The sequence below is a fragment of the Ornithorhynchus anatinus genome, chromosome 8, assembly GCF_004115215.2.
Source record: "Ornithorhynchus anatinus isolate Pmale09 chromosome 8, mOrnAna1.pri.v4, whole genome shotgun sequence".
Classification (NCBI taxonomy): Eukaryota; Metazoa; Chordata; class Mammalia; order Monotremata; family Ornithorhynchidae; genus Ornithorhynchus; species Ornithorhynchus anatinus.
Window position 1 is genome coordinate 42,164,768 of NC_041735.1, and position 136,549 is coordinate 42,301,316.

Consider the following 136,549-nt stretch of genomic DNA (forward strand, 5'->3'; position numbering starts at 1 on the left):
TTCTGAAAAAATAAAGTATTTCTTGGTTGTTTGCTAACAGCAGAATAGCAATCAGTCACCACAGGGTTACTACAATGGGCATCATTATATCTGGATCCTTATCAATTTCACTATATGGGTAAGTATTATTGCTGCATACCGGAACTCCTTTGGTGTTATTGCTTAATTTTAATTGTGATTGTAAAATGTGAACAATGTGGATCTTTAAACCACAATTAAACACCTGCTATACTTGTTGTCTGTTGGCATTTAAAGATATATTGAGTATTTAAAAACTGCTGATTCAGATATTACACTAAGCGCAAAAAACATTTACTTGAAAGGCAAATGTTTGGTTAAGGAAAATGCTGTGAGGAAGTTGAATTCTATCAGATAGGCAAAGCCAAATCTGAGGTTTTGAAGGGTAAATGTCACAATTTTGCCGAGTGCGCCTTTCCAGCTCTGTTCAGGTTCGCTGCCAATTTCCCTCAGCAACCAGTAATCTGACTCTTCTTTGTTTGTCCCATTGACAACTTGTTAATGGTGAGCCTCCCGTCAGGAAGCACCTGCCCTGCATTAATGAGACATTAATGGGGGAAACAATGGAGTGTCGAATTACTGCAAAGCAAGGAAATAGTTTGAGGAGGAAGAGGTACCCAGAGGTACCCACTGATCTTAGTCCCAGTGCGCAAACCAAATCTCATGTGAAAGATGTATGACTTGGCTCTTGCCCGGTGGGAGGTGAGATGTAAGTGGGTTTAAAATCACGCAGACATATAGTATTTAACACTTTCTGGAATCCCTCCTGCCCGTGTCAGCAATGTGCTGTGTTTCAACGGGGGCGATTTTGCTGGCCTTGCCAGAAATCTGCCACCAAATCAAAAAAAAAAAAAACAACTTAAAATTCCATATTGACACTTCCTTCTCCTCTGCTCCGTGCCTATGTGTAGGTGTTTGCAGCTGAGCTCTGAAAGACACCACCAAAGATCGTGGCCAGACAACTGTGCTCCAGGACCGGGCCGGGGTTCACTTGATCTGCGTCTCTTTCCATCTCCAAGGCCTTGCGGTTAGTAACTGCATTGATGCCGAACAGATGCTTCTATTTTTCAGAAAATAGGTGGGGTGTGTGGGGCAGTTGGGTAGAAGCCTTTAGCATGGTCTCATTTCTCCTACTCTGCTGCATGAGCTGTGTGTTCTGATCCCCAGAAGGGGGATCTTTAAGGTGGAGGAGAGCGACGAGAAGGGCAAGCAACAAGCAGGGAGTAGAAAGATAGGTATGGCTCGGACACCCGGTATTACGTGCTCGCAAGGGATTTCACCTACGCTCTTGAACTGGTAGCAGCTGGGTTTCGGGAAGTGGTGTTTCAAGAATGACAGTGACCCCAGCCCTGCTGCTGTGGGAAGCAGAGAAAATGGCAAGTGGCAAGTCAGAGGAGAGAGCAGGGTACAGGGCGCGGCCTGCCATTCGTGCTTTCGGTTGACCAGTCTCAGCTAGGAGCAATAATGACCATTGGTAGGGGGAGAGGCGTATGTCTGGGGAATCATCTCTCCCTCTGCCACTTTCATGTCTGCTTTATAGCGAAAAGGGAAAAGTGGAGGCAGAGAAGAAGCCACTGCCTGGTAAGAGGAGTTATACAGAGGGACAGTTTTGGTCAGGCAAAATTGTGCATAGGAGGCAATTGTTCAGGCCACCAAAGAGTAGGATTGTTATCAGGAGGATATAGACGGTTTACATGAATGGGAGAGATACCTTATCTATACCATCTGGTATATGAAAAGGAGAATAAGATTGAATAATAATGTCTGGCAAATTCAAGTTTTTAGTTTCAACTGTACCCTGTTGAGTGCCAATAAGAGATTCAGATTTTATGAGGATAATAATAACTGTGGTTTTTGTTAAGCACTTATTAAGCACTGTTCTAAATGCTGGGGTAGATACAAGGTAATCTGGTTGGACGCAGTCCCTGTCCCACATAGGGCTTAATCCTATTATACAGATGGGGGAACTGAGGCACAGAGAGGTGAAGTGATTTGCCTAAGGTCACAAGTCTTAATACTGTTTTACAGAGGAGGGAACCGAGGCACAGAGAAGTAATCATCCAGCAGACAGATGGCAAAGACAGGATTAGAACCCATGATCTTCTGACTCCCAGGCCCGTGCTTCGTCCACTACTCGATGCTCCTTCTCCTTCCATGCCTTTGCCCCACGATGCTCCCGAGGATCATTGCTTTCCCCCAAGAAGTCATCATTATAATGGTATTTATTGAGCACTTACTGTGTGCAGAGCACTGTACTGAGTGATTGAGAGAGTACAATACGACAAAGTTCCCTGCCTACAGCGAGGTCATTAAATAGAGATCAAGTTACTGACTATGAGGGCCATTGCTTTAGACTTATCCCGAGTTCCACTAGAAGTATTTGATTTGGTAAAATGTATCATTTGATTGATGTTACATTTCCACTTTTTGTCAAAATTGTAATTTTAATCAAATACAACAAACTTTTCTTTATTTTGCAACTAAATTTGTTGCACATCTTTGTATGTAGCATTATAATAGGCTTCCAGGCACTCGAGAATATTTGAAGATCGAAGACATTCCTAGCTCACTAAAGATCAGGGGAAAGATAAACACTTAAAGAGCTAACATATCAATCAATCAATCAGTCAATCAGTTGTATTTATTGAGGACTTACTGTGTGCAGAGCACTGTTCTTAGCACTTGGGTGAGTACACTATAATAATAATATAACAGACACCTTCCCTGCCCACAACGAGCTTACAGTTCAGGGACTAAAACAGTCCAGAGACAGTCTACAGTCTAAATTAATATCAAAGTGAGAGCATCAGGGAGTTATATATTGACACTTCAGTTCCTTTTCAATTTTCCCATTTCTCTTCTCCTAGTCTGGAAGGAGAAAACACCCTGTGTTCTAAATATTAATTAAGCCAAGTTGTATTCCCTGCTTTACCTACAGCCCCCTCCAGCGAGGCGACTGGACCTGTGTCTGCAAGAGGGTGTTCTTGGTCTTAGATCTTCAAATGGCTTAATGTTGATGGCAGAGGGCTGCATCTTAAAGTCATCAGGATTGTTTTCTGAATGTTTGCAGATAACTGAGAAGGGAGATTAGGACCTATCTGGGTCCTGTTTCCTGGCCATAATAAATGCTAACATTTACCAGATATATTCTTCTTTTTTTGTCCACATTTTCAACTATTCTTGTTGCAATGGAAAGCCTTGATTCATGCCCAGGAACAAAAAAATAAAGTAAAAATAAAAACTGGATGGCCTTAATTAAAATTTACCTTCAGAAAGAACCAATATGTCTCTTGAGTAAAATACCATCTGTGGAACTAATTCTGAGAATGGTGAAAGAGCAGAATAGGATCTACAAGGAATTTTATGAATATCCCAGGCGTTATCTTGACTCACGTATGCTTTTTTTAGAACTTTACGGGTTAGTCCTAATTTTCTGCCTTTCCTTGAGCAGAGATTGCAAGTTTATGAACGTCCCCAACTCCTTATCTCTGGTTGCAACACATAGAGACAGAAAACAATTGTCATAGAAAATGGAGAGACCTTCTTCCAGTTCCCAAACTTTTAAATTCTTCTCTTTCATATTAATCTTAGTGATTAGTTAAGAATGAAAAATGGCTAGACAAACTGAGGAAATACTCTTGGCAAACAATCTGAGTGACTGTGAGCTAAAATTTACTACGCTTTATTTCCTGACATCTGTGTCCGAGGCACATTATCACCAACTTTCCGCTTTGCAGTCTACACTTCTCCTGGAAGTAATGTCTCCCTACGAATAAATCATTTAAATATCTATGCCGTCCTTAAAGAACGTCTTGGCTACCAGAATATTTTCTTGTCAATCTTCAGTCAGTAATGGGTTCTGTCATCCCGGAACCTCCCGGGAAAGATACAGGTTTATCTTCAAACTTTTATGAGTTCATTTCCTATGTATTCAGTGGCAGATCATAGAAGGGGATTATTAATACAGAATAAATAATAGGCTAGTGAATCACAGACTCTAATTCCATGAAGGGCTTTACATTAAGAAAAAAGTAACTCTTATGGAACTACAAGATTGACAGCTTTGGAAAATGCAGTTTTTGTCTTTCTGTGGTGAGCTGGTACACATACAAGTGACTCAGCGTGGCTCAGAGAAGCAGCGTGGCTCAGTGGAAAGAGCCTGGGTTTGGGAGTCATAGCTCATGGATTCGAATCCCGGCTCCGCCACTTGTCAGCTGTGTGACTGTGGGCAAGTCACTTAACTTCTCTGTGCCTCAGTTATCTCATCTGTAAAATGGGGATGAAGACTGTGAGCCTCACGTGGGACAACCTGATTACTCTGTATCTCCCCCTGCGCTTAGAACAGTGCTCTGCACATAATAAGCGCTTAACAAATACCAACATTATTATTATTACAGTAATAGACGGAGTCTCAAGCACTCAGTGATATTTATTGAGTGCTTACTCTGTGCAGAACACCATACTAAGCGCTTAGGGAGGGTACAGTACCACAAAGTTGGTAGGCATATGCCCTACCCACAGTGAGTATACAGTCTAGAGGGGGAGACAGACACTAATATAAATAATTTACAGATATGTACATAAGTGCTGTGCAGCTGAAGTTGGCCTGAATACCACATACCCAAAGGATACAGATCCAAGTGCATAGGTGATGCAGAAAGGAGAGGTAGTAGGAAAAATAAGGCTTAACTGGGGAAGTCTCTTGAAGCTTAATAGGGTTTGGAACGTGGGGAGAGTGGTGGTCCGGTTTATGTGGAGGGAAAGGGAGTTCTAGGCCAGAGGGAGGAAGTGGGAAAGGTGTCAGCAGCAAGATAAATAATACCGGAGCTCAATGAGCAAACTGGCACTGGGGGAGTGAAGTATGTGGACTAAACTGCAGTAGGGGATAAATGAGGTAAGGTAGGAGGGGGCAAACTGATTTAATGCTTTAAAGCCAATAGTAAGGAGTTTCTATTTGATGGAGAGGTGGATGGGCAACCACTGGAGGTTCATGAGGAGTGGGGAGATGTGAACTGAACTTTTTATTTTGAAAAATGTTCCAAATGGCAGAATGAAGGATGGACTGGATTGGAGAGAAAGAAGAAGCAGGACGCTCAGTGAGGAGGTAGATGCAGCCCTCAAATTGGGATAAGATAAGTGCTTGGATCAGCATAGTCACAGTTTGGATGGAGCAGAAAGGATGGATTTTAGCAATGCTGTGAAGGTAGAACTGACAGGATTTGATGACATTGAATATGTGGATGGAATGAGAGACGTAAGTTGTGGACAATGTCAAGCTTACGGGCTTGTGAGATAGGGTAGATTGGGGTAGTGTCTGCAGTGATGGTAAAGACGGGGGGGGGGGGGGCAGGATTTGGGTGTGAAGATAAGGAGTTCTGTTTTGGACATGTTTAATGTGAGATGTTGGTGGATGTCCAAGTAAAGACGTACTGAAGGCAGAAGGAAATGTAAGACTGTAGAGAAAGAGAGGGGTTAGGGCTGGAGAGGTAAATTTGGGTGCAATATGGCCCAGTGGATAGAGCACAAGCTTGGGAGTCTGAAGGTCCTGGGTTCTAATCATTGCTCTGCCACTTGTCTGCTGTGTGACCTTGGGCAAGGCACTTAACTTCTCTGTGCTTCAGTTTCCTCATCTGTAAATTGGGGATTAGGACTGTGAGCCCTGTGTGGGACAAGGACTGTGTCCACCCCGATCATCTTGTATCTACCCCAGTATTTAGAATAGTGCGTAGCACCTAGTAAGCACTTAACAAATACCATAAATATTATCATTATAAAGATAGTTGTTGAAGCTACAGAAGTGAATGAGTTCTCCAAGGACATAAGTGTAGATGGAGATTAGACGGGGACCCAGAACTGAGTCTTGAGGGACCTCCTGCTGTCAGGGGATGGAAGGCATAGGGGGAATTGCAGAAGAGATTGAGATGGTGCAGTAAGAGGAGAAGGACCAGAGGAGGACAATGACATTTTAGCCAAGTTTGGATGTTAGTTCCAGGAGGAAGGGGTGGTCCATAATACCAAACACAGCTGAGAAGTCTGAGGATTAAGATGGAGTACAGAGGCTGCTGTATTTGGCAAGAAGAAGGTCATTGATGACTTTAGAGAAGACAGTTTCCGGGGAATAAAGGGGGTGAGTGGATCAAGGAGAGAATTGGAGGAGAGGAACTGAGACAACAGGTGTAGATCATTCTCTCAAGGAGTTTGGGGAGGAAAAATAGGAGAAGCATTGTTGCCTAGTGGAAAAAACACCTGCCTGGGAGCAAGAAGTCCTAGTTTCCAATCCCATCTCTTCCACTTACCTGCTGTATGACCTTGGGCTTCACTTTACTTCTCTGTGCCTCAGTTCCCTCATCTGCAAAATGGGAGTTCAATACCTAGTCTCTCTCCTACTTAGACTGTGAGCTTCATGTGGGATCTGATGATCCTGTATCTACCCCAGCACTTTGTACAGTGTTTAGCACATGGTAAACACTTAATAATACCATTGTTATTGTAATTATCATTATTACTATTGTTATTATTATTATTATGGAGCTAGGCCAACAACTAGAGGAAGCAGTGGGGTCAAGGGAGGTTTTTTTTAGAATAGGGGATAAGTAAGCCTGTTTGAAAGCAGTGGGAAAGGGCATTGGAAAGTGAACAGTTGAAGATGGCAGTCAAGGAGGGAAGAAAGGAGGAGGCAAGTGTTTTAATAAGGTATGAAGGGATAGGATCAAAGGTAAAGGTGGAGAGGGCAGATTTTGAGAAAAGGCAAGAGATCTCTTCTTGAGATACTGTTGGGAATTTTGGGAGAGTCGAAGAGGGCAGAGGAAAAGGGTGGCCTGGAGAGGAGAAGGGGAGATTTTCATGAGATCATACCTGATGATTTCATTTTTGTTAATAAGGTATGTGGCCAGGTCATTATGGGAAAGAGATGGCAGGAGCTGGGGGACAGGAGGCTCGAGGAGGGAATTAAACATCTGGAACAGCTGGTGTGGGGAATGGGAATGGGAGTCAGGAAGGCCAATTATTGTTGTAGGGTGGAGGAGAGGGCAGAATTAAAGCAGGTGAGAATGAAATTTAGGTGGACGAGGTTAGACAGATGTCTGGATTTCCTCCAACTGTGTTCTGCAGCTCGAGCACAGGAGCAGAGGAAGCAGACTATGGAGGTGATCCAGGATTATAGTTTAGTGGTATGAGATGGGCAGAGGGATAAAGAAGCAAGGGAGTTGAGTTCAGTGGAGCGGGTGATATTGGGGGCATCAGTTTGTGCAGCAAGAGAAAGTAGTTTTAGTATGGAGCCCAAATGGGTCATGATCGGTTTAGAATAGTGTTGGGGGGGGAGGGGGTGTCAAAAGATCAGAGATCCCTTTGGGAGAATAGGATAGATTTGTGGGGTTTGAGTGTATAAGAAAAAGAGCAGGTGATGAGGTTTTGATGTGGTGGGGGAATTTCAGAGTTGGTGAGGGTACAGATTGTGCAGTGACTAAAGATAATAGATCCAGTGTGTGCCCAAGTTGGTGTGTGAGGTGGGGTGGAGCAAGAGATCACTGAGAGATGAGAGGAAGGGAACGATAGAAAAGTTGTCACGAACCTCCATGTGGATATTGAAGTCCTCGAGGATTAATGTAGGAATGAAGAAAGAGAGAAGGAATGTGAGAAAGTGATAAATATGGTTCAGAAAACTGGAAGAGGGGTCTTGAGGGGGTGGGGGGCGGGGAGGCGTAAATTACCGTGACTAATAATTGGGGTAGGGGTTGAGGCAGATGATATGGGCTTTAAAGGGAGAGAAAAGAGGGAGGTTGGAATGTGAAAATCTCCCATCAAGAATGACAGACAAAATTCAGTCAATCTATCCATCAATGCTGTTTATCGCATGCTTGCTGTGTTCAGAGCACTGTACTAAGTGCTCGGGCGTGCGCAGTTCATCAGATTTAGCCAGTGAATGAGACTTCAAGACTGAACACCGACATACAGAATTTGATTACAGTGCTAGTGGTTTGTGCAGTGTCCGTTATCCCTTCCGGTCATAGGAGGGTAAAGGTGGAGCATAGTGGAAGGACTATGTGGTGATTTTTTACATGCCAGATCCATTTGTAGCTAAAGTGCTGTGTCACAGCACCATTATCCAGGAGGCAGTTGCCTTCTTCTTCTTCTACTACTACTACTATAAAAGTACTACACAAGTAGTAACAGTAGAAGCAGGGTGGCCTGATGGAAAGACCATGTGTATGAAAGTCAGAGGACCCGAGTTCTAATTATGGCTCGGACTCTTGCCTACTATATCACCTGGGGCAGGTCATTTAACTTCTCTGTACCTCCGTTTACAAATTAATAAAATGGGGATTAAATACCTATCCTAATACTTTAGAACAGTCCTTGACATGATATACTCATAACAAATATCATAACGATAATAATAACAATAATATTAATACTTAGACTGTGAACCCCATGAGGAACAAGGGACTGTGCCTGACCTATCTTGATCTGCTCCAGCATTTAGTACTGTACTTAGTAGAGTATAGAAAACACTTAACGAACACCACAATTGTCGTTAGTAATAGCAGACATTTGTGAAGTGATTTCTATTTATTGTAGATGGGTTCTGCTATTTGTGGTGTATTTTCCATTAAAAAAAATCCTAGTTCACTAACAAAGGTGTCCTAAATTGCCATCGATAAGTCCCTTCTGATCAGAAATCTACCTCGTCTTTTCTTTAACCTCTTTTCTGATTTCTTCTTATATAGTGGTTCTAAAATTCCTTGACTGGAAATATTCAAAATCTGCTATTTTTGCTTGGGTAGTCCCCCAGTTTATTATATAATTGGTTAATCTATTAAACCTAATGTTTTTTCAATGTGACAGATTTTGATTAAAATCATCTTTATTTCTACTAAACTTGGAAATTCAAATTGTTCATTTCTGAGTGTTAGGTATCTTCAAAGACAGATTTTAAAGAAATGAATTGTTCTAGAGAACAGTGATACTCAAAATTATTGATCAGCAAATCAATACATAGAAATCAATGAACCCTATCCTGATTCTTTTAGTTTGTTTTACTTAGTGAAACTCAGAGAATCAAAGAGATTTACAGATGTCTTTTAGCCAAAAATTACCCTGTTTCTCCTTCAACTCTCTCCCATTAAATGGTAAACTCCTTGAGGGCTGGGAATGAGGGCTTTACTTCTCTAGTATGCATTCCCACATGCTTAGTACAATCCTCTGAATTCAGTAGGTGCTCAGTAACTAGCACTGATTGAAAAGTGTCTTATCCCTATTTTTAATCTTTTGTATGGCAAATACCGTATTACTATATCAGTTTTAAAAGAACTAGGGTGAAAAACATTTCTCAGAGGATAGGAGATCTTATTAAGATTAATAGCTGCTGAAGGATTACCAAATATGCTAAAAGAAATTAGCTCTCAAAATTTGATGGGTTATTTTTAAGAGTTTATATGCGTTGTCAAGTCATATGAAAACTATCCCCCACTAATCTCTTTCAACTGCGCTCATTTTCTGAATTCCTCTTCTCTGTCTAAGAGCTATAGCACCTTAATGCAACGCTTTAGGGAAGCCATTGTTGGAGAGAAGCAATGCTGAAAGGAGAAAAAGAGCTTTATGCTTTAAAGTTTTGGGCTTCACCTAGGCCTCTTTTGAGACTCTCAAGTCTTTCCATTTTAGATTCCAAGTAGTGTTAGAAGATAAGGATGTTTGATTACTTTCAATTGAAGTTGGATTTGAGTTAAATCAATCAGTGATATTTATTGAGTGCTTACTGTGTTCAGAGCACTTAGGGGAGAGTATAATACAACAAAGTGGTTGACACATTCCCTTCCCACAAGAAGCTTTCAGTCTAGAGGGGGAGACAGACACTAAAAGAAATTTTGTATGTGTACATAAGTGCTGTGGAGTTAAGGCTGAAATGAATATCAGATGCTAGAGAAAAAATAATTTCTATTTGTAGTCTTTCCTACCTGTCTGTGAGCCTGCTATGGATATAACAGCCACCTCCACATGCCCTAATTCCTGAGAGTAGCAGGATGTGGGGCTGTGGGGTGAATATCAGATGCTAGAGGAAAAATCATTTCTTTCTGTAGTCTTTCCTACCTGTCGGTGAGCCTGCTACGATAAAACAGCCACCTCCATGTGCCCTAATTCCTGAGAGTAGCGGGATGTAGGGCTGACCGACCAGGGCAGGTAACATGTCTGTTTATTGTTGTATTGTACTCTCCCAAGGGCTTAGTACAGTGCTCTGCACACAGTAAGTGCTCTGTAAAAATATGAATGAATGAATAAATGAATGAACAAACCATGGCAGGCTTGCAGCCTGGTCCTAGAGGACAATGATAGAAAGCCCACTTTTAAATTAATCTGCTGGGCCCTGGGTCCGACCCCACAGGTCAGTGTACACCTGGATCTGATGTTTAAATTTCAGCTACTATTGACCTATACCAATAATGGGAAATCATTAAAGGCTTCTATTGTGAGATTGTGGAGAGTTAGTGAATGTTGTCAATAATCACAAAGAGATATTGATTCATAATATAATAATTATGGTATTTGTTAAGCGCTTACTATGTGTCAAGCACTGTTCTAAGCCCTGGATTAGGTACAAGATAATCAAGCTGTCTCACGTGGGGCTCACAGTCTTAATCCCCATTTTACAGGTGAAGTAACTGAGGCACAGAGAAGTTAAGTGGCTTGCCCAAGGTCACACAACAGATAAGTGGCAGAGCCGGGATTAGAAACCAAGTCCTCTGACTCTCAAGCCCATGCTCTTTCAACTAAGCCACACTCCCTGATTTTATCAATCAATCAATCAGTAGCATTTACTGAGCATTTACTGTGTGCAGAGCACTGTACGAAGTACTTGGGAGAGTACAGTGCAACAGAATTAGCAAATACACTGCCTGTCCTTGTCGAGTTATGCATATGCTGTACAATCCTGATCCGGTTCGGGTTTGCTCAAGAACTTCTTTGGCTCTGATCACCCTTTCTCAAAGATTTCCAGATTCCCTTGACACCTTTCCTTACCCTTCCCAAACAAGATGATTTTTATTCTGCCTTCCTCTTTCTCCCTCTCCTTGCCTTTCTCTATCTCTTTTTCTCTCACTCTATCCCCTTCCATTTCTATCTTTGTGTCTGTCTATGTCTCTCTCTCTCTCTCTGTGTCTCCCTCTCTCTTCCTGTTTCTTTCTTTTCTGATTGTTTCTGGAGCAGTGTGCCTTTCAAATTGATATTTGTTTTGGTGACTTGTGAGTGAGGCATGTATATGCACACACATTTCTAATGTCTATGTTGCATGCTAAGGGATGAAGTGCCTTCTGATCTCCCCATCATGGAATATTCTAAAAGTGTTAGAAAATGTTAAGCCCCTGAAACAACTGCTGTTCCCTTTGGCAGGCAAAAATATCGATCAGATGGAAGGAAAGAAAGACCTTAATATATATGAATAAAAATACAAAAACATAAACACCATGCTATCATTTGATGGATAGGTTTACTTCTATGCGCCAACATATGTACGGAAATATTTCCCTTTTAAACGCATCAGGTAAAATTTCCCTTGTGGGTGGCCCTATTCCTTTTGTGACATTGTAATTTCCTCATTGGTGGTACCTGAGAAACCTTTTTTTACCCTTAGAGTTTTTTGTTCGGATTCCATTCTCTTCAAAATATCATTACCATTGCAAACAAGGAAAATGTGTTTATCAGAAACTGCAAACTCCTTTAGGGCCTCATAGGATTAATCACGGTTATAAAGTTTTATTAAACACAATTTTTGTTTAATGACAAGCTCCACCAGTCCTTCCCATTCCAAACCAATCCTGTCCTAAGGGTGTATCTCGCACAGCAGATTGTTTTCAACAGACTCTCAAGACAATCCCTATTACTTTGTCATGCACAGAGATATTTTTCTTCCTGGATAATTTGAACTTCCTTAAAAATCACATCTGTTTCATACTTTATTTATTTGTAATTTAAATCCTTAAATTGAATCTTTCATTACTAACATCTGGGCTTGAAATGCAGCCCACTTGAAAAAATACAAATTTTATTTTATTTGTAGTTACCCCCCTTCACTCAGTAGCATTGGTACAAACATTCCCTGGCCAGAGGCAAAACAGCCGGGTATCTTAAAGCTGTGATGCCGTACCACGTGTAATGTGGCTCACTTGAATGTCCCTGAAGTGACTGGCAATTTGCCCAGAATTAGACTGAATGCAAGTAATAAGCTGTAGAAATTCCACAATATTGACAATTAGATATCTCTATACAGCAGCAGCTGTGTATTGTTCTCATGGTATATTCCCCTCAAAGCACCTCCTAAAAAGAAAAAAAAAAAAGAAACCTGGCAGAAGGTTGCAGGCAGCAGAAAGGTAATATACATTGTATGAAATATCTCAAATTCAGATTAATAGGGATGTTTCTATTAGCACAGTTTTCTGCAAAGGAAATAATGGCTGAAACAAAATGCCTTGGAATAAGAATGTCTGACACCACATCTGTACTGGATAATGGCTATATTGCTATATTTTTAGCACATTTCGGGGGGAAGATACCTACCCTCGTTTCCATTCATTGTGCAAGTGAGGAAGTTGGGGCCTTGTGCCCCTTCTCTCTGAAAGCGTCTGAAACCACCTCTCTCGCTTTCCCTTTTCCAGTTTCAAAACCATGAAATTCCCTTCTCTTCTCTATTTGAAATGGCCATTTAGAAAACCCTTTTTCTGACCTCCAGATGCAAACAGTCTTAGAGAAATAGGGATCCTGCCCAATAAGGGGTGGATTTTTATTTTTTTTTGATAAAGCAGGGTTCTGCTTCTTGTGTCATTCTGTGTAGCGAGCTCAGATAAACACAGTAATTTCTAGTTGTCCGGTGCTTGCCATGTTTCAAAGTTTTTCTTTCCCCACCCATTAGTTCAAAACAATAGAAAATAAAAGAAGAAATGAATGAACTGAGCAGATATATTCCTCTGTAGGAGCAGCTGCCCACAATCAAAGGAGTCAAGTATTATTTTCAGTCATATTTCTGTGAATGGCTAATCTTTTGATATTATGCCCACTGGATTTTACAGGTCTCTGTCTTTGGCTGGAGCCAGGCTCAGCAAATTTGAGTTTTGCTGTTTGTCTCAGTGAAGTAGACAGGAACGCTTGAAAAAAGTAGGCTGTTTATTTTCTAAAATACCATAAAACCTCAGCAACAATGGGATGTCAAGTTTTCTATTGCAGATCCTAATTTATCAAGCTAATTACCACCAAAATGTAACTAAATTGCTGATAATCTTGAGCCTGATTAATTCAGCAAGAAGACAGTGGTGGGTTCTGTAAAGGTTAGGAAGAGGCTTTGGGTAGTATGGAAGCGTGGAATTCTTCTTTCTCTTTCCTCACAATTTAGCCTTCTTTAGAGGCAGTCTCCAGCACTCGGAACACATTACATCTTGGTCCGATGCCTACGTTTGTTTCCCAGATAATGCAAATTAGAAGAGAAGGGAAGAAACAATTTTCTTAAAGAAGGGCCAATTCCTTTTGAATCTTGTGGCCACTGTTACGTAAACTGCTCTTAAACTATTTGTAAATGTTTTGGGTGGCGTTCGACTTTCCCCTTTTCAGTCATCCATCCCACGTTTCGAGTGACTTATCTCTTCCTTCCACGTCCGAGAAGCGGCAGGCAGAAAGTTGCTAGCGCTCCAGGTTCTGCTTTGTTCTCTTTTCGTTCGGCGTATTCTATCCAGCAGGTGTGACAGAGTCCTTTCCTTTGCCCTCTCCCTTAGTTCTACATCCTTCCCGGAGTGAGGCTGCTGCTGAATCGGTGCCTAATGAGGTCAGAACATGATGTGTACTCCGGCAAACTGGAGACAGGGCTGAGACGGCATGAAATTGCATCACTTGGGTCCTTCTATTGCCAACAGCATAACGTTAGGTCCCTCTGGTACCCAATGTACTCCAATAAAAGAGGTGAAAAAGCCAGTACATTAATTGACTCCAGTACTGAGTCCCTTTTATAACCTGTGTTATCAGCAGAAGTACAAGTGTGGTGTAGTAAGGAATATCATTATGAAACAGATTTCCTGAGAGAGGAATTAGCTGGCTCTGGTGGTGATCCCCGTTGTAATGAACACACTTCCATGTTTATGAATCCAGTTATAGATGTACTCTTACCCTCCAAAACACACGCACTACCGAGATCTTGTGCCTGGTGGAGGATTTTTCCGTTCGTTCTCAAAGGGTTAATCTGCAGTTTACTATTGAATAACATAAAATGAGCTGTAAATAATGTAATGATATGTATTGTTAAGCTACATGTACTATACCAGGTGCAAGCACACCCACTCCTCACTTAGATATAATCTGGGGCAGTCAACAAACACAGATGCATTTTCAGAGAGAGAAAGAGAAAGAAAGGGAGAGAGAGAGAAATAGAGACAGAGTCAGGGAGAAAGAAAGAAAAAGAAAAAAAAATTAAAGCATATGTAAGATCATTTCACCGAGATAAAGATCCAGGTAAAACTTGGCCTGTTTTTTGGAGAGTAGCATCACTGCACCGGGTGAAATGCAACAGCATTTTGACTTGTTTTTGGAACACACATGAGCCAAACACGTGGGAAACACCTTGACGGGCCTTTTGTGTAACTACAAGGAAACTGATAATCCTAAATAAATTACACGGGAAAAATATGAATCTTTGAATACTAGTAATTATAATGGTTATTTTTCACTTTTGTAGCACCTGCAAACGGTGTATATGTAACAAAGCTTCAAAAAGCTCTAATTAACTTTTTATTTTTTCCCCATTTACTGGCTTTAACCAGTTTGCATTAATCGACAATTTCTATATTTTTTTTTACCAAATATTTTCCATTACTTTTGAGTGACTGGAAATCACACATTATTGAATTTGTCTCCCGCAAGCTTTATTTTTAACACCTTGCCAGCCACACGCACTGAACTCCACTGAACGCTCGGAGGGAGAGCTGAGGAAAGTACGGAAATCGACTCTGATCCTTCCTCGCGGGGACGGGAGCCGTTCCGTCCCACGGCCCGGTGACATGGCTTCTGACTAATAGTTGCAGTCAGTATTCCCAACCGTTCCGACCGAATATTCTCGAGCTGGTTCTGGACGACCTCCAGCCCCGGCTTTGACAGATTATCGGGGCTATTCAAGGGGCGAGATTAGCCCAGCCACCTCGAAGGCAGTGCTTTGTTCTGTCTCAGGACCTAGGCTGAGTCAAGTGAATCTGAAGGGAAGCTCCATGGGTCGGTTTAACACACACAAAAGCCATCTCCCCGAGCAAGGTTAAATCTGACAGGATGCCACCATCGGCATCTCAGCGATGGTACCCGTGAAGGAGAGAGACTGTGACGATGTGGGGGGCCACGGCGACCACACTGGAAGCGACAGAGAGGCCTCGTTTCTCTCAGGATGTCTGGGGACAGGAGAGGGCAGCCTGCGCTTTCGGATGATCGCAATATAGAGGAAATATAATTGCCGCCGACACCAAAGTAAAGGGAAACTGTCGACAGGGAAGCTCGACAGAAAGAAGGGGTCCTTCTTCCAGGCCTCTCTCAGACCTAGGGGAGTCCCCGCAGCTCGCCATGCGGTTGGTCTGCGGCTGACCTCCCACAGAGTGACCCTCCCCACCCCCGAATCGAAGGAGCCCCCGACGCTACACGGCGCAAAAGCAAGATGGATGCTGTAGCCATCTGCAGGACATCAAAGACGGCTGCCTGATGGCAAGCGGGCTGCCAAAGCTTCTAAAAGGCTTGGTGCCTGAACGTAAATCGGATGCAAACTGTCCATCTGCCGCATGGCACTAGTGACAGCTGATTCTTTTGCAGTCCGTAAGATGAACTAGACCTAAGCCAATCCGCGACCGTTCCTAATCGCACAAGGTTTGTTCTACCAGTTTCATTAGCCAGACGCCCGAGATCCAGTATGTGGCTTTTTCATTTTGTTTCATACGTGACTCTATAAACACCAGTGCTAGGGAAGGACTGTGAAACCAAAGGGGACGCAGTGCTGCTACTGCAGAGAAAGCATATTGGCAATGTTCAAAGCATATTGGGGCATAACGGTAGCCTAAAAACCCCAATATGGATCCGGACAGCTGACCAGATGTCTTGACTGACATTTTTAAACATGATTCAAGGGTGTCCCTACAGTATATAAATGCAAAGTATACATCTGTGTACTTTTTTTTTTCCACTGGAAGTAGAAAATGTAGATGTAGATGCTTCGGATGTAGCTACCAATTCCAGGGAAAGCCGGGACGCGCTGAACCCATGACCTGCAAGGGAAATAGCCGAAGCCCCTCTTGAGTCAGTGAAAATTTGGTGTTCTCCTAAAGGCAGTCCCTTAAGGGAATGAAGAGTGGACACAGATCTTCTTTGATGAGATCCTATTCCTCCTTAGCGGTGAGCCTTCTGGGACTCTCCAAAGAGACAGGGTCTTATGGCAAATCCAGTTTGTTTGTTTGTTTATGGTAGTTTTTAAGCCCTTACTATGTGTCAAGTACTGTTCTAAGAGCTGGGGTCTTGCCTTATGCCGTCGAGTCATTTCCGACCCATAGCGACACCACGGACACCTCTGTCCCAGAGTGCCCCGCTATCCATCTGCAGTCGTTGTGGTAGTGTATCCGTAGAGATTTCTTGGTAAAAGTACAGAGTTTACCAAAAATACAATTGTTTACCTTTGCCTCTTTCCGCGTAGTAAAGTTTAATCTCCACCCTCGACTCTCTCCCGTGCCACTGCTGCCCAGCTCAGGTCAGTTTTGACTTGTCGCAGATCGCTTTCCACTTGCTAGCCACTGCCCAAGCTGGGAATGGTATGGGTATGCCTCTTCTTGACTCTCCCTCCCGTAACCACGACTGGTCGAGTACTGAAGACTCTTCAGGTCTGACCCTGAGATGGGGAGACAACTTAATTAGGTGTGACACAGACCCTGTCCCGCAAAGGGCTCACAGTCTAAGTAGGAGGGAGAACATTTATCCCCATTTTACAGTTGAGGAAATTGAGGCTCAGAGAAGTTAAGCAACGTGCCCAAGATCACACAGCAAGCAGTTGGAACAACGAGGATTAGAACCCAGGTCCGTCGGACTCCCAGGCCATGCTCTCTCCACTAGGCCAGACGGATTGGCGAAACTGAACCGGACTTCCTCAATTGGCGTGTCGGTAACTCTGAAGCCTTTCCATTATGCGATGTCTTTGGAACGTAGTCCTGGTTAAGAGGGGTGCAGAGGGAATTGAATCTGAAGAGAAGGGCAAATGAAAAAAATCCCATTTCAATCAAAGGCACGTCAGAGTTGGAGATGAAACCGAACGTTAAATTAAGACTTCAAAAGTGAAAGCAAGTGGGGAGTTTTGCGTCGTACGGAATGGTGAAAGCTGAATGGCCTCAATACTTTACACTTCCATTTTCAATTGGAAGTGATTCTTCCCGACAAGGTGATGTTTTCCTTCGTTTGGCATTAGCTCGTTTTAAAGCTGGTTAGACTTTAGCCGTAGTTTCAGTTTTCTCTAGCCCCGGAGCCCTGACTAGAACTCTGTGTACCGTCTCTCTTCCTGGAGAGCAAAGGAGGGGAAGTACCGTCCATGCTGGAACGAAAGCATTTAACCATAAGCTGGTTAGCTTTCAGCCAGTGTTTGTTTGGTCCTGGGGAAATGTAAATTTGTGTTTGTGAATGTACACAGGCTGTTGAACAGAATCTAATTGTTTCAGTCCTAAGCATCTCTCTTTTTATTATTAACCAGTATGAATCACATTTAGCAACAGATCTCCTTAAACAAGCAAAATTTGTGTTGTATCAGGTAAGAGAATCAGCGTGGCTCAGTGGAAGGAGCCCGGGCTTGGGAGTCAGAGGTCGTGGGTCTAATCCCGACTCCGCCCTTTGTCAGATGTGTGACTTGGGGCAAGTCACTTCATTTCATTCATTCATTCATTCATTCAATAATATTTATTGAGCACTTACTATGTGCAGAGCACTATACTAAGCGCTTGGAATGTACAGTTCGGCAACAGATAGAGACAGTCCCTGCCCAATGACGGGCTCACAGTCTAAATGGGGGATATAGACAGCAAAACAAAACAGAACAAAACAAAAACAAGACAACATCATCAAGATAAATAGAATCAAGGAGATGTATACCTCATTAACAAAATAAGTAGGGTTATAACCGCCTCAGTTCCCTCATCTGTAGGGATGAAAATTATGAGCCCCACGTGGGACAACCTGATTACCTTGGATCCCACCAGCGCTTAGAACAGTGCTTGACACATATAAGCACTTAACAGATACCATCGTTATTAAAAGTATTAAAGTCACTGATTTAAAGAATAAAACAGACTTCTCTTAGGATATTCTTTCAATATCTCTGTGTATCTGCATTCTTGTAGTGCTGCTGTTTGGTCTGCACAGACTTTATCTTCTTTAATCAATCAGTTATGTTTATTGAATGCTTACTGTGTGCAGAGCAGTGAACTAGGCACTTGGACAGGTAGAGTTGGTAGACACAGTCCGCGACCAGAAGGAGCTAATGCTAAAGAAGGTTAGACAGACACGGGAGTGAAAACAGCTAGAAGAAATGGCAGGGTATGGAGATATGTACATAAGTACTGTGGGGTGAATAAGAAGTGCTTAAAGGGTGCAGATCAAAGGGCACAGGCAACACAGAAAGGAGAGCGGATGGGGAAACGAGGGCTTATTTGGGGAAGGCCTCTTGGAGGAGATGTGATTTTAGTAGAATTTTGAAGGAGAGGGTGGCGGCCGAGTGCACGTTAGCTGAAAAGACCAATGTGGGACTCACCCTCCTGTCCACATTGGGCCCACAAAAAGTCTGTTCCTTGACACATCGTTGAGCTCTGAGTTTGCAGCCCCCAGTGCTGTTTTTCTCTGTTGCCTCCTCATCTCTCCTTCCATACTATCTGCTCCCTTCTTGCTGGCAATGGGTGCCTGCGAGATGGAAAATTAGTGGGTGAATAGCACCTTCACATAATCTTGAGGTTTTTTAGTGCTGGCGAGTAACATCTCACACAAAATTCCAAATTCCAAACATCTATTTAGATTAAAAGTAGGTTTCTTCACTACTATTTTAGAATGTCTTCCTGTACCTCAGAATCTTCAATTATGAAAATTATTAAGTTGCATTGTTAAAATAATCCTTTTACTTTGACTTCGTCCATCTACCAATGCAGGGCTCGTTCACGTGACACAGCACGGAGTGATCATGAAATGGACGGGGCTGGTGTTTAACTAGTGCTGATCTGAACTGGTCGGTCACAGTCGGCCCCAACCCAGAATTATCAGACATCTGCCTTATGTGTCCTGCATTTACAAAGGTGGTTTGAAGAAGGAATTCAGATTGACCTCCCCACCAGGGCCTCCCCCCTCCATAAAGTTTAGAACATGCTTGCACTGACACGTACTCCTGCAAAATGCATACGTGACAGAGGTTTATTTGCAAACAAACGAACACACTAATTCTCTATGGGTGTTGGCACAAGTAAATGTATGCAGGAGATCGGTAAAAATAATACCAGGTGCAGGAAAGGGAAAGTTGCTAACAGCATTCTCTGTACTATTTGCTAGCTGTGTTTTCTAATGATTCTTTACTCCCTCCTTTGCCCCCAACGACTTTGATGTGGGTGATTAAAGGAAAAACATGAATGCGCCTAGACCCTACCTGCCAATCGTGTTGTTTCATTTTATTATGGGATCTACATTTCCACAGAACCTTTTTAGATGCTTTCCAAATAGCTTATTATCGGCAGGAAACGTTTCTGCTAATTCTGTTGTATTGTAACAATAATAATAATAATCTTTAGGCACTTACTATGTGCCAGGTACTGTACTAAGCACTGGGGTAGATACAAACAAATCGGGTTGTACACTGTTCCTGTCCCATGTGGGGCTCACGGTGTCAAGCCCCATTTTACAGATCAGGTAACTGAGGCACGGAGAAGTGAAGTGACTTGCCCAAGGTCAAACAGCAGACATGTGGTGGAGCTGGCAGCGTGGCTCAGTGGAAAGAGCCTGGGCTTCGGAGTCAGAGGTCATGGGTTCGAATCCCGGCTCTGCCACTCGTCAGCTGTGTGACTGTGGGCAAGTCACTTCACTTCTCTGTGCCTCAATTACCTCATCTGTAAAATGGGGATTAACTGTGAGCCTCACATGGGCCAACCTGATTACCCTGTATCTACCCCAGCGCTTAGAACAGTGCTCTGCACATAGTAAGCGCTTAACAAATACCAACATTATTATTATTATTAACCCAGGACCTTCTGACTCCCTGTCCCATGCTCTCCCCACTACACCATGCTGCTTCTCGTTGTACTCTCCTAAGCACTTAGAACAGTGCTCTGCAAATAGTAAATGCTCAATAAATATGATTGCAGAAATTTCTGTCTACTGGCCTATATCAAGGGATGTTGAATTGTCTCTCTGTGTCCCATATTATGCACCAAACATATAATAATAGGTAACCACATCTCTAGACTTTAAGCTTGTTATGGGTGGGGAACATGTCCTCTAATTCTGTTGTATTTTACTCTCCCACGCACTTAGTACCATGTTCTGCACATTGTAAGTGCTCAATAATACCATTGAATGATATTATGTTTCTCCTACTAGCATGGTATGAATATGATTTTGCGTGCTTTCCCATTACCATTGAAAAACGTAAGTATAGCAGAATAAGTCATAGTAATTTAGCCCCAGGCTTATTACCGTGTTGAAAGTTACATGCAGACTAAGGTAGAACATGTTCTCAGTCAGGGTGAGGAATTGCAGATGTACTGTAGTTTCACTTCTCTTTAACCTTCCTAGACTTTGTTTGATTCTTTGGAATCCGTCTGTCAGACATGATGTCATTTTTCTTGAGGACTAGCTGGATTTATTTTACACCAGATTGTCTTGCAGGGAACACCATCTTTTCTAAAAACATCAGAGCATGGTTGTGTATTATATTTATTTTTATATGATCCAAGCGATAAGAATTTTAGTAACTTCCAAGTTCTTTGCCAAGCCATTTATGCATTTTCTAAAATTCTAAAGAATAAAGAATTGACCAAAGGCAAAAAACAATGTTCTAATAGAATGTCCCTTCAGAATAGACTCGTGTGTTCAAAGGAGGTAATCTAAGCTGCATTTAGGTTTATTTGATAAATGCAGATCGGGGAAGAAGTATGAGCACTGTATCACACTATAATTCAGTTGTCAAAAATAGTGCAATATGGAGATCACTTAGTCACGTAATAACTGAGATTAACTTGGTATTCTTTAGTAAGGTTGGAGCTGTTAATAATAGGAATTGTGACATTTCTTACATGCTTATTTTGTGCACAGCACTGTGCTAAATGATGGGGGCTCAGTTCAAACACAGTCCCTGTCCCTTAAGGGACTCACAGTCCAAGAGGAAGGGAGAACAGATATTTAATCCCCATTTTATAGATGAGGAAACTGAGGCGCAGAGAAGTTATGAGACTTTCCCGAGGTCACACAACAGCCAAGTTGGGTTTAGAATCCAAGTTTTCTGACTCTCAATCCTGTCCTCTTCCACTAGACCATGCTGCTTAATATATATATATATATCTTTTCTCTCTCTTATTCCAGGTAAAGATGCCCCTCCAATTCAGTAGGTCTTCATAATGTGAGGAAAACAAGCACTGGAGGTGGAATTTGTGATGTGGGACTTTAATTTGAGATTGGGAATGCTGGGCCCTGCTAACGTTTTGTGCTTTAATAAAAAGGCAATTAATTGTGCACCTTGATACTGGAAGGATCGCTGTCTGACCAATACTGTGTTACAGGATGACTTAAATGTACATAAATATCAGGAAATTAGAAGTAAACTTTAAATGGATTTAGGTTATATAAATGAGAGCCATCCGCACACAAATTACTAACCTATTCAAAGTAATTTATCAAACAGTTATATTTTGTTTTGCTGTGTTGAAAATCCTGAAAATTTAATAATAACATACTTTCAGGAAATTGCATTAGCAGAGACCATTAATAAGTGAGACCTACAGAGCAGCATGTGGGTGTAAAACATTGCCATTAGCAATGTACAGCTAAGTGGAAACCTTGGTTATCACTTTAGCTGAATTTAACAAATGAATCTGTGATAATACTGAAGGACAAAGTCTTCAAATGGACAGAGAACTGTTGAATAATGAGTTTCCAGTTCCAAGATTCCTGTTTCACAATTTGCATGGGAAGGAAATGGGGTCCACCCTCCAGTCACTCAACTTTTTGAGAAGAATTAAGCCACTACAGAAGGGTGTGGTTAGGGGCGGTTTGTTTTTTGTCTTTCTTTTCTTTATTTTTTCAGGTCACCCCAACAAGCGTTTCAATAAGTTGTAGTTTCAAACGAATATGTTTTGACACATTGGGAGGAAATTTTCTGCCAAAAAGTCAATAGCCTAAATGTAAATAATGTCTAAAGTGACAGCCTGAAAGCAACCAGTACTGGACAAGGACCACGACTTGGCTAGCCTTGAACTTTTAAGATACTGAAGAATAGGTTTTTAAGGCCAGGAATTAAAGATAAGATAGGTGTGGAGTAATTCCCCTCCTTATTTCTTACAGATTCTTCATCTTCAGTACCATTTCTTGGTATGTCAGTAAAATGTTAAGCAAGAAAATGCAGAAAAATTAGAAGAATTTGCCTTGAATGGCAAAGAAAAATCTGATTATACACTTTTAATACACTGATATAAATTCCCTGTACAAAAAACGTGGATTTTATTTCTCCTGCATTATCCAGTTCTACCCAACCAAATCTTGCCACCTTTTTTTGTATAAGAGTAGATAGACAGCCATAACTCTATTGAAGACATCTTTATAGTGTGCATATTTGCATACTCATCTACAAAACTGCCCTCTGGATTCAAAGTCGATGCTACTGATGGTGAGATTTTTATTGGTTACTGGGAATGTGGCTGGTAAAATCAGTATATAACTGAAAACAATCCCTCCCACATCGTAAACGGGTAAAGATTACCCTTTGTGGGCACAAATGCAACGATGTAATAGCACCCATTTTTGTTTCTCCCCCTTCGGATCACAGTATTTCCAAAGGGTCTCCCAATATAGCGCCCTCCCACCCCCACCCCATTTCCTAGTGCCATAGGCCCCACCCACTCTTTGCTGCTGATATGCAGTCGTCAATCATGCTCTGCCACATGGTTTGAAGGTTTTGCTTCATTAGCAAAATCTTTAAAGCATTCCTTCCACACATCTGTTTGTAGTTTTCCTCACAGGCTCCATCCAACCCAAGAAGCTATGATGGAAGAAGTATTACTGTGTTACTGGAGGACTGACTATGTTGCGGGTCCTCATTGTTTGTTATCTAGTTTTGCCACGTGATGGTAGAAAGGTGATAGCAGAACTGCCCTACAAGCCACATGTGGCATGTGGCTGGAAGCTGGGACACTTCAGTGCTCTCCGGAAGATCCGTTTGGTCTGAATCTGGTTGCCATATTGGTGCCACGCTTTCTTTTTCGGTCTCCTTGGCTGCCTTGGTTTTATATTTCTACCTCCTAATCCGTCCTTGCATCATCGGGCATTACACTACCCAGAGAGTAGAATTCAACTGTGCTGCCAATGGAGATCCTAAACTATAAATAGGGTAGTTAAAACCCCATTCAGCAAAACAGAGTTCAATGCAAATAGTTTGCACACCACCTAAATTTAAATAGATCTTCCAAATTGACATGTAATGAAATAATTACCTAAATGACTCTTCAAGGGCATGCAAGCAACTAATACTGTATGGTCTCAATCCTAAGATTTCTGTCCAAGCATTTCTACCTCATATGGGTTTTTTCTCATGACTTTGACCTACCATCTTTTGAAAACTATGATAACCTGCCGTTAAAGGTTTCATTTGATCCAACTCACTATTTCTCAAACAGGCAATAGATTTCCAGAAATGTAGAGGGAATTTTCAAGGGACACAAAGACCAGAGATGTAGGGTAGATCAAACTGCTTGTTAGTAAGGGATTGGCAAACTGTGGACTCCCTGACCAGTTTTGAGTGATCTCACGCCTGACCCGACTACTCCCTTCTGTAAGGTCTGTTTCTGCGATGCCAAGAGCGAGACAAACTGAAGACTCTTTTTCAGGGGTAGAGGAATGACGTAAAACACAGTAGTTTACGTAAATGCTCAGGGGGACAGTGGGCTGCATCAATAATCTAGATGCAGACCTAAAGCCACCTTTAGCATTGTGGTAGGAAAGCAAAGTAATTGAGATCTTTCATCCACTGTCACATTCAATTTGGGTTTATTACCCTGCACTGTTATTGGACTTCTTCCATTTACTTTGCTATTATTTGTTTTGCCCCAGCCCTTTTCTCCCATGGATTATATATTTATAACTATTTAGGGTTTGCAAGGAGACCAGGTCATAGATAGACACATATTTAGCTTCCAAGATACTTTATTCAGAAAACAAGCGTCAAGTGTCATCGCAAAGGTTAGCACCTAAAGACAGCAGCCAAGACCACAAAAAAACAATAAGAACTGAGGCGTGGAAAATTCTGACAATGGCAAGTGCCATAACAAAGTATCATTTCCATTCTCACAGCTATAGACTCTTTTTTGTACCATCTTTATTGTGATTTTCATACTTCAGCATTCCTATATCTGTAACATTTAGTGACATTGCAAAAACACGGTTGAAAAAGGCTGAACTTTTAAATGTGGTGAAAGAAATAAGTTAGCTTAATTATTCTGAGGAAGTAGAAAAGATGTGTTTTGTTCTTCTTCCTAAATCCTTCCTAATCGCAATTCAACACCCTTTTTCGACATTGCTATGTACGAACTTCATGCTATGAGACAAATAGATTCTTTGGGAAAATGCACATTTTTATTTGGAAATAATGCCATCTCTTTGTTCGATTTGCAGCAATCCTATTTTGCCTCCACTGTTTTTAAGTCGAAAATGAAAAATTATATAGAAGATGTTTGCGCATCATATTGTGCTGAATGGTATGTAGGTCAGCATGCTGCACCATAGCAGATAAGGCACAGTGAACAAGTGTTCTATGTACTTACAAGCAAATATCAGTCATAATAGAAGTAGACAGATCTACAAGAGCGTTTTGGCTTAGGAAATGTTTCTTGTCATTAGCATTTAAAAAAAGCTATGAGATTCAGGCCTATCAGCACCGATTCACAGCAAAGCCTGGCTTGCACAGGTTGTTATCTGTTCAGTACAGAGGTGCAGCTGGTTAGCAAATGGATTTTGCAGATTTTTTTTTTTTTGCAGGGATGAGTAAAAAGGCAAAGAATCAGGTACTTACAACCCATTCAGAATGTAACAATTTTGTTTGTGTTATAAACCAAACCTTCTGTTTTTGCAAACTGCATTATTTTTAGAAACAGAACCAAGGAAAAAAAAAAGGCTGATTTAAAAAAAAAATCTTTATTCATATTCCAGTATCCCTAAGGGCTCTAATATCCATGAAGTAATACCAGCAAAGGGAGCAATAAGAGAGGCAGACTTCCATGATTCAGTTTACAATACTGCTTTATTGTGTTAGCAGTCAAGTCAAAAGGCAATATCTAATATTTTTTTAATTTTTTGTTTCTTTTTCCTATGTGTGCTCAGAGGTGTGAAGGGAGAAAATATTGGGGCACAACAGGGGAAGAATTACAGATTCTTTAGTTGCGTGGCTAAGGGTTAGTACAGTTTTGATTTCATTTGTAAGTGAAAACTGTGTATTTAGTGGTAATTATCAAGAAGGGCATTGCAAAGAAAACAGTGCAGTAGCTCAGTCCGTAGCTGAACTGCAGAAGGGTTGCCAGGGATTGAGCCACGGAACCACCATGGGACTCTCCTGGGGAACAAGAGGTGATTGTCAAGGTGTCCCTGCATCTTGGAACTGAGATCCCGTTGCTAACTTTGCCATGTTGCAGGGTTAGAGATTTGAGGGTTCAGCTTTTATTAGCAGCATAGAATGAGGTCTTCCAAAGAGATCATTGGAACAGGGAGCAGATTTCATCACATGATTGCCTTGGCTCCTTTCAGATTTTGCCAGTGAAGGTCTTGAAGTTGTTATCGGTGTCCAATTTGGTATGTCGAATAGCATTTCACCAAATATCAAATTCAGGAGATGAATTATATGAATGATTAAGGATTCAGTCAAGCAATCACAAGGCTCCCGATATATTGCAAGTACTGTTCATAGAGAGAATATGTACAGTAGATACATTCTGCCTTCATTTAAGCATAAATAGGGAAACGGTACAAACCTATCCTGTGAAGAAGGGCTATTTGCATAGTTTGCCAAACGTCTCAGATGCAGATCAAAATTTTAAATTAAAGGAGGGGAGAGATAACAGAAGTAAAAATTGGAATGCGTATCCTCAAGATATTTGATAAATAAAGCAATTTGCAGGGGTATACCTAAGTATTTGTAGTTACAAGACTTTATCAGAATATACCAAATCAGTCACTTCTTTCAAATCAAGTTTGTTTGAGTTAGTTTTTCTCCTTTACCTGTCAAGACAAACACATTTGTTCCAAGTCTGTCAAGACTGCAGCAGTAATGACCACAATTATCCTGAGTAGATCAGATCTGTCTTGTTTTCTCATTTCTTGGTAATACCATCCCACCTTGTTTTCCATAGGCAACATTGATAAAGCCAATTTCATTATTAATGTTTAGAGGGAATTTGCAAGGGAAATTGTGAAAGTATAAGCACCTTCTCTGAGTTCAGTGAATTCTGGGATCAATTAGATACTTGTTTCATCTAGGTTTTGAACCAAGAGACTCAAAAGTAGGTGGTAAGGTTGAACTTAATGGTACCCTGGTGAGTCAAATAGTTTGAAAGGAGTAAATATTCCTAAAAGAGACACTGGGGAGAAGTGGGTTTGGAAATGATTTCATCCCTCCAGGTACATTAAGGAGTAGGAGTGTTTTCATCATCCCCCTTCTCTAATTGGGAAAATGAAAATTGAGGGTAGCTTCTTTTATCAAAGACAACATTTTGGCAAACCAGTAAGCCATTCATCATACCAAATTAGATTGTTCCAGAACAGTTGATCTGAGCCTTAGGTAAGGATGGGTCACATTTAAGATACAGAAGAAATATAAAGTAGTTATAGTTGTGCCATGTAATTAAATTCTAATCTCAGAAAAGATTATAGATGGAATGGGGTGGGGAGATGGGGGTCGTAGTGTTTTCCCCTTTTGTTCAGATTTTTTTTTTTTTTTTGCAGTGGCACGGAGGGAATAGGGGGTTGTCCTCTGCACTCAAAGAAGAGATGGTGAAGAATAGAACAGTGTTGAATAAGGTTCTCGTTGGTTTCTGCTTATGAAAGAGCCAGAGATAGGATAGGTTAAATTAAGTTAGAAGCAGTTGCAAGGTACCTAATTTTAAATCAGACATGTTCACAAGTAACAGTTTTACTTCACCTGGCTTAGTCAGTCCCTATAGTACATCTCGAGATTGCCATTTAAGAGGATATATGGAAGAATGGTAAAGCCAGATGGAAGTCAAGTATCCCTTTGCTTCTTTAGAGAAGTCTTCCCACTACTAGCCCCAGGAGAATAGGAATAACTCCCAGCTAGAGCAGTTAGAGAAGCAGTGTGGCCTAGGGAAAAGACCATGGGCCTGGAGTTCTGCCACGTGTTTGCTGTGTGACCGTGGGCAAGCACTTCTCTGTGACTTAGGGACCTCCTCTGTAAAATGAGGATTAAAATACCTTTTCTACCTACCCCTTACACTGTGAAACAGTGACTTTGTCCAAACTGATTATCTCATATCTACCCCAGTCCTTAGTATAAAGCTTGGTACACTGTAAGCACGTAACAAAAACCATAATTACTAGATCAAAGGTCAGATCGATTGATTGATGAGCACTTGGGAGAGTACAGTAGAGTTAAAAGACATGTTCAGTAAGTAGGCCAAAGTCAAGTGGCTGGACCAGGGTCATGGATGGAGAAGAAAGGACAGATTCTGGATTTGTTGTGGAGGAACAGCCTACAGAATCTGGCGACAAACTAATGTGGGAACTGAAAGAGAGGGAGGCATCAAGGATAATGTCAGGGATATGGGCTTAACCCTGGATGGAGATGATGGTGGTGTTTTCATCTGTGAGATGTCAACAGGTGGAGATGAGGATTTGGCAGGAAAGATGAGTTTCAGATTGAGTTTGAAGTGTCAGAGGAGAGACCAGGCCGTATGCCCAGGACCCCTCCTTTTGGGATTAAAGCAGTAGGGACTGCCAAAGATAGTGCCTTGACCCTACCATCACTGTCAGATTTCCTGATGTGGCTGCAATAGGTCTTAGCCAGAACCGATGTTCAGCCGGGACCACAGTCAATTCATCAAGGGTATCTGGGACTTTAAGTCTCAGAAATTCACAGGGCATAAAACTTGCCTCCCCTTACTTGAGATGGCAGGAGGCTTGGAAGGAAATGGGAGGAGTTCTTTGCTTGAAATGAGGGGACAGGTGGCAGAGACTAGGCTCTTCCCAGAAGACCCATCTTAGATCCTGCTCCATATTAAGAGCAGCCACATCTTTATCACGGTGAATAAGGGAAGCGTCTTTCACTCAGGTTTCCGGTTGAGGCCGCCATTCATTCAGTCTTTTCAGCCAAAGTATCGAATATTCACCCAGTTATAGGTCCCATTCACAGCCGTTGCAGTTTTGCTAGGCAACTGTTAACTTCAGTGAAGATGCGTTTCTTTGCGTGTAACTTAAGCATCATGGCACCACACACCTAAATGATGAATTCTCACCTCTTCAAAATTTTTTAAGTGAAATATCCCTATCTTTTAGCTGGTTAAAGTTATCATCTGTTCACATAGCAGCATTAACAGCTGAAAAGACATGGCAGGGAATTGAACAAATTGAACATTCATAGCAGACAGATTTTCTCCTTCTGTGTGTGTGTATTGGACATGACTGTGAACAGTTGGAGGTCAGACCATCACTAATATGTATAAAACTTTTGATGTTAATTTACCATTAAAAAATATATTAATTTTTGGCAGAGGTGTAAATATCCCCATCTTGCCTAAAGCTTCATTTCCTGTAATGCACCGAGATAAAAATCCATGTTGGGCCAATTTGACAAGCAAGTCAACTTGTTCTCTTTTCAAGCCTTGTTTCCTTACTCAGGAGGGGTTCACGTACAATCTAGATTTCAATGAATCTCAAATTCTTTGTTGGATGATTGGAATGACATGGCAGGGAAAGTAGTGACCTTATGCAAGGCACATACACGCTGACTGGTTTATTTATTGGACCAAACCTATTTTATAAAGATGTCATTTTTGTACAGGAATTTGGGAATAGGGTTAAAAAGAGGATTTTATTTTGCTACTGCAGGAAAATGCCCATCTATGTTTTTAACATGTTGAAAGTTCATATTACAAGAAATAATATTGATGCTGAAATCTGCTCTGCATAAGACTCTTTTTAGGGGGTTTGTGCAAAGTCCCTGTGACTCATCTTCCTCAGGAAGGGTGGACACTGATGTATGGAAGACGTTGTGATCTAGGCCCAAGTCTTCCGCATGAGGTGCAAGCCACCGGGGACACTTCCCTGGATGTGCGGTCGCTCATTTGAAAGGGTAGAATTATGATTCTCCATTCTGGCACCCGAAGTCTTTATCATTTCCAGAGAAGCAGTCCTCATTGATTTCAAGGGAAATCAGAGGGGAAAGGGGGATCAAAAGCAGCTTATAATTGCATTTTTAGTCCTTTCCTAATCATTAGGCAATCTATTGCTGTAGAACATAATAATAATAATAATAACGGTATTTGTTCAACACTTACTATGTGCCAAGCACTGTTTTAAAAACTGGGGAAGGTACAAGATAATCAGGTTGGACAAAGTCCTGGTCCCACGTGGGGCCATGAGCTGGGGTTAGAACACATGTCCTCTAACTCCCAAGCCCGTGCTCTTGCCACTAGGCCATGAAAGAAAACCTCACCTTCTCCTTTGAGAATTCATACTTGCATAATCTCCTCATGCCTGACTGTCAATTAATCAATCAGTGGTATTTATTCAATGATTATGCAACAGAACTGTACTAAACACTTGGGGGAATACAATACAACAAATGTGGTAAAAACATTCCCTGTCCTCCAGGGCCTTGCAGCCTAGAGGAGACAGACATTAAGATAAATTACAAGATATATATATGTGCTATGGGGCTATGGGTGAAGTGAATACCAGTGAATACCATGTGCTTAAAGGATATGGAGTAAAATGCCTTTCTAAAACAAAATTTTCTGAAAGTGGAATTCACAAAGTAGAAAACATGGAACTTGATAATCCTTGTCTTAATATTAGCACACATGTTTTTGCTTCCTGAAAATGCAGATGAATTTGCATGGGGAAACTGATGGGCTTGGAGATCACCCAGAAGTAACTTCATGAGAGTTCCTTAAATCCTTGTCTTGTCTGTGAAAGGGAATTGCTTTGTTGTTAAATTGTACAAAATTTTCCATGCGGGTTAAGGAATTATACACCAGAGTCTAAAATTCCTAGAACAAATTTTTTCTAACCGTTAGTATGATGATAATAATATGTTATGATTAGCATGTTTGTGCTCTGGAGTCCCACTTTAGGTATATGGGTCCAGATTGAGAGTTTCTTTAATTCCAGAGGAACTGGCTTTCCCAGATTGCCAGAGAAGAAATGATCCCAGGTAATGGAGAGTGTTTTAGGGCCTTCCCTACCCCCCACCCTTGACAAACAGAATGATCACAATAAAAGAAGCGTCCTGCAGATTAGAATCTGTTAGGATTTCTAAGCCCTCTTACCCTAGGGATCAAGAAGTGATATTTCTGAAAAAAGAAAATATTTTGTCTTGTGCCTGATTGAAGATAATCATCAAGAAATATAAATTCCCTGATCTCTCAGGTCGTAAGCCCTGAATGTCATGCAAATAGTAATGCCAATCTCACACCAGATCCTATATGAAATGGCTCAATCCCCTCCTTCCAAAATGACCCATGTCTCATTTTTTGACAGGAATGAACACATTATTCATCTGCCCAAAAGCTGAGAAAAGTGGCACAACAGATTCTGGCTAGCTTTCCTACTGTTTTACTTTGCTTCTCTTCCCCTTTGTCATCCACAGTGGAACATAAAAATACTATTTTGGGCCTTCTAAAGCACCTAGAGCTCGAATCATCTAGCTCAGCTCTCTTGGCTTTGTATTTCCTCTGACTACCTACCTCATATTTCCTATAGGAACGAAAATAATAAGTAACTCTTAGAGACAAAGTCATAGAGAGCTTTATAGTGCTACAACAAAAGGTTTGTCTTGGTTTGAGAAGTTCCACCAAACCAATGTGTATTTAAGTTTAGCACACCTACATTCTTGTCTTACTCCCCACACTCTACACATTGGATTTTATTTATTTATTTATTTTTTAGTAAAACTTGTTTTTATGCAGGTGAAGGCAAATGATCCCTTAGGCCAGATGATATAACTTTAGCAACTAGATTGAACAAAACCAATTGCTTGGATATGATGCAAAAAAGTGTCGGAGGGCTACGGAATGTACCGAAGATAGAAGAACGACAGTCTTGCCCGTATTTGTCTTGTGAAATCAGTAACTGTGGGGGAAAAAGCCCAGGATGTTGGGGCGGGAGGGGGAAAGAACCCAGAGAAATAGGAGAAATAGTTCTCGGTGTCGGAGCCAGCCTCGCTTTTTGCAGGAATTCTGTTGTCACTTTTCAAAATGTAGAAGCCGTTCCAAAGCACATTGGCACCTGCATGAAGCTGCAGTTCTCACTTGGCACTGCCTCTTCCTGTTGCTGGCAGTGTGGTGCGAGGACCTCTTTAGCCTCTTCCTCTGTTGTTTTCTGCATAACCGCCAACCATTGTGGCTACTCATGAGGCAAGGTTGGCAGCTGAAGAACCCAGATGCCAAGCTCTGGATTGGACTTCTGTTCAGTTTGTGGCTGGTCTCTTCTCTGGCATCTGCCCTGGCTTTGCAGCAGGCTGTGTGACCGTCTGCAGAGCTGGGTTCAGGATTAGTCTTCGGCTGGCTACCGAGCTCATTTGGTCACTGTTTCCCTTTTGAATTATCCTTGATTATGAGGAATATACTTCCCCAGCATAGTCCTTCTAAGGTGTATGTTTACACAGTATGTCTTTGCTTCTGAAAAGGAGATCTCTCTTTTAAATCACAGAGGATTTTGAAAACTAAAACCATGCATCATAGGAAAAAATACAATTTTCTCCCTTTGAATAGAGCTTCCCTTTCACAAAGCCCATAGCACTCTCCATTTTTTCTCAGGTTTAAATCTCATGTCTTGTGGTTCCCCTAAGTAACTTAAAGTCTAGCTATACCCTCCGTAAGACGTGTAGTTATCTACCTGCCCTGTCTTTCGTAAGGTCGATTTAGAGAACCAGGGCTTGATTTCCGCAGGGAAGGAAACAGCTACTCTCATTTTGCACACCAAGGATTTTTTTAATATTTTCAATAATTGTAAACCATTTTTTTTCACAACCTATATTTCAACTTTGCATGTCTTTGTTACTCTTACTTTCCTAACTGGCTGGAAAGTTGCTTGAGTAACTCCAGGGCACCTGTGTCTTCCCTTTAAATGCTACTGCATTCCCCTTATAGGAGGTTTCATTAATAAGGAGTTTGAGTGATTAATATTTATGTGTTGGAAATCCGGAATTGATCAGGTAAGAATCTTTCAGGAGATTCAGCAGTATCCTCAGTAGTGCACTTTCAGCCGTACCCCCTAAGCGAGTTACTAGTTGCCTGGCTCCTCTCTGGTTTTCCCTCCCAACCATTTACTCACATAGGAAATTATGATGAAGAAAAGAGTTTCGAGAAGAGTGGACACGGCTCTCCTGCTGGGACTTTTACCACAGGACTTTTCTATGTAGGATTCCAGTTTATACCATCTCAGTCTCACCCATTATGAGGCCTGGAACCAGTGTAAACAAAGAACGCACCCAGTGACCCATTAAGGCCATGCAGTGGCGGAGTAGAGAAAGATTTAGAAATAATGGAAGGAGCGATTCCCTGAATAGAACTCCGGCCCCTTCTTTTTCTGACCCAGTGTATTGTGTCAATGGGTTACAACTCTGACTTGGCTTCTAACCTTGGCCTTTCTCACTCCTGCATAAAGCAAGGGTGACAAAGTGAAGTCTGGTTAGAGCACAAAAGCCAACTAAGGGAATGGGAGACAGCCAGTGTAGGAAGAGAGAAACCTCATGGCCTGGTGGAAGGAGCACGGGCCTGGTAGTCAGAGGATCTAGGTTCTAGTCCCGGCTCTACCACTTGTCTGCTGTGTGACCTTGGGTAAGTCATTTCACTTCTCTGTGCCTTAGTTGCCTCATCTGTAAAATGGGGATTAAGATCGTGAGACCCATGTAGGACAGGGTCTACGTCTAACACGATTAGCTTGTATCTACCCCAGCACGTAGTACAATGTTTTTTTTAAAGAGAGTCATGGGGAGAGCAGAGATAGAAGCAGCCTCACCACCAGGCAGTGACAGCACCTCTAACGTTGGTTCTTTTTTAAAAAAATCATATTTATCAAACACTTACTGTATGTCAAGCACTGTTCTGAGTGTTAGGGTTGATGCAAGATAATCAGGTCGGACACAGTCCCTGTCACACATGGGGCTCACAGTCTAAAGCAAGAGGGAGAACAGGTATAGAATCCCTTTTTTATAGTTGAGGAAACTGAAGCACAGAAAAATTAAGTGATTTGCCCAAGGTAACAGCAGTCAAGTGGCAGAGCCGGAATTAGAACTCAGGTCTCCGACTCTCAGGCCCGTGCCCTTTCCACTCAGCCCCGTTGCTTCCCCATGCCAGCCCTGTACTCTGTAAGCTCCTTGTAGGCAGGGATTGTATCTACCGACTCTGTTGTATTTTTCCAAATTCAGTACAGGGCTCTGCACATGGTGAGTGCTTAGTCAATATCATTTATTGATTAATTGATTGAGTGTCCAAGAAGATCTGGGAGCTGGACTGGAAAGCAGCACCAGGGCTGCTAGCTGGGTTCAGTACCAGGCTGGGGGAGACAAATCACATCTACCACAGAAAATTGCATGACAGTTGGGGAAAAAATGGTAAAGATGTCATCCAAGCCTTCAAGCCTTCTGCCATTGTGGTTCCAGCTTTTGTTCTGAGTCCAGGAAAAGGGGAATCGGTCATTGCAATTTTTTTCCACAATTCAGCTTGTTTCACGGGAACAGCTGTGAGTTGGGTTTGTAAACATAAAGCCACAATTCTGTGGTAGGGCCAGCACACTAGGTTCTCCTAGTCGTCATGAGAGTCAGTACAGCCAATGACTGTATTAGGCACATGCACATGCTCTGCACTAGGCACGTGTATTTTTTAAATCATATTGCCAGACACTCTACTAAGTACTAGAGTAGATACAAGCTAATCAGTTTGGACACAGTTTATGTCCCACATGGGGCTCGCACTCTTAATCCCCATTTTACAGATGAGGGAACTGAGGCCCAGAGAAGTTAAGTCATTTGCCCAAGGACACACAACAGACAGATGTCAGAGCTGGGATTAGAACTCAGACCCTTTCGACTTCCAAGCCCATGCTCTATCTGCTAAGCCATGTCATGCAGATGGTAGCTTTAGACCTAAAATTTAAGATTTCCACCTTGAGGAATTGCTGCCTGAGGAGCCCCGCCCCCCCCACCCCTTCCCCTTCACCTTGGCCTACCCTAAGTACCCCGAGCACCATACTCCAGTTTTACTTCAGTGCTCTCAAATAAGGAAAGATCACAGTCCCGCTCTATTTCTCCTCTGCTCCGAGGGAGAGGCAAGTTCTGGGCTCTGGGATGGTAGGTGGCATACCTGGGGAGGAGCCCAAGATCTCAGAATCCCTGGGCAACCTCATTCCTTCAATTGCATTCTTCTTGCTAGCCAGCCTGCAGGGAGTGCCGTAGGTGCAGGTAGGGATGGATTGGCCGTCTTCATTGATTTCCCTTGAGCCAGTTACTTACCAAAGCTAAGTTTTTTCCAACGGGAAAGGGCTATCCTAAAGTAGTAGATAATCTTACTAGGATCATACTAGCCAGTTCAACCAGCTAATTATCTAATGGATGCAAATTGGGAAGGAGGAGTACGAAGGAAGTACTAGAACATAGAGCAGAAGTGAAACAGCAGCCACCTAATCCCTTTTTTTTTCTAGGACATTTTGAGAATTTTAATGCTGCAAGTGAACTGCGTCCTCTAAAATTGATTTCCATACCACCTAAAATGGAAAACCTGTTGAGGTTTTGCTTCTCACTAGTGTGAATGTTGGTTTAGCCTAATAGTCTAAAGCTGTGTCTGGGATATTTTCATAAATTATAGGTCTATACAAAATAGGGTGAAAAAGCATTAATCATCAGGTGAATTTGGGCACCGAAGACAACAAAATGAGATATTCTTGGTCCAACGAATTCCTTTTTAACACCTGAATTAACCAGATTGGCCCTAGATGTTAAATATACTGATTTCTGTACTCTCACCATTGTGAAATGTGCTTTTGCAGCCCAGACAAGGCCTAGTTCATCCCAGTTCATTTTATTAGAAAATATGCTTATTTAAATCTTAACCGAGGATGGGTGAATTTGTCAAACCATGTATTGATTATATTTGAACAACCAATCAATCAATACTATTTATTGGGCACTTACTGTAGCAGAGCACTGGGCTAAGTGCTTAGGAGAGTACAATACACTAGAGTTAAGCCCTCAAGCAGCTTACAGTCTAGAGGGGGAGACAGGCATGAAGATATATTACAGATAGGGGACATAACAGAGTTTAAAGGATATGTACAAAGGTTCTGTGGGGCCGGGGGTGGAGGGGATGGGGGGGAATATCAAGTACTTTCAGGGTACAGATCCAAGTGCATAGGTGATGCAGAAGGGAGATGGAGGAAGGGAAATGAGGGCTTTATCAAGGAAGGACTCTTCAGTGGAAAGAGCACCAGCCTGGGAGTCAGAGGTCCTGTATTCTAATCTCTGCTCTGCCGCTTGCCTCCTGTGTGACTTTGGGCAAGTCACTTAACTTCTCCAAACCTCAGTTCCCTCATCTGCAAAATGGGGATTCAAAATCTGTTCTCCCTCCTACTTAGACTGCGAGCCCCATGTGCAACCTGATTACACTGTATTCACTCCAGCATTTATTACAGTGCCTTGCACATCATAAGCGCTTAACAAGTATTATTATTATTATTATAAAGGCTTGAAAGTAGGGGTGTGGGGGTCTGTTAGATGTAAAGGAGGAGGAAATCTCAAGCCTGAGGAAGCAGCATGGCTCAGTGGAAAGAGCCCAGGCTTGGGAGCCAGAGGTCATGGGTTCTAATCCCACCTCTGCCACTTGTCAGCTGTGTGACTTTGGGCAAGTCACTTAACTTCTCTATGCCTCAATTACCTCATCTGTAAAATGGGGATTAAGACTGTGAGCCCCCAGTGGGACAACCTGATTACCTTGTAAGTGTCTCAGCGCTTAGAACAGTGTTTGACACATAGTAAGCACTTAACAAGTACTATCATTATTAGTATTATTATTGTTAGGTGGGCAGGGAGTCAGTGGTGAGAAAGATAAGAGCAAAGTACAGTGGCAATGGTGGGGTAAAGTGTGCAGATTAGGTTGCAATAGGAGACCAGTTAGGTAAGGTAGGAGTGAGCAAGTTGATTGAGTGCCTTAAAGCCAATGGTAAAGTGTTTCTGTTTGATGTGAAGGTGATTGGGCAAGCAGCCATTGAGAGGTTTTGAAGTGTGGGAAGATATGGACTGAACCAAATTTATTTGAGATCTCTGGGGGATGAAAAATTTCCAAAAAGTTCTCATAATTCTATATCAATTTTTGAATCTCTCTGTTTATTTCTGCAGAAATGAAATCCATTTGATATTCATTTATCCCCAACCCATGAAAAAAGATGCCCCATAAATGTCTTGGGGATTTTTAAAAAATTAGCCTTTCTTAGGAATTTTTACTTCAAGAATCACTCATTATCAAAGAGTCTTCTTTTCTTGATCAAAAAACCAGCAATCCGTATCTAAAAAGATTTTATTTTCATTAAAAACTTAGAATCCATAAGGTCCAAGAGATTCTAAAATTCACAAAGAAGGCAGTTTTTCTTTCTTTATGGAGTCTTTTCTGGTAATCACTTTGTTTTTTCTGAGTTTCCATTTTGGAATGTGAAAATAAAAAACTTAAATTAAGTGGCATCTGTTGATTAGTGAACTAATCTTACTCTCCTAGTCCTGTTTTATTTATTTATTTATTTATTTATTTTTAAAATATTTTTTACAGAGTTTAGGTGAAAGGTGTAATGTAATGAGTGATTTTGTGAAATCCTTGTGTTCCATAAGGTGTCTTGAAGTTTGATTGGATATTAACTAAATGAGGATTTTGTTTCCCTTTCATTGCAAGAGACTCAATGTGTTCATTTTACAACATCTATGCTGTTTGGAATAAATCACCAAGGGCAGATGCTCATCACATTTTGGTTCAATAAAATCCTTTCCAGAGCCCAAGCAGATACATGGCTAGTTGCAGCAGTAGGTCTCAGCCCATGTCATTATTTGTTGAAAATCAAACCCATATAAATAGATTTACGATAAAGCTGTAAAAATTAATTTTTTTTTTGTAGGGATGCATGCCTTTTAAAAGTTTAGAAATCTCTACCTTCTTAATCCATTTTCCAAAACAACGTTTGCTCTGGGTGAAGCTTCACTTTTTCTGATACAAGCTCTTTCATAGATCGACAGAAGAAAAATTTGCTGAAGCTCATAAGAAAGAGTTGCAGTTCAACCTGAAAGACTTCTGTGTGGCCATGAATACATTTTCACCAAAAATCCAACCAGAGTGCTAAAAATTGTATGTGTCTGTATGTGTCTGTCTATAGGTACATTTTTTGGGGGGTTGGGGGAGTAATAAATAACTAAACATGGTCCAATCACTTACCAATATCCATTTTTTAAAGGAGACGAGATGCTAGCTTGGAAAGTTGGAATTGGGCACACACTGTAAATATATTTCAAACAAGTTTCATGAGATTCTTAATTATGTATTCTAGACTGCACCGATAAACAGTTTAGGCTTGTGGTAAGGGTCTATAAGGTAAGGTGGGTTTTAAAAATATCCATAAAGACATGGTAAGGGTCTATAAGATAAGGTGGGTTTAAAAAATATTCATAAAGACATATCACCTTACCCCTAAAATTGGCAGAGCTGTTCCAGTTCACTAAGAAAATAATGTAAAGCGTAAAAGTATGTGTTTAGGGAAGAATAGCACAGGAGCTGAGAAAGGGGAGGGAAGAGGGAATGGGGATGTTTGTGAACTTGTGCATTTAAATAGGTGTAGCTACTTTCATGCTTGAAAAGAGAGAGAGAAAGAGAGAGATGCACTAGTAGTTGAAAAGGCCAAGGGGCAACTTTGGTCGCCAAGTGCAAGAGAATTGGTTCGCTCACCTTATGCCTGATTTTTTTTTCCTTTAAAATTAAGCCAAAAAATCTAGTATGTAGAACAAAATCTTATGTAATGCCGCTCTGATAATCTCACATAAATTTCCAAATTGAAAGTTAAGGGGGTGTTTTTATCAAAGGCCAAGAGAGTATTGGTTGGCTTTTTTTTTAATTAACCCCAGCAAACACTGGGATTACCTAGGCACTTTTTAATGTTTTCAGTTTCAAAACCAGTATTTGCAAAGAAGAATGGAATTTTAATTTTTTGATTGGTATTTTGTGGACAAAGAACTAAATGATGTGCAGGCATTTAAAGTTGCTTGTTGAATTGTAAAGAGAAGACTTTACCCAAGCATAAATTCTGAGATTTGTCATATGTAGGTAGGAGGAAATAACAATTTCACTCTTCTTGTCCTTAAAGATCCCCCTTCATGTTGAACTAGCTCTTTATTGCCATTAAATATTTGCTTTCCGTGGGCATTTGTATATATTTTCTTAGCTCTTAACTACCACATTTCTGCACAGTTTTGGATCTGCTAGCCCCAGCATTTACAACCTAGGAAAACCTCATAAATCTACTTCATTTTTCTAATAAGACATGAAAGTCCTTAATTGGCCTTAATGAAATGCACTTAAAGGGCAATAAACGTGTTTAAGCCCCTCTTTCAGGGTGAGCTACAGTACTCTCACTCTGCTCTGTTTTAGCCTTTGTGGTAATTAATCACTTATTCATATGTGGCACATCAGTAACAAGATCAAGCAACTACTGCACAATTGCATGATAATAAGCTGCTCATATATGTGTCAAGATTTAGCAATCCTTTTTAAAGCCTAATTTAAACTCATTTTACAACTAAGCAGGCTGCCTCTCTGAATCATTTTTTCCCCAGTATCTTTTTACATATTTTTATTTAAATGCCATCTTTTCATTTTTTGTTTATTGAGCCCAGTTTGCTTTAAATCCACTTATGGCACCAGAGTGAATTTCAGCAATGCAAACATTTACCATTGTTTTCCAGTCAGCTAGAAATGCTTTATTTTTGATTCAAGGCGAAAAAAAAAAATCAAGCCACACATCTAAACAGAGGACCGTAGAATCAGTGCCATTTGGAGTGTGTATTTAAATCAGCACTGATTTATCCTGGAGTGCTCAGCATTTACCTACAGCTCAGCACTGAGAAAATTCCTGCTGCTGGATTTATTCCTGTCCACAAATGGACAGAAGGAGGAGTTTCCTCAAGGCATAGTATTTCTCACTGTCAAATATCTTGAGCTCAAATGTCTTAACGTAATCTTGTATGTCAAATAAATATTTTATTCTCGCAACCGCTTGCACAACTTCTGATGCATTTAAACCAGGGAAGAACGGGAGAAGAATTTGACAAATTCTGAGTCATCCAAAGTAAAATAACTTCCAGTAGATTGGCAAAAAATCAGTTCAAGGCTGTGTGTGTTTGGCAGATATTCACAGACAGCTCTAAATGTCTTTAAATTGTTAGCTATCATAAGTGGTGGTAATGTTAATAACAAACCTATCAGAAAGAGGATCAGAAAATGTAGTTACCAATGTCAAATTGTCAACCTGCTTTACTAGGTTTATATACCTTAGCACTTATGCATGTTCTTGACTTAGATTGATTTCCATTCATTTATCTATTTATCCTTACATACTTCTGCTACCAAAATCAGCAGTCGTTTCATTCTCCTCCTTTATTTGTGAATGGCTTTTGACTCTCAGCCTTTCACCATTAGCTCCCTGAGGGCATGGATCTTGCCTGTTTGCCAGTTGTACACACCCAAGTGCTTAGTACAGAGTTCTCCACACAGTAGATACTCTAAAAATCAATCGATTGGTTGATTATTTGATATTAGATTGAGCCACATTCTTATCTTCATTGCAGCAAGCGGATGTTTTTTGTCAGGAATTAACTCATTTCTACGAATCTAGGAATTAGGTGTACTTCAATATATTCATCAACCTTTTTTTTAAGGTACTTGTTAAGAGCTTATTTATGTGCCAAGAGCTGGTATAGATAGATGATAATCAGATTGGGCACAGTTCCTGTGCCACACAGGGCTCACAGTTTAAGTAACTTTTGTCATTCAGGGACTTCTGCCATTTTGAAGTGTTTCTATATTAAAAGCTGACCGATTGGCTCTCATGGGAGCTCATTGTCCAGATTCCTCTCTTGTTTTAGCTCTAATATATTTTCTAAACAGTACAGTATTAGTGAGAAAACGTTTCCTGCCTAATAATGCCAGTAAAACAGTTCCTTGCCCATGAAAATGGAGCCGGGACTACAAGGAACAAGATATATTTTTTAAAGAACTTTGCTAGTGTGAAGTTACTTCTGGGACCAGAATCTGCCTGGGGCAAATCTCAGACTCTAAACCAATCAAACTTAACAGAGAGTGATCCCTTTTAATGGAGAATGACCCCTCGTAGAGCTGCACCAAGGCTGTTTAAAGAGATGGCAGTGGTATGAGCATCTGATGGCACGGATGGCATTTTCAGCTTTCCTAAACCTAGTCCTTCCCACCTTGGGGAGCCTCATGATAAGATTCCAGGTAGTCTGGCAGGCACTGAGTGGAACAGGAAGAGCCCATGGCATGCCCCAAAGTAGTTGCCAGTGGGGTGGATTCCTGGCCAGTCAGGAGGTGCTCGGGAGAATACAATCACCCAACTAAAATGCCATCATTTCAACCCAATCCCAAAATACTCTGGCAAATTTTTACCCTTCTCCAGATCCCTTTTTGTTTAAGTGGAAAAGGAATTTGGCATGTTTGTGCCATTAAGAAACACCTGGGTTCAGGATTCCTTTTGGGAAAGCAACAGGGCTTTGTCCAGTGGAATAAATGACCAGTGAGTATGCTCTTCCCATATGGTGAAATCATTTTATCCTAGTCAAACCATTCATTCCTTCAGGAGAATGTTTGGATGTCATTCTTTTCAGACCTAGCTGGAGATCTTTGTTTTTCAGGGTTTTGGGGGCTTTTGTTTGTTTGTTTTTTATGGTATTTGTTAAGCACTTACAATTTGCTAAGCACTGTTCGAAGAACTGAGGTAGATCAAGTTAATCAGGCCAGATTCAGTCCCTGTCCCTCATGGGGCTCTTGGTCACATAGGAGGGAGAAAGGTATTGAATCCCCTTTTGGCATTTGAGAAAACTGAGGCGCAGAGAAGTTAAATGATTTGCCCAAGGTAACACAGCAGGCAAATGGTGGAGCCAGGATTAGAACCTAGGTCCTCTGGCTCCCAGGCCCATGCTTTGTCCACTGGGCCACTCTGCTTTGCGAGAGAAAATTCAAAGAAAATGATCTGCTGCTGCAATAATGGAGCTGTAAACATTTACAGATCTAATCAGCTAACTTGAACAAAATGTCTGTCTCCCCGTGTAAACTGTAAGATCCTTGTGGGTAGGGATTTCGTCCACCAACTCTTTTATATTTGTACTTTCTCAAGTTATAACAATGCTCTGCACACAGTAAGAACTCAATAAATACCACCGATTGAGTGATTGACTGATTGATTATTGGACCAACCAGTGAACATACAGCTTTTGATGTAAATATGAAGGTCATTCTTTTCTTCACGTGAACAAAGTCTTTTATCATCAAGGTCCACCAAAAAAAATCAAAATAAGCACTTTTCCCCTAGAAGTGACTTCCAAAGTTTGATCACATGTTTATTTGCATCCTTCATTTTCTGCTACTGAGCTTTACAGGACACTTTGGTCAAATAGGAATCACTTTATTTTTATTTTATCTTCTACTATGTTATCTTACAAAGGGATTCTATTTCCCCAGGAACAGGGGCAGAGTTCCTAGAGAAAAAAGTGCAGCAGAGGATTTAACCCCTAATTTTAAAACAGTGCTATTTGGGACCCCAGGACCATGAGTAAATTTCATTTGAATAATTTAGAAAAAAAAATCACAACTTGAAAATTGGAGCACTGGTAATGCCTGTCAGGTCTGTACTTGCTTAAGAAAGAATGTCGTGGCCTTTGGTCCAGGTTCTCCACTCCCTATTTAAAAAATAGCATAAAAAGTTTCACAGTAAGGTGATATTCTCAACAGCAAAAGAAAATTATCTGACCTAGTTTAATCTGTCAAAGTGCTTCTCTGGTTCCTCTGATTTGTTGTTCATTTACTCCGGGCAGCTGGACAATCGGATTTTGCATGGGCCACAAACAATGAAATAAAACAGCAAGATGTACTGTATTTTACTGAAATATACTCTAAAGGGCAGCAGGGGACTAGTCAGAGCCTGATATTCTGAGACTGTAATTTTTTATCACTAGTTTATTTCCTAAACCAAAATGTTTTTGTGTATAAATATTGGATGAAAACAAAACTGCACCACATTTGCCATCATGAGGACAAGACCTAAACCTACTTTTTATTAGAATTAAATTAGTATGTTTAAGTAGTTGTATACTTTTACCATGTTATTATTATTTATATCCTAACTGCTCTTCATAAATAGAACTGTTCTTGCTTCTTTTTGTTTTTACTACTAATAAAAAGTAATAGGTATAATAATTCAGGGACTGTTTGCATTTCAAGGCACTTTTGTTCTGTCTTGTTTACTGACTGAAGGAGACATACCGAAAAGCAGAGCTCAAGGACCTTTCATACAAAATATGGAAACCACTTCTACTGGGAATTGTACACTGGGAGGGGAAAGACTTAAAACAACCACCTACAATTAAGAGTATTAACGAATAAGCTCTCCAAACCAAATAACAAACAGGTCGATGTGGCTAGAAATCTACAAGGCTTGGTTTTCAGTCCAGATCATGCGTGTGTAGCAATTACAGAGTATAAATGTATTAATATACATCTTCCCTTCATTGCCTACTGATTTCCCAGAGTGCTCAAAAATGAGGAGAAAATACTTTATTTGTGACGGACAGAAAGGCTATTTGAGCCACAACTACACCCTCACTTGCTTTGCAGATGTTCTAAATGTACGTCATGGAAAAATCTGGGAACCTAAATGTTTTGTAGTAAAATTAACAAAGCTCCATATTAAAGAAAGTAGTCGTATACATTTTGAAAAACAGAAAACTCTATTGTCTATACTAGTTGTAAGCTCTTGAGGGCAGGGTTCATGTCGTGTCTATTGTACTTTTCCAAGGGCTTGCAACGGTGCTCGCACACTATACTCAATAAGTACTATTGATTATTAACGATCCAGGGTCTAAGCACTATTACATGGGAAGAGCTAAGCGGGCTCTCCCTTTTTTAGAGATTCATCATAGCCTGAGCCCAGCAGGCAGATTTAGCATATGTCTATCTTATGCATCAGACACAATTTTAAGATATTACTTGGGTGTAAGAGGATGGCCAAAAAGACAAGATGGGGAGAAATTTTCCCAACTACATTAAAATGGTAAATAATCTATCTTGTTGGTAAAGTGAAAGAGCTGGTCTTTGCAATGTGTTTTGCTGTTTGACCGCTGCCTCAGGATGGGTGAAATATTTTGAATCAAGTGAGTCACTTTAGCAAGGTTTGCTGTTGTAGCTATTGACAGCTGTGTTGATTTCTAGTGATTTTTAGCAAACTCGGGAGATGAGGGGTGGGGAGAAGGGGGTGAGGAGGGGAATGCAGCATGGCTCAGTGGAAAGAGCCTGGGCTTCGGAGTCAGAGGTCATGGGTTCGACTCCTGGCTCTGCCACTTGTCAGCTGTGTAACTGTGGGCAAGTCACTTAACTTCTCTGTGCCTCAGTTACCTCATCTGTAAAATGGGGATTAACTGCGAGCCTCACGTGGGATGACCTGATTCCCCTGTATCTCCCCCAGTGCTTAGAACAGTGCTCTGCACATAGTAAGAGCTTAACAAATACCAATATTATTATTATATTATTATTTGGCCCCAGGTTATACAGCTATCTATTTTTAATTTAATAAATATTTCACTCAAAACTTCCTGAACCAAATCAGACTTTTAAATTCTTCTCTTTAATAACCCTGAAGAGTATCATCCATAACACCTTGCAAAAGCAGTTCTGTTTCTACTTTTGTCATCTATTTCTGACATTCTCTTATTAATTTTAATTTTCCTTTGAAGTACAGTGCTGGCCCAATAACTAGTAGGTAAGCATATGTCAAGTAAATTCTTCTGAGAATTCATTTTACTGCAGGGAAAGCAAGTTATTTGAGGTCAGTGGGTTAGTAGTTCTGCCTCAATCAGCTCTCAATATGCATCTTTCCTAATCTAATCGATCCTGTTAATACTGAATGGGAAGCAGTAGTGGCCTAGGGGAAGGAGCCTGGGCCTGGGAGTTAGAAGCTTGGAGTCAAATCCTGTCTCTGCTACTTGCCTTCTGCAGAGCCTTGGGCAAATCACTTCTTTGTGCCTCAGTTTCCTCCTCAGTAAAATGTGGATTCAGTACCTGGCTTTCTTCTCCCTTAAATCGTGAGTCCCATGTGGGACTGGGTCTGACTTGATTATCATCTTTCTACCTCAGTGTTTAATAACTGCTCAGCATGTAATAGGTGCTTAACCAATACCAGTATTATTCTCCTTGTTATTATTTTTATGTGGTGGCTTGATATTTATTATACCTCCCAACAAGGCAAGTTTGGGTTATAGATACGTTATATATCTATCCTCTCCAGTCCATCCTTCACTCTGCAGCCAGGATCATTTTTTTACAAAAATGTTCAGTCCTTGTTTTCCTACTCCTCAAGAACATCCAGTGGTTGCCCATCCACCTCCACATCAAACAGAAACTCCTCACCATCGTCGTTAAAGCACTCAATCACCTTGCCCTCTCCTTCCTCACCTCGCTGCTCTCCTATTACCACCCTGCCCAAACACTTTACTCCTCTAATAATAATGTTGGTATTTGTTAAGCGCTTACTATGTGCAGAGCACTGTTCTAAGTGCTAGGGTAGATACAGGATAATCAGGTTGTCCCACGTGAGGCTCACAGTTAATCCCCATTTTACAGATGAGGTCACTGATGCACAGAGAAGTTAAGTGACTTGCCCACAGTCATACAGCTGACAAGTGGCAGAGAGGGGATTCAAACCCATGACCTCTGACTCCCAAGTCCGGGCTCTTTCCACTGAGCCACGCTGCTTCCCCTGTCCTCTAATGCCAACCTATTTCCTGTACCTTGATGTCATCAGTCTCACCGCTGACCTCTCACCCTCGTCCTGCTTCTGGCTTGGAACGCTCAACTGTATATATCTTCATCACCCTATTTATTTTGTTTAATGAGATGTACAACACCCTGATTCTATTTATTTGCCATTGTTTTAATGAGATGTTCTTCCCCTTGACTCTATTTATTGCCATTGTTCTTGTCTGCCTGTGTCCCCCGATTAGACTGTAAGCCCGTCAAAGGGCAGGGACTGTCTCTATCTGTTGCCGATTTGTCCATTCCATGCTCTGCATGTAGTAAGCGCTCAATAAATACTATTGAATGAATGAATGAATGAACGTCCTCCCTCTTCATATCTGACAACTACTCTCCCCACCTTCAAAGCCTTATTAGAGTCCTTCTCTGATTAAACCCCTCATTTCCTCTTTTCCCACTGCCTTCTGAGTCACTCTGATATGTTCCCTCAGCCCTCAGCACTAATGTGTGTATCTGTAATTTATTGATTGATATTAATGTCTGTCTCCCCCTCTAGACTGTGAGCTCACTGTGGGCAGGGAATGTGTCTACCAACTCTATTGTTTTGAACTCTCCCATGTTCTTAGTACAGTGCTCTGCACAGTATAAATGCTCAATAAGTGTGATTGATTGATTGATTATCTAGACCAAGTGAAGTGGAGAACTGATATTTAGATAATCTGTCTGGAAAAAAATAAAAACAAAAAAAAACCTATTATTCAGGAAAGTGATCTGGCACTTAATGAACCAGGGAAAGAATGCATGCATGAATTGAATAAGCTGGATAATTGCTCAACTCTACACTTTGTTTTACTGGTACGAATTCAACAAGTAAACTCTTTTTATTTCAATTAATTATTGGTCCAATTAATATGACAAAAGAATGATGAAGAAGTGTCCTAGCACCTTTACTAATAATAATGATAATAATAATAATAGCATTTGTTAAAAGCTGACTGTTTTAAGCACTGTTCTAAGCGCTGGGAGGTAGATGCAAGGCAGTTATGTCAGACACAGTCCTTGTACTGCACAGGATTCACAGTCTCAGAGGGAGGGAGAACAGGTATTTCATTCTCAGTTTACAATTGAGGAAACTGAGGCACAGAGAAGTTGTCACTTGCCAAAGGTCACACATAGTCCAGTGCATAGAGTGCAAGCCTGAGAGTTGGAAGGACTTGGGTTCTAATCGAGGTTCTGCCTCTTGTCTGCTGTGTGAATGTGGAAAAGTAACTTTATTTCTCAGTGCCTCAGTTCCCTCATCTGTAAAACGGTGACTAAGATTGTGAGACCCATCTGGAACAGAGAGTGAGTCCAATCCGATTTGCTCATATTCATCCCACAGCTTAGTACAGAGCTTAGTATAGTGCCTGGCAGCTGGTAAGTGCCGAACAAATGCCACAATTATTATCATCATCATTATTAATAATAATAATACACGGCAGAGCCGGAATTAGACCCAGGTCCTATGAATCCCAGGCCCACACTCTTTCCCCTAGGCTGCACCGTGAAAGAAGGAAAAGAAGACGAATCTAGTTGGAAAACCTCAGAGTGAAGGTTTATTGTGGTTGAGATAATTAAATAGTACCCACCAATTTGCCCAGGATACCCCGAAGGAAACGATTCCCTCTGCGTAGCCCAAGGTTCACCCAAAGACACTGTTTCCACTTCCTAGCAAACACTCCTCCCCTTACCCTCTGAAAACGAGCATGATCCTTTGGGACCTGAGTGGCCAGAAACAATATTATAATTATAATCGTGGTCTCCGCTAAGCATGTATTTTTTGCCAAGCAGTCAACTAAGCAATGGGGTAGATACAAGACAATAGAAGCGCACTTCTGTCCCACGCAGAGCTCACAGGGTTTTGCCAGGCTACAGTGGAGGCTAATATGCTCCAAGAGGTGAGGAGGATGGGGCAAGGGGAGACGGTTGCTTAGTAGACTCTTGAAGAGGATTTTTCGGGTCCTCTTTTGACCCTTTATGAATTCCTAAAGAAGCCTTTCCTCCAACTCGGGCCTTCTAGTCCGAAGACGAAAGGGTAGCGGGGCCCACTCCAGCCACTCTAAGTGATGTCTAAAACAGTCTTTGAAGGGCTACTTCAGGGGCAGAAACTCTAGCTCGACGTGCCTACACTGACCTATCCTAGTTGGACACTCTTAGCAGCGTGGCTCAGTGGAAAGAGCCCGGGCTTGGGAGTCAGAGGTCATGGGTTCGAATCCCCTATCTGCCACCTGTCAGCTGAGTGACTGTGAGCAAGTCACTTCACTTCTCTGTGCCTCAGTTCCCTCATCTGTAAAATGGGGATTAAGACTGTGAGCCTCACGTGGGACAACCTGATTACCCTGTAGCTACCCCAATGCTTAGAACAGTGCTCTGCATCTAGTAAGCGCTTAACAAATACCAACATTATTATTGTTATTGTAAACTTTCCCGGAAACGGGTGTTGGGAAAATACAGCAGCAGTGAGGTGATATTTCAGTGGGTGTCCAGCAGGGGGCGAGAGTGTAAGTCTGGCAACGAGCCTAGATTTTAACATCGAAAAAGGGAGGCAAAGAAAGAAAGGGAGGAAAAGGGGGAAAGGCAAGTGGGAGAGCAACGCCCAGGGATGGGAAATTATTTTTGGACTCTTTTTTGCTCCTAAATCCCATCCAGATGACACGGCGTCAATTTACTTTAGGTAGGTGAGACCTCAAGTAGGTTTGCCGTCACAGTGCTGTACTGCGTGGCATAGACATAATGCATGGTTCGGGTGACCTGGGCCTGGTTCGATTCCTGATGACACTTAGTGGGTCAATCTCCCCTCTCCAAAATGAATATAACGAATATCCTGTGAAATACACGCCTCAGTTTCCTCCTTCGAAAATGGGGAAGGGTGTGCTCCGGGGTGGGGGGACAGGAGCTGTATCAGATCTGAATATCTTGTGTCGACGCCAGCGCTTAAAATAATGCTTGGCACATAGTAAGTGCTTACCTAATACCGCGATTATTATTATTATTGTTTCAAGCAGTTAATTATAGCACTCACATAAAGCAATCTCGTTGACACATACAGTTGGTTTGTATGCTGTGGATGTTTTGAGTCCCCAGAGCTATAGAGCAGTGAAAAAAAAGTACGTGAAAGGCGGCTAATAATGCATGAATGGGTGGTTTCTGCAAGGGTTCAGAAATCTAATTTTAAGGTTGAAGCCCCCAGGTGTCCTTCCTCCTTCTTTCAACTGACACTTGTGTGGTTGGTAAGGAATCCAGTACCCAGGGTATGTTGCCTGGCTTGGGGTAGAACAAACTGCCACACGTTGATGTGGATTTCCTTTCTACTGTGCCTGGTGGGAGCAGTTGATGTTCGGGGAAGGCTGGGTTGTTTGAGCTGTCTTTGGGGGGGTGGGTGGGGGCTTCTAATCCTGACTCACATTTTTGCTATGTTGGGTGCGATGATTTTACTTTCTCCCCCTTCGTTTCCCTTCTTCTGGACACTACTTTTGTCTCTCGGTCTTTCTTTATGTTTCAGCCACTCTTTCCTAATATGTCAGCCCTGATTATTATCTCTCCTTCCTTTTGTTCCTTCCCCTGCCCTAACCACAGTTCAGTATGTTCTCCCGAGATAAACATTTCCCATGACTCGAGTGTAGCGTCCTTTGCACCCAGTTGCTAGTTCATCCTGCTCCTGTGCTTCTTATACAAGTGTGAACTCTGCTGGTCTGCTGGTAATGAGTCTTTTTTGTAATCAAGGAAGGCCATTAGCCTATGAGCCAAAGAGTTCTTGACAAACATTATCTCATTAACCTTCTTGTTTCCATAATTTAATACTACACATCTGACTAGGAAGGGACTATCTCCATCCTATATCCTTATTTTTCCGGGGGGGTGGGGAGCACATGAAAGGATGAGGACTTTGGGACAGATTCAGGATTAGAGTTTGAGAGTCCCTTGGTTCTAGCCTACTGCCCTAACTAGCATGGTTACAAACACAGCTGTCAATAGGGCATTGGGTCATGAGCTGAATGTCTCTAACACGTATTAAATGCCATTGATTGATTGATTTGAGATGGCTGATCAATAATGTTGTCCCCAGAAAACAAATGTGGTGAGAGACACTATAGACATTTTATGATTGAAGGTGTAAGATTACTGGGAGGGCGGCTCAAGGGTGGGATCAGATTTTGGGATTCCTAAAATGATGGAAACGTTTGTCTGGGGGTTTTAGGTAGGCCTAGGGGATGCATAAACACTTTAGCAATTCAAGGTGGACATGGAAATGATAAACAGACTAGCACTGTGAGTTGGGTAGAGAGAAAGGAGAAAAAGGGTTTAGTGATTGACCCATTTTTAGCACATTTAGGGGAAGATATTGCTTTCATCTCCTCTATTTTCACTGCCCATTGAACCAAATTTACCTGATGATTAGAAACCACTTCATATCCTTTTCAGCTGGCTTCCTTTCTTTTCTTTTTCTTTTTTTTTTTTTGCCTGCTTGGCGCTTCTCCATTATTGCTTCATTTGGCACTAATCATATGACTGCTGGTTGTTTATTGAATGTGATGTTAGCCAACAGAGAGGTCAGATGATGATGTATTAATTGTATTAGCTCAAACCTGAGAGCTTGAAGCCTTCCAACTCCCACGATGCTAAATGTTTGAGTCTGGCTGTGGACCGTACATTCCTAAGCCCAATAGTCCGTACCAGTGATCTTGGGAGTCTCAAACCTGCAGGAAGGAGGGAGAAAGTACAGTGTTTTTAGAAGAAGGGAAGACGCTCCGCCTCCACCCCCCAACCCCCCTTTTCCCACTTTCGGCTCCTCAGCTCTTCATGAATTTCAAACAGGCTGAGGTCAAGGAACACTGCCAAAAGACAAGTGACTCGAAATTCACTTGTGGTTGCTCTTGAATGTGAACCGCTCAAACACTGGGAGTGTTCAGTTGCACTGAGGGAGAGAAAAGGCCGAATTTTTTAACTATGGGAGGGACTTCTCATAGGAGTGTCTCCTAGCAGGAGTAGAGAACCACAAGAATCAAAATACTGAACAGCTGGAAAATTCAAAGTGCCCATTAATCAGTACTTTCCCCAATTGCTGTGGGTGAGCACAAGACCCCATCCAACTTAATCACAGAAAGAATACCGGCTAGGCTAGGGTAACCTCCACCAATTATACAAACACGGAGCTTAACTAGCCTCTTCTGCAAGGCAGACTATTCTTGTTAGGGCTACAGAGGGAATCTTCCAGAAAAGACAACAATCACCATCAGTACACCTGCTTTATACACCCCAAGCTCCAAATGAACAAAAATGAGGAAAAAAATTGATTTAAATTATGCAGGTGGAGGATAATTAAATATTGATATAATAATTATTAAATTATGCAGGTGGAAGATAGGTTTATGCGCAACTTCTGGAATCACTGCAGGAGTGGTGTAGACAATGAAAACCCTGCATGGTGCACAGTGACTGAAGACAGTACTGTGGGGTTATGGTTGGACTAGGCAGCTTGTTAGCCTCTTGTATATGGCTTCAGGAGCACACCTCAGAGTCAGGGATTCAATCCTAATAGGGTACAAGGACAAAGGTTCCAAAACCTCTTAAATGTGCAGAGATACACCCAAAAGCTAAAAGAGAAATTCAGAGAATAACTTGGGAAATGCATTTGATTCACTTCAACCTTGAGAGTGATGTTATCTTTCTGAGGTTTAGAAAATCAGTGAAATGGTTTCAGGGAAGAAAACAAGTAGGAATCAGTTGCTTGTGAGGAAATAGGTCATCTGGGTAGTAGATGAAAAACGTATTCATGACTGTGGTGGGTATGGTGGGTGAGTGTGGGCAGGTGCAGGTTAGCCTGCCTGCTTGAGGAATATTCCAGTACAGAGCAGTGAATTTTTATGGTCGGCCATTTTTTCACTTGAGCCACTAAAAGGAAATGGGCCAGATGGTGGTCTCCAGCATACATTTCCTGCTGTGGCTTCTGCTGTGTGTGGATTACCCATTTTGCCATTAATGGTCAGACTGGACAGTTAAATGAGCTACTAACAAAGGCAAGAAAGCCAAATGTTGAAATATTCTTTAATTTCAAGTCTTGGAAGGGCCTGCAGTTTAATTTTATAACTATGGTCTGAGAGTTAAAGCCAGCAGGCGAAAGTTATGATTCAGGCATCTGTCAATTCTGTTTGTTCTTTTCATTAAGGGACACTAGGTTATGGCAAAACCTAGTGCGGGGAACTTTCAAATACTGAAGAAGAGTGGGATAAGTTATTGTCTCCACTTCCATACTATTACTCATCCTTCTGGAATGAGAGGTGCAAGTGAAGTTATCTGATGAAACACCAGTAGAATCGTGAATGAGGGCTGTGGGGAAGAAAAAAAAAACCCATCCTAAAGTTAAGGATCCCAGTCTTATGCTCCTAAGAAAAAAACTGATGATTTCCAGAAACTGTAATGACAATTCAACTTGGTCAAGTTTGGCAGTCATTAAAGAACCATCTCTTTTTTGAGGCCTTCTAACCAGGCTCTGCTTATTACTTTTTGGTGCCTTTGACAAGAAGCACTCAACTATACCTTTGACATCACACTGAACGAAATGAAACATAAGCTGAATCACCCAGTGAGAAATGCCGGTAGAAAAGACAAAAGTTGCACCATTAGCCAAATAGTGACTCTTCATAGTTGTGTAGTTTCCCTATATAGAAGAACCAGTCCTATTTCTTTTATTAAGCCTACATGACTCTGACCCCTCTCAGGATCGCACCTGGAGAGTTTCCAGTACTCTACCAGTCTTGCCTTTGGGAGGGAGAGTCAAGCTGAGACATACTCATTCCATTCTTAGCTTGGGCAGTGGCTAGCAAGTGGAAGGCAATCTGCTACAAGCAAAAGCTCATTTGTGCTGAGCAGCAGGTGGCATGGGAGAGAATCAAGAGAGGAGACTCATGTTTACTGTGAGGAAGAAGTAAACCACTTCCATATTTTAACCAAGAAAACTCTATGCTTACACTACCAGAATGATTGTGTTCTAGGAGAGGTGTATCATGGAGTCACTATGGGTCGGAGACAGCTGGACAGTGTAAGACAAGACCTGACTCTGAACACTCCAGCCAAGTTCCTTGTTTCCCTTGGTCAACTCTGAAAAGATGATTTTTATGTATCCTCAATTGCCATTTTTGTTTATTTAGATATTAACCTGTGTGTCTCCTCAGCCCCACAGCCCCTCAGCCCCTAATGTGGGGGTGAAATTAGATTGTAAACTCTTCCAAGGTCAGCAGAAGCTTGATTTAATTTCTTCTTTGAAATTCCCAAAGGACCCTTCACACTTGAATGAACACAATGCTTTTGTGTGGGCTAGAGCCTGTGCCTGATCTGATTATCTTTATCTATCCTACTGTTTAGCACATAGTGCTTAATAAATGCCCTAATCATTATTTGTAGGGCCATGTCTGGGTATTCCTGAGAATATCCCACATTAGAAGGCAGGGCTAGGTGGGTCAAAGAAGTTTCCCAATAAGGAAAAAAAAACCATTATTCATGTTTTCTAGTTTGTCACAGTTTTGTTTGAGGAGTTTAATACAAAATTGACTTCAGTGAAGATTCTTTTGGTCCTCAGTAGGACTTTGTGCTTGAATTTTTAATTAAAACCTGAAGCCCTACCAAACTAAGAAAAAAAATTCCAATTTTTCACTGTATTATCACTCAATAAGGAGGATTCAGATATACCAGAAAGCCTACCCTATTATGTTATTTGGTGTGAAAGACCTGTGAATTGTTTTAAATCAACACATTCTATGTAAACTTGATGTAAATACTACATTTTACAGTGACTTAAGCTCATTAGTAACAATAATAATAATAACTGTGGCTTTTGTTAAGTGCTTACAGTGTGCCAGGCACTGTACTAAGTGCTGGAGTAGATACAAGCAAATCATTCCCCGTCCTACATGGGCTCACAGTCTTAATCCCCATTTTACAGATGAGATAACTGAGGCAAAGTGAAGCTAAGTAACTTGCCCCAGGTCACCCAGCAGACAAGTGGCAGAGGAGGGATTAGAGGCCAAGTCCTTCTGAGGAGCAGGCCCACGTTCTAGCCAGTAGGCCACACTCCTTCTCTATCTGCTTCCTCCAGAAGCATTCATTCAGTTTATGGTTATTGCCACCCACACCCCACCCTTAGCACAGGGCCGGTGTTATCATGTTTGTCCTTTATCATTAGACTTGTTCAGTGTTCTTCACAAACTGGTGGGACCAAGGCCAGATTTCACTTCCCTGAGCAAACACCTGACTGCTGCTAAAATACAAAGCGGAAATTATTATATATGGCTCTCCCCCACATTAGAAGGTGTTGCTACGGACAGTGAGGTCCGACCCGTGTGTGTGTGGCTGAGGTAACGGATGAGGTATTAACACAGCCTCCTATGTTGTCTTCAAGTATGGAGAGATCCTTTTCGCTCAGGTGAATTTATCACTCTTCAATTCTATTCTCACACCAACCTCTAAATTTAGGCGTTCTGGAATTCCAGGATTATACTTAAAGACACAACAACACATTAACACACTACTCTTGCTGATTCCTCATCCAAGTAGGTGTAATTCTGCCATATTTGTTTAACAGACCTTCCTTGTCCTGTATTCGTCGAATTTGTTTATACTGTCCATGGGAACCCAGTGGCATCTATCCCCATTAAACCTCAGCCTATTTAGAACTGACCACTCCTTTTAACCAGCTTAATGATTTATGACTGCTCAAGATGCTAGTCACTTCATCAACTTGGAGGCATTGGCAAATTTATCAAACCCAATCTCTATTCTACATCCATGTCTTTTGTGAAAATACTAGCTAGCTCTGGCCCCGGAACCAGCTGCAGTGGAACTTCACTTGACATACTGAATTTACTCTGTGCCATTATGGCTACTTTTTAATTTAGTCCTCCAGTCAGTTGGAATCCCCCTCTGGCAGTTTCATATAAATGATATTTCCGAGGGTTTTGATGAATCCTGATGTGTCATGCGGAATTGAATATGAAGTGCCTTGTCAAAATGAAAAAAAGAATTCCCCAACAAGAACAGAGTTAGTTTTTCATGCTCCCTAATGCTCCAACTTGCCTGCCTTTTCTGGCATGCTCTTCCAAATGCTTTGAGGCCTGCAGTTTGCATCCTGAACTCACCATTCCACTATTGCTTCACCTCTCAAGATTAGAAAAATTATTTAACATCAATTAACAGTTTCAACATTCTGGTTTGTAAGAGGGACTCCTGAACAGAAGTGGCTGAACAAAATTGGTCTTTGGATGCTGAATGATGAATTTGGCCCCAGTGTTGCTGATGAGCAGCTGGATGGGAATAACCCAAACTGCACTTCTCACACAGAAAGCGGGATGGTTTAGAGTTAACCACTACATGTGCTGAACTGATGATCACGGATCCACTTACATTCATTTGTTATGGACAATTTTGTTGCAAAGGACCATAACTCTCTCAGAATCAATGCTTAAATATTTGGGGAATATTTTCAGGAGAAAGTCTATTTTTTCTATAGGATAGATCATAAACAAACAATGATGCACATACTTCTGCCAAAGGAGGCTTTCATTGAATAAAGAGATTTTGAACTGAGCTCCTTAAAATATCAATGCTCTATATTACTCCCCAGATATGTATATAAATCTTTATAATGGTGCACTTTACAAGCAGCACTCCGGAGTCTTTTTTGATTGGTAATCACAGTGTTTCCTTATTAATACTGTAAAAAATGTAAAAGGCATAAACATTTTGCAATCTTTCTGTTCTTTCTGTGTGGGCATACATCAGCACTGCTTTAAGCATTCTTAATGGTTCACCCATCACATTTTTTATGAGTTGATATGAAGAGAAAATTGTACCAGAAAACTGAATTCAATGGCTGCCATTCTGTGAATAAATCCTATTATCTTTGATACTCTGGGCATAATAAAAATGTACAAAAGTTAAATTTGGCGATCCTCATGGAGTTATGTCAACTATTTTTAATATCAGTGTGATGCCGCTGTTTCAAGCAACTCCTTTTCCTCCCTCCAAATTATGCCTGATTTTCAGGTTATGTTTTTATTACAGTAACTTGTTTAAAATAGAGAGAAACCCTGCATGTCTGCTAATTCATATACACTAATATGGCTGACAGAATGGAGAGAAATTATTTAAAAATGTACAGCTCCGGTAAAAATTCATCTTGATTTTGGGTGGAAGATAAAAAGCTAGGTGCTCAGTATAAAATAAGGTTTCTTAAGTTAAATAGGCTAACATCCTTTTGCTGGGACTTCAGATAAAGCAGATTCATGTATTGTACAAATAAATGTATTTGTGTATATATATAATATACATTTGTTTAATTTTATTCCAATTTAAAGGATACATATTTTCTTACTTATAAATTGCTTCTTTGGGTGCATCCATAAGGGGAGTAGATCCCAATCGTGACAACCTAAAACTATGACTAAATTCACTTGAGCTCAGTAAAATTTTCTCTGTAATGAGATTCCACGAATTTTGTTTTTTACCCAGAATAGCTTTTCCTGGTAACTGCTTTGTAAGCCATGTACAAGATTCACCCATTTTCGGCAGCATTATGGAAAGGTCCACAGCTTAAAGTCAGTTAAAACATAGTTGTACTTGAATAAGATTCTACCCTCAATAGCATTCTGTGATTAAAAAAAAAAAGTTTTAGGGTCAAGCAGGATAGTAGAAGCCACAATATTCTGGTTGGCTACCAACTGCAACTAGCCTCCCTGTGACTACAGAATTGGCAGAATGCAAATGGGATCCACTCTCTGACTGCTGTGGAATCAGAAGAGTGTGTTTGAGATGGGAACGGGTACGTCCTTTAGGTGGCTCAGAGTTCTCCCTCCCCAGCCCATGTCAAAACCCCTTCGCTGGAAGGGAGAGAACAGGGGAGTCCTTCCCTTGAAGGATTTTGGTGATGGTCACAATTTTGCAATAGTCTGGAAAATGAAGCTTAGACCTGCAAACTGTGCATTTGTTTCACTCAGACAGACCTGTCCCTCTCTGGCTCTACTCCTTCCTATTGTTCTCCTGATCCCTAGGGCAGAAGATCACAAGCATTTGCCTGCAAGAATTTCTCTTGAGATCAAAACTCCCCACAAGGAGAGAACGAGCAAACGGTTAGTACGGTGCTCTGTACAGGAAGCACTTTATAAATACTGTAGATTGATAGTAAATATCTCATAAGGCTAACTGCTTTGTTCTCATTAGGCCACATGTATTCCTTCATATCCTGGGCATTTGGACCTGTGCTCATTTTCCTAGCTGAATTTAAGTATTGGTCTCTATTGAGCTAATAAGGTAAATCCCTCCTGCTTAAAAGCATTCAGAAGGATGTTCCTCTGTGAAAAGTTTCTATGATTGACTTCCTTTAAAAGTTCACACGCAATCAGTGAATGCAGGTTACGCGATTTTGACCTTTGTGTGAAACTTAGCTATTGGTCATCAAACACATTCTTCAAATATCAGAAAATGTCAGGGTGCTCCTTTTAGGCATTTCTTTGTGAAGATGTCACAACTAACATAGCATAAGTCTTCTCAACTAGGAAAGGGGCTTTTAAATTGTGAACTTACCAATCGCCTATTCATCAGGCTTCCGTTTTTCTCTGTCCCCTACCTTGCAGCACTTCAAGCTGGAAAAAAGCATTTTGTGTTCTGGGCTTATTATGAGACATTTATATTTGTAAGTTTATGTCCTTTTTTCCCCCAGGAGTTTAGACTGTAAGGTCCTGGAGGGCAGGGATTGGGTCTTGTCCTCCTTTATCTTTTCCCATAGTGCTGTGCACGTGGCTTAGTCTTGACTAACAGTCACCTCTTGATTCATGATTTGAGCTGACTGAAGCCTAAGAACAGTTCTCTATAACAGGACAGGACCTTTTTTCCTGAGGAAGGTCACCAAAGGGCCAAGATTCTTAGACCATTTCTCGAGTGGCAACCCAGGGATGGTATGAGTAAGGGTTTTGAGATTTGTTCTGTTGAGGCTACCAGTCTATGCAAGGTCTATTTAAAGGAAGAGCCAGGCCAAGCAACGGCTGTAACTGTGAGCTACAGTTCAGATCTGCAACTGTGCCAGGGAGGAATTTGGCACAAAATTTGGTACAATTTGGCACAAAATTTGGCACAAAATATCCCAAAGACTGGGGAAGATTGAGTTGCCAAGATGGTGGCCTCCTTGCAGCCCCTTCAAATCTTGAATCTGGTATCTTTAAGAAGCTTCTGAAATACATATTTGAGGCAGCCAATTAACCTAGTACCTGTACAAATCGCTAAGCTTTGGAGTGTCTGTCTCCCAAAAGCAAATCACTGTGGAATCATGGCTTCAGAGTTGGGAGAGGATTGTGCTCTGAAGCAGGGAAGTAAATGATACCTACAGTATCTCGCACCTAGTCAGTGTTAACACAGGGTTTCCAGGCTTCCCTGGTTGAGGGAGAATGAAGAATTGAGAGGCAAGATCAGATCCAGTGGAAAGCACCAGGGAAGTAGAGGATTGTATTTCTCATCCTGTAGGGGGAAGTTGAGACCTGCAAAGCTGTTTTTCTAAATGCAGTCTCTCACTTATGGGCTAATCTCCTAGGTGGCCAATTCCTCAGATACTGAGTCATCACCTGAGCCCAGCTGACAAGCTGGTACATAGCTGTCCTCTTCCCCTCCATCCTGAATTAACAGCTGCTAACCTTTTCTGGGGTTTAGATAATAATAATAATAATGATAAGAATTATGGTATTTGTTAAGTGCTTACTGTGTGGCAAGCTTTGTACTAAAGACACAAGACACAAGATAATCAGGTTGTACACAGTCCATGTCCCTCATGGGGCTCACAGTCTAAGTAGGAGGGAGAACAGGTATTGAATTCCCATTTTATAGATGAGGTAACTGAGGCACAGAGAAGTTAAATGACTTGTTCAAGGTCACACAGCAGGCAAGTGGCAGAGCCGGGATTAGAACCCACATAATAATAATAATAGTAGTAATAATAATTATGGTATTTGTTAAATGCTTACTATGTGACTGGCACATAGTAAGCATTTAACTAATTCTCTTCACCTCTTCAAAACCCTACTTAAAGCTCACCTCCTCCAAGAGGCCTTCCCACACTGAGCTCCCCTTTTCCCTCTGCTCCCTCTCCCCCACCCCCTTCACCTCTCCTCAGCTAAGCCCTCTTTCCCCCCCTTTCCCTCTGCTCCTCCCCCTCTCCTTTCCCATCCCCTCAGCACTGTACTCGTCCGCTCAACTGTATATATTTTCATTACCCTATTTATTTTGTTAATGAGATGTACATCACCTTGTTTCTATTTATTTGCTATTGTTTTAATGAGATGTTCATCCCCTCGATCCTATTTATTGCTATTGTTCTTGTCTGCCTGTCTCCCCCGATTAGACTGTAAGCCCGTCAGAGGGCAGGGACTGCCTCTATCTGTTACCGATTTGTACATTCCAAGCGCTTAGTACAGTGCTCTGCACATAGTAAGCGCTCAATAAATACTATTGAATGAAGGAATGAATTTAACAAATACCATAATTAGTATTATGTAATTATTAAATGCTTACTATGTGCCAGTCACTGCACTAAGCACTGGGATAGATACAAGCAAATCAGGTTGGACACAGTCCCTGTCCTACTTGGGGCTCACAGTTTCAATCCCCCTTTTACTAATGAGATAACTGAGGCTCAGAGAAGTAAAATGACTTGCCCAAGGTCACACGGCAGACAAGTGGTGGAGCCGGAATTAGAACTCGTGACCTTCTGACTCCCAGGCTTGTGCCCTATCCACTACGCCATGCTGTTTCCCAGGCCCTGTGCTCTATCTACTAGGCTACACTACTTCTCCTCCCAAGAATTGATAACCCTGTGATTAGTCATCACTGAAACAGCCCGAGGTACTGCATAGGGGAAAAACAGAAGAGGCACTGCTAGCCCTCACGTTATGCAAATGGCCAACCACTTCCTACCTCAAACCAGTAGTCTGAAGTTGTGAAATCGAATTCATTTGTATCCTGAAAGGACTTAATAGTACTTAATGAGTCCTTATTACATGCAGAGCACCGACAAGGGACGGAGCCGGGATTAGAACCCACAACCTCTGACTCCCAAGCCCGTGCTCTTTCCACTAAGCCACGCTGCTTCTCTATGCAGCAATCTTCCCTCTTCACCACCACAGTAGCCCTTTACTGAAGAAGCCTCCCTCTAAAACCTATGTCAAAGAACCTTTCTGGCACCCCATCTCCCTGATTAATGGAGGGCATCCCAGGTCTCCCTCTCAAACCCTGGCCCTCCTTAGCTCTGCTGCTGGTTGGAGATGGCTCAGCGCAATCTCCACAGTTACAGGTTTGTTGGTAACAACATGGTGGGGAAGTTCAGGCCCTTTGCCACGCCCAACCCCTAAAGGGCAACCTCCAGTCATGTAGTTTCTGGGGCCAGTGAGTCAGCCTTCGGAGAGAGCAGTCCTAAGATCGGAGTGATTGCACTGGTGAGAAACAGACCCCGATCATTTCCTTTCATCTTTTCAAATTGCTGTCCAGTTCACTCCGTGTGACATGTGTTATATGTCAGCCTTCTATTGATAAACAAAAAATTATCTTGAAAAGGTGTCATTTTTTCTCAGCATTGATAATAAAATCAAGTCTTGGCAAATTTACCAATGCAGCCCCATACCGTTGGGTACTCGTTACGGACGCTCGTGCTACATAACACGAGTGACAAAGGTGACTTTGGCTGGGGCCCTGGCGGTGCAAGCCTAATGTGCAATTATCATTGAAGCTTAGAAACTGGAAGCAGGAGACTTCCTGCTGTTCCCATGTTTCCAGAGCTAGTTCAGTGGTTCTGATTGGATCCCTGTTTTCAAACTGCGGCCATCTGTTCTTTGAATTTATACCATACTTGGGAGTGAGTTGCTCACTATGTTCCAAGGAGTTCCGTGTATTATTCTAAGCACCTCTTGGGCCCGAGACCCCGGTACCGTGACTCCTGGAACTTTAGGCCATCCTGCTTGTGGACCGCCTGACCCCAGGTGGATATTGTGGCAGCCACTCTTTTCTCACTGGAGCGTCATTTTTGGGTCTCCCTTCACCAGAGAGGACGTTGGGCGCTGCTCGCTGGTGGGGAAAAAAATTGGCCTTGGATTCTGTCAGCTGTCAACTAGAGGGTCTGATTATATATGCTGCGGTTATCCAGGTATTTTGCTCTTTCTTGCCCCCCTTCCCTAACTTGCTGGCCTTTTGGCCTTCCCAGTGCATTGAGTCCCTCTAATAGGCAGCTGCTAGGGGGAATAAAAGGAGTTGAAACTCAAGCTGGTCAACCTTCTGGCCTAGTGGTAGGTTTGCAAAAGGACTTGGAGACAAAGTAAGTTGAAACTCATGGCTAAAATGCAGCTTGGGGAAAATCTGTGGATTTCCATTTTCCAAATTATCTCATATTTCACGATCAGGGCTAACCAAACAAACTGGACTTCCAATGATCCACGTACCGGATGGACCAGGAAGTCCCCAAACAACATTGCTGGGCAGATTTCTGACTCCCAGGAGATTCACTCATTTATTCATTCAATTGTGTTTATTGAGCACTTAATGTGTGCAAAGCAATGTACTAAGAGCTTGAGCGAGTAAAATATAATAATAAACAGACACATTCCCTGCCCACAGTGAACTTCCAATCTAGAGGGGGAGACAGAAGTTAATATAAATATTATGAAGGTGCTGGTTAGAGTTATCACTCAGTATCCATGTTCACAGTCAAGTCTTTCATCAAACTGTAGCCGGAATAGAACACAACTACCCATTGGACTGATGACCACTGATGACCTCTCCTTTGCTCGCTTTTGCCAACCTGCTAGTTGGGGGTCAGATTGGGTTCACGATCCTGCTTGGGGTTTTTAAGGGACTCTCCAGGGTTAAGAGAATTGGTTTCCTCATTGTCAAGGGCTGACTTTTAGTTTGACTCATTCTGGGCTTTTTATCTGTTCAAAAATATCACAAGAAGTCATTAGATGCCAAAGCCTTTGCCTGTCCTGCTCCCAGCTCTGGAGTACCCCACTAGCAGAGATTCAGGATGTTAATTTTGCAAATGCCTTCAAGTCAAGACTACAGGCATGTTTATTTAATCTGGCGTTTCCCAAACAATAGCTTGTCTCAGGATAGACTCTCAAGTGCCCTGAGATTCTTTTCAATATGGAGGGTGCAACATAAATATGCCATAAAGTGGAGTTTGCAGTAACATTTTTTACTGGTTTAAAAATGTTATTTCTCCCCCGTTGATGCTACTAAAACAGGGGGAGAAAGCCCCAAACATTCATTTGTGTTAGATGAAATTAGAAGCACCAGGAAAACAGTAAAAACTTCTAATTCTAAAATGAACTCTCTGAAACCTTCAGCCCTCGGAGAATATTTTAAAATAAAAGGAGGGTTACTATAGTTTCTAAATAGGTGGCAATGTTTTCTCAAGTGTTTTTACACTTTGGTGCCATAAAGGGATGCATCTGATAGTCTAAAAGTTGGTAAGTTCTGGAGTATATGTTCAATGTGTCGGAGGACATAACTGTATTGTTTTTCATGTGCAGTATGATAAATCGGAAGAGGTTGTAGCAGAGACGTGCCTGGTTAATGTAAATGTCAATATTAAATCTTCTTTGGCCATATTTTGAGAACAAAAACATTTGGCTCACTGGAGGTCCTCTGGGGACAACTAGCGGGTAAGAAACTAACACATACCGGTTCTGGTTCAGTGAACCTATTTTTATTTGGCAAAGGGGCTATTCCAATTGAACGGTCAGAACCATTCACTCAGACTCAAAGCTTGAGATCCTTTTTTGCTTATGGGATCTCTGTCCCAACTCTTTTTCCTCCCGTTCAGTAAAGATAGAGGGTAAAAGCACCCTCCTCCCCTCCTCTCTAAACACCGTCATTCTGGATTTGAGTCCTCCTCGTGAGGTCCTTGCGGTTTAGAGATGAGGGTCGACGGATCACTGAATTTTAGATGGGATTTCCAGTGGGCAGGATCCTGGGAGGCAGAATGGAGAGAGCTAGAAAGGGAGTGGGCCAGTCAGGAGCCCACAGATCCTAGGCCCACCCCCAGAACCGGGGAGAAAAGAAACTTCTGTTTTGCTGCTGCTTCTACTGTCACCAACTTTGCCTTTGCTTCTGTCCTGCCCCACCACCATGGCTGAAGACTTTCTTTCTGCTGCCTTATCTGGAAGTTGGACTCTTAATGAATTCTTTCTCAGGTAATTCAGAGCTATGAAAATCAGGGTGGTTCCGTGTAAAGTAGGGTTTCTGGTCACTTCAGGGAAGGCATAAAAAAAAACACCCAACCTGGAGGGGGCAGAATATCTCTACCAACCTTGATTCCTGAGTTTGGCAGAAACAAAAAAAACTCCCCGTTTCCCCCAGAGCAGAATAAAAGTGAGAGGCAGCTCCATGGCTTTTTTTTTTTTTTTTTTGGATGGTATTTATTAATCGCTTACTATGTGCCGAATACTGTTCTAAGGGCTGAGGTAGATACAAATCCTTTGGTTATGGCTATTTTTGAGATTTCCTGAAGTGAAGCAGGATTTCCAAAGGCTGTGGTCATATATGTGGATGGATAGAGACCTTCATAGCTGTCAGTTTTGGCTTAGCAGGCATAAACGGGCTGCCGTTTTTGAACCCTAATTGGACCCATTTAGCTTCTGGTAGCTCTTTTATTTCTTGGTGGGGACATAGCCCTTTTGCCTCAGTCAATGGGTGTTTCTCTCATGCCGAGAAAGGCTTTGCTTTTGCAGAGACTGAACATCCTAAGAGTCAGAGGGGTGCTGTCCTAAAGAGTCACGTCGCCAGGTGCATCCGGCCTGAGATACGGTGCTGGGCCAGGTGTGGCTCTGACTATGGCACCTGCCTGAGGTTGGCATAGCTTCTGAGCGCTGCTGGGCTAATCCCAAATAATAATAATGACAATAATAGCAGTGATAATGAGGTACTTTGTAGTCCCGAAAATACCTTTCAATCAGAAGAGGCCCAAGTACTTGACACATATTGCATCATCAATTCCGGACGATAAGAGTCACGGTTACTCATTTGCCAGAGTGGACCGGACAAAGCCTTTGTCTCTTGAGCCAAGAAGCCAAGAGCTGGGGAAATCTTATGCTGCACCCGCAAAGAAAGATATCAACTGGGTAGGAGGAACGTAGTAATGCTAATAATAATAATCCTCTTTGCGTTTGGAAAACAAAGTCAGCATCTCAAGTGTCATGCGGTGATTTTGGCTTTGTCCCAAATGTCCCCAGCTGCGCTATGCTTGGACCTGAATAAGCTCCTAATCTCCTTTACTGAGGTGTCATCGGAGCTGTATTTTTAAGTCAGTTTGGGGTCATCCCCGGAAGCAGAGTACAAGCTGTTAGGTCCTGCAACAAAAAGAACTGGTCCTGGTAAACACATTACCCAGGTAGCCTTAGTGAGCTCCTTTCTCTCTGCCTCCCATTTTATTTGTACCCTTCCCATCTTTCCTGGGCACCGGATCCTCAACGATGCAAGTATGCTTACATCCTCAAAATTGGATCCAGAAAGAGACTCCAAAAAGTCATCTCCCAAAGTGGTCAGTGCTAAACACGAGTTAGTCAAATGAATCTAATAATAATAATAATAATGTTGGTATTTGTTAAGTGCTTACTATGTGCCGAGCACTGTTCTAAGCGCTGGGGTAGACATAGGGGAATCAGGTTGTCCCACGTGGGGCTCACAGTCTTAATCCCCATTTTACAGATGAGGGAACTGAGGCCCAGAGAAGTTAAGTGACTTGCCCACAGTCACACAGCCGACAAGTGGCAGAGCTGGGATTCGAACTCATGAGCCCTGACTCCAAAGCCCGTGCTCTTTCCACTGAGCCACGAGAATCTAGTAAAGTCAATCAAATGGCGAATGGAATGACATCCCCATACTCATCGCTCTTTGGTGACAGAACCTGAAAACTGCCCAGTTAAAGTGGCATTATACTATTGTGTAAATTTTCAGGCTGGCAGTTTCTTCCACAGCCAGCTGGCAAGCTTCAACCAGATTTCCAGCCTCTGAACCTACAAATTCACTTGGTGGTTTCAACATGAAATTGGGCAGATGTAGTTTTTAGTGCTATCACCACCCTTGAAACCCCTGAAACCAGAATTTCCATTAGATAGGATGAATGTTAAGATATGAGAAAGTGTTGAGCATGGATCATTTGGGAGGCGTTCTGGAGTCCTTACCAGAATGATGTTTGATTTTGGTCATCCAAATGTAAACATCTCTGCTCGAAGGGCACCCTTACCTACATGAGGCTCACAGTCCATTTTACAGATCAGGTAACTGAGGCACAGAGAAGTAAAGTGACTTGTCCAAGGTCTCACAGAGAACAAATGGTGGAGCCAGGATTAGAACCCGGTCCTTCTGACTCTCAGACCTGTACTCCATCCACAAGAAACGATGCCTTTCACTATACCCTTAGTGATATATATAGGAGCTCTAATTTTAGCATCCCCCACAGTTCAGCAGAACTCTCTCTCATCCAGGTTCCACACTTCTCAGGAATGAAAATAATCCTTGTGGGTTAATGGTAATGGAGAATAGGAGAAAAATTCATGGTAGCTTCAGCTGTTTTTCAAGTGGATAGAGCATGGGCCTGGAAGTCAGAAGGACCTGGCTTCTTAACCCGGCTCTGTCACTTGTCTGTTGGGTGACCTTTGGCAAGTCGCTTCTCTGTGCCTCAGTTACCTCATCTGTACAATGGGGATTAGCAGTGAGAGCCCCATGGGACAGGGACTGGGTCCAACCTGATTAACTTATATCTACCTCAGCACTTAGAACAGTGCTTGGCACATAGGAAGGGCTTAACAGGTACCATAATGATAATAATAAAGATTAGTATTATTATTAATGATAAAAGTACTCAGCAGAGAAAAATGTAGTTCCTAGTAAAGAGAGGATAACAGGAATGAACTTCCCGTCACTCTTCTATCCCCTTTGACTAGAGTTCCACCTTTAATAGCGGCCTAATACTGCCAACCTTCCCAGTCCGAAGTCTTAGAAAGCAGTACTCTTGGTTCACGTTCAGAATAGGTCATGGACAACATCTTCAATATGACCTTACTCTACAACTCACCACACTTTTTCTTCCCACCTCAGCCTTCTTTAGGGGTCATCCGTCAAGAATTTCTTCCTGGATGTTCTCTCCAGGGAGAGGCCCCACCTTTCTGGGCAATAAACGCTTTGAAAGTTCTCTTTTCCTGCTCTTTGGACTTTCAGAGTCTTGTTGGTCTGTAATGTGGCTTTTCCCTGGCTATTAAATTCAGAATCACTGGGATGTCTTGGAGGAAGAGAAGTTACATCTCACCTTGTCAGGAATGTGCCACTCAGGGGAAAGGCCCAAACTCTCCCTGGCCCGGGATGTAGTCTGGTTACCTCTAAGAGGGAGGGAGGAGGAGACTTTGCCAAGAGGAGGTCCCCATTGAAAGGCTGGGGTTTTGGATGACCCTGTAAGTAGAGGCTTTCCATATCCACAGCTGGTATAGGTGTTGAGAGTCCTAAGTGATTTATTTGGTAACTATTTTACTGTAATGATAGTGATTATCATGATTTATCATATACTTTTTTGCATCCTGATAAAGGCAAACCTTTCAGAATTAGGGGTTTATCACCTGAGGCGCTATGCAAACGATTTATCTTCTTCAGTATCCTGGGGGCCTTGCTTATTTGAGCCATGTTAAAATGGTAGCAGTGAGGAAAGGGCTGAAAGACAGATCCCTTTAAGAAGTTTCAAAGAAGGAACGTGATAATTATAGAAAGCCATAAATTTCTCTCATTTTAAACGATGGCAGTTCTCCATGAGGGAAAGGCAACCTTCAGATTTTGGCTCCGAACAAAAGAAAAATGGAACTGTGGACTCCAAAAATGTAGCATTTTCTTAAACACAATTTGGAATAAAAAGATGTTTGGAAACTCTGCTTCTCTAAGGAATTCTGCAGTAGCATATAATTTTTTTCTGGAGACTTGATACCAAGACTTTGCAAAATGATTTTTCCCCTGACACAGAAGATTTTCTAAATGAGATAATAATAATAATGTTGGTGTGTGTTAAATGCTTACTATGTGCAGAGCACTGTTCTAAGCGCTGAGGTAGATAGAGGGTAATCAGGTTGTCCCACATGAGGCTCACAGTCTTCATCCCCATTTTACAGATGAGGTAACTGATGCACAGAGAAGTTAAGTGACTTGCCCACAGTCACACAGCTGAGAAGTGGCAGAGCCGGGATTTGAACCCATGACCGCTGACTCCCAAGCCTGGGCTCTTTCCACTGAGCCACGCTGCTTCTGATATTGAGGTGAAGGCCCTGATCCAAGAGGGATAATTACAGAGAACAGCAAATTATCTGGTAAGGACTAGCATGGCTTTGTTATGGAGAAGCAAGACTTTTCTCCAAGAGATTTGGGTAGAGAGGAAGGAACAAGAAGGGGAAAAATGAGTTAGGAGTTGGGACTGAGAAGAGAGCTGGAAAAGAATGGAGGGACCACATGGATCAGGCTTTCCTGAACATTCTGACGTAATCCTTGGCTATGAAAGAATTAGGTTCAGATATAAGGCTAGCCTCTAACTCGAGGTGGGGAGAGAGACACTCCAAGGTGTGTTTATTTGTGGACTGAGGTGAACTGATTACTCCCTCTTTGAGGGACATCATAACTTTTGGGGTTTCATCCAGCCCCCTTGAAAAGCCTTTGGGTCCTTTTTGGGTAGGGTGATAGGAGAGAATGACTCTGATGGCTATTTATAGTAATAATAATTATGGTATTTGTTAAGCACTTACTATTTGCAAAGCACTGTTCTAAGTGCTGGGGAAGGTATAAGGTAATCAGGTTGATCCACATGGGGCTCACAGTCGTAATCCCCATTTTACAGATGAGATAACTGAGGCACAGAGAAGTTAAATGGCTTGCCCAAGGTCACATAGCAGACAAGTGGCAGAGTCAGGATTAGAACCCACGTTTTCTCACTCCCAAGCCCGGTCTCTTTCCACTAAGCCATGCGGCCCACAAGGGGCTTGTGCTCTTATAGCCATTTTATAGATGAGGTGACTGAGGCACAGAGAAGTAACGTGACTTGCCCAGGGTCACACAGCAGACCTGTGGCCTAACCAGGATCAGAACCCAAGTCCTTCCAACTCCCAGGCCCGCGCTCTATCCACTAGGCCATGCTGCTTCACCTCTACCTCTGACAGTGGCGTCAAAGGATTTTTGGAGGAACTGGGAGATGATTGAACCCCTTGACGTCCGTCTTCATGGTAGAGCATGTACCTTTTAATAAAGCAATAGTTAATTCTAATAATTCATCATGGACCGATCATCTATAACTCTCTTTAATCCCTTTCGATCCTTCTAATATCCTCACTGGGCAATTCAATTCCTAGAGAAAGCAAATGATCTAATTGCTCTTCTTTGCAGGTCCATTTCAGATTCAAAAAAGAAATGAGGAGACGTCTTTTATATATTTAACCTCAAACATTCCCCATTAGGTTCTGGTCTAAAAGAAGTTCAAATTCAAAACGCTATAAAAAATCATTTTTCTTCTCACTGTAGGTTGTAGCTGGAAAGATTCCCCGTCACTATACGCATTGTGTTCTTTCTTCTCAAGAAGAGTTCTTTTCTTTTGGGGAAAAAAAAAAAAAGAAAAACAAATCTGAAGGAGATTTAAAGAAGCCCAGCAACCCGAGCCATCTATTTTTAGCTTTTTAAGCAGATAATTCATTGAAGCGAATTGCCACTTCCCAGTATGGGAGGCTAAAGGCCTTCCAAGAACTCTGACCTGTTTCAAAGTGCTTTCAAATGAAACTGAATACTTTTGAGAATTACACAGTTTGTGACATTAACCTTGATTAGTTATTTAATAACCATCAAGAGAGATGGCCTCGGCAATCCAATCATCATCAAAACTTGCCGAGAGCCAAAATTTATGAAGGGATTCAAGCAGGGATCTCCCCCATTAGATTTTAAGCTCCTTAAGATTAGGGATCATGTCTACCAAATCTACTTTATTGTACTCTCCCTAGCACTCAGTACAGTGCTCTTCACACTGTAGAAGGCAGTAAATACCATTGGTTGATGGATGGATTGGGTCTTCTGAAAGAGTGAAGGAAATTATTTGCTTAAGATGAAAGTATCCATCCAGTGGAAGAAGAGAAAGGCAAATGGATTTGTTCCAGGGAGCAGTGCTCCAGTCTCAGCTGCTTACTTCATCGAAGGCTCAGAGATCAGGGTTTTGTTGTATTTAGTTGTTGCCTTTTCTACAGTTTATTTTATCTTTTACTTTTGTTTTGAAAAGACATAGGGAAGGGAGGGAAGGAAAGAGAAAGCAGGAGGCAGCCAAGAGGAGGCAGAATGTAATTAAGAGATGATGACCATACCTCTCCCTTGTTCCCCATTACTAAGGACATCCCTCGGTCGAGTCCCAGTTTTACCTAGTGTTATTTCCCATTGATTACTGTAAATTATTTACATTGCAAATGCTGCACCATCCATTAAACTAAGAATGGAGACAATGGGCCAAATTCTTTCCCTGGTACAGGAATGTGTTACCAACCCTCATTGAATTTAGTGGGAAATTAGCAGATAGGCAGACCCTCTTTTCTTTACTTAGACACTAATTTTTTTTTCCAAATTTCATGCCTTCTGGTTCAGATGGTATGTTCTCTCAGGTATGGATCTTTTTGTGCAATTTCCTTCAACTCCCTGCCCTTTAAAGTCTGTCCGGCAGGTTTGCCTTCCACAACTCCAGTAAGGTTCTCCTCAAGAACAAGAACGTTGATCCAGAGGAATTAGGAAGATGTGGAGCAGTGTGGACTAATGAAAAGAGCTCGGGTCCGGGAGTCAGGGGACCTGGGTTCTAGCCCTGGCTCCACCACCCACCTGCTGTGTGACCTTGGACAAGTCCCTTAACTTCTCTGTGCCGCAGGTTCAGTTCAATACCTGATCACCCTCACACAGACTGTGAGCCCCAATATGAGACAGGGAGTCCGTCCAACCCGATTAACGTATATGTAGAGCAGTGGTTGACACACAGTACGCACTTAACAAATACTATAAAAAGGGTAAAGATTTATTGCAGAACCTTTCCATTGTTTGATTCATCATGCTTTTCCTTGGACACTTTCAAATATGTCTCACGCAGATTTGCAAGAGACATAGCATATCAAAGGATAAATAATTATATATTTAGTTTGGTTTTAAAAACTCCTGCTTAGGTCAGATTGTTAGGGAGACAGAAACACTAATCCACAGGATGAAAGAAAATTACTCAGTAATGAGATCAAACCATGAGAAAGTTAAAAAAGAAAATCAGACCTGATGACTGAGACTACAAAGTAGCATGGCTCTTGGGTAAAGAACCATGTGAGCGAGAAACCCAAAATCTGAGTGTGTAATCTCAGGCATATGTTTGGAAAGCTGCTCAGCCTCTCACTTGAAGTGGCTCTTCCAGTGCCTGGGTGCAAATTTCATTCATTCATTCAATCGTATTTATTGAGCGCTTTCTATGTGCAGAACACTGTACTAAGTGCTTGAAATGTACAATTCGGCAACAGATAGAGACAATCCCTGCCCAGCAACAGGCTCACAGTCTAAACAGGGTAGACAGAAAACAAAATAAAACCAAACAAAACAAGTAGTCTGGCATCAATATCATCAAGATAAATAGAATCATAGATATATGTATATATACACATCATTAACAAAATAAATAGAGTAATAAATAATATATGCAAATATGCACAAGTGCTGTGGGGAAGGGAAGGGGGAAGAGCAGACGGAGGGAGTAGGGGGAATGGGGAGGGGAGGAGGGACAGAGGGAAAGGGAGGGCTCAGTCTGAGAAGGCCTCCTGGAGGAGGTGAGCTCTCAGTAGGGCTTTGAAGAGGGAAAGACAGTTTGTCAGATGTGAGGAGGGAGGGCATTCTAGGTCAGTGGTAGCATGTGATTTTCCTGCGGTCTCACTTGAGCACTGCAAGGATTAAAGTGAGTTGAGACATCTGAACCCCTCAGGGTCGCACCTGTAGAGTTTCCAGTACTCTACGAGTCTCGACTACTGGAGGGAGAGTAGTCGAGACTCGTAGAGTCAAGCAGAGGCCTGCCATTCCATTCCTAGCTTGGGCAGTGGCTAGAGAGCAAAAGGCAATCTGCTACAAGTCAAAACTCACCTGTGCTGGGCAACAGCGGCACAGGAGAGAGTCGAGGGCAGAGACTTGAGTTTACTGTGCAGAAGGAGGCAATGGTAAACCACTTCCATATTTTGACCAAGAAAACTCTATGGATCCACTACCAGAATGATTGCAGATGGAGGTGGGGCATTCTGGGAGAGATGTGTCCGTGGCGTCGCTATGGGTCGGACACGACGGCATAAGACAAGACAAGAGACATCTGAAACCGACATTTCAGACATTTCAACTCTTGAAAGAGTTCACTCTGTCGGCCAGTGCCCATTCTTCTTTTAGCACAAGGCGTCCCGTGCAAACAAAAATGAGTAAATGATTGGATAGGTGGTTATATGGTTTGTATTCACACAGAGAGAAGAATCTTTGCAAATGTTGCTGACTGACTGGCTCTGGTAAATAAAGGGGTGAGTTTGGATAAATATTGCTTTGAAGTTTCGAGAGAGACTTTTTAAATATGTCCTGACCCTTTGACCATTGCTACATCACTGAATTTCTGAGCAGAAGCCTTACAACAAAAAGTGCAGTAGAATATGCCGTTCAAACAGTCCCTGTGGAATGCTTGTAAATCACTTCAAGTGGTATCCTCTCGTTTACACTATCTAACAGAGTTGAGAAGAGTGGCATAATTCACCTAATCAGATTTTGCTGAGGAGAAAGGTTAAGCTTGCCCTGTATTTTGAGGCACTGAACAGAGGAGAGACCTTGTGGCCACTGGTGAATCCACACAGATGGAGAGAGCCTCAGGGGTGTGGGCAGGCCATGCAGTTTCATCATCGTCTCTTCCACTCCTGAGAAGGGAAGGGTGTGACAAGCAAAGGTGCAGAAGAGTGTGGCAAAATGTCCTGCTTTCACTTGCTAGGAGAACTGTAATTTGTCTTTGCGTTGTTGATGATTTTGAATCGATATAGAAATGTCCTTGGAGAATTTCATTCACCCAATCAGAGATTTGTCAGGAAGAAAGCCAGATTTACTACCCCTTGGCTGTGCCATGGACATAGTTTTCCTAAAAATAAAAACCTTGAAAATTCCTATTTAGAGCTTTTTCCCTCACAACCTCTTGAGATGTTCATAGTTTTTTTTTCCACCTGAATTTGTAGGACCCTGAATCAAATTGGGTCACCTGTTGTAAGGAAGCAGAAAAATAAATCTATGTGATTCAGTTTGGCCCATCCTCACTATTGCCATTCAGAACTTCACTAAAGGATTTGCATATAGCAGGAGGGACCCTGCATTTGAGGACGGTGATTTTTCAACTGCAAGCCTTCTTGGACAAGGACTAAAAATTCAAGGAAGGGAGGCTGGTGCTGCTCACCCTCATTATTCTCAAGGTGCCCAGAGTCTTATCACTTGAAAAAGCATATCCTCTGGTCCTTAGAAACTGATGATAATGAATTTACCAGCTCTAAAAGAAGTCTTCATTTTGGGTGGGACAAATCCCTGGTTAAATTTGGCGAAGTCAACATGGCCTGCAAATGGATGGAGGGAAATTGCCAAAACTGACAAAATATTAAACAGATTATGTCACCTCATCAATATCTAGACTCCTGTTTAGCTGCAAAATTATTTGCATTTTGAATCATGTGAATCTTGAATAATAGCTACCCACTTAATGTCTTATTTTCAGCAAATGAGGACACCACATTTTGGCTTGTGAAATTTTCAGGTTTTCCCACTTTCAAAAAGAAAATCTTCTGACTGGTGCATATTGCCTCATTCTGTTTTTTATTCCTTGAAGAAAGATATAATTATGGTTCAGAGCAAAAATCAATTAAGGCAGCTATTGAAATTAGTATGGACTCACTGCCCAGGACCTGAAAGAAATTAGGCTGAGGTAAACAAGAGTTTTGGTAAAATGGGAAAGTGATGCTTGTTTCCATCAGATGCTTCATCGCTGTAATGCTGGTAAGAATGAGAAAACTTGGTGAAATTTTCGAGAGCTAATAGATTTTTGTTACCATATCCCAATCCTGCACTGAACATAATGACTTTTGTTTATAACATCGTCGATCTACATGATAACCCTACCATTCAACTTTGTTCAGTATTTTATATATGTGAAACTCAACAAATGAGATCTAACCTGACCCTCCTAATGCTTAAATTAAGCTTAAAGAGTGCTTTTGGACATTCCAAAATAATGGGGCTCTTTAAATTTACATCTCCTTCCCTGATCTTTCTCCTCTGCAGTCTCTTATTTCCTCGTGTCTTTAGAAAATCCAGGTAGAGATGAGGAGTTCTGTTTTGGACATGTGATGTTTCAAGTGTTGGTGAGCATCAAGTAGGTATGTCCTGCCGACACCTCAAATTTAACAAGCTCAAAATAGAACTCCTTATCTTCCCACCCAGAACCCTGTTCTCTCTCTAACTTTCCTATCACCATAGACAGCACCATCATCCTCTCTGTCTCACAAGCCCGTAACCTTGGCATCATCCTCAACTCATTTCACTCATTCAACCCACATATTCAATCTGTCACCAAATTCTGTCACCAAATATGAGGATCCTCTTCCTGAATGGAAGCAAAACTAATTCTGATATCCTTCACACACTATCATTTATTGTGTGCTAACTAAGGCAGATGTTACTCAGTTCACTTCCAGGGAATAAGCTTTTGAATTAGATTTGGATTCCTCAGGTTTGGTCTCCACTAGCAAATCAAAGGGTAGAACTGAGGCCTTTAAGGGTAAGTCTCTGGGTATTTTGGACAAAAGTCTGTTTTTGCTGAGTTTTCTTGACATTTCCTTAATAATAATAATGTATGTAGTTCTTCATATTTGAAGAAGACACTACTGATGGAAAAATTCACCGGTGAATCTGTGAATGTGGCTGGAAAGGACAATGGAAGACTCACAATCCAAGCCACACTGTGCACATAAAAAGACTGTCCCTGTTGAGTCGTAATGTTTAATGCTTTCAGAGCCTGGCACTCTTTTCTCTTTTGCTCCTTGTCTCTTATTCTCTGCAAAGCTTTTGCTGGAAAAGAACCACTCCTTTCTCAATAGACAACAGTAAAAATAATTATGGCATTTATTATATGTTAAAACCTGAGCTCACAACCTATCTTATCTCCCATTCTACAGATGAAGAAACTGAGGCCCAAACAGGTCAAGTGACTTGCCCAAGTTCCTGGTCACTGGTGGAGCTGGGAGCCAAACCCCAGTCTCCTGACTTCCAGCATTAGGCTCTTTCCACTAGACCATGTACTTCATTTGTATTGATTTCATGAAGTGAATGGTTCCGCATGGATCTGAACCAGTTACCTTACTGCATTTTGTCCTTTCACCTTGCTCACCAACTCTTACCAGTTAGAAAGAAATTCTGAATCCTAATTTAGCTCCTCACCCATAGCATTCTTTGGGCATAGAATGAGCTATAGAGAGTCAGAAAGTTAATTTACCTATTGAGTTGGTCTTGAGTTTCAGGAAAGGAATGAATATGAGATAAATAGATGAGACTGATTTCAACAAAAGTGGTGATGAGTCATTTAGGAACTTAGAAAAGTGATTGTTAGCCTCTTGAGGGAGGGACTGTGGCTAACACCTAAATCCTAGAGTGCCTAGAATAGGGATCCAGTGGAGGCTCATTAATCTCTATTACATGATGATGGTAACTCAGATTGTAACATACTCTGGAAATTAATCAAAATTTTTTACTGATCTCTGGACATTTGTCCATACAAACCCTAAGCCAGCACACCCCAGTTTCGGTGAAAAGTAGTTTAAGGCATGCATGCATGTGTAGCAACTGTAAGACATCTATACAGGCCAAAATTAACTATTTTATTTGATAATTCAAACCCTTTTTTGCAAAATGGTAACTTTGGCAACTGAAAAATTTTAATATACAATTGCATTCAAAGTCAGTAGTCTATCTTTTTAACAAATAAGCCAATGAGTAGTTTGTTCGAGCCAAGCCTTACCTTTCTCCTTTGAGTTTGGCAGGTCTCTAGAATTCTGTCTTTGAACAGGACAGTGAAGTAGCAGACAATTTGGGGAAAGCAACAACAATAACAAAAAATGCTGCTTATTATTGTATCTCTTCATGAACGACTTGGGAAAAAACCCTGAAAGGAACAGTGTTTAATTTAGCCTTTATTCTGACTATTAAATTGTAGCTGATTATTTATAAGAAGAAAGTACATGGGGCTTAGTAAACAGTTGATTGCTTTAATAAGTAGCAGGACTAGACAGGACTTATTTTGGTGTTTTTCTCTATTTGCCAAAGTAAACTTTGCAGCTTTTAAGCCCCAGACTTGTACAGAAAAGCAGCTATTGTTCTAACAGTGCCTGTCTGGTGGCTTTTTTTCTTTCGAGACCTTCTCATAAAAAAAAACCAAAAACCCAACAACCTTAAGATCCAACATGAATACTATGTAATCCAGATTAAAGTAAAATACATTAGTAATAATTAGAAGTGGGAAACTTTGGAAATTTCACTTCCCAAAGAGAAACCCATTTTTTCAGAAGGATACATTATGAACAGATATATGCATATGGCATAGATAAGCATTGTTCTCTTACCTCTTGAAAATAATATTTAGTTTTCATCATTTCTGCCTTTTGCTTACTTGTCACAACTTGAACAATCAGTTTCACTTCCTGTTGGTTAGATTTTCTGATTTTTGTGTATTAATAATAATAGTATTTATTAAATGCTTACTATGTGCCAAGCACCAAGGAAGATACAAGATAATCAGACCAGACACAGTTCTCTTCCTGCACAGATTTCACAGTCTAAGAGGAAGGGAGAGAAATTCTTTTATCCCTTGCAGGCAAGTGGCAGGGCCATTTGAGAGTGAGAATAGCAGTAATGGAGGGAAGAAGAGTGGGAATAAATGTTTTTAGGAGGTGCAAGGAGATCGGGTCACAGGTGCAGGAAGAGAGCTTATATTAGAGAACAGACCTCCTCTAGGAAGGGGAAAGAAAGGATATGGTGGGAACACAATGGAAAGACTTTGGGAAGTTCCCATTTAATGGTAACTTTTTTAGCCACAAAAATATTAATGAAGTCATCAGGAGAGAGAAGGGGAGGCAGTGGGGGGTTTATGGAGCTACAGGAGTTATGGGCATTATAGTCAAAAAGGGAGGAATAGGTGAGTGGGCAAGCAGAATAGAAAACTGAATTTTAGCAGGAAAAAATTTTAGTGGGGTCTAGCTCCATTAATTGCAGGAGTGAAAAAGGTGAACTCTACAGGAGGTCCAGAGCTGGGAATGGTGTGTGAGTGGTGGAGGAAAGGGGAGGCAAGGTAGTTGATCTGGTAGAAAGAGTGGAGAGAGAGCAGGGACTTCCACATCGAGGGATTGGAAAATGGCAGGGAATCTAGTAGGTGTGTGGTCACCTGAGATGGTGTGGTTTGAATTTGGGGGCAGAGCAGATGTGGGTGAGTTGTCAGGTTGGAAAGTTTTAATCAAATAGTAGTAGGTGGGAGTCGGTGAGGTTAGAGATGGGACATTGACTGAAGAACCAGTCTGTGTCTGTGCTGATGTGGGATGAAGTAAAATATCAACAATACAGAAGTGAAAGCAAGTGGATGGCCATGGGCTGAAGGTTGATTCCTCAAGTATCAATCTTCAGTATCCTTTCTTGTTTCCTAGGAGAAAGGAATGAAAGTAAGAAGAAAGACATCACACTGGTCACAGATGCAGAGGTCGGGCCCAGCAGGGTGGTAAATAACAGTAACTAATTGCAGCAGAGGGTGGTAGGGATGGAACGTGTGGGATGCAAGTGAAGGGAAGGGAAGAGAAGGAGGGTGAGATAATTTAGGAGAAAGGAGTAAGCAAACTTCTCTCCCTTCCCCAATGAGATGGGAGGAGTGGGAGAAGGTAAGGCAAACATGAGAGAGAGAGGCTTGAGAGGGAGAAAAAGAGAAGGTGAAGTCCAAGGAAGAGAGAGAAGGGGGAGAGAGAGAGAAGAGGTGAGGCCTGAAGGAGAGAAAGAGGAGGTGAGGTCTGAGGGAGAGAGAGAGAAGTTGAGACCTGAAGAGGAGAGAGGGTGGAGGTGAAACCAGAGAGAGATAGAGAGGAGGTGAGGCATGAGAGAGACAGTAACTGAGGCCAGAGGAAGGCAGAAAGGCAGTGATTCCTGAGGGATATGGAAAGGATCTGAGGCCCGAGGGAGAGGGAGAGGAGCTGAGGTCTGAGGGAGACAGAGAAGATGTGAGGCCCAAGGAAGAAGGAGAGAAGCTGAAGCCTGAGGAAGCCAGAGAGAGAGAAAAACAACAACAATGCCATTAGGTGTGAGCCTTGTCTCGAAAATAGTGAGGAGGGCAGGAGAAGTAGAACAGGAACAGGTCAGTGATAAAAAGCAATTTGTCCACATTGGAGCAGTAATTCTGTGGACCATATAAGAATGGTGTGTTGGGACGGAAGGTCAGACGGGGACTAGAATGGTGGGTGGGGATGCCAGGGATAGGGATGAAGTGACAAAATTTTGGGGGATGGGGTGTTGGGAGAGTAGAACAGGGATATGTAGCAAAGGGAGGTGAATAATCTTCCATTGCATGAACTTACCTCAGTGTGTTGCTGAGATAACTCGAGGCTCCCCAAGGTTCTAAAGTAGCAAATAATAGTAACTGTGGTATTTGTTTTAGCACTTAATAAGGGACAAGCAACTGTTCTAAATGTTGAAGTAGATACAAGTTAAATGGGCGCGCAGTCCCTGACCCACATGGGGCTCACTGTCGCAGTAGGAGGGAGAATAGGTATGAAACCCCATTTTAAACAGATGAGGAAACTGAGGGACAGAGAAATCAATTGACTTGCTCAAGGTCACACAGCAGCCAAACGATAGAGTTGGGATTAGAACCCAGGCCCCCTGACTGACAGTAGGCTGTACTGCTTTCCAGAAGTTGCTTCAGCCCCCACAGGGTCACAGTAGGGTGGGATCCAATCAGCTAAATATATATATTCAGCATAGAATATGAAACTGAATACCTGCATGTATACTGTTCTCTGTAAACTATTTCAATGCACTCAACAATCCTGTAAAAGCTCTTATAGTGTCTTATTTTTGAGAAGTAAGCAGGATAGTTTGTTTATTGGGGTACTATGTGTATTTAGTTAAATTATATAGTTTACATATAAGCACTCTCTGAAATGGCTTTATTGATACCATAAATCAATGCAATCCTTTCTATATATTAATATGAAAGTTTTATTTCCAGTAAAATTTCACTAATTTGGACTGGTACTAAGTCTAAAAGTGAAATATTGAAATTGTAATAGTTTTTTGAATCTCTATGCTTTTGCTGAATTTATCCTATCCTCTTTGTTCTGCTTCTTAAACTGTAAGCTCATTGTGAGCAGGGAATGGGTCTGCGACTCTATTATACTGTACTCTCTCAAGGGCTTATTACAGTGCTCTGCACATAGAAATCACTCAGCAAATGATTGATTCTTACTTCAGATTTAAATTTGTTTAATTTGAGGAATAGCAGGGCTTGATAGCAAAAGGCTTTTGGTCTCTTCCCCCCATTGAGCAAACCTCTATGGGTTAACTCTTAGGTATAGATTTAAAGTTGACTATTTTAGGTGAAAACCTGACTTCCATGTCCAAATGACTTCAAATCCTAGGTTGGTTTAGACCCAAGTGAATGAAATTTACTGAATCTTAAAATGTGAAAGAACTTGCTTCCGGCTCCTTTTTAACTTCCATAATTGTTCCTTCTCTTTGCAGGAGTGAAAACGGCTGTTGCAGATGTTTGCTTCATGAACAGGCTACTTTTGAGCATCTTGAAACCTAATGGAAGATCAGAATGGGGGGATTAGTGATTAAGATTTTGCAAGGAACAAGAGCAAAACCTCTCAGGACCAGCCCTTAAAAAAACATCTGTTTTCAGGTAAGGCAGGGAACCGAGGAAAGGAACAAAACTTTTTTTTAATTTAATGTGCTGTGGAGTCCTACAAAATGGATGCTTTTTGCAGTGTAAAATGTGGAAAGTGACAGATGGATCAGCAATAACTGAGAAACAGTTGTACATATCTGGCCAGCATGGATTTGATTGTGTACTGGATAGTCAGCCAGCCACAGGCCTGAACTATTATTTTAGGAGTCTGGACAGAAACCTCAGAAAGTCATTGCTCTGGCTGAAAGGTGGGGAGAGAGAGAGAGAAGTGGTGAGAAACAGAATCATTTCTAATCAAACTCTCCAAACTCCCTGTTCTGATTGAGCCTGAAATTCTCATCAGCAAAACTATTTTCTGCTGTGGGGGAAGGGAACCTGGTCATGTGACTGCTTTCAGTGTGAGACAAGAGTGAAATCACCTGCTTGCTAAAAAAAAAAAAAAAAAAAAAAAAAAGCTGTAGGTCTAGTGGGTGTTTGAAAAGCACTCTAGCTGCTTGAATGGAGTAATGGCTGATTCACACTGAAAGTCAGATAAAGCAGAGCTTTCCGGTAGGATGTTATTTAATAATTATATCTTAGTTTTCATAATGAAATCATCTTAACTTTCTGACCTTGCAAACTGCAGTGAGTATGTGATTTATGAAATTCTATACTAAATTCCTTTGTTCTTAGCTTTACTTTTTGTATTAACAAATAATCTTGCTAGGATTTCTTTGAGTCAGTGCCATTCTGAATAAAACCCGCCCTAGCAGAAAATGGTATGGATTGAGGTTAGATATCAAAAGAACAAACACTTACATAATATCTTTAGGTTTTGAACTTATCTTGAGGAGTCTAGCAAAAATAAAAAGACCATTAGGAATAACCACAAAGCGTTATCTTCGGGCTCATCTGTCAGCATTATTTTGAATCTTTTGTAGTAAGTGCTTTAAAATATGCTCATATAAGATGTCAGAACAACCAGTCCAGTCTAGACTTTGAGGTGGTAGTTTGGGGAAGCTTCTTGGAGTTCAATTCTGAAGAGCTGTCTATAGTGGGGGCGGGGGGTGGGGAAAGACTTGTTTTGCTGGAGAGGAGAGATCATTTCAGCTTGTGAATGGGAAGAATGCATGATAATGGTGAAGTTCCCTTGACTCTGCCTGCCATCTCTTCCAATCCTGATTCTCTATCCCTGCTCCATCCCAGCACTCCCATATCCCTCACTGGTCTGGGTTACCCCACAATCTGCTTTCTTTTCCTCTTGCATCTGTGCAGCTCAGTGCAGATGATGAGAATCCAGGCTTTAGGCCAGCTTCTGCCATTTGGTCTGTCCTGTTAACACTCAACACTCTTTGGCTTAAAAGTAATTTTTCTTCTCCTTTCTCTTCAACTCTTCCACACCTTTAATTCCCCAATATCTCCACCACCTCTCTCACAAACTTCTGATGACCTTGCCAACAATTTTATCGGCAAAATTGAAACCGTTCGGTGGGAACTAGTTTCTCCATCTCTTCCTCTCTACTGTATCAGTCAATGGTAGTTGACTATTTACGGTGTGCAGAGCACTGTTCTAAGCACTTAGAATGTAATACAACAGAGTTGGTAGGCACGTTTCCTTTCCCCAAGGAACTTACAGTCTAGAGGAGGGAGGCAGCCATTAAAATAAGTTACAGATATGCATACAAGTTTTGTGGGGCTGAGGATGGGGTGAATATTAAGGGTATAAAGCCAAGTGCCTGGGTGATACAGAACGGGGAAGGAATACGGGGAATGAGGGATTAATGAGGGAAGGCCTCCTGAAACAGATGTGATTTTAATAGGGCTTTGAAGGTGGGGAGAGTGGTCGTGTGTTGTATATGAAGGGGAAGGAAGTTCCAGGCCAGATGGAGGCCTCTCTTTGTTTTCTACTTTTTTACTGTTTCTAAAAAGAGCTATTATAGTTACTCTCCAAATCAACCCTTTATCTCTAGTATATAACTTATCCTATCCGCTCTCACCTCCTAAAGTCACTGGCCCCCTAACTTCTCACTCACAGCTCCTTCTCTTCTGCCTTTGCACATGCCCAAATCTTCCCTTACACTTAACAAGCACTCTCTGACCTACAGACACCTTTCAGTTATTGCCCCATGTCCCCACGCCCACTTCTATTGAAATTTCTGGAACCCACTTGTTTACATCTACTGCCTTCATTTCCAAAACTCTCTTCTTGACCTCCTACAGTCAAGTTGTTGATCCCTTATGCCCACTCTCTAGAGTCACCACTGACCTTCTGATAGACAAATTCAATATGCTCTATTCTGTCCCTAATCCTCCTTGACCCCCTGGTTTATCTTTAAAACTGTGGCACCATTTTCTTCTTGAAGCATTATCAAGCCTGGCTTGTGATGACATGGAACTAACCTCATTCTCCTCCTCTCTCTGACCATTCCTAATAATAATATCATAATGATGACTTATTAGGCACCTATGTCACAAGCTCTGTACTAGATACAAGATAATCAGACATGATTACATGATAATACTTAATGTTGGTATTTGTTAAGCACTTACTATGTGCAGAGCACTGTTCTAAGCGCTGGGGTAGATACAGGGTAATCAGGTTGTCCCACGTGAGGCTCACAGTCTTAATCCTCATTTTACAGATGAGGTAACTGAGGCACAGAGAAATTGAATGACTTGCCCACAGTCACACAGCTGACAAGTGGCAGAGCTGGAATTTGAACCCATGACCTCTGACTCCCAAGCCCGTGCTCTTTCTACTGAGCCACGCTGCTTTATAATCAGACAGACCCTATCCCACATGGGCTCACAGTTTAAGAGGGAAAAACAAACATTTTACCCCTATTTTACAGATGTGAAAATTGAGGCAAAAAGGGTAAAGTGACTTGTTCAAGGTTACACAATAGGCAAGTGGCAGAGCTGAGAATGGAAGCTGGGTCCTCTAACTTCCCAGTACTGAGAAGCAGCATGGCCTAGTGGAAAGAGCACGGGCCAGGGAGTCAGAGAATGTGGGTTCTAATCCCACTCCTCCATGTGTCTGCTGTGTGACTTTGGGCAAGTCTCTTAACTTGTCTGTTCCTCAGTTACCTCATCTGTAAAATGGGGATTGAGGCTGTGAGTCCTAAGAGGGAGAGGGACTGTGTCCAACCTGATTACCTTGAATCTTCCCCAGATCCTAGAATAGTGCTTTGATGTATAGTAAGGGCTTAATAATAATAATGATAATGTTGGTATTTGTTAAGCGCTTACTATGTGCAGAGCACTGTTCTAAGCACTGGGGTAGACACAGGGGAATCAGGTTGTCCCACGTGGGGCTCACAGTCTTAATCCCCATTTTACAGATGAGGGAACTGAGGCACCGAGAAGTGAAGTACCTTGCCCACAGTCACACAGCTGACAAGTGGGAGAGCTGGGATTCGAACTCATGACCTCTGACTCCAAAGCCCAGGCTCTTTCTACCGAGCCACACTGCTTCTCTGACAAATCATCTGTCATCTCCCACTCCTTTCTGCATCACCCTGACTTCACTCCCTTTGCTCTTTCCCCTTCCCAGCCCCACAGCACTTAGGTATATATGTGAATTTTATTTATTTGCACTGGTGTCTGTCTCCCCACCTCTAGACTCCAAGCTTGTTATGGGCAGGGAATGTCAGTGTTTATTGTTGTATTTTCCCAAGTGTTTAATATGGTGCTCAGCACTCTAAATGCTTAATAAGTATGATCGAATGAATGAACAAATACCACAATTATTATCATTATTACTGTGGTCTTAGTACTAGGCCACACCACCCCTCACTTCTCTGTTTTGGTTCTGGCTTCTATTCCACCTCTCATTTCTTAACTGTGGGTGCTCAACAATGCTGTTGTTCTGGGTTCCCAACTCTTCTTTCTCAAAGCCCACTTCTGGAAAACTCACATGTGCTCCCTGTCTATAACTATTACTGCTACATGGGTGGCTCCCCAGTCCATCTCTCTAGTCTGGATCTCCCATCTATCCTGCAATTTCATATCTCCTCTTTGTTTCTTGGACATCTCCCACTGGGGGTCCTGCCAGCACCTCAAATTTAACAAGTCTAAAAATCAAACTCTTTCTCTTCTTTGCCAAGTATCCTCCTCCTAACTTTCCCACCACCATTCTCCACCCCAGAACATTTCACTGGCTTCCTGTGCCTCTCTGTATCTAGCAAAATGTCCTCATAATTGACCTAAAGCCTCTTCACCCCAATTTATATATGTTTTCTTCACTTGTGGCAACCTAAGCTACTCTCTTCAATTCCTCCTTAGCTAACAGTACCTCACTTTGAACTCTGCCATCCCTGAATTTATGCTTGTGCTTTTTAAATGTTTTTTGTTAAGTACTTGCTATGTGCCAGGCACTGTAATAAGCACTGAGGTAAATATAAGATAATCAGGTAGGGCACAGTCCATGCCCTGGTCTCACAGTCTTAATCCCTATTTTACAGATGAAGTAACTGAGGCACAGAGGAGTTAAGTGACTCACTCAAGGTCACACAGTGGACAAGTGGGAGACCATGGCTCCCAGGTTCTCTGACCCCCAGACCTGTGCTCTGTCCACTAGGTTATGCTGCTTCTCTGTTTCACTGGCTTGGAACTCGCTCCTTTTTCAACTCAACCTTAACCTTCCCTATATAATAATTATGGTGCTTGTTAAACACTTACTCTATGCCAAGCACCATTCTAAGTTCTGGGACAAATACAAGTTAATCAGGTTGGACACAGTCCCTGTTCCACACGGGACCCACACACTCAGTCCCAACTTTACAGATATGGTACTGAGGCACATATAAGTGCAGTGACTAAGCCCCCTGAAATCCCACCTTATCTAACGTGTCTTCCTAACGACTTCCCAACAGCCTAAGTTGTTCCACCCCATTATATAAACTCATCCAGCCTGCCGTAACATTTAATAATTTATTCTTATCCTCTGCCTTTATACACAAGCTTATTCAATTATAAATTCAATTCGTTTTGACTGCTGTATTAATAAGTACTTTTATAGCTGTCTATCCTATTAGAGTGCAAGGTCCTTATGGACAGAGAATATGTCGCTTCTTAATCTGAGGCCTTGTTCCACGCATTGCACTCAGTGGCTGTTCGATAAATGTTGCTGCTCCTGCTACTATTACAATGTGTGTCATTTAGTAGGCTAGATCTCAGAGAAGGTAAAGTCTTGTGTAGAAGTTTCAATTTAATTCTAGGGAAAATTGAGACCCAGTGAAGTTTTCTGAGAAAGGAAGTGAGATGATCAAAGCTTTACTGGAGGAAAATGAATAAGGCACACTCCACCCACTGGGGGACTCTTAGACACGGTTCTTTCAAGGCCCACCTGTTTTAACAAATTCTTCTGTTCCTTGGCTCCCTCCGACTTGAAACCTCACAGTCATCCTCCATCGACATTTTCTCTGGTGTAGGTACTTGCAGGCCAACCAGATCTCCCACTACTTAAGGTTTCACTTCTCACCTAGGTTTGACCCTAGTTTTCCATAAGCAGGAGAAGCTAGCACCCCAAGGCCCAGCCCCACTAAAGACTCTGGAAAGAGCTTTTATATGTGAGATCTGACAGCTTTCTAAGTTGCCAGTTTTAGAATCATTGATATCGGGTCCTGAGGGCATGCTTTGGCTAGTGTAGCTGACTAGATGAAGTATGGCTCCCTTATTAACTTGTCAAAGTACGATGCAGCTGCATCATTTGCTCACCCATTTGCTTAACTTAAATAAAGGTTGGTGGTTAGGCTTCTGTTGCATTGTGCTCTCCTGCTAATTATCAGTGTATTTGTTTTAGAGACAATTAGCCACCTGGTTCATTCTCCCATTGAAGTCAGGTCATCATGAGTTACATCTGCTTTCAGGACTCTTCAAGTCCAAGACATAATAAAAAGATGATGGCTATGATTATAAAAATCGTGCAGGGTTGGGCGTAAGTTGTACAGCATATTGAATTCCCAAGGAGGATTGGGTTACATCGCTCTTGCCGGGGTTTCTCTCTGCACGTCACAGAAGATGGATGTGAACCGAAAACTGTTTCACAGAGCCAGAAGTCCTTAGCCTGTAAATGGTAAAAGTATCTGCAAAGGTAGAAGCTGATAATGGCAAGGCAGAGTGAGACATGATTTCTCCCCAGGGCACTGTACTGATACCACAGAAAAAGCGACAAGTCGAGCACGTCTTAGTGCTTGCAGAATTTGCATAAAACCGAAGTTGTTCAGACCTGTGGGTGTTTCCTTTTTAAAAATGTGCCCTATAATGTGACATAATGTTATGCATGGCGCACATTTACTTTTATAATCCCATATGCTCCAGCAAAATTTAGCATTTTGGATTGTATTCCGGTTGAACCTCAATAAATCGTCATGATGACCCGGAGACTTCGTGTATTTCCAGATTTCGCGGGTTGTTGTTGAATGACATGGAGGCATCTTGCTATCAATGGATGGCCTTTTGAATCTTGATGAGAACTACCTCACAGTAAACACATAAATCAGATGTGCTCTACGCGAAGCTTGATGAGATCAGCTGATGTGGTGAGCCTGACAGAGAGAAACTCTTAACTGGATTTGGCACAATGCCTAGCACTTGGGTGCTTTGCAGTATTCGACCGTACTAATCGTTCATTTAGGTTGCTTATTCCTTGGAAGAGAGTTAACGCATGGTGCATCCATGGAGTAGCTCAGGCCTGGGAGAATGTTAGGCTTTGGTGGAAGCTCCATTATCCTTCCTTGTTCCCTCTGCCACACACACATCCAAAAAAAATTTAGCTGGCATCTCATAATTCTGGTTTGGGACAGTGGTTGCTTTTTAAAAAAATGAAACTCTCTGCAAGCCAACTAGTTCCACTCCTTAAACTGCCCCCCACCCCCACCCTGAGCCCAGAATGGTGATAGACTCAGAAACCGATGCTGACCGGATTCAGTCCAAGAACGGGGAGGATGAAGGGGTGGAATTCCTAAAGTGGCCGGTAGTTCCTCTCTTTAAAGTATTCTCTCTCGCCTTTTGGTGTGACCAAGGGAGAGCTTGCCTGGGCTTGCTGATTCTTGTGCTTGTCTTGCTATCCGTGTGTGAGTGGAACTGGATTTTTACCTGTTGTATACAATTGTGATTAAACTGGAAGTTTGTCAGAAAGTTCAGTTGGAATAATGTCTTTCTCTCCCTCTAGACTGTAAACTCATTATGGTCAGGGAATGTATCTGCTAATTCTGTTGCATTATACTGTCCCAAGCCCTTAGTACAGTGCTCTGGCAAATGCTCAATAAATACTATTAATTTAACAATATGAAATTTCCCGGGGAGGCTTTAGAGTTGTGTAGATCCCCCTTTAAGCTTTTCCTCACAACTGGCTGGAGAATCTTTAGGATAGCGGATGTCCCAATTACAAGTAAAAAAAAAAAAAAACCAAGGCATCAGGGGCTTTTGGCCATGATGTTAGATATGAAGAAATAATTTAATTTGAGATGCAAAGATGTCCTATGATTTTTTTTGATCTTCCACACAAAATTCATTAGACTTGAACTATGCAATGTCTAACAAACTGCATGGAAAAGTGAAATTAGATAGGATTTCCCTGAATTAAAATGTGTAAGAAGGTAATTTGGCCCGATAGAACACCACCATTGATGACACATAGTTGTTACAGTTTGAAAACATTTGCCTGTTAAGAGGCTGGTGCCACGTGAAACATAAATAATTTGCATGTGGTGAGAATGTAAGACAGATAAAGTTATTGTTTTACTCACATTGATTCATAATAGTGGCACTTTAGAGAGTGGAGTTCTGTTACACCAGCTACATACAAAATATACTTCCGTTGTCTGGATCTATTTTTATATCGGTGCTTTTCTACAGCCTTACAAAGCTGTTGCAAACTTAATCCTGTTTAGCAATTATGATTTACTTCAATTGGCTGTACTCATTAAACTGTTTAGACATAGATTTGAAGAATAATATCCACTTTGTTCCTTTAGTAAAACTTTGGAGAAAAGCGCACATATTTCAAATTGCATTCTTGGCATGGACCAATTGAAGGGGGAAACAAAAGCTTATCATAACTCAATATACATTTTTTTTGAAGAATATCCTAAGATCATTAAATAAGGACATCAAAGCTTGTGTTATTTTTAGCCAAAAGGAGGAAAAATTCCTGACAAAGCCAATTATAGAGTACATGCATACTGTTTATTTAGTCTTGAAAAATGTAAATTCTTGTTTTTTAAATAAAAGTAACCCAGGGATTTTTAATCTATTAAGTAACTAAGGCAAGACCAAAGGTGTATCACTCTTGCAAGCCTGATGGTACATTATAAAAAAAATCAGTGGTTTTGCCATTACCAAGGCACTCTATTGAAGTGTTTTTAATTTGAAACATCAGCTTCATAGTTTTCTTTAGGGATCCTGGTGGGTGCAGCTTACTATTACCGGTCCATGTTGCAACACAACTCTGTGCTGTGTGGTATTTTCTAGTCTTCATCCTTCAAGCGTATCACCTTACGTTCTTCGATCCTCATCTTTTAAAGATATAATTAAATAACTTGGAGAGGGTAGGTAATGAGAGATCGAGGCATTAAAAATGTCAGGAAATGTATGAACTTGAAGGAAAAACAGTGCCCAAGTCCTGATCTACAGTGTACAATTTTAATAACGACCTTCCTTAAAAATGTATTTGTCAATTCCACGGTTCAAAGAAGAGTCAAGTTGAAGCCTAAATTGGTGGTAATCATAAGGAATACCCTGGGGATGCCATGTTTAGAGGTAAATAAGGCCCAAGAATGTCAGGGAAAATAGTATGAGGTTGAGCGTCCCATGAAATAAATCCGTAGGCGAGAATGAATTCTAACGGAGAAGCTTTTTGAGTACAGAATGAAGCAATGTCTTTATTGTTATCATATGCATCTTTCACTGGTGTTTTTTTTTTTAAAAATGAAGCCATTGCTCCTGTTCTCCAAATTTTCTTGAGCAAATCTGCCTTGTATGCCCTTCTTTCTAAAATTCAGTGAATACGAGTAATGATCAGTGTATTGCTGATTGTACCTAAGACAACTGAATTAAAGCCAGTTCTCTCTTTTTGTGGTTCCAGACTAGCTGCACTATATCTAGGTCGGTGATCAAAACCCGTCGAATGCAAGTTTTATTTTTCATGTTGAAATCCTTCGGTTCAAAGCAGCATTTAAACACTGGAGGACTGTTCAACTATGAATATTGATCTTGATTTCTTATGATGAAGTTGGATCTCTAATACTGTCTTTACAACGTGGAAGATAAGGGAGCCAACCTATTCAAGTGCCAATCACCCCAATAATATTAATTTACGCATATAATGCAGTGCCAGGACTAATAAGAGTTACTAATAGAAATGTTAATAAGGTATTACTTTATGGTACATGCTTCTCATTTATAAGGGAAAGGCTCCTACACCCTTCCCAGTGGGACAGAGAAAAGTAAGTATTAGTCTGGTTGACAAAGCTGTATTTAGTTAATTCAGGCAAAAAAAATTGCACCACTGGTTAACTAGAAAAAATCATTTTACCTAAACTTACAGGATAAATTATTTGCCCTTTTCCTCACATTTACAGGGAAGACTTGATCTGAGGTTTTCTGCATCATCAAGGAGTAGAATGTTGAACTGATTATCCAGTCTTCCAAAGTGGATCTTTCAAGGTAAAATTCCCCTCTGTTTCTTCTGTAAATATCCTTTGTGTGTATGTGTGTGTGTGTGTTTTGGTGTTGCTCGAATTACCCAGGTAATTGTTTCAAAAATCTGATTCATTTGACCTGATTCATGTTGACTTCAACATTTTCTGCTGACCTTAGAGCAGGTGGAAGGAAGTAATGGCTCTCGGAAAGTTTGATATCTTTTTGGAGATTTTGTGCGAAAATGTATGATGTCTATTGGAAGGAGAAGAAAGACTGATGATTTGAGTTGAAAACGTTTTTCAGTTATGCCAGAAGCTAATAATACATTTGTGGTAGAATAATTTAATAGACAAGTCCAGGTATTAGTCTCTATTTTGTGAGTTCTTCAGTTTGAATTGATAGGTGTATTAGTAGGAGAAAACAAATAGAATTTATTTTTAATCTGTTTTGAAAATGACCTAAATGAAGAGGTTACTTCATTCTCCCACTATCGCGCATGTTCTCAAACTTGATTTGCGTTTTGCATTGCGGGTTCCTGTAAACCTCACTTTTGCCAGAGTAACGAGGTACTGCAAAGTATTGTTGATGCAGTAGTTCCTGTACTACAAATAGATGCTTTATCTCTGAATCATTTGCATCACACCTATCTTGGAGACTTTGATCATGCATTATGTCTCAACAGCTGCCCAGGTACACAAAATCATGGAGAAATCATCCCTGTCATTGTTTGTATCCCCATTCAGTATTTATATTTGGGGAGTGTGGTTGGTGGTTCCTGTTCCAACAGGGATCTTGTGATCTTGCTACAAAGCTTCCTTTGGATATCTCAAAGAGCTGATGTTTTTGACCGTGGTTCTGTAGGCAGTGCGAGCTTGGGCATTCCCCTCCCCACATGACTGTTGTCATCCTTGAGGTCCTCTGCTGCATTGCGATATAATCAATGAAGTGCTGCTTCGCTTTTTCCACCATTAACAGTGGAAAAAAAATCCCCTGTGGATGCAATGGCACACATCTTTCTTCTGTGACAGATATTTTTTTCTTCTCATCAACAATTTTGGAAAAGAAGCTGAGGGTGACCAGAGGATAACTTTGGTTGAGGTATTACCAAAGGGAAATCATGTATCATTGTTTCTCTAAGGATGTTGCTGAAACTTGTTTTTAGAAGTGTGATTCAAGGTGTTAATAAGAATGCATTGGTACTGTGGGTTTTATTTAGTTAAACAATGATATGCATATCCATTTATATATATTCCAATTTAGGTTACACTCCTATGGGTAGCTGTCATCATGCCTCTTTAGTTTTCTAACCTTCACCTTTTAACTGCATGGATAAACATGCTTAATTCAGTTGCATTGAATCCAATCCATCCCCACTGGGACCAATCCTTGCATGCTCAAGCCAGTGCAGTTTTATGGAAATGAATAGTTGTTGCTTTCAATGCAGAAGAGGTTCCCAACTCCACTGACTTCTCAGTGAAGCAAATGCTTTTCCCCAAGCCACTTTGGTTCACCAGAGCTAGGGCAGAAGCTAAACAAGCTCCTATCATGGCTCCAGATGAAGCAGCAGGGACATTAAAAGGCCCTTCCACTGCCTTGGAAAAATGGCTGAGGCCCAGGGTTGCCCAGAAACACGGAGGCGGGCTGAACCAATGGCAAAGCAGAGAAAGAGATTTGTGTGGGCTTGTCCAGCGGTGATTGGCAGCTGGGAAATATGACCACATACCAGAACCGGTCCCTCTAGGCCAGTGATAGATAGTTTTTGGCACTACTGGACGATTTTATGGTCAAAAAGAAGTCTCCAATCAAAGGTCCAGAAGGTCAGTTTGGTTACCATGGCAGCAGTTGTTGTCATCAGTGAGAAAGAGATGGAATGGAAATGCTATAAGTTAAGGATGGAGGAACTTTCCATTTTCTGCCATGACTCTGGGACTGAGTGTTAACAGTGAAGCTGGTGGGTTCATCGTGTGTGTTTGTGTCTGGGCACGTGTATGTAGGGCTGTTTTTGGAGACCCCACCCTGCTTTGAACCCTCCAAAATATGGTCACTCTGTACTCAAGGAAATGGCTAAGGACTAAGGAATGGTAAAATATTGTTTTTTTAAAAAAAAAATTTGTGATGATAGTGGTGAATAGCATCTATCTGAGCAGTTTTTATTGAGTATTTACTGTGAACTGAACACTGTGCCAACCACTTTGGGTCAAGTGACTCATCTGTGCAGGTTTGCAATAAAGGCCTCAAAAGCTTTTTCATTGTCTGCAGGATATTGGTAAAGATCATGTGACCTCCCCACTCACTTAAGATATTACAACTAAGTCAAGAGGAATGCTAGCTTTGCCATGTTGGAAGTATTTGCCCCACAATCACAGACTATTTTAGTGGTTTGTGTTTTACTAATATTTGGGACCATGGAGAAACTAGACTCCAGAATCATTTTCCATTTCAGATTGCAGCTAAAGCCCCACCCCTTGTCCTTCCTCTGCTCTTTCATTGATAATAAGTAGCATCCCTATGGGATGAAATTTGAAGGAAGAGAGATACTTCTCTGGTGAAAGATTGGAAGTTAACTACTGGCTACAGTATTCTATATGCGGTTTTTAATTTGTCTCTAATAAGTAGGGGTTGTAAACTGTCCCTTGGAGAGATTCCTCTAGTTGTTCTGAGATGTGAAGAGGAGGAGGGACAGGAGGAACTTTTGGGCCATAAAGGGTTGCTTTCTGGAGAACAGTCTTTCTCTTAGCTTTGTGGAATGAGGCTCCCAAGTTTCCAGGGAAGAAAAAAACTTCATTCCATGAACAATATAGGCATAAGTAGCAGTTAGTTCCAAACTGTCTGCTGCTTTTCAGCTAGGATTGTATGCAGTTTATGTCAAAACACTTCAGCAAAGAAATACAAATACAGACTAATGTTTGACTTCTTTTGTTGTGTTGAACTAGAGCCAGCAAAAGTATTTATATATAAATCCACTTGTGAAATGCATAACCCTCTCAATGTGACTTATATGTTTGAGGCTTAAAGAGAATACAGCCTGATTGACAGAAAGTACCGCTCTTACAATGTCAGAATGTATTACTGTGCTTATGTGGAAACTAAACTCATTCCTCTAAAAAGATGTATAGATCTCCTAATTAAGTGCTAGTGTAGTAAAGACTGGTAGGTATTTGACTCACTATTTGCATTATAAAAACATAACCAGGTCCCATACTACCACTAATCCCAAATAATGACATAACATTTTCCCTGAACTCCCAGGAAGACCTTGGCGTAGTAAATGACTTGGAAAAAGTTTAGATGTAGGAAGAAAGTTGATTCTTGTGAAGTGTATTTTGAGTGAGAAAAAAGAATGGAAATGACTATGACTTTTCATTTCCTTTCTGTAGAGTGGAACCCGTTCCACTATGAAGAGAGGAATTGTCACTGGGGCTGAATGTAACCATCAAATGACCAATTCCCACGTATCTAGTGGTTGCCCATTCACCTCTGTATCAAGCAGAAACTCATTCCCATCAGCTTTAAAGCACTCAGTCGGTTCATCCCCTCCAACCCTACCTCATTGATCATCTCCTAAAGCCCAGCCTGCACACTTAGCTCTTCTAATAATAATAATGATAATAATTATGATATTTGTTAAGCACTTACTATGGGCCAGGCACTGTACTAAGCACTGGGGTGGATATAAGCAGAGTTAGACACAGTTCCCTGTCCCACGTGAGGCTCACAGTTTCAACTCCCATTTTACAGATGAGGTAACTGAGGCACAAAGAAGTAACTTGAAGTAACTTGCCCAAGGTCATGCAGCATACAAGAGGTGGAGCCAGGATTAGAACCCAGATCCTTCTGACTTCCAGGCCCATGCTGTATCCACTAGTCTATCTCAGCACTGTCTTGCCTACTGTGCTTCAGTCTCGTCTATTTCACCAGCGACCACTCCCCATCCACATTTGCTAGATCTCCACTCTCATTAGGGCCACATCTCCTCCAAGAAGCCTTCTGTGATTAAGCCCTCTTTTTCCTGACTCCCTATTTCTTCTGCTTGACTGACTGTGCACTTGAGTCAGTGCACTCCTGAGCACTTGATATTTACCCTACCCTCAGTCCCACAGCCGCCATATACAAATCTGCAGTTTATTTAAATTAACATCTGTCTCCCCACTCTAGGCAGTAAGCTCCTTGTGGCAAGGGAATGTGTCTAGAAGAGCATTGTATTGTACTCTTCGAAGTGTTTATTGCAGTACTGTGCATACAGGGAATGCTAAATGAATACCCTTCATTAATGTCAGAAGCTGATCCCATTCCTGCCCAACTCTTTCAGATGTAGATTGGGATTGGCCTGCCTCCACCTTCTGCTCCCGTTGGACTCGGGTCATCCCTGATCTCAAGAGAGACCTGGTTAGTCCCGGACATCTCCAAAGTATTCTACATTTTCCCTCCCTGTGTTCCTTCTGAGCTGGGAAAGCCACAGAATTACCTGAATTTTCCCCCTGAGCCTTTGGGCAGGGGATGACCTGGGATGAGGACAAATGCTCCAGGAAAGGTGAGTTTGACACTGCTCATCAATCATGATTTCCAGAAACCCACACAGCCTCAACCTCTTCCAGTTTAAGTAATCAGGTAGAATGGTCACCGAGGAGGGTCCAAAGTAATTGAGAACGATCTAATTCTCTGCCTTTTTTTTCCTTCTTTCTTTTAATGGTATTTGTTAGGCACTTATCAAGTGTCGTGGCCCAGTACTAAGCGCTGGGGTAGAAACAAGCTAATCACGTTAGACACAACCCCTGTCCCATGTGATGCTCACATTCTCAATCCCCATTTTACAGATGAGGAAACTGAGGCACAGAGAAGTTAGTGACTTGTCCAGAGTCACAAAGGAGACAACTGGCAGAGCTGGGATTAGAACCCAGGTCCTGCTGACTCTTAGGCCTATGCACTATCCACTTGGACTAGCAGTATTCACCTAGACTTGTGAAAGGCAAAAACCTTTCACCTGACAGTGTTCGATTATTAGCTCCTGTGCTGCCCTTCCAAGCTAATGTAGTGAAATAAATGCCATCAACTATCTTCCCTTCTTGCTTGGCAAAAGAAATTGCTCGCTGAGTGAAAATGTGGCTACGAGGCTTCTTTCTTCAGTCAAGTGGCTGCGAAGCCATGTCCAAAGAGTACAATATCGTCCTCGAGTTTTAGACTCTGTCATTAGATAATTAGAAATGGAAATCATCATTAGATGACATCTCATTTGCACTCAGATACCTCAATCCTTGGAAAGATCAGTGGACACAAAGTGAACAAAGCAAAACCTCAGTTACTTCCAAGGTCCACGGTATCCTGCCTGATAATTCAGCTTTTAAAATGAGCACCAGATGTTTACCCATGGTTTAAAAGAAATCTGGTTTGGTCTAATGAATTGGGCAGTAAGTTAAAGAGAAGTTTAATTTTGTCATCGCCTCTTTTTTGGTGCCTTTTGGTTGGATTCTGTTTGAGGAGCAGTTGGCTGTAGGCCTTGTTTTGAGGTCTTGGTACATGGGATGTTTGAAGCCTTATGATTTGGCTGCAGGGAAGACACTAAGACCCATTTAAGTTCTGCAGAGTCGTCTAGAATTTACATGGTCTCACTTGATTGAGACCGTACAGAAATTGAGGTCATTATCAGGTCTTGGTGGCCATTGACAGCATTAAAGAAATCTGTACCCCACTTTGCTGATCTGTCCCCCTTTCTCCTCCCTGTCTCTGTGCCTGAGGTAAAATAAAGGTGTCATAGTCAATCAGTGGTATTTGAGTGCTTACTATGTACAGGCACTGCTCTTGAGAAAGTCAGTACAACAGAACCGGCAGAAACGTTCCCCTCCATTAACGATTTTACAGCCTGGACGACATAGGGATGAATGTGGAAATTTGCAGAACCAAAATAGTTGATAAATGTATCACAACTCTGCTGTATTGTAGTCTCTCAAGCGCTTAGTACAGTCCTTTGCACGTAGTAAATACTCAGTAAATGTCATTGAGGGATTGACTGCAGAGTATATTTCCATTGCTGAAGAACTGTTGCCTTATGAGTAAATGTGAGTGGCGCTTCTGAGCCACAGGACTGTCTGTCAGAAGCCATGTGGATGGAGTGTGGGCATTGAAAATGTTAATACTTGACTGCTACACAGGAGGCAGACTTTCAGAAAAATAAACTGACCTTTGTAAAATTAGAAGCAGGCCAGCATAACTGTTGGCTGTATGAAGTAGTGCATATAAAACATTTTTAAAAGTACAGGGCAGTGTGGTCTAGTGGAAAGGGCACAGGCCAGGGAGTCAGAGGACCTGGGTTCTAAGCTCTGCTCTGCCATTTGCCTGCAGGGGGAAGAAGAGGGTTTAGCTGTGGAGAGGTGAAGGGGGGCGGTAGGGGGAGCGGAGGGAAAAGGGGGGAGCTCGGTCTGGATCTGTAAAATGGAGATTAAGACTATCAGCCCCATATGAGGCAGGGACTGTGACCAACCCAATTTGCTTGTATCCACCCTAGCACTTACCCTAGTACAGTGTCTCCACATAGTAAGTACTTAACAAATTCCGTAATTATTACGATTAAACATCCGTCATATGTCATGGTGGGGGCAGTGGTGACTGGAAGTATGAAAGCATCCAGCCCAAGTCAGAAGCAGTGCCGGAGTTAAAAGGGGTCTGGGAGCGGGAAACAGTGGCTCATGGAAGCCAGTTCAGATTTCGCCGCAAGGGCTTCTACGTGACATTATCATGCTTATGCTGTGTGCACACAATGCATAACATGGTGCTGTCATACAGAAGACTGCACACTCAATAAATTATGATGTTAATGGAACAAGAGGGGAAGACATTTTTTTTTCCAGCCTTGGGAAACCAAATGTGTAAAGCCGACTCTGCCCCCTACCTATACTAAATATTTGTTTGCCCTCCACTTGCCCTTGATCTTTGTCTTTCAAGTTTTTGGTGCAGGGTGAGTAAGGAAATGCATTTAGTGTTGGAATATTATTCAGTGCCACGATTCCTTGTATCATGTTGGCAACCTCCCGGAACACTGTTCTCTTCATTTAGAAGTGTTCTTTTGACAGACAGTCTGGAACAAACTGTGCTTATATACATACAATGACATCAAGAGGAGGCATTGAAAGTCAAGGGTTTGACTGCCAAAACTCAGGACCGTAAACAGTAAACGAAGGAAGCAGCATCAGTGACTTGGCAAGATGATTTTTGAGCAAGTCTGCTATTTTCCAGCCTATGATGTAAATTCACAGACAGAATTGCTATTAGCATAGTGTCTCAGGAGCATCTCCATTATAGCTCTTCATAAAGACCTCCCTCAGAGGGGATACGGTCGTCAGTTGGTCCTTTGGGTACGGTATCCTCAAGCCTGTCTTTGATGTACACTTGACCTTTAGGGGCTTCCTTTGACTCTGGACTACGGACATTGGTTCATAAGGGGCATTAGTAGGGTGAACATAAGGTGGGAGGGAGGCACGATGGGAATTCCCTTAGACATTCAAGGAGGCCAAATGCTCAGAAGCTCGAGTCCCTGTTTTTCTAATTCCTCAGCTTCTACAGTGAGCTGAGTTCTTCCTGGCATTGGATTTTTCGTGCAGACTGTACCATTACCTCCTTCCCCTCAGATTTACAGAACTGAATACCATTAAGAGGAAAAAAAAGGTAAGGGAGAGCTACAAGAGGTTTTGAGATGAGACTGGAAGAAAAAAGTGTTATCCTAAGCATCACGGAGGAAGCTTCACATCAATAAACTTTGGAGTGGTTATCTTCATTCACTTAAGAAATGAGAAATCTTTTGATGTTGAATATCAGTTAGAAAATGCCCAGCTTCCCAGAGCCCATGTCTAAAGCTGAACTAAAAGGAGAGTGCATCTATAAAATAAAGAGCTTTCATGAAAAACAAGAGCCTCCACAGTAACCGGGCTCCCAATAAAAGCGAGAAGTGGGAAGACAATAATGACTATTCACTGATGGGATGAGAGATGATAATGGGCAAATTAGCCATTAGGTACTCAGTTAGCAGCACTGCACACCGTGCCATTCTAGACCAAGAGAAGTGCAATCCAAAAATAAAAGGAAGCGATTATTTGCTGATGATAATGATCAGCAGCAGAGGCAGGCTGGCCGTGAACTTGATCAATAGAATGAGAACTCGAAAAACAGGAGATGAAGTACTTCAGGCAAAAGGACAAGAGGCATTAGGCCCAAAATAGCACATTCCGACGGAGGGATTCTAACCGTGGTCCTAAAATAAACCTGCTTTATGAGAGCACTGTCAGCCTAGCACATTTCAGAAAAGCGCTTTGTAGAAAGCGGGTTTGAATTGCTTTGGGCCTGCGGGCAACTCAGCACTTTTCCACTCGAAGATTGCATGGCGCAATAAAGTGCTTTGTTCCCCACTGGCTGCCATTAGTGTCAATCGAATGCACATTTAAATGCGTGAGCAGCTCTACACACCTGTACTCTTTTAGTATGCATTGAAAATTCTCTTGGAAAAAGTACATTATTTGTACTGGGTTTTAGTAAGATGATATTGCCAGTTCACTCTTTTTTTTAATGAACAAGAGATACTGTTCCCAAATATGCTGCCTTTGCATTAGTCCTATTTTTAAGAGCTTGAGAAATGATCTACTCTATTAACAAGTACAGAACAGTTCCTTGCCTGTAGGAACCAAAATCTTCTTTGGATATTGGGTATTTTGGCAGTTGCCAATGTTGAATGCTTATCAGAGGGGATGGACACCCACAGCATGCTTAAATAGTGCAGGGATGCCCCAGGGGGAGAAATGTCTTTTTGACCCTAGCTGGTAATTGATTAATGCCATAAAGCAAGGGAAAGGAGGGCCTCAGAGCTAACTGTAGCTCAAGAAAGTCTGGAAAATGCGAACTCAGTCATGAGCCGGGTGACTGCCATTATATCATTCTGTTTGTGGGAGAGGGTGGGAAAAATGCCAGAAGCGTCACTGTACAGTGGATAGAGCACGGGCCTGGCAGTCAGAAGGTCATGGGTTCTAATTCCCGATCTGCCATTTCTCTGCTGTGTGACCTGGGGCAGATCACTTTACTTGTCTGTGCCTCAGTTACCTCATCTGTAAAATGGGGAATGAGACTGAACCCCAGGTGGAACAGGGACTCACTCCAACTCGATTTGCTTGTATCTTTCCCAGCACTTAGTACAGTGCCTGGTACATAGTAAGCACTTAACAAATACCATTATTATTATTACGTAGGGTCCCTTTTCCCACTTACCAGGAAGGTCATCGCTGAGGTATATAGTTTCAACTGGCTCCAAAGTTAATGTTGTGGCTTTCTCTTTTTAAACAAACTTCCAATGTCTAACTTTTTAATTCTTGCCATAACACCAGCTGGCTTGTAATTAACCGCTGGCATCATCAATATCTCGTCAAAGTTAATGAGTTTTTAACATAATTTTTAACTGCTCTGAAGAGGTTACAGAATTAAAAGAACAAGAATAATGTATATATTTATTCACAGACAAACAGACGAATGAATCTGGAGGGCCTGCCTTTAAGTCACTAGAGCCAGGAATTTGAGTTCAGATATCTTAAACCATCTTGCCGTTGCTCACCCTGTTTTGGTACATGTCACAGGGATTTACAGACTCTGGTTGATGTTCCGTACAGCTCGCATTTGAGGAGGACCTAAAAAGAACTCAATTTCATCCGTATTTGCAATTTCCAAGACTCCACAGATTTTGAAGCCGAAGGAATAGCGTTTAGGGGTTTGACTGTACCAGTCTACATTAATCCAATCTGCAGTAGCTCAAGGCCCATCCACTGGGCTAACGCTGTAGTGTGGAACAATGAGAACTGGGGATTTTAGTTCAGGGCTTTGTTTTTTTGCTTATCCTCAATGTACCATGGAAAGGGAAAAGATAATAAATGTTCGAAGGTGGGAAGCAATTTATGAAACTTGAGACAACTAAATAATGATGCTAATCACATATATATGTAAATGTGTGGCATCTCGCCACTGAAGATGTGTTTAATCTTTCATAGGTGCATTATTTGTACAATAGGTCAAAGTGATGCTTTCCTCTTGCCACTCTTAGACAAATGTTTGCTCATTTCTCTAGTGGCATTCATTTTACAGAAGTTCATAGTGGGACTAAATTACCACGCACCATCACAGATCTGTTCTGCAGCCCTGTGAAATTCCTAGTGTTTCAAAGATCTGGACTTGGGGAAGCTCTGGAGCGGTGGGGAAGTGTACATGAGGAAGTTGGGAATTTTGATGACCTAATGTTTTTGCAAGATCACATAGCCCTCGGGGCTTTCTGGGTGAACCATGCTATATTTAAGTTTTTTCAGGATGCTCACTCACAGGTTTGGGAAGGCATGGGAGACTACCCATTCCTCACTTGCTGATAGAAGAGTCTCTCTCCCCCTCCGCCCCCCGTGTGGATGGCGAATCACTGAGGAAGAGTTCCTGAGTCTTGGAGCAGTCCCGTTTCGGGGGTGGTTTAGAGATTTAGTCTCTTTCCCCATATATGTAAAGGAATATGGAGAAAGATTACCCAGGCAAAAGCCCCCAAGAGAACCAGGCTTAACAGTTCATACCTAATAATTCACTAGCTGACCCCCCAAAGCAAAGATTGTTGTGTTCTAGGCTCATGCCAAGACAAAAAACATTTAACTTAACACTTGATAACTTTTAAGAATTTTCTTGTGGGTAAGAAATTGTGTTGTTTGGCACCGGGCTGTGTGGGATGTATCCCAAATACAGTGGATGGCCTGGGTATGTATGACCCTATGTGTTTGCTTCCAGAGGAAAGCAAATTCTGACAGCCACTCTGCAACAAGGGGAGAAAATCCTGGTGTGGCCAGAAATTTTTAACTTTTCATCTAGTCGGGAACAGTTGTGGACTGCAGGACAGAGTAATAATAATAATAATTATGGTATTTGTTGGGAAGCAGCATGGCTCAGTGGAAAGAGGCTGGGCTTGGGAGTCAGTGCATGTGGGTTCTAATCCCAGCTCCGCCACTTGTCTGCTGTGTGACCTTGGGCAAGTCACTTCACTTCTCTGTGCCTCAGTTACCTCATCTGTAAAATGGGGATTAAAACTGTGAGCCCCACGTGGGACAATCTGATCACCTTGTATCCCCCAGTGCTTAGAACAGTGCTTTGCACATAGTAAGCACTTAACAAATACCACCACTTACTATGTGCCAAGCACTGTACCATATGCTAGGGTAGATACAAGGCAATCAGGTTGTCCCTCATGGGGCTCATAGTTTTAATCCCCATTTTGCAGATGAGGTAACTGAGGCACAGAGAAGTTAAGTGGCATGCCCAAGGTCACACAGCAGACACGTGGCGGAGCTGGGATTAGAACCCGCGTCCACTGACTCCCAAACCCAGGCTCTTTCCACTAAACCAGAAGGCATGAAACTGAAAAGGATCCCTGTCCTCAAACCACCCAGGGAAGCTACCTGGCTACTTCAGTGGAAATTTTGGCAAAAAAATTGGTAAATTCTACATTAGAGCCAACTTTTTGGGTATGAAATATGCCATCCTTCTGGGACTAGGTCATACATTACCCATATTTATAGAAGGGGAAACTAGGGAACAGTCCAGATGGTTGATTTCTCTGAGTTCATAAAGGGGATACTCTTGGAACTCAAACTAGGTTCTTAATCTGGTGCTGACCTGGTTGATTAGGGTTTGGGCTGATTAATAATAATAATATTGGTATTTGTGAAGTGCTTACTATGTGCCGAGTGCTGTTCTAAGTGCTGGGGTAGATACAGGGTATTCAGGTTGTCCCACGTGAGGCTCACAGTCTTAATCCCCATTTACAGATGATGTAAATGAGGCACCGAGAAGTCAAGTGACTTGCCCAAAGTCACACAGCTGACAGGTGGCAGAGTTGGGATTAGAACCCATGACTTCAGACTCCTAAACCCTTCCTCTTTACACTAAGCCACGCTGCTTCTCTACTAAGCTAGGCTGTAGCATAGCATTCTCTGTCTCAAGAGAGCTTTCCTGAGGGTTTCTCCTGCAGCACAGTACTGAGTATCTCCTGGCTTCTTCCTCATAGCGTCTGCAATCATGGGTTTGCTTTTGTTTTCCCTTCAGAGAGCAAAGTCCCTAGCAATGTAATTTATTGAAGTGACTATGCCAAAGGGACATTTTCTTTCCTTACTATGAAAATGCAGAGGCACATTATTTCTCCCAGTTTTAAGTGGTCAGAAGATTTTAGGGGTGAATAATAAAGGAATGCAGTTGGGGCCCACTGTAGCCTACTAGTCCAGTGATCCTCTTCATACCAGTCAATCAGTGGTACTTGTTCAGCACTTACTATGTGCAAAGCACTGTACCAAGCCCTTGATTTCCACTAGATCACTCTACTTCTTGAGTTAGACACCAGATAAGTCAAACTCCTATATCCATCTTCTCCTTCCCTCCCTTGCTCCTTTTTCTTTCTCTTTCATTTTCTTTAAAGAAATGTCCAGTTATTTTCTTCTTTGGTATAGATAATTCTGTAAGAAGCAGAACTTCTGTCTGTATATCTATATGGGAATTTTTTTTCCTGGAATGTATGATTTACACAGAAATAGGAGTCTATATACCAGCGTGCCATGTCTGGAGGTTGTAACTCTAGAAACAATTATGGTTCATTGACTTCATAAGATCCTTGTGAGTTCTGGGAGATAGTAATCAGTATTTTGACTCGGATGATTGAAGGCCTGTGCTGCATGCAATTTATAAGGCTCTAGTTCATCTCCTAATATTGATAGTGTCTAGAAAAGAAGCACCACAAGGGATTATTGGATTGAGAGAAAGTTCACCAACTTTAATCTGACAGGAATTACAAACCCCTTGGAGCTTGTAATTCCTTTTTTTAGTAATGCCCACTGATTCCTCCAGTTTCCTAAACATCCTAAGCACATTAAGTCTCAATTCTCTTTCCTCTCTCTCTTTCTCTCTCTCTCTTTCTGTATGTCTCTATCTCTCTCTCTTTTCCCCTTGTTTTTGAAGACATTAATTGAGAGCTGAAAAATGTTGATTGTCCCCAGGGCTATGTGGAGAGCCTTCTGCAGCTTAGCGAAGGCCTTGGCCTGTATTTCAGTACCCAGACTGAACCTTTCCTAAGGTTCTGGGCAGAAGAAATTCTCTCATTTTGCAAGGAATTTGATAATGGGTGTGTGGAGTGTGAAAGGAGTAGCTTGAGACCCTTATTGCAGATCATGTGCTATGTCATCTCACTTTTTTCTGTAATTTGGTAAGGGGTCAGGTCAAATCTAGATGGAAATTCAGTTTCTCCATTCAACTCTACTCGGACCAATTTAGGAAGTGGGTTTATCAGGCAGATAGACCTTATTAAGAATTAAGGGAATCTCTGGCACATAATCAGGGTTTAATCTTCTTCTTTTTTCCGAATGTCCATCCTCTTCCCTTTGGTTGCTGAATTCCTTTGAAGCTCTCAAGGGAAAGATCACTTTCTTTTCACAGTTCTTACTATTTTTCCGGTTCCTTGTTTTTTTCTGAAGAAAGGCTATTACCCTTACTAATTTATCGCTTGCTTTCTGGGTGTTTTTTAAAATCTAACTCCAGAGCTAATGAAATACATAAAGTGCCTAGTTACATGAGAGCTAAGTGGTGGCAACAATAACTAAAATAATCACATTAAGTGATAGTAACTAATTGAAAACAGTGAGGTGGTGTTCTTGTCTCAAAATTCATAGGTCAGAGTAGCTTTCACTTGTTTGTCTTCTGGCGGGGGTGAGCATTTGTCAATAACCCAGCAATTGCGGCTTTTTGTCCTTCTGCTCTATCTTCTTTCCTCACCCCTGTCAGTACCAGAAATTGATTTGGTTGCTCCAATCAGACTCCCATCTGTGGGGCTTTCTCAGTCTTGCAAGAGTGAGGGATTGGCACTCCTGATTCACCTAGTGTTCCTGCTTGGTTCCCCACATTCTCCCGCCCTCCCCTGATCTCGCAACTCTCCCAAGTCATCCTTTATGGCTCTTACTCCTACACATTCAACTTTGTGTCATCTCACCCTCTCCTCCCCCACTCCTCACCCTTCTTGCTCCTCTTCTTCCCCAATCCGGAGCCATCCATTTGCTCCCCTTGATCAGGACGATGCCGAAGACAATAAAGCCTGACCTATACCCCAATCACAACAGGAAAAAGCATTCGTGACTGGCTGTATTGCCAGTATTGCCTGTATTGTAAAGCAGGGCAAGTAATTTCAGAACAATAGTTCCCACTCGGTAGCCCATGGAGTTAACCCTTCCTTGACTTAGGCAGGGACATGCCATGGGCGAGGGAGAAAGTTGAGGCAAACTGAGGTTATTGAGCTCGAACTGCAGAGCTATGCGTGAAGTAGTCTCGACATGAAGATAAATACACTGTGGCATTTTAAGAGATTCTACATCACGGTAACAATGAACATGTAACTCAAATGATTTGTGATTCCATCATCAGCCCCTCAAGCTGTTTCTACCTCCTTATTTATAGTTCTCCCATGTTGTATATCTTATAAATATAAAATGAATGAAGTGGTGCAAATGAAAAAGCAGCCTTCCTTATGGTCCATTTACATCTTCGCCCTGACACCGGGGTAAACAAAGAGTCTGGCTGCTGCTGCTGCTCCTCTGCGAGGAGGCTGACCTGATGCTGGGGTCCACTCTGCTCAGTGGGTACCTAGGCTAGTCTCTCCCCACACACACACACACACACACACACACACACACACACACCCCCAGCCCTATGAAGAAGGGGCAGCAACTCCCAGAAATGCATGGAAGCCCCTCTGACACCGAGGTTTTTCTCTCAGAGAGCAAAAGAGACTGAATGAAGCAAAGAAAACCAACCATAAACCCCCCTCCCCACAATAGGGCCCTAGGATCATGTCTGATTCTCTTTGACACCTACTCTTTCTGGTGGAGTTGGAAAACCCAGGTGGGATCACCACTCATGTCATCTATTACTTTTTCTCCAAGTTCTCCCTGTTAATTATTTGCCCTGCAATCAATCAATCAATCAGATTTATTCAGTGCTTACCATGCGCAGAGCACTGTACTAAAGTGCTTGGGAGAGCACAACACAACAGTATAATGAACATCCTTGTCATCTTTGATTTATCACTTCTGTCATGTATTTCATGAGTACCCCTGGGGTGCTGAGCCCTGTGTGCCAATCAGCAAATCCTTTTGTACCACTCTTCTTTACTTGCCTCAAAAATCCCCCAGAACACACATGCCCATTTAATCGTTCTTTAAATGAGTCAGAATTCTGAAAGTTGATCTGCCTTGAAATTGCCCAGGACTGAGTTAAGTTGCTCCATCTCAGTTTGACACCTTGGCAAAGAGACAGTGACAGTTTCCTGCCTCTTAGAAGGGCATTAGGGATTCACAAACTGATCCAACAGCTCTGTTCATCTTCATTTTAAAAATTATTATTATTTTGCTGGATGCCCTGGGTGACACTTGTGTGAGTGACACCTCCACAGTCCTTCCGTCCCTGTAATTTCAGTGATTCTAATCTTCTCTCTCCCAAGTTTATGTGGCTGTGCTTGTGAGTCATGGCCTGCGCTGAGCTTAGCTCAGCTCACCTGCCTTCCTCTCTTCCTGACTTTATATGCTCCTTCCCTCCTCCACACTAGTAATATCACATTTTTGGAGTCATTGCCCCAGCACTGTTTATTTTTCCCTCTCTCTAACTAGCCAGGGTCTTGGTAAAAGACTCAGTACTCGGCCTGGCGCATAAGAAGCATGGATAACCATGGCAGCACAAGTTGATGTGCTCTTGTCTTTGATGTCATCGTCATCATCATTAGTATTATTATTTTGTTAAGCACTTATTTTCTGTTAAGCACTGCTTTTAGTGTTGGATAGATACAAGTTACTCAGATTGGACACAGCCCCTGTCCCACAGTCTAGAAGGGAGAATAGGCACTGAATCTTCATTTTACAGGTAAGGAAACTCAGGCAAAGAAAAGTGAAGTGACTTGCTCAGGGTCACATAACAAGGAACTAGCAGAGGCAGGATTAGAACCCAGGTTCTTCGGACTTCCAGACCTGTGCTCTTTCCACTAGGCCACGCTGCCCCTCTGTGCTGTTGTCTTTTAGCCTGTGAAGTGCAGGTTGGAAAGTTCCATTGTTTTTCTTCCTTTCATTCTGATTCCTGCCTCCTGGACTGCAGTGGAAAAACAGTTCCAAATACCATTTAATGACTGGATCATCTCATGTAGGAATGGCCCCGTTCTTCATTTCAAGACTGATATTGAGGTTGCTTGAGCTTTGTGGTTTACCGGTCTCTAATTTCCTTTCAGGTTCTGGGGTTGATGATTCAGACCAGACCTACACATGAAATTTTCATGGACACTGTTGCCAGTGCATTGGTTCAAGAAATAATCATTTACTAATTTATGCTTTCTCTGTCTCTGAGGTAAAGCACATCGTTAATTAATTAATGTTAGCAAGATTTTTACTTTTTTCTTTTATTGTAATCCAGGCAAAGCTTTTAAGGAATGGAATTAGTCCAGTTGACACTTTGTAGCTAATTTTTAAAATACAATTCCCCTCTGGATTACTATATCACTGAATTAAATTCTGAAGTCTGAATTAATGCCTTTCTCCCTATCTGTATCTCTGCCACTTGTTTTCTTCCTTCAGAGAAAAGAATGTGATTTCCAAAGAGAACTCATTTTGTTTGTATTTAGTCTAATAAGAGAGCACCGATTACCTTTCATTGTTTGCTTTGTCTCTGGATCTAAAATGATTCTACTATGACAGGATACAGAGGGAGTATAAATCAGATATAGCCATGGTACTCACTTTTTATCTCTTTATATGGGATTTAATTCTGGCAACTCCTCATTTGAGATATGATGTGTCCTTCTGTCATCAGCCCTTTCACAGTTGCAAGAGATAAACAGATCTCTTTAAAAAAGCAAAGGCCTTAAATTCTAATTGACATTTACAAACCAGATTTTCCAAAGGCACTAGCATTGCATGTTTTTATTTGGGCTGTCCTTTTGACCGGACCTTTCTTTCATTCTTGTTAGGAAAACCCACTGGATCCTTTCAGTGGGGTGAATCTTAGGTAGGTTTAGAGAGGCTAAAAGACTTTTTGCTAAATTCTCACAGCAGATCTGAAGAGAAGACTGGATTTGAAATAGAGGCTTTGAATTCAGAATCCAGTGAGCTTCTCTTGGGCAAGTAGCGGAAGAGCCCACATTGAAGTAATCACTATTTCTTTGGTGGTAACGCGAAGTAAGTTGAACCTGCAGCAAATGGATTACCCTGTATAAATAGAGTACGTGAAATTGTAATTTTTTTGGTTCCGTTTAGTCTTTTGTTATCATTTTCACTATGGATACTAAAAGTGCATTTTAGAGACCAGAGTTTCAGTGGTAGTGGAAGGAAAATTCTTTGCACACCATATCAACTGGAACAGGGTATTAAAAGATAAATTTAGAACCGTGGCACAATTCTAGTCATAACTGTAGCACCGGAATGTCAATATGGGCGTGCCTTGTGTAAATGTGCAACAGATCTAAGATTAATATAAAATATCTATTCTCTCTGTGAAATGCTTCTGAGCAAAAACGGACTCGTAGTGGGTTTTTGCAACAGCTTTCAGCCTGGTTATGCTGAGCAACTTCCATTCTACCACATGTGGTCAAGGAAAGTATGCTCTAATATAATTTGTGTGCCATCACTTTTGTGCTGTCTCCAAATGAGAACCAGATGCTAGGGACACTTTGGATAGGTTCTCAGTCTTGAATAACATTCCCATACATTGGAACTGCAATAGTTGATGCTGAAAGGGAAAACACTTTGCCAAAAGGCTGGCATTCCATAGACAGGAGTGACTTGTGGTGCCCCTGCTCCTGGTGGAAAATGCATTTAACTCCTGGCCTCTGTGACCCGTAGGTGTTGAATATGGTAACAGTAAATTCCATGGAAATCCACATCTAGTTGGTTCTCCTGGATCTTCTAGTCTCCTTTTTTAAATTGTTTCTGGATTATTAGGTAGCTATAGGGGCCAAAATGCCCTTCTCCCATTTATTGAGTAATTTGATTAATACTTACTGATTTTGGTTTATGAAGACGAAGCTACCTGTAGTGTGACCTGATCCATGTTTGCAGGCAGAATCAATCAGTTGTATTTATTGTGTGCTCACTGTGTGGAGAACACTATACTAAGTGCTTGAGAGAGTACACATGACAATATAACAGACCCATTCCCTGCCCACAATGAGCTTACAGTCTGGAGGAGGAGAGGCAGACGTTAATATAAATAAATTACAGATATGTACGTAAGTGCTGTGGGGTTGGGAGGGGGGCAATGAATAAAGGGAGCAAGTTAGTGCAATGCAGAAGGGAGTGGGAGAAAAGGAAATGAGAGCTTAATCAGGGAAGGATTCTTGAAGGAGATGCCTTTAGTAAGGCTTTTAATGGGGAGAGTCATTGTTATGTATGAAGAGGGAAGGCATTCCAGGCCAGGGGCAGGACATGGGTGATAGGTTTGCGGCAAGATAGACAAGATCGAGGTATAGTGAGTAGGTTGGTATTAGAGTGAAGTGTGCAGGCTGGGTTGTAGTAGGAGAGTGACAACGTGAGGTTGGAGGAGGCAAGTTGATTGAGTGCTTTACAGCCAATGCTAAGGAGTTTCTGATTTGATTGATGTGTAGGTGGTTGGGCAACTACTGGAGGTTCTTAAAAGAGTAGGGAAACATGGCCTGAACATTTCTGAAGAAAAATGATCCAAGAAGCAGAGTGAAGTGTGGACTGAATTGGGGAGAGACAGAAGGCAGGGAGGTCAGCAAGTGGCTGATGCAATAATCAGGACAGGATAGGATAAGTGCTTAGATTAACATGGTAGCAGTTGGGATGGAGAGGAAAGGGTGGATTTTTGTAATGTTCTGAAGGTTGAAATGACAGGACTTAGTCATAGATTGAATATGTGGCTTGAGTGAGAGAGAGAGGAATTATGATAATGTCAAGATTATGGGTTTGTGAGACAGGAAGGATGGTGGTGCCGTCTATAGTAATGGGAAAGTCACTTAAGTTGATGTACAACTAGCCTGCTTTACCTGCACCTTATGGACATAAAAATAGTCCTTTTCTATGCTGATGCATTTGTCTGTTTTTTGAGATTGTCTTAGGGATCCTGATCTCTGTGAAGTCTCCCATCAAGAAGAGCAACTCCTCGTATTTGCTGCCCATTATCACCTCTGGGCTGTGGAGGTCTCCCAGCAATCCACTGCTACTTTCAGGATGTCTCTAAATCATTTATTCTGAAGTCTGTCTTGAGCGTGTCCCCTTTCAGTCCCTCATAAAGGAACTGCTTGATATCTTCCATTTTTGTATTTCCCACCTAGTGACGTTATGTAGCTGTGAACATTGCCTAGATGCTGGTGAGCTGACTGCATTCCAAGACCTTGTTATTGGAGAGCTTGTTCTAAGACTGATGTTAAGTACGCTCATGGGTGATGCTGGTCATACTCAAGAGTGAGTAGATAAGCAGTAGATTGAAAGTTCTATCAAAGCCACCAGGAAAAGTACTTCTCCTTTAGTTTTTTTCAGGTGTACAGATGAGGGTAAGACATAATTCCGATGCAGATAATCATCCTGTCAAAGTCTATGGATCTGGAGTTCTGCATAAAAGCTTAACACAAAGACCTCCATTATTCATGCATTAAGGGCATCTGCTGATTGACTTGAAGTGACCTAAAAAGATATTTTAAAGGTGACTGTTAAGGATGGTCGTTCTTGGGGATGTGTTGAATAAGAGCAGAAAAACCAGGAAGAGGCACCATTAGTGTATGAGCATCTCTCCCTATTATATGAAGAAGAAAACAGCAAAATGGAGAAATCTGTGGAAGAAGACTTGGTATCCTCCAGTCACTGGAGCTTTGGTTCTTATAAATTGCTGAGGGACACCTTGTGAAATTTCATTCTTTATGTTTGTAGCTAAGCTTTTATCTCACCTGGTCATAAGTACCTTATCGTTTTAAGACCAAATAATACCCAAAAAGGAAATATGGAGAATTTACAATTGTAGCACATGTGGAAAGCTCTGAAGAGACTTGTCCCAGGGGAGAAAAGTAGGTAGGAGAAGAAAAAGAAAGGAGAAAGCAGGAGCCCTTGGGGGAACAAGGAGACATTTGGAGGCAGTCCAGAATGAACCCTCTTTGGTCATCCTGGCAAAGCAAGTCTCAGGATCCCTAGGGGTGTGTGGACATCAAGAATAAAAGGAAGTGAAATTAGACCCAGATGAGTCAAGTGGAAGGTAGAAAAAGGCCTAATAGAGTAAAGAGAAACAGGCCATGTGTTTGCCCATGGAATAGATCTATACCTTAAATATTTACCATATTTTAATCACAAATTAAGAATTTCTCCAAAACTTCTCTGGTAATTTTTTTAAAAATTTCTAATAGGCAGCATTTTAACATCACCTGAAGCTTTTTCCATACATTGGGCAGCTTTCAGTAAATGCAAGCGTGGCCTGGCAATAAAAAAATGATTTAGAATCCCCTTCCCCTAGGTGTAGGTGCCAATTCCTCCATATGAGGCCAGCTAGCTCCAAGATGTTCATCTGTCGAAGCAAAGACGTTGTTGCCCTGATGGCCTACTGTTTGGGCTCGTCCCCAGCCCTGCTCAGCCCAGATCTCAAATAAAACCTAGTAGGAGCATCCAAGAAAAACTAAAGAGAGTATGAGTTCCTAAGCAGAGCTGGTAAAACCCCACTGAAGTCTTTCTGATCTGCTAGCTTTTCAAAGCATGCCTTCCCTCCAAAGTCTTTTCCACTTTGCTATTCTCTAAAGCCATGCCTCCTTTTCTTTCCACATTTGAAATGAAAAATTAGCCTTTATGACTTGAGCAGGTCAGTCTCAGTAAGGTATTTTTTTTTTCTCTTGGTTTCTCCCTCTCTCTCTGTCTCTGTTTCTCACAAAGTGATGGGCTTAGTTTGAAGTCCTCAAGCCCAGGAAGATATAACTGATGGAGTTATTGCACCTAATGCCTAGTGCTGTAGGACTAAGTGGGTTACAACTCATCCATTTCCATATAAAAGGCGCAATTCAAGGCTGGAATGTAGTCACCTGCCCTGACCTTCCTGGCCTTAGCTTTTCCTCTTCCTTCTTTACTAATCTGGCTTCAGGTTCCCTATGTGTCTCACACCAGGCCTTAGCAAATTGACTCTAGTAATCCTCAGTGACCAAGTGCAGCAGTTGGAACTTCCTGAGATGAATGAGGATGGGAACATTGAGGAACAGAGCATGGAGTGCGCGTTGTAGGCCATCATAAAGTACCAATCCCAAACACAGCTTTGTCCAACGCCATTGCATCTTCCCTTTCTTAACTAGCTTTTCAGCTGTTTAGCCAGAAGCAGAGGAGAATAGACACTTTAAATGAAAGATGGGAAGTACCTTATGGTTGACTGTATTCATAAATTAGATTGTGAGCCTCATGATGGACTAATTCCCACCTGTGCATTCTTTCCCAGCACTAAAGAGTCAAAATGAATCAGGAGTTCAGGAATACTGTGGAGACAAAAGTCAGTAAGTGGGGCCTCAGAGAGGAAAGGTGCCTCGGAAAGACATTCCCAAGACATTCATCCATATGTCATGGTTTTTGACAGTAGAGACACATGGAAGCATTTGGACAGATGATGGGGTTGTCAAGCTCACTCAGGAATTAAAGGCACAGGTCTCTTTCCCTTCTCTCTCTCCTTTCTATGAAACTGGGAAGTAGAACCCAATCAATTTTATTTGTTGAGCATTTACTATGTGCGGACCACTGAACTAAGTGCTTGGGAAAGTACAATACAACAGAATTAACAGACACATTCCCTGCCCATGACGAGTTTACAGTGCAGAGAGGAAGACAGGCATGAATATGAATAAATAATTTATAATATATAATTTAAAGATATGTATGCAAGTGCTGTGGGGTTGGGGGTGGGGTGAATATCAAGTGTCCAAGCATCATAGATTGAAGTGCATAGATGATGCAGAAGGGAGAGCAAGCCAAGGGAAAGGGGGCTTAATCAGTAGGGGTCCCTTAACCAGAAAGTACTGTGACCTGACAAACATCCCACGTATGAGCACTTTGAAGTCAGTTTTTGCCAGGAGCCTTTGATGCTAAGTAGCTGCTCTGTTTTTTCAGATAGTTTTCAAAAATCATTTGGCCCATCAAAATTCTATTCAGACCATAATATTTGCAGTATCTCTGTTCTCCTGAGTCACCCTCAGCACCTCCTACAGCCCCCCCATTTCATTATGCAAAGGAACACAGCATCTGCCTGCTGCAAGTTTCTGCAGCAAACACTCCAAACGTCCCAATAAACACAGATTCTATCAAAATAAACAAAATAAGGATGAGGAAAGTCTTCTGCTCCACTTCCTTAAGGCCTAGGGATTTAGGCCTGTACTTTTATGATTTAAGTAACCCAACATTGACTTCCCAGGATTCTAAAGGGGACTCTCCTGTGGGCCTGTCCAGTCAGGATGGACAAGACCAATTCAAATGATATGCAAATAAATCTTAATCAGCATGGTGTTCTGTCCCCCAAGTATGAGACCCAAAACTTGAAAACTCAGAATAAATGACGAAACAATGTTTTAGGGATTTGCATTCCTAAATGAGAAGCTTATCCAGGGCATTTGATTTCTTGCTCAAGTACTTACTGGTGTATGCAAATGTGGAATTTTAGGTGAACCCATTTAAGAGTTCTCTCTTGCCAACATGGCCTTGAAAAACTCACATCTTCAGTTGCCTCCTTTTTTGATTGCTTTCCACTCTCTATCTCTGTGGATATTGTACATTCAATGTATTCTATTTCATCTTGTCATATTCACATTTCTTCAGAGCTGATCCGTGTTTCTTATTGCTCCCTCCCTTTGTAAATTATTCCATAAATCTCTCTCCCCCATTAAACTGTAAGTTCCCCCAGGGCAAGATACATGTGTTTTGCTTCAGTCATGCTTTCCCATGTGTTTTGTAGAGTGTACTGCAGTCGGGTGCTCAATCAGTACCACTGCAAGTATGACTGCTTAAGCAAAATGCTTCAAACAGTGCTAGGAACAGTGAAGCGGTTCCTTGAGAAACAATGACTTTCAGGACTACTGGCTGGGAGAGAAATTGAGGGCATGGGAGTTTGCGACTGTAAATCATGAAACCACTCCCAGCCTCTCTGTGGGAAAAGGACTCTGGGTAGTGGCTGCATTGAAGCCTGATTCCTGGTCTTGGAGCTCCAGCGCTACCAAACAGCCATTTCAGAGCTTGTTCCCAAAGTTCCTGTAACTGTGGCCCATGCGATGTTGGGAGTGAACTCAATTAGTAGAAACAGATAAGGACATATTAGAGTCCTGGGAGGAAGACATTCCTAGTTTCAGTCCCTAATGCACATAAGAAAATGGTTAGATAAAGCCTTATTTAATTATATTGAACAGGCGGGAAGAGAGTCACAAGTAATCATGCTTTAGTTAAGTATATTTTTATAATGAACTCTTCATAGTGACTGAGTGGTCCCTGCCAGCTTGTCAGAGGGTCATCAATTACTCAGTCTAACCATCCACATGTATGCAGATAGCATCCCTCAAACAAATATCTAAAGGAGTTGAGTTGGCACCATGGATGCGAGTGGTGCAAGAGAAAAGCTCTCTCTTTCCCGCTGAATAAAGGGGTGGCTGGGAGGGTGTCGGGGAGGGATGGGGAGATACAGGAGAGAAGGTAGGGAAAACATTTTGTGGTTGACAGTAAGAAAAAGTGTTTCAGAGGAACTCAGCTTTCCTCTGCAGTGTGAATTGTTCCCTCAAATATTTTTCTCTGACAGTGAACTTCCACTGAACCCAGTTCTCATGTTGGTAAACAAGCACAACAAACACATTTATTTTGGCCAGTCTGACTTTGTGGCACTGGTCATTAAATGAAGGAAATCAGCATTGTGTTTCATCTTGAAGATATGCACTGGGACTTGATCTTGTGTGAGTAGGGCAAGCATTTCTGTAGCAGTTGCAAACTGCTCTAAGTCCTCTGGCTGCTCGCTAGCAGTAGTAATTAAAGTTGTAATGAACTGAACAGTCAGAGAAAGTCGGTGAATCTTCCAGTTGGAGTGTTTCCCTATCAGGGCAGCTTTCACGTGATGCCCAAGGGCCCGGATTCTCCAGAGTAGGACCAGTCACCCAGCAAAGTGCTGAAGCCTAGTCCCAAAGCTCTATTCCTTCTCTTCTTCATGGCTCCATACTCCGTTCCCCTTCACCCTTCCTTCACTAGATCTAAACTTAGCCAAAAAAAAAAATCTACGAAACATCTACTTGGCATGCTTCAGAAGGCAAACCGAAGCTTCTTCTAGTAACCTTTCCTGTTTCCGAAAGGGAAGAGAATAAAATGGAAGGACACCTTTGACATTTTCTGCCCTGAGACTGCCGGAGAGGAAAGCTCATTTTCTGCTTTTGGAAACTAACAAATTCCATCTGTAATTCTTACTGCACTGACTCTGCTCCTTTCCCCAAGCCAACAGCTTTACACCATCTCCTCTGTACTGATGCTCATACACATTATGCAGGCATTAGGCTACTATTAGCAGCAGCAGCAGCAAGGATATATTAATATGGGTTGGCAAATGGGCTCATGATTCCAAAATCAAATAAAGAGAAGTCGGTGGAAACAGGGCCATTGTAGGAAAGGATCCGGCAGCACTCCCGGTTCAGGAGCACCGAGATGCCGCCTGCTAAGTCGGTTGATATGCCTTTTATTTAGCGTTATGTTAATTTGCTAAACACTGTTTTGGTGTTTGTGATTGTAGAATATAAAAATGCAGTAGGTGGTTTATAGGAGACAAGTTGCAAAAGAATACTCACTGCTATGAGCTGCACATCCGATGTGGTCTCTAAAGGCAGAATTTTCCCTCGAGCTAATGGGTATGCTGCTAAGCGAGGTTCACGCTCAGCTTTACGGCTCTCTTTAACCTGCTCCTCCCACTGGTGCTTTGTGGTGGGCGTGCAACTGTTGCGAGTAGGTGGCACAGCTGTTTGCTTTGACTGGCTCAGTACCTCTGGGATCCCAACCACACAGTTCACATTGCAAGACGAAAATGGCATTTATACTTTAATAATCTCACCCTCGTTCTTTGTTACAGGGAAAGAGAGGGGGAGAGATGCACTGAACACCTCACCGACCACATCGCCGGCTCCCTGGCTCTGCTCGGAGCACATTGGGTGGCAAATGTTTTTAAAAAATCCTTCCTCGTTGGGGGGGTGGGGGAGGCATTAGATTAATATTGGGATAGCGTTGAGATTTCCGGAACACCTGGTTACCGCTTCTTTTACACGGATCCCCATTTCTGCAATTTTTATGATTTGGTACATTTTCATTTACTCCGGCATGTATATTTTATAAGCATATGTACAGATTCTTTTTGGTGATTTACTTAGAAATTTCCTGAATGGGGAAGCCACACAAAGGTCGCTAAGCTAGGAATCAAATTAAATAGCATTTCCTAGTAGCAAATGATAATGCAGACAGCAGAAGCCTATGGTTGAGGAGAAAAATGCATTCTCCAAGTTACTGAATGTATGTAATCGAGGAGCTGATTTTGTAGAGAAGGGTAATTCTCCCTCTCTTTTTCTGGAAAATAACTCTGTCTGCTCTCTAAATAGTCATCCTGAAGGGCTAAATCTTGCAAGGTTTGACTTATATGCTGTCCTCAGCAAACCATGCATCTGTGTACGTGTGTGTGTGTATATATGTGTGTGTGTGTGCACACGTGCACGCCTGTGTACACACACACACACCTCTGTTTCCAGCACCTCATTGCTCACTTATGCCTCTCTATGCATATTTTGCAAGCTTTTTCCACAATGCACATTTTGCACATTTGGTCCATAGTGTCAGTAACTGATAGACCTATTGAATAGCAGAAGCCACATAAGTGGGTGTGCATAGTGGTGGTGTTTTTCCAAGAGACTCCATGTTTAGCAAAGGAAATTGGAATAAAAATCTATTACCATTTTATTCATTAGCCTCTATTCCAGAAACTCAGCACTGCTGAATAGTATCTAAGATCAGTAAGAGCAAATACAAACCAAGGAAAGGTGAAGTGATCCTCCTGGGTGTTCTAGCACCAACAGATAATGATAAATAAATAATGAAATGGGGAAGCTAGAGGATGTAGTTACGCCTCCTTTTCAGGTATGAAAGAGAAGACTGTGTTTGTGGAAGGGTCGAGAGTGAGGCACAGTAAGAAGCTTTCCTTGGGAGGAGAGAAGAGTGTAAGCTGGAAAGCAGTGCCGAGCACCCAGGGAGCATTCATTAAATGCCCTGACTCCATTGATTGGGAAGAAGTGAGCAAAGGGAACAGATAGGTAAGAAAGTGAGAGCTGGTGGAGAACCTTGAAATTGATGGTTGAGTCTCTGCTTGATTTGGAGGAAATTGGGCAGGCAATAGAAGTTGTAGTGAGAGTATTTACTGAGCACTTACTGTGTGCAGAGCACTATACTAAACTCGGGGAAAGAAATACGCAAGTGGAAATTAAACATGGACCTTATCCCTCAAATTGTCACAATCTTCTTAGAGGACTTTGAGATGAGATGTTTTTGAGTTGGGGGTTAAATTGCATTTTAGAAAGGTGACCAGTTCAGCAGAGTGTTGTATGAACTGAAGTAGTATTGGGGAGAGATAAGTGGAGCCTAGTTGAAGTGAGCCTTTTCTATGTAGCTAGAGACGATGGTTGTGTTGTCAACATCCTTGACTACTGCATCTGCCTCCTTGTTGACTTCCCAGTCTCCTGCATCTCCCCTCTCCAATCTGTACTTCACTTTCCTGCATGAATCATTTTTTTTTTTTAATACAGGCCATGTCTCCCCTCTCCTCTGGGTGTTGTCCATCCACCTGTAAATCAAACAGAAATACCTTGGTCACTCAGTCATCACTTCCCCTTCCTACCTGGCCTCACTGATCTCTCATTAGAACTCAGTCTGCACACTTCAACCTCTAACTCCAACATACTCACTGTACTTCAATCTCGTTTGTCTCGCCCCCCACCCCATGCTCACATCCCCCCTCCCTCATTCGCTCCTCATCTTCAAAGCCCCATTAAAATCACATCTCTTCTAAGAGGTCTTGTCTGAGTAGGCCTGAATTTCTCCTATTCACTCTGTTCCTATCCCCAATCTATGCCAAATGTCTACATTTGGCTCTGTATACCTTAACCCACTCCCATTCCCATACCACTTTTGTCTGTATTCCTCTACTTTGCCATTCCCTATCAGTAATTTATTTTAACCTCTGTCTCCCCCTTTAAACTGTAAAGCTCCTTGCAGACAGGGAATGTGTCTGTCAACTCTGCTGTATTGTTCTCTCACTTAAGCCCCTAGTACAGTGCTAATAAATGCCATCGATTGATTGAACAGTCATAGGAAAGTTCAGTAGAGAGGATTTGAGAAGGAAGTTGAAAAGTTCATTTCAGTTCCCTTCAGCTAGAAGGGAGGAGAGAGACATCAAAACAAGTAAACAGGCATCAGTAGCATCATTATAAATAGAATTATAGATATATATACATCATTAATAAAAATAAATAGAATTGTAATTATAAATATGAATATATAAACACAGTGCCGTGGGGCAAGGCGGGGGGGGGTAAAGCAACAAGAGTGAGTTGGGGCGATGGGGAGGGGAAAGGAGGGGAGCAGAGGAAAAGGGGGGCTTAGTCTGGGAAGGCCTCCTGGAGAAGGTGAGCTTTCAGTAGAGCTTTGAAGGGGGAAGTGTGCTAGTTGGGCCGATTTGAGGAGGGAGGGAATTTCAGGCCAGAGGTAGAATGTGGGTCAGGGTCAGCAGTGGGACAGGAGAGAATGAGGCAGAGTGAGAAGGTTAGCACCAGAGGAGCAGAACGTGGGCTGGAATATAGAAGGAGATAAGGAGGTGCGGTAAGAAGGGACAAGATGATGGAGAGCTTTGAAGCCAATAGTGAGGAGTTTTTGCTTGATATGCCTGGCATCTGGCCTACTGTTCACAGAGAGGGGCAAAGGAAGAAGTTTTGTCTCCTCTGATCTTCCTGAAAGCTTAAAGACAAAGAATTGGGCTAGGCATGAAAAAAACAGTATTTGTAGTAGTAATAACATTTATTGAGCACCCACTGGATGCTGTAAGTGCTTGGGAAGAAACAAAACAAGCAAGTGTGACACATTCCTTCTGCCCAAGGGCCCTACAGGCTTAAAAATATTTACAGAGTCATCAAACTAAATAATTGAATGATTGAACAGTTATCTGTACATAAGTACTAGAGATGGCTGCTGAGTTTAGAACACTTGGTTCTATCGAGTGTGAAATGCTTGCCTGAGATTTTTGTGGACAATACAATGTGTGGTGATGCCATAGTAAATAAGCAAATGTAGATGAAGAGGGGCAGGCTATGATATGGGAAAGCAAATAAGGCTTCTTTTAGATAGAGAGATTTAATATCCTTGGAAACAGGGATGAATGATTTAAAGCTTTGTTTATGTTTGTTTACCATTTGGTGCCTAGTGTTCCTATGATATAATTTGCTTCACAATTTTAGGATTCTATTTTACATACTAATAACACCTTACACTTTCTGTATATTGTGCATTTCATTGAGCGACTGTGTGGGTATGTATAGATTCACACATACTTGTGTTTATATTCAGGAGCGTATTTTGTACAGTATGTAGAGAAGGAGAAGTATCAAGATGCCCACCCCCCTCTTTTTTAATGGTATTTGTTAAGCACTTACTGTGTGACAAGCAATATACTAAGCAGTAGGGTAAATACAAGATAATCAGATTGGACATAGTCCATGTCCCACATGTGGCTCACAGTCTTAATCCCCATATTACAGATAAAATAACTGAAGCACAGAGAAGCTAAGCCCAAGGTCACACAGCAGACGAGTGGCAGAGCTGGGATTATAACCCAGGTCCTTCTGACTCCGAAGCCTGTGCTCTATCCACTAGGCCATGCTGCTTCTTGGCACCCTTGGTAGACTCTTCATCAGTGAAATGTGCCAATCGAGGATGGTAAAACATTAGCAACAGGATAACTACAGGCATTCGGAGTTGTCCTGCAGAGCAGATTGAGTAAACCAGTATTGAACAAAATGTGACTTCTATTTTCTCATTTCTCTCCTCCAAAATTCAGTCCTGGGTTGGTCATATGGGAATGAAAGACATTTTCTCCGTGTTAAATATTTTTATTTATAAAAAAAATCTGAGCACTGACAACTGATTTAACTATCAAATGATAACTTTGAATAAACCTATGGAAAGTAAACTGCATCTAAAAAAGGGATTGATTTCCTAAGTATTCCTAGGAAATAGTTCTGTAGCTTGGGGATAGCATAATAAGTTGAAAAGAGCATTTGTGCTGACATATTCACCATGCTTGAGGCCCATGTGCTTTGAAATGGCCTTCTTGGGAAGGCATTTTATTATACATAACTGAAAGGTTTCAAGATCCATAGAAACATATTAATAAGAGCAGCAGCTCATTTTTCAGCACCAACAGCCAGGACTAAAATGTTCGGTTTTCTCAATAGCAAAGGCAGTCTGACTACATCAGAACCCCATTTGGTCATCAAAGATTTTATTTGGCAATGGAGCTATTGTATATGAAGTAATTCTTTTAAAAAAGGGCTTGAAAAGCAAATGGGAAAACAGATCTGGAGGTTGGATTCTGTTGTTCTTAAACCTACTACTGAGCACTGTTAAATCCAAAACACATGAAGGGTGTGGAGGGGGCAAATGTTAAAAACAAAGAATTATTGTTTGCTGGCTCCCACGACAATAGAAAAAGGAGACAGCCGTTGAACTTTGAAGGTGATACATGCAGAAAACCGACCAAAGAAACTCTTCTGCACCCAGAGGATGGCAAACATATGGAAACTTTTACCGGTGGAAGTTATGCAGTCAAAAAATATCAGTAGGTTTGAGAGGGGTTTGAATAAGTTCATGGAGCAGTGACCTGTACTAGCTTATGCAGGGAAAGCTAGAGATGTAGAGGAGAAAGGTTTGCGATGTGGGGTTGAACTTCTTAACACTAGAATTGAGATCTGGAGGACTACCATCACCCAGTTTCTTCAAGCAACCTATAGCCCCTATGAACAGTTGAAATACTGGGCTGGTTGGAGTGCTTGTCCAGTTTTGTATCTCTTATATTCTCAGCTCTTTTCCAATTATGTGGGACCACTAAGATGTGTTTCAAGAGGAATGGCCCTAGAATCTACAATCTCTCCTAGTCATCCTTTTTTTTAAAAAAAATGGTATTTGTCTAGTTCACTGTTGACCCCTCGCCCATGTCCTGCTTCTGGCCTGAAACTCACTACCTCTTCATAATGACAATAATGTTAATAATATTTGTTAAGCGTTTACTCTGTGCAGAGCACTGTTCTGAGTGCTAGGGTAGATATAGGGTAATCAGGTTGTCCCCTGTGAGGCTCACAGTCTTAATCTGCATTTTACAGATGAGGTAACTGAGGCACAGAGAAGTTAAGTGACTTGCCCACAGTTACACAGCTGACAAGTGGCAGAACTGGGATTCGAACCCATGACCTCCGACTCCCAAGCCTGTGCTTTTTCCACTGAGCCGCGTTGCTTCATATCTGACAGACTTTCACTCTCCTCACCTTCAAAGTCTTTTTTAAAAATCACATCTCCTCCAAGAGGCCTTTCCGGCGAGACCCTCATTTCCTCTTCTCTCATTCCCTTTTGTGTGACTCTTTCACTTGGATTTGCACCTTTTATTCATCCCTCCCTCAGCCCCAGAGCACTTATGTATGCATTTGTAATTTATTTATATTAATGTCTGTCTCTCCCTCTATACTGTAAGCTTATTGTGGGTGGGGAACATATCTACCTACTCTGCTATTCTGTACTCTCTCAAGTGCTAGGTACTGTGATCTGCACACAGTAAGCATTTGATAAAGATGATGGATTGATTAATTAAGGGCTTACTATGTGCCAGGCACTGTACTCAGTGTTGGGGTAGATACAAGTTAATCAGGTGGGACACAATCCGTCTCCCACATGGGGCCCACAGTCTTAATCCCCATTTTACAAACGAGGCAACTGAGGCACAGAGAAGCGAAGCGACTTGCCCAAGGCCTCACAAAAGACAAGTGGTGGAGCTGGGATTAGAACCTAGATTCTCTGACTCTTTCCACTAGGCCATGCTGTGTCCCTACTGCATCATCTTGAGTCTGTACCCCTTAAGCACTTGATATTCACCTCTCCCTTAAGCCTACAGTGCTAATGTGTATTCCCTTGTGATCTGCTATTTCCCTAGCTGTAATTTAGTTTGTCTGTCTCCCCTTCTAGAGTCTAAGCTCCTTGTGAGCGGGGATTCGTTCTACCAACTCTATCACATTGTTCTCTCCCAAGTCATCTGCCCACGGAAAACACTCGGTAAATTCCATCATTTGATTGACAATCCGTGTCTCATATCTATCCTATTCTCTATTTACTTTATTAGTCAATTATAGGATACATTAAGCCCTTGGTGCCAAGCATTCTGCGGAGATCTGGGGTAGATTCAGAATAATCAGATCAGACAAAATTTCATCTATGTGCCCGTTCATCCAGAGAGCATTGATTAGCTCAAAGGCAATGTACTAAACAGTGCTCGTGCCAACAGTGGCCAAGGCAGGTACTTGGGCAGAATGTGGTGGGTATTCATGCTATTAAACCTGGGCACGTTGGCTCCCTAGAGCAGCCTTATACTTACCGTGCTGTGATGGAGAACTGCTGAGGTGTTGCAGTATTGTGAGAAAGCTACAGGAGGGAGATCAGGAGCTAGGTGGTGATAGTACCTAGGTTGGTCGGTTCTGAGTTCATCCTTCATTTCCCCTGCATCTCACCCCCTCAGCTGACCAGAAACAAGAGCAGCACTTGAGCTGGAGCTCAGTGACTAAGGCTGGAATTGGGGTGGGAGGCTGGGCCAAGAATGGGCAAGGAATGCGGTCAGAATTTAGAGCACTGTATTCCTAATAACTTTTAGGAGGTTTGTGAGTTCCTCCTGCTTTCTGCTTTGAAGGACCTAGGGAGACATTTCTGAAATTTCTTCATTTTTACAAAGGAATTGTATTTATCATTATAAAAGCTGCTTTGTAAGCAAGTATAAAAATTTACTAGGATCCAAGTTGGAATTCCCAGCTCACTCTTGTCCCAGAAGGCATTCACCTTGCCCATTCACCCAGGATGAGCAACCCTTAAGACAAGTATGCATTTGAGGGAGTATCTGAATATTCAAGTTTGATTCCTGGTCTGAATTTCATCAATCAATAGTTTCTATTTAAAGCCTACTGTGTGGAAAGCACTATCTAAGCACTTTGGAGCGTTCATTAGAGTTAGTAGACATGAAGAAGCTTACAGTCTAGCTGGGGCAACAGACACAAAATAATTTACAGTTAGAAAAAAAGGAAAAATAGATGACTAGATGAGCACATGCATAAATAATAGGACATGCAAGTCAGTATGTACAGACAAGCTATGGTGGGGTGTGAGTGCTTAAGTGTGTAATTGGCACAGAAGTGCTGAGGTGGTAGTTGTGGGAGATATAACCTGGGGAGGAGAAAAAATAATTGGCAAAGGAATCAGGGAGGAGAAATTATTTCAGGAGGAGTTGAAAGTGGGGGGAGAGCTCTGATCTAGTGAATTTGCGTGGGAGGGAGTATAAGGCATGAGGAAGGATATGAGCAAGGGGTGCCCAGCAGGAGAGGGGAGAACAGATCATAGTGAGAAGTTGATCTAGAGAGGAGCAAAGAGTGCAAACTGGCGGCAAAGCGAGAGAAGTCAGTATGTAAGTAAGAGGCAGAGAGCGGAAGGAGTGCCTTGAAGCTAGTTATTAGGAGTTTCTCGTTGATGTGGAGGACAATGAATAACCACTTATGGTTTTAGAGGAGCAGAAAGTCATGTGTATGATAACGTTTTAGGAAAGTCCTCATAGCAGACTGAAGTTTACATTGGAGAGGAAAGAGGCTGGGGGCAGGGAGATCAGGGAGGAGGCTGATAGAGCAGTCTCTTTAGGATATGATGAATACCTACACCAGGATTATGGCCATTTTTGATGGAGAGGAAGGAGAAATGTTGTGAGGAAGGACCAAAATGATGTGGGGGTTGAAAGAGAGAGAGGAATCGAGAGTGATGCCAAGCTTGTGGGCTTCAGAGATAGGTAGGATGATAGCTGTGTTGTCACTATGGTGGGGCGATTAATGAAGGAGAGGATTTGGAAAGGAAAATTAGAATCTGAGTTTTAGATTTCTTGAGCCCATGCCAACAGAATAACCATGTGAGGATGTTCTGGAGGCAAGAGGAAATGTGAGATGGCAGAGGAGGTGGGAGGTTAGGGCTGGTGAGGTAGTCTGGGAGAGTAATTCACATAGAAGTGATAGTTGAAAGCATAGGGAGCAGATGAGCTCCCCAAGTAAGTGAGTATATTTGGACAAGAATGGAAGCACGGAAATGGGGTGATTAGCTAGAGTGGCTTTCCCTTTCCTAACCATAATCTGGAGCCAATGATGATGTGAAGAATGGGGTTGTTTTACCTTCCCATCTTTAATTAATGGAGTTGGTTTTGATGTTCAACTACTTTTCATCAACCTCCCCCCCCCGAAAAAAAGGCATGTGTGTCTATGTGTGTGTGTGTGTGTGTGTATTAGTAACTTGATTTGTAGGCCACACTCTTGGGCGCAGGACAATGTGAAACTGCTGGAATAGTAAATCCCCCAAACCAATATTTCTAATAGAAATAAGCCTTTTCAATAAAGCTCCTACCACAGGCCTTGTCACTATAACAGCACTAGCAAGTGCCACAACAGTAAAGACACCAACTTCCCTATGAACAAATATTAAATTAAAAAGATCAATCAATCTGTATCCCAAATTCCAGTCCCAGCACCATTTCTTCGCATAAAGAAGGGTTTACAGTTCCTCAGCACTTGTAACAGGTGAAAGGTCTTTTGATTTTGCTTATGGATTTGCAATGGCTCAGTGGAAAGAGCCCGGGCTTGGGAGTTAGAGGACATGGGTTTGAATCCTGTCAGCTGTGTGACTGTGGGCAAGTCACTTAACTTCTCTGTGCCTCAGTTCCCTCATCTGGAAAATGGGGATTAAGACTGTGAGCCTCACGTGGGACAACCTGATTACCCTGTATCTACCCCAGCGCTTAGAAGAGTGCTCTGCACATAGTAAGCGCTTAACAAATACCAACATTATTAAATAATTCCAGGAAATAAGTAATTTTGGTGGTGGCTGTTGCTGAATCTGCATGTAAGTGATGCAGGAAATATTTGTGAATTTAAGAAAAGACTGCATGTGCACACATTCCTGTCTCTCTCACTCTTGAGTTCTCTCTCTAGCTCTCTCTCCCATACTCATGTCGTTTCCCCCTCCGCTCACTGTCTCGCTCTCTCACGTTCTCTCTCTCTCCCTCTGTCCTTGTCTCTCCTCTCCCTTCCTTCCTTCCTCCCTCTCTTGCTGTTAACTGCACTAGTTTGGCCAACATTCTGGTGAATCATGACCCACCGTGCTGTCTATTTATTTTTTGATGATGATATCACCTAGACTGACAATGGACTATGTGTAATTCAAGCACTCCAGATATATGTCCTCCAGTCCCATTTTCTCCCTTGGGTTGCCATGAGCTGTGAACCTTCTCCTTTGTACTACAGTTAGAACTCTCCGGAAATACTAATTTTGGAAAAGTCTGTTCTCTTCTTCCCCTTAGTCCTCTACTTATTTCTTTGCCCACCTTCCCATAGACCAAAGTTGTCTGCAACATTATTTGACTTGGTGGCAGAAAAAGTTGAGTGTCTGTCTTTCGTTCAAGGCTGCAGCACAAGGCAATTCTTGTGGTTACGTGAGAAGTGTCCCTAAAGACTATTTTGGGAGCCTGTTGTAGAATTACAATGAAGTCACTTTAAATAGAAAAATGCACTATATTTCTTATTGCCATAATTCCATCCAGCTTTATGTCATTACAATGCTTCCCATGGCAACCCTGTGTTAGGTCACAGATGTTTGCATTCTAAGTTCAGAAGCACTTATGCAGGAGTTTGAATCCTAATTGTCACCAAAGTGCTGGGGCTCAAATCTTTCTCTTTCAGGATTAAGGCGGGAGGGAAATGAGAATTACATGGATCTGGTGGGAGCTCAATGGATTACCTGTGATCTAGTACATTTTCACTTCTGGAGAGGTATAAGATTTGATGTCAATCATGGGGGATTCAGTTTGTGGGTTTACCCTGACCCAAAAGCTGTCCATGTAATGAAAGCACCAAACATTCGACTATTGAGCAGTGACGCTCTAAAAGAATAATTTTGTTCTGACTGTTTGTATTTGGAAAGACTTCCAGAATTTTGAGATTGTGACTGGATTAGAGATGTCAGCAGATCTCTGCTTTCTTAGCTGAAGTATTAAGATGTGAGGTCTCTGTAGACTTTGTTTCTTTTGGGCAGGGAATGTGTCTGTCAGTTTTATTATATTGTACTCATCCAAGCACTCAGTAGAGTGCTCTGCACAGAGTAAGAGCTCAGTGAATATTGTTGATTGATTGATGTGCCATTAAAAGTCCAAAAACATATATTTTTTTACATCACAAAATATTTGACCGTTAATTTACCGTTGATTCAATATGGACTGTAACCGGTAATTCAATTTTTGAGGTGAGGCAGTAGTGTGGTGTGTGAAGAGAGAAAGGAAATGGAGATAAAATTATTAACGTATTAAATTATTTTACGAATCACTGACTAAAAGCATGTTGTTTAAATCCAAAAGCATTCAGGTCAGGGGCGGCAGGAGAAAGATAGCCTGTCTGTTTTCTGCCCTACTTTGGGAAGCGTTTCTACTCTCCCTGAACATTAACTGACATTCCCAGTCCTCTGCTCCACTTCAGGCTTCTCCCTTCCCCTGCTCTCCAACCTCCCAAAAGACACCAGGTCTGTGAAATGAGAACATATCCCAAGCAGAAGAGGCTTCTGCTTCTGCACACACCTGTGAGACACATGTAGTAGGCATTTCCTTTTATATTTTTCAATTTGACATGAATTTCCTGGTCATATCAACAAGACACTTCCCTCACATTTGAAGAGGTGATGGAAGGTTTAGAAAATGCGATTGCCATGAAGGGAAGTGTATGCTTCCCTAGTCTCGGTGGACCCCAGCAGATGAGCGAGGGAGAGAGCAATTGGGGTTGCAAATTTATAGTGATAACACTAATAATAATTGTGGTATTTAAGTGCTTACTATGTGCCAAGCACTGTACTGAGCACTGGGCTCAATGGTACCATCAGGTCAGATGCAGTCACTGTCCCGCATGGGACTCACAATCGAAGAGGGAAGAACAAGTTTAAGATCAGCAGTCTGTGCCACAGGTCCCAAGGCAAAGTTTGGGAGGGGGCGGGAGGCGGTGTCTTGGAGTTCACACAGGCATATAGAGACCATTCACAGTAACAGGTCCTATGAATCTCTTTCCAAATGAACCAAGGGGAAAACATTAAAATGAATGGACTGCCTTGTTTCAGTAACAGTAATCAGAAAATTACTCCTCCACTTAGAAATACAAACATACAACAAACAGGTCATTTGGATTGCTTCACTTAAAGAAAATTAACATGTAAAATTAAGAGTAAGGGTTGCTCTTTTGGCCCTGGAGTTGAAGGTGGCGTGTGAAGGCATCCAGTGGTGAGTTCATCTTCTGCTGTTGACTCACTTCTCAAATTGTTTGTAGGTTTGCTCAGTGCAGATCTGACTACTAGGTAGTCAGTAAGTGACAACTGCCAGCAGCAGGGGAGCTACTAAGAGGGGGATCTTTTTACTAGCCTTCCTTACTACCTCACTCAACAACTGTTCCAAATCTTTCAGTTCTGATTTCAGTGGCAGTTATTAGTGAAGAATTTACCTCTGCCGCTCTTCCCTTTCCTCCCCGAACCAGGTTTCATTGCTCTGCTTGGCTCCAAATGTCTGCAGTTCTGGAGTCTTTTTAGATTGAAAAAAATCCCAGCGAAAGGTATTTTAATGACCCGAGCTGAGATCTTGCTTTTTTTTTTTCCAGATCAACCTGAATATCATTCTAGATTTTAGTGTTTAGTGTGTGTTGCCAGTGGGCACTCAAAGCATTGAAAATTATATATAAGTGATGAAGAACACAGGAAACTTTAGGACAGGAAATCTCGTTAAGTCTGCTTCTGAGTCTGTAGCTGTACTACCCCATAATTACTTTCCTTTGTAATACTTATCTCCTTAAAAATATATAGTATTTGAATAAATGCATATGTGCCTATATACAGTATGCACATATTAGCAATGTGAACTGACACAGTAGTGTGTACTGTAAATTCACTCCTCTCTTTGTAAAGAAATCCCACTTAAATTCCCTTAATACCCACTTCTTTGTGGGCTTACCTACAAACTCCTTTTTTCTTCTCTTTGGCATTTAGTCTCTGTAACTCTGCCCTGCTATCTTTCAGTTGGGTAAGTTTTTGGTGAAGTTCCTTTTCATTCTCATCTTTATGTAGGAATGTATAGTGAAAAGGTTTCCAACCTTTTTAAATAATTAAGGTCTTTGAGTCCCTGTATCATTCTGGTTGCCCTCTGTTGTACCTCCTTGATTTCTATAATATTCTTTTCATATTAATACGATCAGTCTTGTACTACTACTCACTAAATTCCAAGTGGGGAATCACCACTAACCCCTCTCCATTGTGCTGGGATAATTTCCTTTGACCTGCATTCCATGCATGAACAGCCTGTGCTTCAGTTCCCCATTTTTCAACTGCTCGGTTTGTTCCACACAGAATTCTCTCTCCTTTCTCCCACCCCCATTCTATTTTTTCTTTGCCTTCTTTGTTTAAGAGTCTACCTTTCTTACCATTGACTTCTGTTCCCCGAATCTGAAAACTTGGGGTGCAAGTGATGGAGTCGGGTTGGAGTATATCAGCTTCCTTTTCTGAAGTGTTCCTCAATTTACTCCTTTTTGTCCTCACACAGATCTTAGGTTTAGACTCCACTGATTGTAATCCCGGCTCTGCTGCTGGTCAGCTGTGTGACCTTGGGCAAGTCACTTAACTTCTCTGTGCCTCAGTTACCTCGTCTGTCAAATGGGGATGAAAACTGTGAGCCCCACATGGGACAACCTGATCACCTAGTAAGCGCTTAACAAATACTGTAATTTATTGTTCCCTCCTACCTTACCTCCTGGGTTTCTTACTATAACTTAGCTCTTACGCTTCGCTCCTCTAATGCTGACCTATTCTCTGTACCTCAGTTTCATCTATCTTGCCACCGACCCTTCCCCCAAGTCCTGCCTCTGGCCTGGAATGCCCTCCCTCGTCATATTCTACAGATAATCACTCTCCCCACCTTAGATGCTTTATTAAAAGCACGTCTTCTCCAAGAGGCCTTCCCCAGCTAAGTCTTCATTTCCTTTTCTCCCACTCCCTCTGCATGATGCTTGCCCTTGGATTTACACTCTTTATTCACCCCTCCCTTAGACCCACAGCACTTATATGTATAAGAAATATATAATATATATTTATATTAATGTCTGTCTGCCCATCTAGACTGTAAGCTTACTGTGGTCAGGGAACGTGTTTACCAACTCTGTAATATTGTACTCTCTCAAGCTTGGCACACAGTAAGTGCTCAGTAAATATGATTGATTGTCCACTTGGGCTTTGAATTCTTCTTCGTGGGTATCCCACCAAACTCTTCTGCAGTTGCTACCCCCAATCCTTGTCCAGTCTGTACTCACCTGCCTTTAGAAAGGATTGGAAAGGATTCTCTTCACTGAAGCTATGAACCTTTATTGTGTGAGGAATACAGTTCAACTACTAGTGGTATTTGTTGAATCTGAATCTGACTTAATCTGCCCTAAGACATAATGAGAATTTAATAATAGCATTTGCTTTGTGCTTCAGTCTATTGCATGCATGTGGTTTTAAGGTAGATATTTACCAGCACTAATGATGGAGGTGATAGAGCCTGATGGTGAATCTAAGAATTTGGGAAGACAAACAAATACTTCCAAGAAAACTGGAAATGACTTAGAGGGATTATTTTGGAATGACTTTTGGATAATTAAACATGAACGTCACTGAGAGGAGAGTCTGCTCATTTTGATAGGAAAAGAAGTATGTAGAAAAAACCCATGGCTTCCTTGGTACCCCTTTATCCAGGCACAAAGGCCACCTAGAACTTAGTTTATATAGTTTATAATGGTTCTCAAGGATTAGACTTAAAAAAAAAATCAATGGCATTTGTTAAGCACTCACTTTGTATACATTACACTATTCTAAGCTCTGGGGTAGATACATGATAATGAGGTAGGGCACTGTCCCTGTCCCTCATCAGTGTCACAGTCTAAGTAGGAGGGAGAATGGATTTTGAATCCTTCTTTTACAGATGAAGAAACAGGCACAGGCCACTTGGCCATGCTACTTCTCTAAAATGCTTACTAATCTAGATTTACACAGTGGACAGTTTGGGGGAAAGAATTTGGATATTTGCAATCACTACAGCAATCAGCTAGATTCAGGAAAACATCACTCATTCTTTTCTCCACTTTTCCCTGCATCAGAATTTGTTTTGGCATTTGTAAATTAGAGCTTCAAGGTCGCCTTTCCCTAATTGTGTGTGAATATACGCATGTGTGTGTGTATTACTGTCTATGAGGTAGGTTAGTGCTTTGTTCCACTCCTGGTTTTCCTGAGATACATGGATTTCAGGAGCAGAAGAGGTTAACTCACCTAGAAGCTTCCACAGTTGCTTAGCCTCTCTCCCCCTCCCCCCCATGATGCACTGTTTCTTGGAGCTTTATCAAATGATTGGATTTAGATTGTTTTACTAGGGTAAATAATGTTCTGTGCTTTATGTTGCTTTGTTTTATATTTCTTTTTTAAATATATTTGATTAGCACCTAATTGCCCATTAGCACTGTTACTTTTAATTGATTTATTAAAGAAAGCACTCACCCTGACCTATTGGAAATGCATTAAGATATTTGGGAATATAGTCCAATCTTAGATCTTTCCAAAAGGGACTGGATGTTACTTTGTAGCCCAGGGAAAGTTATAAAGTTTGAAATGGGAAATTTGCAGCAGCCTGAACACATTTGCAATAGAAGCTCTTCAAAGATCTTCATGAAAACCAATACTGCTCTACTCACCTGCTTTGAATAAGGTAGAGCCATCTGTGACCTGGGTGACAGCCAAATGAATAGATGTGTTAAAGACTGTTCCTTACTTTCACATGCTGATATATTTTACTCCTCTACAACCTGGGTGCTCTTCGACATAAAGACGGTCAGCTGCAATGCTTTCTCTTGAGTACAAGATGAAGGAATATAGAGGTGAATTCTTCCTTTGGGAAATTTGCAGAAAAGAAAATAATTTCTGGGACCAAGATGAAAAATCAACTACATGATCTTTGTGAAGAAGTCAGTGTACTTTTTCAAAGTACCTTATCTCTTTACCTGTTTCTATTCCCTCCTCATACTTTTCCCCTCCCACGGGCAAAGTAAAAATATTTTTCCGCCCTCAAGTACCCCTTCTGAAATGCCTCCACAAGATTTTGGAACATGTGGAGATCAGTAAGTTCAGTTCAGATTTTGCAAGAAAAACTAATGCCCCTTCCCTGGTGCTGGCCTTGTATTCATCTTTTGCATTTCATATTTCCGGTTTTCATTTTCCTCTTTAGTCTTCAGAGTCGTTACAAAAAGAAAAGCACTTTCAAGGGAGACATGTAGTCCCCAATCCCTGTAAATGTGTGTTTCTTGGAATTTCAACATTTACAGTGCTTTTGGATAATTTGCATCTTCTCCTGGATTACATTTGCATGGCCAGGCATGTTTAGGGAATACTGGACTTTTTCCTCGTCTGTATTTTTTTTGGTGAACTGTGGGTGTTTTCCCTACAATTGATCTCCACCTTTGGATTTGGAATTTAATAGCATTTTATTTGAAAAAGTGGTCAGAACTACCTCTAGCCAATAAATAAATTATAGATTTAATTAGAAAGAGGAAAAGAAAAATGATCCTCTTGGAAAACCCTGTGAAATAATCTAGAGAGATGTAACAACATCATGAATAGGGGACAGTATTGGCCTCTCTTATATTACTCTTGCTATATGCTCCCCTGGCCAACATCACAATGCTCATGTGCTGTAATTACCATCTTTCTGGATTGAAGTGGAAAGTTCTCTCATTGCTAATGATTTGGGGGAAGGTCTACCTGCAGAAAAAAACCTTGTGCCTCAGCACGCCTGCAAGAACATGATTTCTGTTTTGAAAAATGCCTCGATTATTACTTGCGGTAGGCTCTGGGCACTAGCATGCTATTTTGTTGATTGCACTTCCCTCAGAGACTGCACATTTGATTCCCATTTGTAGGAGCGGTGGGCCAGTGGAGGGGATTCAGTCCTGGCCTCTTAAGGGTTACAGCCTGCTGCTGCTGACGCCGCTGCTTCTGAGTGAGGGAAACCCCTAATACCACGGGTCATGGAGAAGTGCGCTGATAAAGAGACTAGACGACATCCACTGAACACAGGCAGAAAAATGTTTTCTATCCATTTTCATTTCTCTGACCAGAAAGATAGAGGAGATCAGAATTAGTTGATAGTTGATGAATTGCTTCTATTCAGACAAGTGCTATCATTTTAATGCCCTTTTTGAAAACACACGCAGAGTGCCTGAATTCCCATTAATGCAAAGTTCAGATAAAGCTGATGAAAAGCAGCTGCCATCTTGATAGTTGCCATGGCAGATGGCATCAGCCTTTATGCTTTTATCAGTATTAGTATCAGAACACACTCTGTGTTCCAAGCTGAGATAAAAAATCATTGAAGGTGTACCTGGAATAGGCGTATCAACACTGCAGGTCTCACAGTTTTGAATCTTTTCGGAGCAGTCTACTTAAAAGCTAGGAAGAACACATTCTTGTTGTTCCTTAGTTCGGCAATGCTGGTGGCATTTTGTAAACTTTGCAGATGAAGCAGCTTTGCTAAAGAGAGGGAGGCTCCCTCCTTTTCTGCCTCTCTTACTGTCTCCCTCCTTTTCTTCCTCTTCCCTCCCTCCCTCCGTCTCTCTATTTCCTTTCTGCCTTCCTCCCACCCTCAGGAATGCTCAGACTTGACAAAGCTGCTGCAAATGAACCTCCCCCGCCTCTGATGGATCCAGGCCTCTTCACTCACCGGGACCGAGTGAGCGACCTGGGTGGTGGGAGGAGGGGAGCAGGATGAGGTCCACTCCCAGGCAGGGCTTTGAAATGCTCTGGGCATGTCACTCCCCTCCTCAAAAACCTCCAGTGGTGGCCTATCAACCTTCGTATGAAACAAAAACTCCTCACTCTTGGCTTCAAAGCTCTCCATCACCTAGCCCCCTCCTATCTCACCTCCCTTCTCTCCTTCTACATCCCTCAGCGTACAGTCCGCTCCTCTGCCGCTAACTTCCTCATGGTCCCTCGTTCGCGCCTGTCCCACTGTCGACCCCTGGCCCACGTCCTACTGCTGACCTGGAATGCCCCCCCTCCTCACCTCCACCAAATTAACTCTCTTCCCCTCTTCAAAGCCCTACTGAGAACTCACCTCCTCCAGCAAGCCTTCCCAGACTGAGCCCTCCTTTTCCCTCTGCTCCTCCTCCCCTCCCCATTCCCCCTACTCCCTCCCTCTGCTCTTCCCCCCATTCCTCTCCCCACAGCACTTGTGCATATATGTATATATTATTTATTACTCTATTTATTTTGTTAATGGTGTGTATATATCTATGATTCTGTTTATCTTGATGATATTGATGGTAGACTACTTCTTTTGTTGTCTCTCTTCCCTGTTTAGACTGTGAGCCCATTGTTGGGCAGCGATTGTCTCTAACTGTTGCCAAATTGTATAATCCAAGCGCTTAGTACAGTGCTGTGCACATCGTAAGCACTCAATAAATACGATTGAATGAATGAATGAATGAATGAGGGTGGCCCTGTGCTCAGGAAAAGCTGCTGGGCTGCTGACAGTGGGTTTATTAGTTTGAGTTTGTTAAGCCCGCCTTCTGGCCTTTCCTCCTCCAGCTCTCCTTCTCCCCTGAGGTCACCAATGGTGGCACGAAGAGACACTTGTTGGTGACCCAGTCCTGGAGCTCTGACCCGACCAGCCAATACTGGCCTCAGGCTGAGTGGTTTCGGCGGCCGACACGCTGGCGAGCACAGCTTTGCTTTCCAACTTCCCGCTGTGTAGAATGCCCCATAGAAAGTCACTTTGAAGGGAGAATGCTTTTTCTCTAGCTCTTTACTGCCGGTTTCAAAACATATTGACAAGTCTCCCCCTCCTCTTGATTTCCATCTCCCCACCCCACTGTAGTTATGCAGCTAGTTATTTTTGGTAACATTGTTGCCTGATAAATAGAGGGGTTGTGCGATCTCAAGTTATTATGCAAGTGTTAGCGACACAGGCTGATAAACCATTTGGCTGTTGTTTCAGTGCTGCATGGAATAATAACAAAAGGGAGAAGACCATGGGAATAGTTTTAAATTATGTATATGGATATATCTATATGACATTAAAAACAAGATATGAGAGCCACTTGTGTTATTGTATTGGCTCTGACACCTCCCAAACATGAAGGACCAGAAATGATCTCCTTTCTCTCTTTCTCTCCTAAATGTTTTGTGGTGGTCATTTTGACTTCTCTCCAACTCTGCCTGTACACCCCACTTCACTCTAATTCTTTAGCCTCTGCCTGCATCACCGAAAATGCACGGGCTTATCACCCCCTTCAAGACAGATGTATAAGGCTGCAGGTCCCTGCAGTCACTCTTTCTCCAAAACTTAGCCTTCAGCAGCTGCAGTCCTCACTGGGATAGAAGTCAGGGACTGTCAGATGGTTCCCTGAATTGACCTCTTCCCTGTGACTGTGCCACTGTGTGGCCATCAAGACCTCCAGGCAAGATCTTGATTCAAGGAGTGGACTTTGAGAGGATCAGGTCACTGGCGTTAAGCGGGGAGACTGATAATAAGCACCATTTGGAGTCTAGACCTAAAATCCAGTGCTTCCCCTTTCCTTGCCTCCCTGCTGCCCGATTGGCTGGCACAGAGTGCTGTGAGGGGTTCTGTGGCTTCTCACACATTTTGGTTCTGGAGAGAAACTGATTGTCCCTTGGAGTTGGTGGAGAAGAGGTGACTGTTGATTGCATCATAAGATCCAGGATTCCAGACTTTGGGATAATTCCAGTTTAACCCTTCCAACCCCGCAGTTGGAAGATGTAAGATGGAGCTGAGCCCTTAATCTTGGAAGTTAAGCTCCTTCTACAAATCATATTGAAAGATCAAATGAAAGGATACAGCTAGGAACAAATTCAGATTGGGCAGAGTAGCTTCAACCTGAATTCTATGCCTTCATTTTGGCTAAAGACTGACCGGCTGTGCAAGGTGCCCTTGAGACTATCTTGTCAGGGGATTCTCTTCTAGAGAGGCCGGAGATGTTCCTTCATATCTTGTCAGATATATGACATCATGAAATCATGGTTGTTCATTAGCCCTGACTCTTAGTGAGAATAGGGGATAGGGCAAGAATCCTTCTGGGAGCACTTTGTAAATGCTCATTGGCTGGCTGGTTGGCCAAATAAGCCAGGGGAGTCAGAGAGATCAATAGGCAGAGGTCCAGGAATTTGTTTCTGTATTCTTTTATTGGTGGCTTCATGTCGGGGGAGCTCCTATTTCTTGCTGGGGCACATAGGGAAAGTACTCTCTCCCAAAGGTGAAGTTAGCCCTTAGTACTCTGAATCATGTCCAATTGTTCAACTTGAAAAAGGGAGAGAAATGACTTGGTTTTGTGCCATCTTTAAGGCCAAACAGTGGTATTTATTGAGCGCTTCATGGGTGCAGAGCACCATACTGAGCTCTAGGAAGAGTAATAAATTTTAATCATATTTATTGAGTGCTTACTCTTCGCAACTAAGCACTTAGGGGAGTACAATATTGTGGAGTTGGTAGACATGTGAACCCGTTGTTGGGTAGGGATTGACTCCATCTGTTGCTCAATTGTACTTTCCAAGCACTTAGTACAGTGCTCTGCACAGAGTAAGCGCTTAAGTAAATACAATTGAATGAATGAACACTGACCTCCCAGAACTTACCATCTAGTCCAAAATTTGGTCCCATCTTGATAATTACAAATTTAATTGATCATTTAAAAATTGGACGGTTTTAAAAAAGAAACAGCTCTAAACTGTGTTCAGGATGAAACTGTTATTGGTCTTAGTTGAAGATACTGGGCCCAGTGAATGCATATGTAAGAAACAGTGTCAGAGAACTGTTGATACTTAGTGCATCTATTTAGTGGCTTGCAAATGCTTTCATAGTGTTAAATAGTACCTGCCTTATTGAGGTAAAAATTAAAAAAAAATGATGCCCACCTCCAGTTGGAATTTAAACAAGGTTGGATTGAGCTATTTTGTGGAATGATAAATGGGCCCCTGATTTCAGTTTTTGAAAGTAGGAGGATCTGCTTCTGACTGGATTCAGAGGGACTGAGTACCCCTCTTGACCTATGTCGGGTGCATTCCGGAATCTAACTGCTGAAATTTCAGAAAAAGTCAGATTCTTCCTGACCTTTTTATCTAGACCAGTGAGATCAAAAACCTTTCACAGTTCTGAGCTGAACTTCAGACTAAATGCTGAACCTAGTGAGATTTGCCCTCTGGCCAAATGTGAACCTTTTGACAAATAGTTGCCTCTCACTTGACTGTATTTAACTGTATTCAACTGGTGCTGAAGTTTGTGCAAAGCAGTTCTCAACCATACCAGAGGAAGACATTCTCCTTACTAAATGGTTGGTTTCTGCTTATGGAGAATGAGCCTCCAAGATCATAGTGCAGCCTATATACCTGGAGAATCGGAATACAATTTCTCCATATGAATTATTGAACGTGAGCCGCCCAGCTTTTATGGTGTGGTAATTCAGTGATCGTGAGGGGCAAAGGTGTCGTAAAACCCACAAATCACCACTGTGCTTTCATTCACACACCTTTTCCTTCGAGCACTCTACATACCTGAATTTACTACGTGTGCTTAAAACGGCAATCTGGCTCATTATTACAGCAGCTAGTATTGAAAAGAACATCTTCTGCTCAGGAACTCCTAGTACCATCTTATTTGCCCTCTTGGGCCTGCTGTGAGGTCAGTCTGTTACTACTCTTCCCTTACCCATTTTGCAGGTAGAAAAGTTAGGCCAGGGTCCTAGCTTCTCTTAAATGGTAAGCCCAATGTGGGACAGGGACTCTTTTTAACTTCATTAATTTCTATCTTAGCACAGTGTTTTGGCACATATATGCTTAATAAATATGTGAGCAGCATGGCCTAGTGGCAAGAGCACGGATTTGAGAGTCAGAGGTCATGGGTTCTGATCCTGGCTCCACCACTTGTCTGTTCTGTGACCTTGGGCAAGTCGCTTTACTCCTCTTTGTCTCAGCTACCTTACCTGTAAAATGGGGATTGAAACTGTGAGTTCCACGTGGGACAACCTGATTACCTTGCATTTACTCCAGCGCTCAGAACAGTGCTTACACATAGTATTTAGTTGCCATTGTTTTTACGAGATGTTCTTCCCCTTGACGCTGTTTAGTGCCATTGTTCTTGTCTGTCCGTCTCCCTTAGTGCCATTGTTCTTGTCTGTCCGTCTCCCCCGATTAGACTGTAAGCCCGTCAAACGGCAGGGACTGTCTCTATCTGTTGCCGACTTGTTCATCCCAAGCGCTTAGTACAGTGCTCTGCACATAGTAAGCGCTCAATAAATACTATTGAATGAATGAATGAACATAGTAAGCACTTAACAAATACCATAATAATAATAGTAATAATAAATACTACTGTTGTTTCTTTCACCATCCAATGAGGTAGCTGATTCATGAGAATAGGAAATAGGTCTTAGTCTGTATCCTGTTTGTTTTGGGCTTGATGGATACATTTTACCTATACAATGGCTTTTCTAAATGCTACAGAGTATCTTAATAAGTAGCAATCCTCTCACCAGACCTCTGAAGCAAATTGATTTATGAAATCTGCACCCTGTTGGAAGTAGAAATATTTACTATTTGACTCATGTAGTGGAGAATGTAATTTTTTAATGTGTCCAAATCAGAGTCGCTGCTTTGGTACAAGGGTGCGTCTCCACGATGATGGCATCTTCTGCATGAATAGTCACTTTTTTTGTTGTTTTTTTTTCCAAACAGGATTTCCAAGTAAACCTAGGTGTAAACCTTAGAGTGGACTCCACCCAGATCATTTTGACAGATTATATTTCCAACTGAGTTCTCCAACTCCTTTAGGCAGGGCTATGTTCCTACCAGCCAAATTTTGGAACACAGGGCAGTAGAGGGCTTCGTTATTCTAGGTCCCAAGCAGGTCACACTTTCTGTTGATGCCAGATTTGATTTGGCTCTTACGCATTCAGGGTCAAAGATTGTCCTGGGTTCTTTAACAAAGGCAAGATGCTGCCCTTTAGACATCCGGAAGTAGAAACATATGTGGCATATACACAGTCCCAGAGGCCACAGTTAGAACAGGTTGCATGCTACTGAGTCAGAACATACACCACCTTATCAGACTCTAGCTTTGTCTTCACAGGCTTCAGATCGAGGTTGCTAAACAGTTCAACACCAAGCCGGGCCTAAAGTTAGCTGTCCTCTATTAATACCAAGCCAAGAAGAGTTTGAAATTTAGAGACTGCGACTAAGAGATAGTAGATAGCTCTGTGGAGTCCCCAGGAATGCGGTCCGATCCAAGTCGCTAACCATTGTTAATAACCAAAGTCAGTGTTCAGTCAGCATTACAAATCGGAAAGAATACAAAAAAATATGTAATTGGATGTTTGCAAGATGGTGTTTAAAACCCGTAATATTTAAAGCTGCAAGTGCCAAACTTGATTGCTTAATTATCAGAAACCAGTCACCATGTGCCGGGCTGCGTGATAACCTGGAGACTTTGTTTATAGGAGTGGCTGGAAATGGGGTTCAGACTAAAATTAACCACAAATTAGTTCATCCTAGATATCTTTCTAACCCAGGTTAAAGGTAATACCTTCCCATCTGAAACTTTTTTATGGTGTAATTTCAGACAGAAGTTGAGTAATCTAAAACAGAGCTTCCTCTCTAAGCTTCCCCTGAGGAGAACTGAACCCTGGCCCTAGTGGTGAGGTGGAGGCTTTCTTCCCTTTTGGCCGTGGAGATGGTCTTCTCCCAGAATGTCTCTACAGTTTCTATGAGGACAAGATTTGCGCTTCTTCTTCCTTTCCTGCAGTTGTTCTGGTAGGCCTGTTTTGAAAGGATTAAAAAACACTTTCTTCTGGCATCGTTTCTTCACTTGGGCTAGATAC

At 41.9% G+C, this 136,549-nt stretch overlaps 2 long non-coding RNA genes and 1 other non-coding gene across 5 annotated transcripts; 2 read left to right on the forward strand and 1 right to left on the reverse strand.

Annotated features, from left to right (window-relative positions):
* The first annotated feature begins 935 nt into the window (after positions 1 to 935).
* Positions 936 to 95,986, forward strand: LOC103170253. 3 transcript variants are annotated; one of them, XR_003761634.1, is made up of 5 exons: positions 936 to 1,045; positions 78,420 to 78,582; positions 88,152 to 88,236; positions 92,522 to 92,743; positions 95,758 to 95,986. It is a non-coding gene; the product is annotated as an uncharacterized LOC103170253 (long non-coding RNA). The 3 variants fall into 3 exon arrangements; XR_005660280.1 differs by lacking the exons at positions 936 to 1,045; positions 78,420 to 78,582 and adding an exon at positions 79,040 to 79,137; XR_486054.3 differs by lacking the exons at positions 936 to 1,045; positions 78,420 to 78,582; positions 88,152 to 88,236 and adding an exon at positions 90,072 to 90,163.
* On the forward strand, positions 52,264 to 52,401 carry LOC114814017. The gene has a single exon (XR_003761760.1). It is a non-coding gene; the product is annotated as a small nucleolar RNA SNORA7 (small nucleolar RNA).
* Positions 95,987 to 115,040: 19,054 nt separating the features above from the next.
* Positions 115,041 to 130,198, reverse strand: LOC114813872. The gene is made up of 3 exons (XR_005660301.1): positions 130,045 to 130,198; positions 128,363 to 128,393; positions 115,041 to 115,080 (listed from the first exon to the last, which is right to left on the reverse strand). It is a non-coding gene; the product is annotated as an uncharacterized LOC114813872 (long non-coding RNA).
* Positions 130,199 to 136,549: the final 6,351 nt, after the last annotated feature.